General features: G+C 38.9%; 1 protein-coding gene across 2 annotated transcripts; it reads left to right on the forward strand.

Moving 5' to 3' along the window:
• The first annotated feature begins 8,679 nt into the window (after positions 1 to 8,679).
• On the forward strand, positions 8,680 to 103,337 carry LOC149234012 (ATP-dependent Clp protease adapter protein CLPS1, chloroplastic-like). Of its 2 annotated transcripts, none has more exons than XM_089371714.1 (4): positions 8,680 to 8,948; positions 9,084 to 9,158; positions 102,424 to 102,574; positions 102,798 to 103,337. In XM_089371714.1, the coding sequence occupies exons 2-4, from the start codon at positions 9,095 to 9,097 to the stop codon at positions 103,057 to 103,059; spliced, it is 477 nt and encodes a 158-aa protein (XP_089227840.1). In that variant the 5' UTR covers positions 8,680 to 8,948; positions 9,084 to 9,094; the 3' UTR covers positions 103,060 to 103,337. The 2 variants fall into 2 exon arrangements, with proteins under 2 accessions (XP_089227840.1, XP_089227839.1); XM_089371713.1 differs by having other exon boundaries at positions 8,681 to 8,948; positions 9,080 to 9,158.
• The last annotated feature ends 40,842 nt before the right edge of the window (positions 103,338 to 144,179 follow it).

Here is a 144,179-nt window from a genome sequence, read left to right on the forward strand (position 1 = left end):
TCACAATTCTTCCTTCATGCGGGAAACATATGACACAAAAGAGAGAAGAGACAAGAGCTCACATGATGTAAACATAGTCATAGCCAAGGAGTACATTAAAATCCAAAGGGCCTTGGACAACCATCACATCAATATAGACGATTTTTCCTCCCAAAGTAATAGGAAACTTAGGAAGGATCCCTAACGGTTGACTGGTTCCTTTGTTAAAAGCTAACAGATTCTAGGTAACGGGCACAAGTTGTGGAGAACCTAAATCTTTCCAAGTAGTTGAGGATAGAATATTAATTGACACACCTTCATCTATGATTGTGCCAGGTACGGGTATATTATAACCCTGTACTATGATCTGGAAGGGCACATAAGGAGGAAGATGATATCTTGTAAGTCGGCTCCAATCAAAGGAAGTGACCATACTACTTGCAAGGGGTGCCATGGGAATGGGAGAATGCATCATGTCAAACATTTTCTCAACTAATGGTTGGTTGGTAATGGGCTCATGGGATTCACATTCATAGAGAGTGGGATTGACTAGAGATGAATTATGATCAATCACCTGGTCAACTAATGGAGGATTAAGGGAAAAATTTCGATAACCAGTCGGAAGACGAGGCTGAGAAGTTGTAAGGTTGTCCAACACTTTTGTGGCTTCATCCATATAAGGACAAAGGTGAATAAGAAGATTCCCTTCACATAACCTACAAGGAAATTTAACTTTACCCTTTTTCCCATGGACCTTAATATCACTAGTTGAGGGTTTTATCACCGACATGATCTCTAGAAGTTGATGACAAAGGTTGGTGTGAGCCTGTGGAACATACTTCTATTACCTTGGGAATACCAGGAAAATCTCTAAGAAAGTGGTCACCCTTATATAACTTGCAAGGTAACTTCACTTTGTGGGGTTAATTGGAAGGTTTCTCCACATTAGTTGCATTTGTAGCAATGGTTGCTTGGTTGGCCCCTTGCTTATTTTGCTTCTTCTTCTTAGCCCCCTGGTTACTAGAATCAATGCTCTCACTAGGCAAAGAGGGAGAAAGGGATGAAGAAATAATAGGTGAAGAAGGCAAGGGGAAAACTTTAGGGTCAACATGAGGTTAACGTTATTCAGGTGGAGGAGAACTCGGTTGAGAAGCAATTTGGACATTTAGAACCATAGGGGTTGAAAACAACCAAACTGGCAAACTAATGGTAAATCTGGGAAGAGACAACATTGCCATATAAGGAGAACGAACATTCCCAAAATGAAGAAAAGGACCTAGACTCCCATCAAAGGGGTTTCCTTGATTGGTAGACTCAGGAACAATTTCCATTAGTCTCAACCTAAGATCCACTAAGAAGTTATTCCACAAAGAGGATGTTATTCTGCGATCAATTAATTAATTTTCGAAATTAACAAGAAAAATAAATCAAAGAGGAGAATCTAGGCAAAAAATTTTACCAAGCAACCATGAATTGCAATATACACCTTAGCGAACAAGGACTTAACGTACGTCAATCAATATCCCCGAATGTTATGTTCGTTGTATCACGATATACAATGTTATATACCTTAGGGGGATAATATAGGATACCAAGGGAGGTACCCAAGGTAATAATGTAATAATGGGATGGGCCATAGTAATAAATAAGGTGGTTAACCCATATCATGTAAGGGACCACAAGTAGTTAGTAATAATGTAATGGGCCCATGGTATTAGTTTGATGGTATGAGGGAACTAAGGTAATGACCCATGGTATTATATGTATGAGACCTATATAGAGGCTAGAGACTCCACATGGAGAGAGTGTGAAGGATTATTGTATGAACAGGCATATGGCTTGTGGAGTGTTCTCCTTCCTTAAGGAGTGAATGTATGGTGTTGCCCTACCTTAAGGATTTGATCAATAAAGAATCATTTCATATTATTTCTGGGTTTATTTGCATTATCTTATATTTTCATATCAGATCTATAGTATTTCCAGGTTAGATCTATAACAAGTGGTATCAGAGCACTTTCTTGGGCAAAAAAGTGGAGAATTTTTTTTATTTTTTGGGGGCGGCGAGTTTGAAGATCATATCTGTATGTTTTGGTGCAAGATCTATAAAATATAATTGTAGATCTAGATTCTATGTGAAAAAATACCTGATTTCAAAAAAAAATCAGCTGAATCGGAGTCCGGATGAAGGAAATATCATTGATCTAAAAATCAGTGGTGTTGCAGACAATTTTTTTCGGGGCAGCGAATTTGCGGTGCAGATCTGGACGTCCTAGCACAAGATCTGCAAAATCTAATTGCAAATCTGGATTCTTTGCGAAAAAATAGCCGATTTCAAAAAAAAAATCGATTGAATCGGAGTTCGGATGAAGGAGATATCGCTAATCTAAAAATCAGTGGGGTTGCAGACAATTTTTCAGGGCAGCGAGTTTACGGCGCAAATCTGGACGTCCTGGTGCAAGATATGCAAAATGTAATTGTAGATATGGATTCTGTTTGAAAAAACACTCAATTTCAAAAAAAAAAATCAGTCGAATCGGAGTCCGGATGAGGGAGATATCGTTGATTTAAAATTAGCGTTGTTTTGCAGAAATTTTGGTGCCGTCACCAAAATTTCTACACAAAAGAGCTGATTTTAAATCAGCGATATCTCCGTCATCCAGACTCCGATTCGACTGATTGTTTTTTTGAAATTGAGTATTTTTTCACACAGAATCCAGATCTACAATTAGATTTTGCAGATCTTGCACCAGGACGTCCAGATCTGCTCCGCAAACTCGCTGCCTTGAAAAATTGTCTACAACCCCACTAATTTTTAGATCAGTGATATCTCCTTCATCTGGACTCCGATTCAACCGATTTTTTTTTTTAAATCAGCTATTTTTTCACAAAGAATCCATATCTGCAATTAGATTTTGCAAATCTTGTGCTAGGACATCCATATCTGCGCCGCAAATTCGCTGCCCCGAAAAAATTGTCTGCAACACCACTGATTTTTAGATCAGTGATATCTCCTTCATCCGGACTCCGATTCAACCGAATTTTTTTTTTGAAATCGGGTATTTTTTCACATAGAATCCAGATATGCAATTATATTTTGGATATCTTGTACCAAAACATATAGATATGATCTGCAAACTCGCCACCCCCGAAAAATAAATAAATAAAATAAATAAATAAATAAATAAAAATAAAAATAAATAAATAAATTTCCACTTTTTTGCCCAAGAAAGTGCTCTGATACCCCTTGTTATAGATCTAACCCATAAATATTATAGATCTGATATGAAAATATAAGACAATGCAAATAAACCCATAAATAATATGGAATGATTCTTTATTGATATCAACATAACAGTCAAGCTCTAGTAAGGGATGAATTAAAGAAAAAGCCATCATGGGTTAAAACTTCAACATATCATCACACACATCACCCCGCAAGACAACCATCAAGATGGCAACCAATTAGCCACACAGACAACTACTCTCGTAGGACAGATAGAGAGGATCGAAGATCCACCTACTACACATCAACACAGAAGAGCTACCACGGTCAACTTCCATCTCAAGCGAGCGAGGCACCAGCGAGACCGAGGGTTCACCTCTCTCTTGGATGGTTAGATGCACGTGCATGGTACTAGTGGACTACTCTTTTGAGTAGATCTTATTATTTGTGTTCTTCCCATGTTTCGGGGACGAAACATGCTAAGGGGGGTGGAATGTTATATACCTAGGGGGGATAATATGGGGTACCAAGGGAAGTACCCAAGGTAATAATGTAATAATGGGATGGGCCATAGTAATAAATAAGGTGGTTAACCCATATCATGTAAGGGACCACAAGTAGTTAGTAATAATGTAATGGGCCCATGGTATTAGTTTGATGGTATGAGGGAACCATGGTAATGACCCATGGTATTGTATGTATGAGGCCTATATAGAGGCTAGAGACTCCACATGGAGAGAGTGTAAAGGATTATTGTATGAACAGGCATATGGCTTGTGGAGTGTTCTCTTTCCTTAAGGAGTGAATGTATGGTGTTGCCTTACCTTAAGGGTTTGATCAATAAAGAATCATTTCATATTATTTCTGGGTTTATTTGCATTATCTTATATTTTCATATCAGATCTATAGTATTTCCGGGTTAGATCTATAACATACAAGGTGGTAGACTCGGTTTCCTATGGATGGACAACAACCTGTAGGGCAGTCCCAAAATATACTCGATGGTACGTGGGAGTGCAATCCGTAATAGTGTTGTCTAATGTGTAACCGTTTGACGACAACGTCCCCATATACTTTTCATGCGTGGAGCATCGTCCAATATACCTGAAGGTATGTGGAGAACGATCCTATACACTTCCGTACATGGAACAAGATTTCACCCCCAGGATGGAACGCTGGAAAACAACGATGACTCCTACGTTTAACGACGCCGGAACACGTCTCTAGCCTAGACCTCTAGATGTTTGTGTTAATGTTCCAAATGCTCCTTAGGTTAATTGAGATGAATTTTAAATTTGATCTTGAATTATGTTTCGATTTCAAGGCTCAAAACTCGATGTCAGCTAAACACAACTACGATGCAACTAATATGAAGAAATGACTCTTTTCATTTTCGATGAAATCTATCTAGTGTAGGCAAGAAGTGAAAACATTGATACAATAATCAAATATTGAGCCAACAAGATCTTCCTAACTAGATCTTTCAACTTCACTAAAGTTCACCTACATGATTTTTTTTTTAAATGAATGAAGATGCACTTATCAACATTCAATGCCAAGCAATGTAATCTATGCTCAATGACAATCTCAAAAACAACTTTCCAGTGCAATGTAATCTAATGTAATTTCCAGAAGTAATGATCAACTTTGAGATGAAGGCTTAACAAATGCAAATGCAATGTCTTTTCTGGTTTTCCAGAGGACTAAAAATGCTTATAAGACAACAAATCAGTAATTCCTTCAACACATGAAAGCAACAAAATAGTAGATTCGATTTACCCAAAGAACTAAAGATTCAACCAAAGTTCATTTTCACTACTTCAACATGGAACAAACTCTTGCAAACCATTAAGAATTTAACAACAATAAGTCAAAATTCTATGCAAACAGAGTAGGAGAAAAATTTTAGTGATCAACACATTCTAGATCTTCTGACAAAAACCCTGAAAAATCTCATTTTTTGGACCAACATGGGTAGATAGTGGAAGATAAGGTCTTAAGTGCGACTACAATTAGCAAAATCTGGGTTGCCAATGCTCCGTTTTTCAGAAAAAAATGCACTGGGCGAGAAAAGCTTAGGAAAAATAAAAAGAATTGAATATAGATCCATATTTGACACTCTAAACAACACACCACTCAAAATGCAGATCCATAATCAATCAAAGTTACAGATCACTAGGAGGTTGGCCAAACTTATCAAAAGAGACCGAAAACAAAATTATGTTTGAAGGGTTATGTACTCCCCAATGGAATCACCGTTTTATTGTGTAGGAAATCCTTTTTGTAGACAGGACAATCCCTCTAGTCCTATGGGAGGATCTAGCGACAACAGAAGACAAATTACATGTAATATTTCCTAATTCATACTAGAAAATGCAAAGGAGGATAGATCTCCTACCTCCCTCTGATGCTAATATCCTTGATGTCGACCTTGATTCCTTTGCTTCCAAGCTCACAATCTCCTCTTTGTTGTTGTAGATGAGTGCCTGCAAGAAAGATCAAGTGGAGACAACAAACCCATGCAAAGCATAACACTTTCTAATACAAATTATGTAACAAATCAAGGAGTATTATAATAAATGGACAAATTGAAACATTTACGGAAAGAAAACATATATTGTAATATAAATAGATGAAAAGGGAGCATTACAACCAATGAATCCTGGATGTTGGAAGCCTCCTTCAAGTGAGATTCCAAGTTTAAGCCTTAGCCTTCAAACACCTTTCTCCTTTGCAAATGGGCAAAAATTGGGCATGATTAAGCTCTTAGGATAGCAACCAACCAACCAACAAGCAACCATTAGTGGCTGGTGGGCAGTTCAATTATAAGGAAGGAGAGGGAGTTAAGGATCCATGAAAAAAGGGAGGAGTTCCACATCACAAGGGAGAGATCCATAGAAGTAGGATCTAGGGCTAGGAATGGGAGGTCTCATTCCAATATTCATCTACCTGAAACCACATCATCGTTCTTGAGCTTCTAGTAAGGGAAGCTTCTCCTTCATTTTGGGAAAAACTGCCTTAAGAGGATCAGCGCAGTTTTTCCTGATAAAATTCGTGCTGGCAACGCTAGACATGTGTAATGCCAAAATTTACTGGCACGGGACATTAGTTACAGGAAATGTGTTGGGCTTGCAAACAAGGTTTTTTGACAAGTTCTTCATAATTCTTTCAAGGCAAGTTTTCCTCCTTTTCTTCAGGGATATTCTTCTGATTTTCACAAACATGTTTCGTGGTGAATACATTGTTTGCGACAACTTTCATCACTTTGCGACACTTGCGACATTGGCGACACAAATTGCGACACTTCAGGATACGAGACTCAGAATGTGACAAAATATTGTATAACAACTAGGTTTTTTCAAGCTCTAAAATGTACAAAACCAGAGGGAGAGTTCTAATCCTTCCATCTTTGAGTAGTGGATTGACCCGTCTATATCTCATGGTTTTGGTTGTCGAGTCGTCTCATAGGAAAACTTTACCTCAATTGTACTTTTCATATTCACATAACCACTCCTTATGAGGAGTCAAGTAAAATGGAGCATCTAAGTCAATCAACTATACATCACGATCTAAATATGTTCTTGTTGATTTCAAATAAACATCACCTCCTTCTTCCATAGAGGATTTCATTTTATGGAAGGGGGATCGCTAGATACCTTACTTTTGATGACATTTTTAGATCTTTGATCTTTCTTATAATGCCCAACTATATCACATTTCCTTTTAGATTGTCCTTGAGATTTACATCTACCTTTAGATTTAAGTGTGCCCTTTAAAGAGTTATTTTTATTTATTTATTTGAATGACCTCTTATGAATGCAACATCCTTGGTCATACCCTTTATGGATTTTTGCCTCATTTCCTCTAATAAAAAGGATGCAACTACATCATCATACTTTAATGTAGATTAAATAGTACTCCCAATTGCTACAACCATGTTATTCCAAGAGTTAAACAAAGATCATAATAGGGTAATACACTTATCTTGTTCCTTCATCTTAATATCAACAAAAAGAAACTGACTTACCTGATTATTAATGGAATTTATATGTTTCGTCATGGAGTCCCCATCATCCATTCTAAGACGATGCAACTTATTTTGAAGAAAGACTTTGTTTACTAGGGACTTTGATTGACACAACGCCCTTACTTATCCCACAACTTCTCAATGTTGTCTTTTTCAATTACATTTAACAACATTGAGTTTGAGAGGTAGAGTTGAATCATACCCCTTATCTTTCTTTCCAACTTCTATGGGTTTTCTTTCGCCACACCAAAAGGTTTTGTACTTGGAATTGCAATGACTCATTGTTCTCTATCTATAAGAAGATATTTCATCTTTAGCTTCCATAGTTCAAAACTCTGGCCATTAAATTTCTCTATCTTTATTATTGCACTACTTGCCAATTTTCTTCACATAAGATTCACTATTGAAAGCTCCAACTCAAGAATAGGTTTATCTCTATCCTAAGACACCCTTACATTTCATGGAGTGAGCTAAACCCTAGCAAAAAAAGTGTTTATTTAAATCACTCTAATACCAAATGAAGAGTTTGATAACATGTGAAACAAAAACAATACTAATAGAACCTAAAGCTTATGAACACCAATGATTCATTCATATGGTTTACAAAATACTTATCCTAGAAACCCTTAACCAACAAAATTAACATAATTGAGAGTTGCATCCTCTCTCTATCTCATTGTAATAACTTAACTATTCACTATACAAATTATTTTGGTATTCCAGTCAACCCTAATTTGTTAATTTGGATTAGCTTTCAACCTTAATCCTTTAATTAATATTATATTACAATGGGTCAAAACCATTAGCCCAAATAACACATAAAATGATCATTTCCCCCTTTTTTATAGGGCTTCTCCCTTGAACCTTTGGTTAGGGGGCTAATGCCCCATACCACCTTCCCAAACCCCCTCCCTTCATGGGCCAGTGTGCAAACCCTTATACCCTTATAGAGATTTGACTAAATGTACATACAAAAGATACAAGAAATATCCAGCAATTCAAAGTTATGATTCATATATTCTCATTAATCAACCAATATCATTTCACATATAATAAAGGTTAACCTAAAAATTCACAATTTAATAAAACTCCTATATTGTTTACTTCCATTTTTTTTTAATTACATTATGATTAACTATAAAAATTCACACGCTCAATATTATCATTAATTAATCAATATTAAAATAAATCAATGCCATTTTAGAAACAACAATAAATTATTAAATATAAACATAAATCATCAAATATATTTCCAAAAACACAAAGTGAAAAATATATATGTGCAAAATTCCACCTAAACTTCACCCAACCTTACTTTTATTTTGCATGAGAGGGAAACAAACAACAATATAAATGGAATCATGGAAGAGGCTTACCCTTCCCGTTTCCATGGTGCAAGTTTGACGCACCAAAATTAACTTCGCTGTGAACAAAATTTTGCTCTTTACCCCATGTGATCGGATGGCATTTCATCCATCATAACCATGGCCCATGGCAAGTAGAGGTCGTAACTAGAACCTTAAGCTACCCATCTCCCGTGGACAGAATGAATAGTTAAGAAATATCGTGAGCCAGATGAGATTTTACAATACAACGATATGGATCCTTCTTCACATAAAATAATTAACGATTGAATTTTATATCCCATAAATGCAAGAAAGAGGCCCACGATTCTAGGGCCATTATCTCGCTCTGTACAGCAGGAGTTTGTACTCTCAGGTACGTTAAATTATCAACTTTCAGGGTTTATCATTGCTGTACAAGTGAAATTTCTGTTGGTTATTGAAGGGTTTGATCACATTTATGTGGAGAACAGTCTTCTCTATCAAACCCTAACTATTACAGCACAGACAGGGTCCGAAGTGATGGCCAGTGTGATATCTTCGAGATTAATTCTTCCCCAACCCCAATTATACCAACATAAATCAGGTAGTTTTCGGGAAAACATTGTTTGGCCAGTATCGAATTGCTTTGTTTTTATTTGTAACTTTAGATTTTGTAATTTTTTTTTTGGTGAAAAAAAACCTCGGATATACTACTATAAAAAATGTGCAATATAACGATTGATCAAATTCAAATTCAAATCTCTAACTAAATTCTGATTAAGTCCGGTTTTAGATATTGGTTCTAAGAGAAGAGTTCCTATTACAGGCCTCGAATAATCTTAAAATGAAGCTTAAACAAAACTATGAATATGTAATATTGTTTAATGGGAAACATTGTTTACTTCCTTAAAAGTGTATGATCTTGATTACTCTGCAATTATGTCCCATGATATGCCAATGCAAGCATTGGAAATGTTTATTCGGTTTCTGTCTAAGTAATCACACATATTGGGAAATGCCGAACTTCCATTGCCTTTTCTTTCAGTGCCATTGAATTCGATGTAATTCTTATGGCACCAAGAGAAGTAAGGTTCTCTACAGTCCAGGTGGGGGTGGGATGAACCATCAACACTTCATGTTTGTGTAAGCGTAATGATGGATTGAATCTGGATGGTGCATTGGATGCATTGAATATGGACACTAGCACAGACATCCGGGTTCACAGAGCTGAGTTATCAAATATTGAAATTTTAGATGTGCAACCTGAATTACATACCAGACCGGGGTTTGGATGGGCTTCTGCTGGTTTATATTATTGGTTTGATACTTGATTTTGACTTGTCCAGCTTAGGTCTGAAGCCGATATCTATACTTGTTAGGTCCCATGTTCTAGTTAACAGGATTCTAGAAACATCATCTTGCTTGTCTTGCTGGACTGGGGAGTTTTCCAAATAACCTTAGAATATTCTGCAGACTTGGTGAATGATCCTAACACACTGGAAATAGTAAAAGCCCATGAGTCAACTTGTGCGTGTCTTTAGAACAGAGAAGCCATTACCTATGTACCGTCTACATAATTATAGTTGTGTTGACACAGTGGTGTAATTTCAGAAGTTCTGATTTATCTGCATGACGAGTTCACTCAAATGCATGATTAAAGATACGAATCCTGGAACATTTTCAAGTCAATCTGGAACACGTTCTAACTTTCAAAGTTTCCTGGGCTGTTGGAAACCATTTCCAAAACAATTTTAGAAGACTAGAAACAAGTTCCTACATTGGCTTGCTAAAAGGAGTGCAACTGTTTTTTTTTATAGCGCACATTCAGGGCACCAAATTGTAGCATGCCCTGCTACAATGCATTCCCCTAGCTTCTACCATGTCTACTTTTATCCAGTACATGTAATCACAGTGATTAGCACATTACAAATTTCTATTTGCACCATTACCATGTTTTACAATGTTGTCGTTTGAGAGCATGCTTCATTATGGTGCAACATCATTCACACATTCCCATCAACAACTATGCAGTTTGTGAATGTCATTTTATGCGTTATTATCTCAATTATTCAATCTGCGTGGTATCTGCTTCCAGTTCACTTGACCCACTTGGAATTGTTTGAGGCTGATTACTGAAATTGCAATGAAGGTTGTGCTACTCAAACTCAACAAAAAGTTGGCCAGTTCGAGGCTCGTCAAAACCCAGTGATGCATCAAAACTTGGTTATAGATTCGGTGAAACTCAACAAATAGAGTAAAACTCAAAATATAGGAAATTTTGTACAGAAAAAATATTAGTGACATTTCCATCCATAAAATTTATAAAACAGTCTATCCATCAAGTGATCTAATCAAAGTCGAAATATGGAATTTTCCACGTGAAATTTGTCTCAGAAATTGAAGTCTGAAACATAAATCAAAATTTAGATATATGCCTTCCAAATGCGTTGGAAACTAATACAGTTATGTGATGGATCCAGAAGGTATATATATAAATAATTATATTCAGAAAAGCCTACATTAAGATAAATCAAAATCCAAACAGCAATATCCAACTGGTAGATTGATTACTTCTCCACCTGGAGGCTTGTATTTGGTCTCCAGCCGATAGCTCCACCGTACAAACATTTTCCAATAGCGAATCATCTCCAAATGGCAAAAATGTTCTCCAAATTTCCAAATTACCTCCTCCAGCAGAGCAGCAGGATTTTTATTATGCTTCCTTTTTTCGATCTTGAAGCATGAGAAGAGATTGAAGGTATTCTAGTGACTAACCTGTAGGAGATATAAAAGCACGAGAACATCTTTGTGTTAGACCTCTCGTACTATATGAAACCCTCCTTCAATAGATAATTTTTCAAATTTCTTAGTCACTCTAATGGCTGCAGGAAGCCCATGTCACTCAAGAGTCCTAGATGAAATGATAATAAGAGTAAAATGAAGAGTTTATGCCTTATAGGAGTTTTTGCTATTTGTTTTCCTTCCTATACCCTTGTCTCTATCTTTTCTTCAAGCTTTTTGCATGTGGGGTCCACATTTGCATGCCAGGGGCCAAATTCACAAGTCTTGGGTGAATTTAGCATGGTTAGTGCATTCCAACAAGTCATTGCATGTTTTGGGTTGGTTTGTAAACGAGGGGAGTTATGGGTAATTTTAACCCCACGTACTCATTTCAGAAGAGACTGAACAAGACTTGTAAGTCCTTGTTCAGTTGGACAACAATGGTCACAACCATATTTGCAGGAATGGCCCCATCCTCCCTGCTCCAGACCTTGAAACTGTGCTTTGAGTGGGACTGCTATAGGAGCACCCCTCGAAGTGTGCTCCCCAAAAAAGGAATTGCACTCCGGCCTTGACTTGCCTGCTTCCTAGAAATTTGGAGCTGCCATGCTCCCATACATGCCCCCATTTCTGTACCCAATGTTTTAAAACTCCGACTCCGACACTGACTCGGCCGAGGGTTGACTCCGACTCCTTATCAACTCGGCCGGCTCGATTTCAATGACTCGGTCCTTGTAAAAAATACATTAAATATTTAATTTTTTTATAAAAAAACATAATTTTAAAGATTTTCATTCATGTTTCCAAACACACAGCATTAGAATATAGATAGAAGACCACATATGATCAAAGCATGCTCATGTATATATCCATTATATCAAAATGGCACTCAGTGGACTGTCCAATACATACATGATGATGATATAGAGAATTGAGATCAAAACAAAAACACATAACAAATGACGCAAGATATTCTGATTATTAGAACATGGAAAATTCAATCCAAAAATTTGCACAGTAAGGATGAAATTGCTTTTTTTTTATTAAGCAGTGTCAGTCTGTTCATCCACTTCAAGTGGCTTTATTAACTTACCCTTAATCTCCATGTTCTATTTTGGATCTACAGTTAATCATTGAATTCTGTTTTGGAGGAAAAGGAGGATGCATAGAGAAAAACATTTATGTGCATGGGACATAAACTGTGCCTATTGCATGATGCATCAAAGGAGTGGATGCCACATTATTCTATAAAACTTAGGCATTGCTGATGATATTTCATGGATCAGAACAACTATTGTAGAAGGCGTCGTGACAAGAAGGAGAAAATGAACAAATTATTGGATTTATAATTATATTAATTTGTACTTTATCGAACGGAGAGATTCTTCTATTACTATAAATATGTTTGTCTCTAAATTATCTTTAGGCTTAAAATTGACACCTTTGTGTCAATACTTTTCAAAAGAGGAGATGTGAAAGGTCGTGGTCTTTGTGAGGTTAGTGGGATTTGGTGATGTGCTATATGTAGCTAGTCAATTGACACTTCTGCAACAAATATTGCAACTAACATTTGTTGTGGCCACAACCACCACCCTATCAAAACTTGCCTTGGCAACAATTTTGAATGGGTCCCCTAGAAGTTAATCTTGCATCTCTCCGAATGATCTGTTTTACCTGAGGGATTTAGCTCTCTGGGGAGTCAAATCTTCAATTCACAAATGGTTAAAGCCCCCTTAATAAATCCCTCGCATGATTCATCTATAACCTTGTTTAAGCCCTTCATTCATATGCTCATTGGGATTTATTTAACCCACAAAACCTTCCATCGCATCATTATTCCCGTCATAGCTCTTTATAGCGGAAATGCTCAAAAACATGCATCCCCTTTTCCGCCTATCGCAATCAACACTAAGACTTAGTGTTCACCGTTATCTTCCGGACCCGACGGCAGTATTAACCCAAATTCATATATTTCGAGTCCGGAGCCATATCGCATATCGCAATCGGCGGGGTCCCGGGGCTTATATATATATGGCGCGCCACTATACACTGGACTCGCCGTGTTATGGAATATAACATATATATGTATCGGGTCAGGCCTAATTGTGTATCGCTATCGGCGGAGTCCTAGGCATGTGCATATTTCCATATGTGATATGGCGGACCCACCGATCCTATTAAATATAATATATATATTATCGGGTCCGCCCCCGCCCATCGCAAATTGCTATCGACAGAGTCTAGCGCTCATGCACAAGGTGCGACACCATACGGCGGTCCCAATGATGGTTATAGATCCGGTACATAATTTTTGAAGTCCGTTGTACGGCCGGATGCGGGTTTTCTCATAGTTTCCTGTGTATTTGATAAATGCTATAGTCGCAGTATTTAAAGGGAAAGCCCATTGAAGCATTGCGATGCGAAATGGCGGACCCGAAGGGAACTATAGATCCAGTGCATAATTTTTGAAGTCCGTTGTACGGCTGGACGTGGGTTTTCCCGTAGTTTCCCGTGTATTCGAAAAATGCTATAGCCGCGGTTTTTAATGGAAAATCCCATATGGCAGACCTGATAGGGTATAGGTTCCCGTCTATAGTCTTTCGAGTCTGGATTTTTATGTGTTAGGCCATGATTTTCAATGCAAATCGGATTTACATTCACGGGACTTAATCATTGCATAAATTAAAAAGAAGGGGGGATTCTTTCACATTTGATGTTATAAATGCAAGATTCATGTTTTGTAGGCATGTTTGCCATATTTCTCACAGTCATAGCTGATATGAATTATTTTGCAGGCAAATTCGAGCAGACCCGGTAACGGATAAATGTGAGTTGTATCAAGATGACACCTCTGCTCCACCGGTGTCAGCATTGCGAAACACACTTTGCTAGAGGGAATACGGACCGCCATAGTGCATGATGGAGGCGCTCTCTGTATTCAGTAGAAGCACTCATGACAGCGATGATCCATCAGGATGTCATTACTTCCAAACATACCTTTAGTCATGCCAGAGGGATAACGTCCGCTCTACATAGGTGCGAAGAGATGACACGTAGTCATTCTCTTTCAATCAACATTGATTCATTCCCCAGGAAACGAAGCCCTCTAGCAGATATACCATTCACATGTCAGCTGTTACATGGACTATGCTACGTGGGCACATTCTGATTTGTATATTGCAAAGAAAAGGGGAATTGAAGAGATCGGGGGGAAGACGAAGGGCCAGGGCCTGAGGCATAAGTATTACCTCCAGATAGGAGAGAAGGGCTTTTTGTTGGGAGAAAACAACTTTGATTTATTGTGAATAAAGAGGACTATTTGGTTCAAAAAGGAGTCTGTTGTTTCAAATTTGTTTCCCTTTTATCTCATATGTTTAGAATCGGTGATGTGATTTGCTTTGTGCATATTAATAACTAGCAGTTCATGGTTATTCCTGGTTATTTGAATGTAATTCAATAGCATTGATAATTCATGAAAAGTAGCTGATTCCAGACTTTGTTAAACATCAGTTGCAAGTGTTATTTGTATAAATGGAATGTGTATTCCTGTATGAATGATTAGATTGCAATTAAGAATTAATGCAGCCTTTGATCCAGACTTAAACATGAACACAACAATTACAGAGATAACCATATACACAAAGATGCAACAGAAATAATACTTCATTTCATTAATGGAAAATACTGAAATATGCTTACAACCAGAAATGGAAATAAACCAGCTAGGGCGATGGTAGCTTATCTCTGAGAAGAGATGTGTGGCTACATGCCTCTGAACTGTAAAGGCTACATTATGGCGGACAATCTGTCCTTTTAAAAAATGTGACTTGTTACTTATAGTATTTTTCAGTTACAATACCATGGGTCAATTCCATGGGTGAATGAATACCATGGGTGGATTTAACAATACCACGGGCGGATGCCATTTACAATACCATGGGTAAATTCCATGGGTTAATGAATAATATGGGTGGATGAATACCATGGGTTGATGCCATTTTCCATTTGGATCATTCCTCCCTCCTTAAGAAGCAATGGTCCCCATTGCGTAAAGTTCCCTCCTATGAAGCCTTTGTTGAATATGAAGAGCCACTGAAGATAAGGGTTTTATGTGGTTAACCCAAAACCCTGATAAACGAAGATCCGAAGATAGAGATACCCTGTAATGCTTGTGACCAACTGTGATTCTGACTGTGTGCGGCTTAGCAAATGGACTTCGATGACAAGGATTTTATGCGGTTGACCCATAACCATGATGTTGGTTGCTGAAGAAGTAGCAGGTGCCTACATAGCCTGGGGTGGGAGGGCACATCTCCAAATAACCCAAGCCGAATGCTGCTCCAGAATTAAAATGGACATAACTCGGCCAATATAACTCAGAATATTTATTATAACCTGTTTTTGGAAGCAGAAGGATCATTTTGCATCTTCCCATGAGTTGGAAATCCTTATCTGGACACTCTGAGATCTCAGATTCGCGCTGCAATAGTTCCGACGTCACAAAAATTCTGATAAAATAGCTGATTTTAAATCAGCGATATCTCCCACATCCGAACTCCGATTCGACCCATTTTTTTTTGAAATTGGGTGATTTTTCGAGAGGAATCCAGATTTGGTATTTGTTTTTGTAAATTTTGTACCAAATGTTTCAGATTTGATCTGCAAAGTCGCTGCCCAAAAAAAATTTCCTACAAAAAAATGAAAAAAGAAAAATTCTTCCTGCTTGACCGAAGAAAGTGCTCTGTGGAGGTTGTAGCACATGCCTGAAGTTTGTTGAATATTGCTGCAAAATTTAAAACTGAAATATGCATCAAACCCTCATTCCCATGGAATCATAACCTGCTCTGATACCACTGATCCAGACTTAAACAGGAACGCAACAAATTACAGAGATAACCATATACACAAAGAGGCAGCGGAAATAATACTTCATTTCATTAATGGAAAATATTGAAATATGCTTACAACCAGAAATAGAAATAAACCAGCTAGGGCGATGGTAGCTTATCTCTGAGAAGAGATGTGTGGCTACATGCCTCTGAACTGTAAAGGCTACATTGTGGCGGACAATCTGTCCTTTTACAAAATGTGACTTGTTACTTATAGTATTTTTTAGTTACAATACCACGGGTCAATTCCATGGGTGAATGAATACCATGGGTGGATTTTACAATACCACGGGCGGATGCCATTTACAATACCATGGGTTAATGAATAATATGGGTGGATGAATACCATGGGTTGATGCCATTTTCCATTCGGATCAGCCTTGTTCCTATGTGAACCAGTAATTGATTCATTTAGACTTGGAATTCATATACGATGTTTAACCTCTCTTTGTCATGCTCCTGCAGGATAGATTAGGATAGTTAGGACATAGACTAGAGTAGTTTGAAGAAGTGTAGATAGGATTCAATACATAGTGGTTAGTTGTTTTATTTTGTTGATGTAATTGAAGCCTTTGCCCCAGAAGCAATCTTTCAACTCATTTAACAGTTTACGGGGTCCCTTAAAACCCGTTGGAACTAGCCATCCCAAACGAAAGCAGGTCTAATTGGGGCTTGCGATCAGGTTAGTTCCCTTTGTTGGTATAGCGAAATTTCGCCATGTCAACAAATTGGTGCTAGAAGGAGGGCCTGAACCGTTGTCCACAACTTTTTATGATTTCATTTATAAATGTCCGCATGGACTCGAAAAGATTAATGCATGGATCGTGAAGGTCGAAAAGACCCTTCCTCTTATTCGGAAAAGCCTCATTTCGAAGAAGAGACACTATGGGAGTATCCTGTCACTCAGGAACAACCAGTCAAAATACTTACTCGAGCTTACGCTCATTCCCTCTCTCAGCTCCCCATCTTTCACTCTTTACCTCTGACAACTAAAAGAAAGCCAAGGATTTGTTCCATAAACAAAGAGACATCTGCAGCCCCGTCTCTTGAAGATATTGTGCTTGAATCCTTGCAAAGTATCGACACTCCCTGGGAAGAAATTCCTGAAGATCCACTCTCTGAAGGCAATCCCTGGCCCGATTTGGGAAGTCTTAATAAATAAAGCCTTGAAGAAACCTCCAACCAGAACATTCTTATCCACAATATGGCTAACGTTCCTCTTCCAGGTGGGAACCAGCTTCAACCAGGTGGAAACCAACTCCCACCTCCTCCGGGAGCACTTCCTCCCTGGCTCGCTCAGGACGCCGTAGCGATACCTGGGCAACAACATCCCTTACCCAAGAATGCAAAAAGAGTACTGCCTAAATTCGACCCTGGGAAGGGAGACACTGCTGATAACCATATTCACTCTTTCTTCCTGGTTGTGCGCATGTTGGGGGTAGCCGATGAAGATATAGTATGTTGCCTATTCCATTTTACCTTGATTGGTGCAGCTTCCACATGGTACTTTAGCTTGAGAACCGGATTGATCACCTCGTGGGCTGCCTTTCAATAGGCCTTTTTAGACAAGTATGGCGATGACAAAACCCCTGTGGCCTTAGTTTTAGAACTATCCCGTTTGAAAATGGAAACCAAAGAAAAGGTTAAGGATTTTAACATCCGGTTCAACACCTTGTTCAACAGAATCCTGGCCACCGCTAGACCTACTGAGGAGGTGCTCATGGAATTCTACATCACTGCTCTCCCTGTCCCTACTGCGATGTGGGTCAAAAGGAGTAACGCACAAACCTTACAGGGTGCTATCGATGAAGCAGTAAAAGTCGAGAATGAAATGCTTAGTCTCACAGCATGCCATCATACAACCGGAGAAAAGAAAGCCTCTCAAGCATCCAAGAAGAATAATGGGAGTGATAACAAAGGGGCTGAAACCAAAGAAAAGGATACCACAGATGTAGAAGGTTTGCATCGGATCATTAAGAAGTTGACAAATACAGTCATCGATATGAAAAGGAATTCTGGAGAGAGTACAAGCGGGAGTGGAGGAGAGTATAACAACAAAAAACCTTTCAAACCTTTCTATTGTAAGAAGATAAAAGGTGGTCATGGTCCACTTGCACTGCCTGCTCCACCCAATGAAGGGAATTTAAATATAGAAGAGCTAGCTCTTATCGGATCGCTCCTTAACCAAGAAGAACCTATAGTGGAGCTAGAGCCAGAACAAGAAGATGAGGAAGAATACCAAGTAGAAGAGCCCTTGGAAGAAGAATCTCAAATCAACGTACTGTGGGATTTCTATACAAACGAGAACGATGATGACCAAGGAGACAGTATGGCAGAGATCCACACTAATGAAATCCACACACGAAGCAAGGGGCCACTTGCGGGTGTGATGAAGCCTGTAGATCAGACCAAGAAAGATGTCCGCCTGTGAAGGCACCTGCTCCCAAAGTTCTTGTTGAGAAGGGTAGACCTAGTGGTCAGTCCAAGAATACCCTAGTTGCAAATCATCCAGAGAAAGAAAATGCATCTCCCACTGCAACGAAGGTGACTCAAAATGGTAAACTCCCACCTAAGAATGGCAAAACCGGTATGTTTACTCTGCCCTATCCTGTTTATAACATTGATTACAATATTGTGGATGATCTTAAGAAATCTAGGGCTAATATCACATACTTTGATTTGTTGAAATTAACGCAGCAAAGAGATTTGCTCTTGAAAGCTATGAATGAGCGGAACTGCAAAACTCCCACCATCCTGAGCAGCCAAACCCAGAAGTCAGTCTCCAGACCTGTTAGTACTCCCAACACAGCCCAAAAGCCAGCAGCCATGGAAGCCACCCTATCAAAAATGAATCGAAACCCCCAAGATGTCAGTGCAGCCATGATAGGAAGGAAATCAAAATCCATGACTCCCCCTTTCCTAATCACATTTGAAATCTTCAACATGAACGTACACAATTGCTTGGTAGACTCAGGTGCCTCGTCCACTGTGATGCCTTACGCTGTTGCTAAAAGACTTCATGCGGTACCTGAGAAAACTGGAACTCGAATCATGCAATTAGACAAGACAAATGTGAAAGTAATTGGGGAATTGAAAGATGTATTGATCCGGATGACTGCTAAACCACAATACACACAAGTCATTGATATAGTGGTAGTCGATATACCCGAGGCTTATGGAATGCTGCTTAGTAGGGATTGGTCAGCAAAACTGAATGGATATTTCTCGACTGATTGGTCCCATCTCTTGCTGCCTCAGAAGGGAAAAGGTGATATGCTGAGAGTTGATCGAGAAAGATACATGAAGTATGTGGTAACAGAACTAAATGGTCCCAATGAACCTGTAATGTTTACCAACTCCATCCTTGGGAACTATAGTTTCAATGTTTATGCTACAGAAACCTGTTTTGGAGAATTCCATGCAGAAACAGTTGAAGAAACTTTGACATACACACAGTTGGAAGCTCCCTCCCATAATCCAACTGATGAACCACCTTGTAATATAGTAGATGATAGAACTAGTTTCGTAGGAAGCAATTCAATTGATGTAACACTAGACTCTATATTTTGGACACTCTATTTTGATGGCTCTAACTGCCTTGAAGGTGCAGGTGCTGGGAGCGTTCTCATTGATCCACAAGGGAACCAACATCTGATGGCCAGCCGTTTGGAGTTCATGTGCACCAACAACACGGCAGAGTATGAAGGCTTGCTGCAGGGCCTGAAGAAAGCCATTGATATGAAGGTGAAAAATCTTAAAGTTTTTGGTGACTCACAGATAATCGTGGATCAGGTAAGGAAGAGGATACACTGCAATTCACCACACCTGGTAAGGTACCAGCATGAGGTATGGGGCTTAATTGACAATTTTGATTCTTTTAATATCACATACATACCTCGAGGGAAAAACCAAGATGCCGATCTAATGGCTAGTATGGCTGCTAAACTTTTGCCTGATTTTAGATTGAAGAAGAATAAATGTTATGTTGAATTGATTTTCAGACCATCTGTGCCTGATAACATCTCAAACTGGCAGGTGTTTGAAGATGACGAGCAAATCCTTGAGTTCTTGCACTGCGAGAAGACATTCAAGAATGCAGTCATTGATGAAAAAGAGCACGACAAGCTTATGAATGAGAGGGAAGATGAGGAAAAGGATCAGTCCAATATGATTCCCAAGTCAGTTGTCAAGATGGAGCACTTGTATGACCTGCATAGTAAATTCAAGAAGCCAACTAATTGCAAAACGCATAGCTCATCCATGAAGTACGAATCAGTCAACCTTGGGACCAAAGAAGACCCAAAAACTATTAATTTGGGCTCAGGGTGCTCTCCATAAGAAAAGGCTGCATTTGTCAAGCTATTTAAAGAATACAAGGACGTCTTTGCATGGACATATGGAGACCTAAGAACCTTTGATACCAGTGTTATGCAGCATGTAATTCCTTTAGAAAAGGAGGCTAAGCCCTACCAACAAAAACTTCGCAAGATGCATCCAAGCCTGGAACCGTTGGTGAAGAAAGAATTGAACAAAATGCTGGATGCTAAAATCATTTTCCTGGTCAGACACACCCGCTGGGTAGCCAATCTCGTGCCGGTGAGAAAGAAAAATGGAGACATCAGGTTGTGTATCGATTTCAGAAACCTGAACAAAGCATCGCAAAAGGATAACTACCCTGTCCCTTCTATGGAACCCATTCTTCAGTGTGCTTATGGGTCTGAAATGTTATCCCTATTAGATGGGTTTTCAGGATATAATCAAGTGTTGGTATCTAGTGGGGATTAGCTGAAGACAACCTTCAACACTAAATGGGGCACTTACGCATATCGTAAAATGCCTTTTGGACTTATTAATGCGGGCGCCACATTCCAGAGAGCTATGGACATAGCTTTCTGAGGGTTGATTAACAGATCAATAGTGGTTTACATGGATGACATCACTGTGTATTCATATCACAGGAGGGATCATATCTATCACCTGAGACAGATTTTCAAAAGATGCCGAAGGTATGGAATATCATTGAATCCCAAGAAGAGCGTCTTCGCAGTCACAAAAGGGAAACTACTGGGTCATATCCTCTCTAAAGAAGGGATTGTTATTGATCCTGAAAGAATAGAGACCATCATGAGAATACAACCCCCTGCAAATAAAAGAGCAATGCAATCTTTCTTCGGGAAGATCAATTTCGTTAGGAAATTTGTCTTAGGTTTCGTCGAAATAGTGCGCCCCATGCAGCTAATGATGAAGAAAGACATTGTGTATAAGTGGAGCGATGAAGCCAAGAAAGCGTTTCAGCGAATCAAGGAAGCCATCGCGGAAGCTCCTGCATTGGTCAGCCCCAATTTCGGCAAGGAATTCTTCTTGTACACTTTTGCTTTTGATCTTTCATATGTCGCAATTCTCACTCAAAAAAATGATGATGGCAATGAAGTCCCTATTTCTTATATGAGTTCTAATCTCCAAGGAGTAGAACTGAACTACCCAGACATGGAGAAACAAGGCTTTGCGGTTTTTAAGGCCATAAAACATTTCTGCCCTTATTTATTAAAGGCCAGGACTAAAGTAATCGTTCCCCATCCTGCTGTGAGAGCCCTCTTCGTGTAGAAAGAAATGGGTGAACGGAGAGGGAATTGGATCACCGCACTTCAAGAATTCGACCTTGAGATTAAGCCAGCAAAGATAGTTCGAGGGCAGGGGTTGTGCAGGCTAGCAGCAGAAGCCTTGGCAGATAGAGAAGGGGCATCTGAAGAACCAGAAGCGCAGAGCATGCAAAACGAACAAGTAGAACGTAGGGAGGAGCCCCTATGGATTAATGAAGCGCTGATATATGAATGCGAAGCGTCAGAAGCCATTTTGGATCCTGAGTCGTGGTATTACGGCATACGCTTCTATTTAATGCAGGGATCATGTCCTGAACACATGGATGCATCACAAAGGAGAGCACTCAGATTGAAATCTAATCAGTATCATTTGGCCAATAACATATTATACAGAAAAAATTATGATGGAATCTGGCTGAGGTGTTTGGAAAAGGATGATGCTGACCATGTCTTGAAAGAAATGCATGACGGCCCAGCAGGTGGTCACTACGGCGGAGAGACCACTGCTCACAAAATATTAAGAGTCGGATATTATTGGCCCACAGTGTTCAGAGACTCGCACGCTTACGCCCAGAAATGCAAGGCATGTCAAACTGCCGCAGGACGAGAAAGAAAGCCAGCCGTTCCCCTCAGGCCCGTTATGGTTTATTGCCCGTTCCAGCAATGGGGCCTAGATGTCATAGGCGAGATCACTCCAAACTCTTCACAACAACATAAGTACATACTCACAGCGACCGACTACTTCACCAGATGGACTGAAGCCATCCCGCTTTGGAAGGTAAACGAAGATGAGGTAATATCATTCATTGAGAAATTCATTATCAACAGGTATGGCACCCCTCATGCTCTCATATTTGATAATGCTTTTTAATTTTCATCACTGAAATTGACTGAATTTGCTATTGATAAATCAATCCACATAAGGTATGCAACAAATTATTACCCCTAGGGAAATGGAGTTCCAGAGTCCTCAAATAAGAACCTCATATGCATAATCCGTAAGTTTATCACAGACAACCAGAGGAACTGGCACAACGCTCTAACAAATGCCCTTTGGGCCAATAGGGTCACCCCAAAAGTGGCCTTAGGAAACTCCCCATACTTCCTCGTCTATGGACAGGAAGCCATCCTGCCTCCCAACATTACCCTTCCCTCTTTACAACTCTCCCAAGCTTCAAGAGGAACCCCCTCTACCTTACTTCAAGAGAGGATCAACCAACTGATGAGGTTGGAGGAATTGAGAGATAAAGCCAGAAATAAATTCAGGAATCACCAAATGATTGTAAAAAGATGGTTTGATCATCATCTGGCAGGAGATAAAGACTTCCAAATAGGAGAGCTAGTCCTGAAATGGGACAAGTTGAGTGAGCCAAAAGGTAAACACACGAAATTCCAACACTTATGGCTGGGCCCATTCCAAGTTGTGGAAAAAATTGGTCAAGGAACTTACAGATTGAAAACTTTACAGGGAGAAACTGAAAAACTCCCTGTTAATGGCCAGCATCTCAAAAGATACTTCCAGTAGCCACCACATGGTGGTTACCTCCTGAGTAGGTTAGGATTTATTTCATTTTGCTGTTAGTTTAGTCACATTTCCACCTTTTCCTTTCTCGTTTCTTTTGCAAAGTTCATTTTCTTTCTATTTTGAATTACAGTCTTTTTCAGCGAACTGTTTTCGGTCCTTCGGTCTTGCTTTTACCTTTTCAGATTGCACTCATTCACCACCATCAGCCTTTACTTTCCTCATTAACCTGCTAGTGAGTCTGCTGATTCTAAATCCATCATTACCTTGCAAATCAAACAAATTTTCAGTGAGCCCATGAGAACTTGTAAATCAGAGGTGGAATTCAAATTGAAGCCACTCATTGGCATTTGTTGGGAACTAGGTGAGATCTGTTGATAACTTGGATATCTGGAGCATGTGGGGGCATCTTTATAAAACAAAAAAATGTGTAACCATAGCCGGACTGGCATGGAGGAACGTTGCATTTTAAATAAATCCCACTCAGACCTAGCTTATACTTGCCTGTAAGGTTTATAGTCATTCTCCATTGGTCCCATCCACCACACTAAATTGTCCAATACCTGCTATCTACAATTAAACCTCCTTTCATGGGCTAAGCTCATTGTCATATACCCTGTGGCAAATCCAATTGTGCTCTAGTCCTTGTGCCTGAAACTGGAAGGACTCATTTAAAAGTAAATGGAATGTCAAGTCCTTATACCAATCTAGAAGGATAGGTTGTTTGGGAAGCCGGTTAGAGTAGGGATTGTTGCTGGGCTCAGAGTACCGGTTGACACAGCAAGCCCAACCTTGCTTAAGCGGTTTAAAAATATGGCAAGATCCATGACTGCGCCCCATTCAATCATATGAAAATATAGCACATAAATTCTTGTATAAAGTGCAGATAAAACATATCTACATCAAGGTTGATGAACAATAAAGAGTTAAGGTACACACCTAAACAGGTATTGACAGACCAGTGATGGCCCCAAAAGGATTTTTGAAAGTGGGAAACAGGTAAAGGAAGGTCAATAAACCCCATAACACTGCCATTGGAGAATGCCTGTCAAAACCCTATCAGTCAGTAGAAGCTATTTGTCTCTATCCCACCTGAAGCAATTAATGTTGAAGTGGAACCCATGCTTGTCCATCTATACAGTTTGCATTTCAAGTTTATCTTAACACCTTGATGTTCTATTGATCCAAGGTTTACTTGGAAACAGAGATAACTGGTTCGCCCAGCGGTTCGCCATTTGTTGTGGCCACAACCACCACCCTATCAAAACTTGCCTTGGCAACAATTTTGAATGGGTCCCCTAGAAGTTAATCTTGCATCTCTCTGAATGATCTGTTTTACCCGAGGGATTTAGCTCTCTAGGGAGTCAAATCTTCAATTCACAAATGGTTAAAGCCCCCTTAATAAATCCCTCGCATGATTCATCTATAACCTTGTTTAAGCCCTTCATTCATATGTGTTAAATTTGGACAACTAGGTCCAAACTCCATGTTCTGATGCTCAGATTAAGAGGCTAATATTTTTGTTGGATTCCTCTTTCTGAGAGGTGTAAAATCCATATAAAAATAGTCTTAATCCGATGAGCAGAACTTATATTTTGAATTTATTATTCTTAATAAATTATATGTGCAAGGTCAGCCAGTTTTGTAATGTAGGCTCACATGCCCAACAGATGTGTCACACACCCTCATTGATGGATATATATACAGGAAAAGTTGGAGAGAATTTGAATATAACTCACATCTTCCTCTCTCATCCTAAAAAGTACGAGCTACCTGGAGGACGAATTTCAGCCACACGTGAGAAGGACGAAGAGGATTTTTTTCTGCTGCTAGGGTTTCGCAGAAGTTTGACCAGCGTTGACTTTGGTCAACGCTTGGTCCAAACAAGCTGAAAACTTGTGGGAGGTCGATTTTTGAAGGCCGTACTACCTGGCACAAAAATCGAGGTCAAAGGGTTGACCGTTTTGCTGCTGCGTTGACTTTTAGCTTGCTGCCCCTGCGTTGACTTTTCAGGACAGCGTTGACTTTTTTAGAACTGACTTGGGTTGACTCATCTACTGGTTGGAGGGTTGTTGTGACACATGCTGGGCTGGCTGACCAAAGGAGACTTTGCTGGTTGAAGCATCCTGTTGACCGCCGAAACGAACACATACATTTTTCTTGTTTCTGATTTGTCTTCTGTAAGATCTGCTTATATGTTCTATCTGCATTTTGCTTATCTACTTGTATGATTGCTGTGAGAAAAGTGAAATTGCTCTTAGCATAGAACATCTACAAAACTTTACAATATGCTCATCGGGATTTATTTAACCCACAAAACCTTCCATCGCATCATTATTCCCGTCATAGCTCTTTATAGCGGAAATGCTCAAAAACATGCGTAAATCCCCTTTCTGCCTATTGCAATCAACACTAAGACTTAGTGTTCACTGTTATCTTCCGGACCTGACGACAGTATTAACCCAAATTCATATATTTCGGGTTTGGAGCCATGTCGCATATCGCAATTGGCGGGGTCTCGAGGCTTATATATATATGGCGTGCCACTATACTCCGGACCTGACGTGTTATGGAATATAACATATATATGTATCGGGTCTAGCCTAATTGCATATCGCTATCGGCGGAGTCCTAGGCCTGTGCATATTGCCATATGCGATATGGCGGACCCGCTGATCTTATTAAACATAATATATATATATTATTGGGTCCGCCCCGCCCATCACAAATCGCTATCGGCGGAGTCTAGCGCTCATGCACAAGGTGCGACACCATACGACAGACCCAACGATGGTTATAGATCTGGTACATAATTTTTGAAGTTCGCTGTACGGCTGGATGTGGGTTTTCCCGTAGTTTCCTGTGTATTCGATAAATGCTATAGTCACGGTATTTAAAGGGAAAGCCCATTGAAGCATTGCAATGCGATATGGCGGGCCCGATGGGAACTATAGATCCAGTGCATAATTTTTGAAGTTCGCTGTACGGCTGGACGCGGGGTTTCCCGTAGTTTCCCGTGTATTCGAAAAATGCTATAGCCGCGGTTTTTAATGGAAAATCCCATATGGCGGACTCGATATGGTATAAGTTCCCGTCTATAGCCTTTTGAGTCCGGATCTTTATGTGTTAGGCCATGATTTTCAGTGCAAATCGGATTTACATTCACGGGACTTAATCATTGCATAAATTAAAAAGAAGGGGGAATTCTTTCACATTTGATGTTATAAACGCAAGATTCATGTTTTGTAGGCATGTTTGCCATATTTCTCACAGTCATAGCTGATATGAATTATTTTGCAGGCAAATTCGAGCAGACCCGATAACGAATAAATGTGAGTTGTATCAAGATGACACCTTTGCTCCACTGGTGTCAGCATTGCGAAACACACTCTGCTAGAGGGAATACGGACCGCCATAGTGCATGATGGAGGTGCTCTCTGTATTCAGCAGAAGCACTCATGACAGCGATGATCCATCAGGATGTCATTACTTCCAAACATACCTTCAGTCATGCCAGATGTGGGATGATGAGCGCAGTGTTTTCAATTGGGATAACGTCTGCTCTACACAGGTGTGAAGAGATGACACAGTCATTCTCTTTCAATCAACATCGATTCATTCCCTAGGAAACGAAGCCCTCCAGCAGATATACCCTTCACATGTCAGCTGTTACACGAACTGTGCTACGTGGGCACGTTCTGATTTGTATATTGCAAAGAAAAGGGGAATTGAAGAGAGGGGGGGAAGACGAAGGGCCAGGGCCTGAGGCATAAGTATTACCTCCAGATAGGAGAGAAGGGCTTTTTGTTGGGAGAAAACAACTTTGATTTATTGTGAATAAAGAGAACTGTTTGGTTCAATAAGGAGCTTGTTGTTTCAAATTTGTTTCCATTTTATCTCATATGTTTAGAATCGGTGTGTTGTTGTTGGTATAAAGACAAATGTGATTTGCTTTGTGCATATTAATAACTAGCAGTTCATGGTTATTTGAATGTAATTCAATAGCATTGATAATTCATGAAAAGTCGCTGATTCCAGACTTTGATAAACATCAGTTGCAAGTGTTATTTGTATAAATGGAATGTGTATTCCTGTATGAATGATTAGATTGCAATTAAGAATTAATGCAGCCTTGTTCTTATGTGAACCAGTAATTGATTCATTTAGACTTGGAATTCATATACGATGTTTAACCTCTCTTTGTCATGCTCCTGCAAGATAGATTAGGATAGTGAGGACATAGACTAGAGTAGTTAGAAGAAGTGTAGATAGGATTCAATACATAGTGGTTAGCTGTTTTATTTTGTTGATGTAATTGAAGCCTTCGCCTCAGAAGCAATCTTTCAATTCATTTAATAGTTTATGGGGTCCCTTAAAACCCGTTGGAACTAGCCATCCCAAACGAAAGCAGGTCTAATTGGGGCTTGCGATCGGGTTAGTTCCCTTTGTTGGTATAGCGAAATTTCGCCATGTCAACACACTTCTGCAACAAATATTGATGTCCGAGTTGTGTTTTAGAAACTATACATTTTGCAAGGTGAAACTCAGTTTTCTATTGGATTCAATTTTCGATTCTGTAGGCTTCTAGTCTATCATTTGTGATTCAAATAGCCAATAATCAGAAAGTTCGTTTGCATGTTAAAATGTCACAGTGAATTCAGTTTTCGAAAGAACATTGAATCTTTTGATTGATGATACTTAAGTTATTCCAGGCAATTCATCCATAGCCTGGGCCTCTTTTTCTAACCCGGTCGGGTTAATGTTGGCTCGACTGAGCTGGCCGGGTTAATACCGAGCCAGCCAAGTTGTTAGGCAATTCGGCCGGCTTGGTATTAACCCGGCCGGCCGAACCGAATCCAAGGTCGAGTCAATTTTTTTTGGCTTGGCTCGGACCAACTTGGTCGAGTCGGTTCCAAGCCGGCTGGTTTTGAAAACAGTGTCTGTACCACACTGACAACTCAGCCGGCTCGGTATCAACCTGGCCGGCTGAACCGAATCCAAGGTTGAGTCAATTTTTTTTGGCTTGGCTCGGACCAACTCGGTCGAGTCGGTTCCAAGCCGGCCGGTTTTGAAAACAGTGTCTGTACCACACTCTTGTACACGCTCCCACATGTTGAATTGCACTTTCGTACATTCTCTCACGTGTCGAACCACGCTCCCGTACATGCTCCCATCACATCTCTTGGACATTCTCTAAGCGCTCCTTGGACACTCGCTAGATGCTCCCTAAACTCTTCCTAGATGCTCCCCAATGGTAATGTTAAACTCTGAAAGTAAAAGTTTACATTTAAGGATCAATGGGATTGCGACATTGCATTGGATTCTATCTTGTATAAAGGTATGTGATTGGCATTTAATCAAGTTCATAAGGCCCTATATTTATCCCAGTGTTGGTAGTGTTGTTTGTTGAAGTCTTTTGTCATGGTCTTAGCAAAAATGTACCCTTCACTCAAACCAAAATCATTGTTACGCATGTTAAGCTTTTTCTACCATATTTTAATGCTTGGATTAGGTAGTTTGATCAAAATTGGACATTGTCAACTGATGTCTTGTTGACAAGGTGAATTGCACCTCTTACAAAGTAAGGGGGGATCTCTCCTGTATGAAGTCCCAATTAGGGCTCACATTGTTTGGGATAGGTGTCCCATCCAGAATGTTGGCTTGACTACCATATTGTGTTTGGGTGAAAATCTGATTTTGGACATGTTGCACCTATTTTGTCACAAGCCCAAGGAAGCAGTTGTACACATTTTTTCAACGTTTATAATCATCAACCAACCAGTTCTTATGTCGTTGTAAACCCAATTTCTGCAAATTGTAATGATGTTAGCACGACCATTTAATTATGTAACAACCTAGGTAAGCCTTTGGTTTTGGCGACAAATTTCATCCTAGGAGGTTTTTCGTTTCACCACATTATGTGTGTTTCTAAACACGAATAATTAGCATAATTTTTCCCTCCAGCTTAAACCCCAAAGCTAGAATGAAATTTATTGACAAAGTCTTAGGTTAGTCCTAGTGTTTTTAGTTGAGTCTATTATAAAAGTGGTATGAGAATAATTTAAGCTATTTGGCTAAATTATTTTATTACAGATCACTTGGTCTACTAGATCATATTGTGTCGCAAAATTGGTTAAATATTATGAAGGTCTATAATGAATGGGTATTTACTACCCCCTTTGAGTGTTGACTTTGTAATTATCTGATGTAAAAGTATTTTAGTGCATGGTCCCTCGCAATCAGACACCATGGCTAAAGGATTGGAGGGTGGAAAAATAATTAATCCCCTCTTGTGTCAATTAATTAATTTTTACAGAGAAAATAAAATTAAATCCTGAGCTAGAAAATTAATTAATTTAGAGTCAAAATATTAGAATAATGCTACTTTAGTGATTAATGCTGTTTCTATTTTCTGTCTTATTAGCAGTTTCTTAGACGAAATTTGTTGTTTCTATCTATGTAAATACATTTGTATTATTTATTGAGCTTCATAGCTCATTGTAAATCAATTCAATCCATTCATTGATTATGGTATCAAAGCACAGGTATTTTTCGAAATAATTTTTCACTGTTTGAAAATTTTTGTTTCATTTCGAAATTGCTCTTTAGGGGTTTGGATTTTTTGTTATTGTGGCCACGTTCGATTTTTTTTCCCAAGGGTTAGCGTCTCCATTTGCAAAGAACCCTTTGTGTATGTCTTGCTTGGTCTGAGATCTGAAAGCTGTTTTTATATTTACCGAATCAAAAGCAAAATTGAGAACAATCCATGCAGAGATTCGAACCAGTGACTGGACAGAGATCTCGAAGAAAGATCATTTGGGCTATGATGTTTTGATTGGATGAGATAGTCCAACGCCCGCTCATATGGTGGCTACAGCTTCTGTCGTGACTGCACCCCGAGACGTCGAGAGAAAATCGAAAAGCCTCCAGCGGACGATTTTTCTCCACATAGCAAGCCCTGCCTCGAGCTCTGTACGCTTTAGCTCTGAGGTCACATGGGTGTGTCATCTTAAGCTGCTGGTCATATTAGGCGGCTAGTTCCTTGAGGCTTCCTCAAGCGAATAATATTCTTTTTCACACCCCGTGACAGAGCACTGTGCCGTCAGTGTGGCCCGCTTCATTTCGTCCTTCTCGAAAGCTCAGTTGACCAACGTATTGGCGCGAAGATATCGACGCAATTCGACGCCATACTTCTTTGCCCAGGCCCAAGTCGAAGTCATAGAAGAGGAGGTAGCGGTGCTTGAACTTTTGTTCAGGTTATTGTGTGAACTTCCACAAAGATCAGTCCGTCGTTGGTGCATCTGTTGGCACCAATCAAACTGGGGGTGTTGCAGCTTATCACAAAACTTGGCCTTTTCTGCTCTGGAACAGTGTTGTCGAAACCGTGTGGTCGTTTTCGTGCTTGGTTGAATGCGTGATTAGGAGAAACGCTGCATCTGAGCGATGCCAGTCTGCATTTTTGAAATCTGTGTCGTATTATTAGCCAGAGCAGGTAAAATCAGACACTTAGCGTATCCCGGAAGCAAATCCCTCATTCTGTCCACGTATTGGCATTCCCATCGCTTAAACGTCAGTCAGTAAATTGACGGAGTTTTTTCCTTTTGGTGGCTCGTTTTTTCAACCAAGGTATTTTACTTTTTGCATTTATCGAAATTTTTTTCGATTGCAAATTTGATGTGGGTTTTGTGATATCTCACCTAGGTAGTCATCGGAATTTTCTGGGTACATTGTTTTCCATGCCTCGATTTTTTCGAGTCAGCGGATTTAAATTTTGTTTCTAGCACTTGTCAGATTTTGTCCGGATCAGACGGCATCTGCTTTAAAATCCATGCCAGACTCCTTTGTTGTTGTTGTTTTCCGTGTCTTGGGAAACGTGCAGATGGCCTCGCTAACCAATCTGATGTTGGAAGGCAATCAATGCTTTAATAGCAACAATTATAACAACTGGAAACAAAGAATGTTGACCATTTTTGAATATAGGCGTCTTGATCAACTCATTTTGAACAAAGAGCTCCGTCCTGGTACAGCTGGTACCGATCAAGATAAGTTTGATGATCGAAATCGAGAGGCTGTTATGTTTCTCAAACTTTCTGTGACTGATGATCAGTGACCGCAGATTCCTTCCGGCAAGACAGCTGTCGAAATATGACAGCATTTGAAGGAATTGCACGAGACATCCGACAAGAGCAGAGCTTTCTTTCTCAAGAATCAATTGTTCTCCATCATGATGGACGAACATATGTCTTTACAGGAACATCTTAACAGGATTAAAGACCTTCGAGATCAGCTCGAAGCCATTGGTTGGACCATGGAGGAAGAAGATATGGTAGTCATCACTTTGAAAAGTCTACCAAAATCTTATGAGCACTTCATAGAAACACTCAACATTACCTCCACTAATGTTGATTTGAAGTTTCCAGAGTTATGCACCAAACTCATGCAGCAGGATCGTTGGAAACAACAGTTTGGTAGTGGTGCTTCATCAGTGTCCTCAGAAAATGCTTTTGCTGCCAAATATCAGTCCTCTCAGTCCTTTTAGCAGAAAGGTTCTTCTCAGCTTTTTTATCCTGCTAGGAAGAAAAATGTACAGTGTAATTATTGTTACAAATTCGACCACATGAAGAAAGATTGCTGATAGAGGATTGCTTCAGAACAGAAGAAACAGGGAGGGCCTCATCAGACAACGAATGTTGCAGAACATTCCGAGCAGACAGAATCTGCCTTTTACGCCTTTATGGCTAAAAGGTCTTCAGATCATGTCCCGTCTTCAGCCTGGTACATTGACTCTGGTGCATCACGCCATTTCTCTCACAGGCGTGACTGGTTTATTGACTTCTCACCTTTCAGTGATTCAGTAGTATTCGGCGGAGGTGAAGAGTACACAGTGGTTGGCAAAGGTACAATTCAAATTCAGTCTGGTGGGCGCACACTCATCTTCCTGAATGTGTACTATGTTCCTGGTATGGAAATTAATCTGCTGTCTATCAGCCAGATTATGAGGAACTCTCCTCAGCTTGATGTAGTGCTCAGTGCGCACAAGTGCTCCATTATCAACAGGGACACTAGTCTTACGGTTGCTGTTGGCTAGAGGATCATGCTCTATACAGGCTTCTTCACACTGGAGATTCTCCAGAAGTAGCTCTAGCAGCTCGTGTTTTTCCCATTAGCACTTTGTGGCATCAACGATATGAGCATCTAAACATGCAATATCTCTCTCAGCTCTCTCAGGAGGGACTTGTGTCAGGGTTACCTGATATTCAGACTCAGTAGTTGGGAGTATGCGGTGCTTATCAAGTTGGCAAGCAACATCGGTCTTCATTCAAGGATGGAGAATCTTGGCGTGCATCTAAGGTACTCTAGTTAATTCATGCTGATATTTCTGGTCCTATGCATACATCTTCTATTACTGGTTGCAAATATTTTTTTCTTATTGTAGGTGATTTCAGTAGAAAGATGTGGGTGCATTTTCTAAAATATAAATATGATGTATTTAGTATCTTTCAGAAGTTTAAATCCTTAGTTGAAAGAGTCTGGCTGTAATATCATAACTCTTAGGACAGATAACAGGGGGGAATTTTGTTCTTTTGCTTTCTCCAACTTCTGTGATACTCATGGCATCAAACGCCAGTTAACTACACCCTAGACTCCTTAGCAGAATAGTGTTGTCGAACGCTGCAACCGTACAGTTGTTGAATGGCTCGTTCCATGTTACAACACAGGGATGTTCTGAACAAATTCTGGGCTAAAGCAGTATTTACTGCTGTCTATCTTCTTAACTGATCTCCTACTTAGGCTGTTAAGGGGAAGACTCCCGAAGAGGTTTGGTCTGTGGCCGTAAGCCTAAGATCAGTCACCTCAAAGTATTTGGCACAGTTGCATATGTTTGGATTCCAGCTGCTAAGCGCTCTAAGTTGGATGCCAAAAGCCAGAAACTCATGATGACAGGGTACAGTGATCATCACAAGGCCTATAGGTTGATAGATATAGCCACTGGTCGTCTTATTTTCAGTCGGGACGTAGTATTTGATAAAGACAGAGGATTCTTTCAGTGTCCTTCTTTTGAGCAGTGTTTTGAGGATTAGCCTCATAGTGTTCTTCTTCCGGTAGGTCCACCTGATGGGAGGGATGATGCAGCATCAGTATTTGATGATGCACTACCTGAGCTTCCTCCGGAAAATAACCCTCTTCTTGCTGCTCCTATTGTTCCTGAGCCTTCTCCATCTCCTCTCGATATTGGTTCCTCTACTCTCAGGCCTAAATGGTGGGCTAAAACCATTGGTGATCTCCTAGATAATGAGCTCCTTGAAGGTAGAACTTCTAGACATAAGAGCAAACAACAGTCTACAATAAATTTTGTTCTTATGGTTAACCTGCACAATATTTTTGGGCCTCAAACCTATTCAGAGGCTAAGGGTACACCTGAGTGGGAACAGGCTATGGAAGCTAAATTCCAGAGTCTTCAGAAGAATCACACTTGGACCCTTTTTGATCTTCCTGCAGGGAAAAAGCCCATTAGCTGCAAATGGGTGTATAAAGTGAAATACAAAGCTGATGGAACCCTAGACAAGTATAAATCTCGCCTTGTTGCTCGAGGGTTCTCACAGAAGGAAGGCATTGACTACGAGGAGACCTTTGCTCCTACAGCCAAGATGAGTACCATACGGCTTGTCCTTGCCTTAGCAGCTCAGTTCAATTGGAAAGTCCATCAGATGGATGTAAAGAGTGCTTTTCTGAGTGGTGACTTACAGGAAGAAGTCTACATGACGCAACCTCTAGGATTCAAGGTTGCCGCTCAAGAACAGAAAGTCTGTAGATTAGTCAAAGCACTATATGGTCTGAAACAAGCTCCTTGGGCTTGGTACATGAAAATTGATCAGTACCTCACAGATCATGGTTTTCAGCGGAGTCCATCTGATGCAAACCTGTATATCAAGCATACTGGTGATGATATTTTGTTTGTGGTTGTCTATGTGGATGACCTTATCATTGCTGGCAGCTCAGCACATTTTAACTATGGGATCAAACAGGATTTGTGCAACACTTTTGATATGACGGATTTAGGACTTCTTTCATTACTGTTTGGGGGTTGAAGTCTGGCAGACGGAGAACAACATCTTTCTCTCTCAGTGCAAGTATGCCAGAAATCTTGTGGACAAATTCAGAATGCAGGATTGCAAACCTGCCACGACTCCTATGGAACCAGGGCTCAAACTTTCAGCTTAGTCATCCTCACCCCTTGTGGATGAAACTTTATTCAGGCAATTAGTGGGCAGCCTCATCTACCTTACTGCCACTAGACCTGACATCAGTTTTGCAGTGAGCTACATTTCCCGCTTCATGTCAGCTCCTAAGGCTGATCATTGGATAGCAGCGAAGCGTGTGCTGCGTTATGTGCATGGCACTCCTGATTATGGACTTTTGTACACTCGAAGTTCCGATCCTATACTCAGTGGTTACACAGATTTTGATTGGGCCGGTTCGGTTGATGACCGTAAATCTACAGCTGGGTATGTGTTTAGTCTGGGATCCGGTGCTGTCACATGGACTAGTAAGAAGCAGCAGGCAGTGGCTCTTTCTTCAACAGAAGTAGAGTATCGGGGAGCAGTTAAGGCATCTTGTGAGGCAGTTTGGCTTCGACGTATGCTTGCGGATATGCATGTTTCCTAGGCCGGTCCTACTCCTTTGTTCTGTGATAATCAAGGAGTGCTCAAACTTGCCAAGAATCCAGTCTTCCATGAACGAACAAAGCATGTGGAAACCCATTGTCACTACATTCGACAACTTGTTGAAGACGGATCCATTCAATTGTTATATGTTCCCACAACGGACCAGCCAGCAGACATCCTCACCAAGCCTCTTGGTCCTGATAAATTTGTAAAATTCAGAGGGTCTTTAGGCGTTATAGATAGATTGAGCATTAAGGGAGGGTATTAGAATAATGCTACTTTAGTGATTAATGCTGTTTCTATTTTCTGTCTTATTAGCAGTTTCTTAGACGAAACTTGCTGTTTCTATTTCTTAGTAGAAACTTGCTGTTTCTATCTATGTAAATACATTTGTATTATTTATTGAGCTTCATAGCTCATTGTAAATCAATTCAATCCATTCATTGATTACAAAAAATAAATTCTAGAGATTAATTTCTCCAAGTGGAAAATGACCAAAAAATTCGTGGGTCAAAAATAAGTTAATTTTTGGAGGTCCCCCACCAAGGCAAAAATGGATATTTTAAGAAAAATTGAGCCCTTGGACCTTGATGGTTAAGTCAAAGTCAAAATTTTGAGGAAATTAATCGAAAATATTTATTTTAGATGAATAAAAAATGGTTTTTATGAAAAATTGGAAAATTTCTCAAAAATAAAAATGTTCGACGACAGAGATTAAAAGATGTTCAAATATTTATCAACAGTTGAGATTACTTTGATGGGGATCAAGCCAACTAGCCGTTATTTTCCACTTGGAGGATTTACCTATAAATTAGAAGCCATTTTGGTTATCAAGTCATGATGAAAACTTTGACTTTGTTCTATGTAATTTTGTAACGCCGATGTTGTTCCACTGATCTACTAGGAACGTTTGAAATATCATAATAAAAGACTTTGGGGTTTAGTTCATGGTGTTCTTTGTCTGATGATTTGTGTTATGTGTTGGATATGTGCTTTCCTATATTGTGCTTAAAATTTTATAAGCTTGTTTATTCATTAGATGGTGATAAGAACATTCTATTGGTAGATTTTGGGTCTATCTTAGGTGATCTGATTTGCCATATGTCTAACAAGTTTTCTTGAAGAAATATATAGCGTTGCAAGTTCCCCGACTCTTGGACTCCAAGTTCACAAACTGTGGAGAAGAGCTGGCCTTGTTTGGACTCTCCGAGAATTTTGTTTGATTTTCTTACTTCGCTAAGGCTGTGGGAAACACCATAACTTTCGAAACACATTTGATCTATTGTCATTGCTCATCATTTAAAATTATTTCATCAAAAAATATTTATTTTTCACAAGCATTGTATATTTGTATATAACTTGTAAACTATTTTTTGTAGAATAATTTTTGTAAATAATTTTTTCTAACCCTTGTTTTGCAGCAACTGGGGTTTGGGGTTTTTATTTGAATTTTGTATATATTGGGGTTTTGGGTATTTTCATTTTCATTTGTGCATGTGAGCTTCAAGAAGATTTGTTGGGGTTTGAGCTAGATCTAGGCCCTTGAGGGTAAGATCTAGTCTTAAATATTTTTTGTAGGGCCCTTTTAAGCCCAGCGTCAGCCTCCCTAGGCCTAATTTACCATAGCTGCAACCCTTTCTAGCCCTTCATCTTAGCTGCAAGTCTGATTTGGGCTCTCCTTCCCCTGCCGTAGGCATTTTTAGGTCTCTTAGGCCTGGTCGCAAGCCTTAAGGCTTCCTCCCTAGCCGTATCCCCTTCCTTTCCCCCTCGGCACCCTTATTCCTCCTTGCCGTAGGTTGTAAAGCCTCTTTCCCTGCCTTCGCTAGCCCTTATCTCTCTTCCTTATCCCTTTGCTGCTTCCTCTTCCTCTCCGTGAGCCCTCAGATCCTCCCTTTTCCTTTGCGGCAAGCCCAAAGGGCTCCCCCTGGCCTTGCCACAGGCTCTAAAAGAGCCTCATTTAGCCCTAACGTAGGCTCTAAGGCCTTTGCTACCCTAGCCGTGGCCTCCATTTGCCTTTTTTCCTCCTGCTGTGGGCTCCTTAGCCTTTCTCTTGGCCTCTAGCCCTTGTTCCTTGTCCCCTCTTCACCCCTCCCCATCTTTGTGTAGTTAATACTTGATTTCTGGGCTAATTTTTGGTGTTTAGCAGAGATATTGGACAAGTTCATTGTGTTTGCAGGTGGCCTATCTATTGAAGAAATTTTAGGCAAGCAAGTGGACAAAGTCTCCTAGTCATCTTCTAGGCCTAGGGCCTAGTGGTTTGACCTCTAAACCTCTATTCTCCTCACTGTTTTCTACAACAAGATAATCATCTCATAACAGTGGTGAAATTTTTATTTAAGTGCCCTAAAAGTTACTCATGAGTTGCTTGACATACAAAGGAATTGATTGCATCTAGTGAACATTCATTGTTTATTTGCTAACTGTCATAAGCTTATGGAGATCTGATATAAACAATGGCATTAGCATCATAAGAAGGCCTAACACATTGAGAATTTGGTGATGGTTTGATAGTGAGATAGCTCATTTGCATTTTGTATGCACATGCATCTCTTCTTTGCATACTAAAAGTGCTCTAACTCACTGCTGTTATAAAATTTAATTGTGGCTCATTGAATATCATAAGAGGATAAGTTTCCACTTGTTAATGATAATTACATCTTGTGAAAAGGATCCACTTATATTGTTTAATGTGCTATTGTCTAACATTGTTTTGTTTTGTAATTCCATAATCCTAATTGTGCACTTAATCTCACTCTCTAAAGCACTTGACATTAATCTCAAGAACATATTGTTAAATTGTTGAGTATCTTGGTTACATCAATTGTCCTTTTGAAGATCTAGCTGTCTCTATCAATCTAATTGGCATTTGAAGTAACTTGTTCTAATTGTGTTTAAAAGAGCGTTAAGTCATCTATCTCTTAAGTGTTTAAACTCCATTGGTACTAAAGATCTAAGTGTTCTAAATCTCTTGAATAATTGTTATTGGCATCTCTCGTTGAAGATCGTAATCACAATATTGGCATTATCTTGTCGTCTAAAGAGCATTGATAACCTTATTGCCTCTTTATTAAGTAATTGTCATTGGCTAATAATCTTGAACAACATCGTGGATAAGTGCTTTCATTTCTCTTTCTTGCCATTACTATCGTTTTTAATTTATGGTTGATAATCACTGTGAATCCTTGGCATATTGGTAATCTTTCCTTCTAGAGCTATCTTGTGGTTTTTCAATAATTGAACAATTGTGTCGTGGTTATCTCTTGTATCTTGTTGGCACTTGTAATATTGAGCACTCCATCTTGCATAAAATTGTCTTCATTTATTAAGTACTCTTGTGCAATAATTAAGGATCAACTAAGTACTTAACATAAACAATCTTAACTAAAGAAAGCACTCACCCATCTTGCATTTGCATCCTAGAACTAGCCTTGCATTAATAACTTACCTCCAAACATAAGCTTGAATGATAGATAAGCTTGAATGATAGAGAATAGGACCACCTTTCTCATCTAGCTTGAGGAGCCTAACACCTCTTTAGTGGTTAACATGTTGACCTTGCAGTCGTTAGAGCCACAGTCTCTGCAGCGCCGAAGGCATCGGGTGGCTAGAACCTAAGGGGAGGTATTGTTAAACAAGCTTTTGCTTGCTTCCCCCTGGCTTCTTTCTCACAACCTACTCTAGAGACTAGCTTCAAAATAGTTAAGAGGGAGGATACATTTAGCTAGACATTTAATTAAAATAAACCAAGATCTTGTGTCTCACCCAAGTCATAGGATTTGCATTTCATCTAGGATAGTTAAGCATTTAAGCAACGGTTGTTCATCCGGTCATTTGGTCCTTAATTAATATAAAGCCAGTAGTTGACTCCATAAGGCATTGGTCTCATGTATAAATCTAATTGAATGTGTAAAACTTGCTATAATCAACCAAGTGGCTAGGCCATTCAATCGTGTCTCTCGGGTTTGTTGGTTACCAACGAATCTTGCATTTTCACATTTCTTAGGGACTACCCACCATTGCCTGCTGTTGGGAGACAACTAGAATGGAGTGGGCGGGGATTAGAGTGACAACCCCCATCCTGAGTCGTTGTCGCACCGTGCCTATACAAGCTGAGCGACAACAGTTTTTGGCATTGTTGCCGAGAAGAAGTTTATCCTGTTCCTGACGGTTCAACGATATTTTTTCAATCATTTATTCTTTATCCTTTCATTAGCCCATCAAGCGACACAACGTTTCTGGCGCCGTTGCCGCGGACCAATTTATTGGACCTTGGCGTTGCTACATTCTTCTTGATCATCTTCATTTTCTCATTCTTTCATCATTCCTTATCCATCAACACCACATGTTTTGGCGCCATTGATATCTCTTCATCTTTTCGTCACCTTATCCTTTGTCCTCTAACTAATATTTTCATCTTGTCTATCCGCACCTTTAGCACTTGGATGCTTCAGTTGGTTTCCTGTTTGGGTGGTGACTCCACTTATTCATCCATTTACAAGAGCTTACTCTAGAAGAAATCATGGTAGCTTGGTTAACCCTGCTTTGGATCTTGAAAAGGCTCTGAGAGCTCGGTTTAAAAAATTACATTCTAATAAACATTTACTCTTTCTCATACAGGAAGCCTTCCTTGATATCCGTCTGCTTGATTCTTGACTAACTTTCGGTTTTTGCCTTTTGGATTTTGGAGTTAGATTCATGTTCAAGTGGCGACTCCACTTCTTTCATTTTTTGCAAGAATTTTTGCGAGCCTCTTGAAGACTTCTTGTTTTTCTTGGACAAGGATCTCTCTCCGACGTCCATTGGCCTCTTTTCCCTTTAAAACAAGTCATCATGAATGAATTGTTCGCCCTTTGCCGGTTTACTAACATTCCTCATGATATTCCAGAAAATGCCATCAATAAATTGCATTCTTTCACGGGTAATATTGCAATCTGCTAGAAATCATCTCACAAAGTTTGATTGTTCTATGGAAATGTTCTCTGATACTTGACGCTTTGAAGACGTCAGGATGCAAGTCTTTGTCCTTTCCTTAGGTGATGATGCTAAGAAGTGGTTTTGTGATTTCCCTGACAACTCTTTTGATTCTTTACAAGCCATCGTCGATGCTTTTAAGGATAGATATGGAGGTCAAAAGGATTCACCTTTCGGTGATCACAGTATACAGAAAGATGACCCTGTAAGGGACCCGACTATCATAGACAGGGTTCAAGAGAACGCACCGCTTCAACCTTTGCCATATTGCAGACCTTGTCACCATTTTCATAACGAATCCACTTGTGCCATTGTAAGAAGAATCCTCGATAGTGGAAGGACAGGGACGAAGGAACAAATTAATATTGATGATGAAAAAGAAAATGATAAGCATCTTATCAAGGAATTAAATCAAATGATTAAAGACATGCAATTCAGTCAAGCTCAGCTAATGAAAGCCATGAAGCTCAACCAAGAGAATCACTTTGAGGGAATGAGATCCATGCACACCAAGTTGATAGCTATAAAAGAAAAACATGTTGAAGAGCTAAGCACCATAAAGGAAAATCATGAGAAAGAAATGAGCTCTATGCAAGACAAGGAAGTCAGTCTTTAGAGCGGGTTATTAGTCATAGAAAAACAACATGCCGAGGAATTGAAAACCATGGAAATTAAGATGACCACCATGCAAGACCAGTTGATGACCATGGAGGAAAACCATGCCAAGGAGATTAATGCTATAAAGGATGAAGATTCTAACCAAATGGATGCCATAAGAAATGAAAAGTTCACTCTTTAGAATACGCTGCAAATAATGGAAAAGACACATGAGCAGAAATTTTAGCATAGATCGGATCACAAGCCTCCTAGTTCACTAAATCATTTCCCATCTCATTGCGAGGAGGTCTCCTACCCCATTGGAAACAAGTTAACTAGAAATGCCATGGTTGAAAAAGGAATTGAGAAAGATCAAACTTATGTATCACCTTTGGCAGAGTATATTCAGAATAAGATTGGGCATACTTCAGATTCTTTAGATCTTTTATCCGAGCATTTTCAAGATCAAGACAAAAAATCTACATTAGTCCCATTATTGACATCACAACCCACCAAGAAGAAAAGTAAAAAGTAGAAAAGAAGAAATAAGGGGTTTGATGCATTTGATGGTCGGGAACAATTCGATATTTGGATAAATCGAAGTCCCAGCATTTTCAAAATTCAACATGGCACATCCGAGAAGCAACCCACAAACTTTCCTGAAAGTCGGCAAATGCTCTGTATGCACTATGTTGAAGATATTTGATGCCATAAGGTATCCTTTGTATTGTATTTCTAACCCTACTTCCTTTTATTTCTGTCATTAGTTACTTTTCTTTTTATCTGCTTATGTTATATGTCTTTACTCTCCAGTTTGTTAGAGTAAATTTTTCTATTCTAGCAGATATTCTATATATGCATGATGATTTTGATTATGAGCGGATATCTATTTGATGAACTTCTGTTTTCTTGGATACATGATTCTGGATTCTCACGTCACTTGAAACTTCACTAAGGCAACGTGTCCCATATGGAGCTAGATGTTGCACCTATTTTGTCACAAGTCCAAGGAAGCAGTTGTACAATTTTTTTCAACATTCATAATCATCAACCAACCAGTTCTTATTTCATTGTAAACCCAATTTCTGCAAATTGTAATGATGCTAGTATGATCGTTTAATTTGTAACAACCTAGGTAAGTCTCTAGTTTTGGTGACTAATTTCATCCTAGGAGGTTTTTCGTCTCACCGCATTATGTATGTTTTTAAACACGGATAATCGACAGAGTTTTTCTCTCCAGCTTAAACCCCAAAGTTAGGGTGGAATTTATTGACAAAGTCTTAGGTTAGCCCTAGTGACTTTAGTTGAATTTATTGTAAAAGTGGTTTGGAAATAATTTAAGCTATTTGACTAACTTATCTTATTACAGATCGCTTGGTCTACTAGATCATATTGTGTCGTAGAATTAGGTATATATTATGAGGGTATAAAACGAATGGGTATCCCCCCTTTAAGGGTTGAATTTGTAATTATCTAATGTAAAAATATTTTAGTGCATGGTCCCTCATAATTAGACACGATGGCTAAAGTATTGGAGGGTGGAAAAATAATTAATCCCCTCTTGTGTCAATTAATTAATTTTTCTGGTGAAAATAAAATTAAATCCTAAAGCCAAAAAATTAATTAATTTAGAGTAAAAAAATAAATTCTAGAGAAATTAATTTAATTAATTTAGAGTAAAAAAATAAATTCTAGAGAAATTAATTTCTCCAGGTGGAAAATGACCAAAAAATTCGTGGGTCAAAAAGAAGTTAATTTTTGGAGGTCCCCCACCAAGGCAAAAATGGATATTTTGAAAAAAATTGAGCCATTGGACCTTAGTGGTTAAGGCAAAGTCAAAATTTTGAGGAAATTAATCCAAAATATTTATTTTTGGATTAATAAAAAATTGTTTTTATGAGCGTTGATACCACCTTGCACACACACTAAGTTAGTGAGAAAAGCCCTTAACCCCACAAGGTGTGGTTGGTGGAAAAATCAAGAGATGGGGCTGTTCGTCAAGGTTGTCATTGATGTCAATGTGGCATTGTTTGTGATGGAAATATTCTTGCGATGCATGAATAACCCTTTGCCCTAACCTTATGCAAACCCTAGGAGAAAACCCTAAGCATGAAGATGATGCATATTCCCTTGCTGTTAATTTTAGGCATGTTCTATGCTTAGAGCAATTTATTTCAATTTTCATAGTTATCTCAAATTCTCAATGTCTTTTCCATATTAGTAATCACATCAGCATTAAAGTAAATTGCAAATAGAACATACACATAGATCGCAGAAGACAAGCCAAGACAAGAGGACACATGATGTGGTGCTAGGCAGGGACAAACCCCAATGTGGGGAAACCCTTGATCAATTCTTCTTATATGTTCTTCAATAGTTCAGCACAGAGAGAGAGAGATAGTACATATACAACAGAAGTCAACACTTGACTTATCTAAATAAGAGCATAGATCATCTCTAAGTAGATGATACATAAGGTAGCTGAACTCAGTTGAAGACATGCTGCTTCAAGTGATTCTCCAAGGTGACTTAGTCAACTGATTCTACACTTCTCGATGAGAGGGATCCAAGAAAATTATCAGCTGCCCTAAATAAGATGACCCACATGGATTTTGGCCCTAGTTGCCAATTTTAACACTCCCTCTCAACTAGGGAGAACTCCATCCGCTAATCCATCTGCTAGACTGTACTATCTCTGCCAACAGTGCCCTACACTGCTCGGATCTGCTCTGCTGAACCATGAAGAAGAAAAATTGATTGAGGATGTCTCATACCATTCTCTACTGACCCGAAGTCAATTCCATATGAAGAGAGTGTGTCATACCACTCTTGTTGATCCCAGATCAGTTCCAAAACAGAGTGAGTTATGTCACTCTTACTGACCCGAAGTCAGTTTTATTGATCCCAGATCATTATCACAAGAGAGTGTCTCAAACCACTCATACTGATCCCAAATCAGTTTCATTGATCCCAGATCAATGGAGGTCATCTTAGCATAGGGAGTACGATAGATACAATGATGTGTCCATCGATAGTACTACTATGGTCCCTAACCCCATTTCCCTGCTCATTGGCCAGATGAGAGGTACTTCCCATGAGTCCCAGATTGCATGGGTAGGATGCCTCAACAAGAGAACTAATCATCCTGTGCATAAGTCGCCATGGAGTATCATAGGGGAAGGCTGAGCCATTCACCCTGTACACAACACACCATTAGGGGAGGGTGAGTTGCCCTATGGTCGTTTGGTTCTCCAAGAAGTACCCCAAGCCCCCCGCAGCTCCCAGAGCTCATTGCATGCATCATGCAGGACTCTCATAAGAGGGTCTCTCAACAACTCCAAGTTGTTTGGGAAAGTCACAAATTTGAGCTTTCCCCGGGGCTTCGACGAAATGTCTGCGACCTGTACATCAGTTTCAATGCGATGAAGCCTTCTCGCTCATCAACGTACCATATCTTAGATAAGGTAGTATCTGATGTCTATATGTTGGAGCAATCATAGAATACGAGATTCCTCAACAATCGAATCCCCCCTGGTTGACATAAAAGATCATGGTGGTATCCATCATGTGTACAAACAGCTCACTGAAGAGCTTCCACAACCAGGCAGCTTCACACGAGATCATACTCATAGCTATGTATTCCGTCTCAACGGTGCTTATAGCAACCGACTTCTGCTTCCTGCTCATCCGGGATATCGAGTAGAACCCAAAGAGAATCAACATTCAGAAATGCTTTTGAGATCCTCCACATTGCCTACCCAGTCAGCATTCGAATAATCATGCAACTTCATATTTCCGGCAATGTATCCCAATCCATGAGGGATTATGCCCCGAAGATATCTGAGAAGATTCTTGTCACCAATCTAGTGAGGCTCAACCAAAATATGAGCCCAACATGCTAACTGCAAAACATGTATCCGGACGGAAGTTCACCAAGAACATCAATGCAAATGAGTTTATGAAACTCTGAGGCATTTCCCAAATCTGGTTCGGCATCACTACCATATAACTTCTGAAAGTTAAGATCCTCGAGGTAGTCACGGCTTGCAGTTTACCATTCCACATTCGGAATCCAACTCCCTCTTACTTCTGCAAATGAGAGGGTCTGCACTTATAGAAATAGGTCGTCCTCAGAAGGTGCCGGTATGAGAGGTCTATCATCCACAACCTTCGAGCAAGGGTTTGGATCGGCTTTACTCCTATTGAATCTTAGCTTCATCAGACAACTATCAATCCTCTCATACTAAGCCCGTGGTGTTTTGCTTCAAGCCATAGAGGGCTTTCTTCCACCTGCACACATGAGAATCCCGATCATGAATCTCAAACCCCTCGGGTTGTTCCAAACCTGTGGACCTGCTACATGAGGGGAATGGTCCCCTTGTAAGATTTTCCTTCGGTACATATCATACATGTACCTTCATGCTTCTTTTGAATTCAGGCATCCCTGTCACCATCTGACTCACATCAGGTAAGGCCCCATAAAGTAGACCTTTGGTGCTATAGATGAGATGTGTCCGCTGACATGGTTCCCAATGGACTTCCTGCAACTTGATACAAATTGCCAACCCTGAACCCATGAGTAAAAGCATCTTTGAATATTCTATTTTCAAAAACGTACCTTTCCATTGATGAATGCCACCCTGAAACCTTTGATTTCCATTGCTGAAATGGACACCAGGTTCTTGCGATTAGGTACATAAAAGAGATTCTTGTAAATGAATCGAGTTAGCCTTATTCAATTGAGGGGTAACATTCCCTACACCCTTTCCGGGATAGGTGGCGTTGGCTCCAAGTATAGTCCCATGATTGTTTCCATCTCTACCAAATTAGAGAGAGCACCCTTCTATCTGATGAAGTGCCTTGAAGCACTATAATCAATAAGCTAGATTCCCAAAGAATCTGAAGGAGAGGGCCAATACAAGACAACTTTCTTTTATTTTATCAGAAACAACATTTGATTCTTCATACCTGGAGTCCCTTGCTTTCTTTAAAGAGTTGTCTGTTTCCTTGATGACCTGCATTACCTGTCATTCCTCTGATCATTGAAGATGTCCCTGGAATGATTGTTATCATCATCAAGTGATGTGTCTCTACCTCAGACACTCCTTCGCATAATGGCCGAACTTATTACAAATAAGGCATCTGCCTTTCCTTCCACCCTTAGATCCGGACTTTCCATTGAAGTGATCTCTAGGTAAGGCTATTAAAAGCTTCCGCTGCGCCATTTTGATAATATACTCTGCTTCGACTTCACCCTTGGTGAATTTGAAGAGGGATGAGGAATCCACTGATCCTATTGTCCTTTCTCAACTGTCTTCGGTGATTGCTCTTTCACTCTTACTTGGGCTTTGTTTTCACCTCACCTCTGATACCATGTTAATTTTAGGTATGTTCTATGCTTAGAGCAATTTATTTCGATTTTCATAGTTGTCTCAATATCTTTTCCAGATTAGCAATCACATCAGCATTAAAGTAAATTGCAGATAGAACATGGACATAGATTGCAGAAGACAAGCTAAGACAAGAGGACACAAGATGTGGCGCTAGGTAGGGACAAACCCCAATGTGGGGAAACCCTTGATCAATTCTTCTTATATGTTCTTCAATAGTTCATCAGAGAGAGAGAGAGATAGTACATATACAACAGAAGTCAACACTTTGACTTATCTAAATAAGAGCATAGATCATCTCTAAGTAGATGATACATGAGGTAGCTGACTCAGTGGAAGACATGCTGCTTCAACTGATTCTCCAAGGTGACTCCATCACCTTGTTGCACCTATCGTTCTGCTGCTCCTCATCATCATGCTGCACCATGCTGCTCCCATCATCACTATGCTGCATTTCATCATGCTTCACCAATCATGACTGTACCATGTACTTGCTGCACCAAGTATCATTGCTGTCCCAAGTACTATTGCTGCACCTTGCTGCACTATGTACTTGCTGTCCCGTTTGCTTGCTGTACTAAGCACCATTGCCTAGCTGTCCCACTTGGCATGCTGTACCTTGCTGCTGTCCTAATGAGTTTGCAGCGCCATGCTTTTGCTGCTGTCCCATTGTAGCCTTTGCTGCCATGTCATCGCTGCTGTCCTTTGTTGCCATGTCATAGCTGTTGTCATCTTTGTTGCCATGTCATAGCTGCTGTCCTTTGCTGCCATGTCATAGCTGTTGTCATCTTTGCTGCCATGTCATAGCTGCTGTCCTCTTTGTTGCCATGTCATAGCTGCTTTCCTCTTTGCTGCCATGTCACCATACAAACGCTGCTGTTTATCACTTTATTACAACTGTAATTTCTGGGACTGGTTAGGGCACACAACAGTGCCTAACTGTCCTCAAGTCTTGGCCCAGAATTGCCCTTATGAACTGCGACCTATGCTAGTAAGGCTTCTCTTCATTCGTGCTGCTGTTCTGGGCACTGTATAGCCCCAAACACTTCCATGCTGTCCCTGTTTTGAAGTGGTTAGGCCTGCAGCCTACCACAGTCCTTGCTGTCACCTACAACCCTCTTCAAAACAGAGTTCCTTACCTTGCTTGCTGCCCAATAGACCTGCGTTTAGCCTTGAACACATTCAGCCTTCTTGCTGTAGCAACCAGCCCTCAAAACTGATCCTAGAAGGCTCCACACTGCCTTCTTTTCCTCTCTGGAATTTGCCTTAGCTGTAGCCTAGCAAGGTCCCTTTACTCGGCCTGTTACAAGAGAACAGACCTCAAAACATCCATGGCTTGGCCTCCTTAATCTCATTTATATCACACTGCCCCAGAATCTCCTTTAGGACAACACTTAGGCCTCTCCTCCATCACTGTGTTAGGAGTTAGGGCATCACTTCTAGGTCATGCGTAGATTATCTAGGACTGCGGCTAGGTCATGCATAGATCATGCTAGGGCTCCTTCCCTACTGCGTCTAGGAGTTCTAGAGACCAGGGCAACAAGTAGCCTTCCTTCTTGACTGAGTCTAAGGCTCATACTAGGGCTCCTTACCTTCTGCGTTTAGGGCTTCCTCTCTTAGATTTCTATTCCACTAAAACCCATAACAAGTGGAGAGAAATCAAGAGTGAAGTGTGTGTAGAAATTACTATCAAGTCACCTCTTTTTATACTAAAACGTTGAGCACATGTGGGTATTATTTAGTTGCTGGTCGACCTTGACGAATTGTCTTATAACGCAAATAAATTCATAACTCCATGAATACTTATCAAAATCGGATGATCTTTAGATCAATCCTACACCTTTTGATGAGAGGGATCTAAGAAAATTATCAGCTGCCCTAAATAATATGACCCACATGGAGTCTGGCCTTAGTTGCCAATTTTAACACTTGCTCCCTGAAGAGAAGAGAAAGAAATTAGATCAAACTGCTAAGAAAGGATATCTTGTGGGATATAGCGAGAATGATAAGGCATATAAAGTCTATCTTCCAGGGAGTAGGAAGGTAGTAGTTCGGCGGGATGTAAAGTTCATGGAGGATAGAGCTTTTAGAAAATCCCGAGAAATGCCTTTTGAGGAGCAGTTGAAAGACAAGCCGTTGGTCAGACCACTTCAACCAGTGGAAACTGGTACCAGAAATCCTCTTGAAGACAAGGCTTCAGAACAGGAGGAATCTCAGGAAGAAGAGGAGTTGATAGATGTACCTACTACCAGTGGAAGAACGAGCCGGGAACTCCGACAGATTCTATGGGATGCAGAAGACTTCATTGGTGCACCCAGGAATAATAAAAGGGAGCGAAGACAGCCAGATAGATACCAGGCCTTAGTAGCTCAGGTTGGGGAACCTTCTAGTTTTCAGGAGGTCGTTCAACATCAAGTATGGGTAGATGCTATGGTGGAGGAATACAACTCTATAATGGTCAATGATGTCTGGGAAGTGGTACCTAGGCCTCAGGACAGATCAGTGGTAGGTTCGAGATGGATCTACAAGGTCAAATATGCTGCAGACGACAGTGTGGAGAAATACAAAGCCAGGTTCGTGGCTAAGGGGTATGCTCAGAAGGAAGGGATAGACTACGAAGAAACCTTCGCCCCAGTAGCCAGGTATACTTCTATTAGGACCATGATATCTCTTGCAGCACAGATGGGGTGGGAGATTCATCAGATGGATGTCAAGACGACATTCTTGAATGGGGTAATAGAAGAGGAAGTATACATCGAACAACCAGAAGGTTTTGAGACACATGAGAAGAAATCTCATGTATGCAGATTAAAGAAAGCCTTGTATGGGCTGAAACAGGCACCTAGGGCATGGTACGGTCGAATTGATGGCTACTTGTAGAAGATGGGGTTCGTCAAGAGTGACGTAAACCCTAATCTCTACTATCTTGTTGTAGAGAATGAGCCTCTAATCCTAGTGTTATATGTGGATGATCTCTTCCTGACAGGATCATCCAAGCTCATCAAAGACTGCAAGAAGAATCTGGCCACAGAATTCGACATGAAGGATTTGGGACAGATGCACTATTTTCTGGGGTTGGATGTTTGGCAGCAGAAGGGTGAGATCTTCTTAGGACAAGGGAGATATGCTACCGAAACCTTGAAGAGATTCAGGATGTAGGACTGTAGACCTATGGCTACTCCAATGATCACCAACTGGAAGAAGATTGATGCATCAGAAGATAAAGATGTTGATCCCACCTTGTATAGGCAACTCATAGGGTCGCTAATGTATCTGGTCAATACTAGGCTAGACATTTGTTACATTGTCAACACCCTTAGTCAATTCATGGTAGAACCTAAGAGGGCGCATTGGGCAGCGGCGAAACATGTTCTCAAGTATATACAAGGAACAGTCGAGCATGGACTATTGTACACCAGAGACAATGACATCAGGCTGAGTGGGTTCACTGACGTAGATTAGGTTGGAAGTTCAGTAGATTGGAAAAGTACAACTGGTTACTGTTTCAACATTGGATCAGGAATGACCTCCTGGTGCAGTAGGAAACAAAAATTCGTGGCTCTGAGCTCAGCTGAAGCAAAATATATGGCAGCTAGCACAACTTCGTGCGAAGCCATATGGCTTAGGAAATTGCTTGTGAATCTATTCAGGAGAAGGATGGAAGCGACTAGGATCATGTGTGATAATCTATGAGAATCCAGTATTTCATGATTGGTCGAAGCATATTGATATCAGGTGTCACTTTGTCAAAGACTGTGTCCAACGAGGGGCAGTACAATTGAGGTACACTCCTACAAGAGAACAGGTGGTAGACATCCTCACCAAGGCTCTAGGAAGAACAAAGTTTGTTCAATTCAGGGAGAAGATGGGGATGGTAAAGAATCCATTTCAATAATGGATAAGTATCAGAAGTAGTTGTAGTTAGCAGTGGTAGTGCTATGAGCAACATGATGTAGTAGGTTGAGAGGGAGCTACAGTGGCAATGGCAGTGTCATGGGCAGTAGTGCAGGGGATGTGAGGTAGCAAGCCAAGCATCAGCACAGGTACCGATGCGAAAGATCAGTGTGATGTTTCTATAGTGAAACATTGCTAGAGCACATTCCTCGCTAAGAGGGAGTGTTGATTTTTGGTAGCATCGGATGCGCTCTAGCCTTGAAATTTGGAGGAGAGGCTAAGGCACATGAGATCTCCAAGACCCAGAAATCGTTTTGGGAAATTCCATCCAGATTAAGAGTTATTAAAATAATTAATATTTTTAATGGGTTCCTAAGTCTAAACTTAGGAAAATAAAAATATTAATGGGTATTAATAAAGATAAGGATGACAAGCTTCTAAGAGACGAGGATCAAGTGTGTTTTAATCTTGGCTGTTGATTAGGGACTTAATCTCGACCGTTGATTTATCAACAGGAAAAGTATAAGAGAAGACTTGAGGGTCATTTGGAAAGACACTGACAAATACTCAGTATCTCAAGGAAATTCAATTCTCAAGGAAGAGGAGATCGATTTCAGAAGGAGTTGTAGGGTGGAGGAAGATGAGGGCTTCAACAGTAGGCAGTGATCGAGGAGGAGGTGACACAGGGGCAGTGGAAGACAGCGTAGAAAGAGAGACGCAGTCCAGAGGAGAGACGCAGGGCCTATGCAAGCTGACGCAGAGGGACGCAGAGCCACTCAGAGCCACGTTGGGTCAATCAGAGTGACGCAGAAGTGGGAGCAGGGTCTCCAAAGTGTCAGATGGTCTCAGAGGGAAAGTCTCAGGTGTTTTCTTTTAGTTTCTCTGTAAAATCATTCCTTGTAAAAGCAATTGCTGCTGAAGATTAATAAAGCCCTCATCTGCTGCACCGGTTTTCCCGCATTGGGTTTTTCCGGGGACAATTGTCCAAAAATAACTGTGTCAATGTGATTGATTCTTGTGCATGTATTTTTTCTTTGGGTAATTGTGTGATAACTGCAGTAGAATTTATTTTAATATTTGCTGAAGGAATTTCGTAAATAACTTATTGAGAATAATAAGTAGGTGAAATAAATCAGTTGCTGCAGTGATAGAATTTCAGTTTAGAATTTTTCACAGAAGTCACCTAGAAGAATAACTTCTCCAATTGCAAATTATTGGGTGATATTGGCATGCCAATCTATAAAGGGGTCCCCATCAAAGCCATGAATAACATACAACAAAGTAGATAGAGAGAAGTAATAGACTACAATGTAAATGCCCTTTGGGGAGATGGGAAACACCTCTAACCAAGGGTCATAAGACAATGTATTAATATTTACATCTTTGTGAATAGAAAGGTAACTCACGATTTATCTAATCTGTTGTTTACATTGTGTGAGTTTAACAATAAAAACAATACGTACAAAGTTTTTATACAAAAAAGGGTGGGCTGCACATGGAACCTCAACAAGCACTAGCATAATCTAAGCAAAACTCAAAATGTGGATTGACTTTGCCAAAGCACTCATTACACACATCAACGAAATACATATAATTTTAAAGTAAAGATAAGAGCATAAGTCCAAACCACAAGGCATTACACTTGGGAATAAACAAAATTGTTGGGAAATTAGATATGGAAACTCTAGTTCATTGGAAGTTGAGGTCGCAAAATACTGAGAGGATTGAATAACCATATTGTTAGCCCAAATTCTTGTGTATAAACGAGGAAGAATGACACTAAAAACTTTGTTGGAGTTGCCTATTGATGTGTTAGAGGGGGAAGGTCAAATACACAAGTGATAGAAAAACTAGTCATAGAACAAGATTGTGCCAACACTAGATATGGGTGCTCATATGCTTAAACACTTTGCTAAGAGAGCCAATAAGCTCAATGATCAAAGATTATAATACAATAATACAAATGAAGTTGAGTGGTGTATTTATACCTGTAAAGATGGTACTTGCCTTCCTCAAGGAGGGGTTATGGCCCACCATAAATGATGACTAGGTTGGTCTTAGCCACAACCTAGTGATATAAAAAATGAATGAAATATGGCTCTAGCCATGATTACAAGTGTAATGAACAATTAACATCGATATTTCTAACATAAACTATAGGCACTAGTGCAACATCTGATTGAGGTTCATCATAACCATTCGATGTTGGATACCATCCAAAATTTGGAGGATCATTTTCAACCACAATTGGCTAGCTTGGGAGGCTTCATAGTTTTTGAGATGGCCAATGCAAAAATAAAAAACTTGTCATTATATATCAAAGAAGAAGAAGGAGATCAACTATGCTTATGTTTGGCTTATCACAAGCCGATTGGCTTGTCCTTTTCCACAATGAGAGTGTGTTGACTAGGTAGGGGAATTGCTAAGTGGCACCCTTCTCATCCTTCTCATCTTGTAGGGGACGTTGTTGGAAAAGTAACTATGTTCGGTCTTCGATAATGTACTTGAGCCATTATGTAATGTACTTGTCAAAAGAATAAAGAAAAGAATTTTTATTATTGTAACAATGACTTATTAAAGCATGGGTTTCATGCTTGGGTCATCATTATATTAGTCAAGTCCCCATTGTGGACTCCTAGGATTAATATGGAGTTTATAGAGTCATTGTACATTCGAAGAGACCCTTCTTGGGCTTTCAGATCATGTAAAATTGTTTTGTATCAAGTCAAATATGAATTATGTGTCCTCCACATCATGTCGGCCTAAGGACCCCCATTCGACCCACAAGAAGCATATATATTGAAGGAGGTCGAAGTCATTTGGAACACTCACTCTCAAGCAAGTTCGATATCTCAAGAAGAGCTAGTGAAGTGCGAATTTTGTTGTCGGGAGGACGAAAGAAGTGCGAGTTTGGGGGAGTCTCTAGAGAAGAGGAAAATCGAACTTTTGGTCCTCTGCCTCTCTCTGTTTCATGGTCTGGGTTGGGAGATTGAAGTCTCCTAAGATTTTGTTGTTGCCGTAAGCTGCATGTTGTTGGAAGCTGCTGCCTAGTCGAAGTTGCTGGAAGGGGTCGAAGATCTTGGAGGCTGACATGGTGTGGAGGGAAAGTCTGGTCTTGGTCTAGGGTAAAGAGTCTCAAAGAATACTATTGAAAGGAAGAATTATCTTGATTGGGTTTTCCCCTCGAGGGGGGTTTTGCCCTGGCATGTGCCTATATCTTGTGTCTCTTGTTTTGTGATCTTCATGTATGTATAATTGCTTGATGAAAGATAAGATAATAAAGAAGTAAAAGAAGCCAACACACTCACAAGTAATTATCAAGAAAGGAGAATCAAACCCTAATATAATATCCTTGATTTTCCAACATGGTATCAGAGCTAAGGTCAAGAGAAGTCGAAGATCACTTTGTTGGCATGGATTCTCCCTCTATGGTGAACTACATAAGTTTGGGTTTCAACTCTACTGGAAGATGGATCAAGAAGATCATCTACTACCTATTCAACAAAGTCAAGAGTCATGGATTCTTGGCTGCCCTTACAGGATCTCTTACTGATGACAATGCATGGATCATTGATAGTGGAGCATCGAGACACATGATAGGTGAAAGTAGGCAACTACACACACTATCAAAGGAGTCATCCTCTCATGCAGTGGAATTGGGTGACAACAAAAGTTATGCTGTTAGAGGCCTGGGATCTACATCATTAAAGTTGGACAATGGATTGACGCTGCATCTCAACAACATTCTCTATGTTCTAGGTTTGAAGAAGAATTCAATTTCTATTTCTTGTTTAGAAGATAAAGGGGAAAGAATTGCTTTTATTGATGGAAAAGTATTGGTTTGGGGAAAGAACTCTAGTATTGACAAAGTTAGGGTTATTGGAGTTCATGAAGGAAGTCTTTACCGTGTTATCACTCCATCTCCTCAAGCGCTGGTTCATATGGAACTATGGCATCGAAGGTATGGCCATCTTCATTATAGAGTCATCCCTACACTTAGTCAATTGGTTCATGGTATTCCTGATATGAAGTTAGACCATGAAGGTGTGTGCAAGGGATGTTCTTTGGGGAAGCATACTAGAAAGCCATTTCATCATAGTGAATCTAGATCTAAAGAAATATTAGATCTCATCCATTTTGATGTATGCGGGCCCATGTTTGATAAGACACTTGGAGGTCATCTCTACTATGTAACATTCATTGATGACCATTCAAGGAAGACATGGCTCTACCTACTCAAAACTAAAGATGAAGTATTTGATAAGTTCAAGGAGTTTAGGGTTGAGGTAGAAACCCTAACCAAAAAGAAGATAAGTCTCTAAAGTTTGACAATGGTGGGGAATACACCTAGAAAGAGCTTATTGCATATTGTAAGGATGCAGGGATTAAGAGGGAGCTCATTGTTCCGTACTATCTCGAACAAAATGGAGTGGCCGAAAGGAAGAATAGGTGAATCGAAGAAGGCATTCGAATTATGCTCCTTGATCAAGATCTACCAAAGTTCTTATGGGGTGAAGCAACGATGATTGTCGTGTACGTTCAAAATAGAAGTCCTCATAGCATTCTTGATAATTCTACACTCGAGGAAGTATTCACAGGAAGGAAGTCAAGTGTGGATCATTTCTGTGTATTTGGAAGTCCAACATATGTCCATGTTCCGAAAGACAAGCGAAAGAAGTTGGACTTGACAAGCATCAAGGGAATATTCGTTGGTTATAGTCTTTCCTCAAAAGCATATAGAATCTACATAAAGGAGGGAAGATACATTGAAGTAAGCAGGGATGTCATATTTGATGAGAATCAAGCTTACAAGAAATCAAAGGATATTCCTATTGATTCTGATGATGAAGAAGTTCCCGTATTTGAAGAAGATGAAGTTCATGAGAACTCTACTGCAAATGATGAAGAAGAAGGACCAAGTGAGCCTATTCAATCGGTGGTTATCCCAACCACAAGGAAGAGGCCAAATTGGTTGAAAGCTACATTAGAAGATGCTGAAGGACATGAAGCTGCGAAAGGGTCCTCCAAGGAAAGTAAGAAACCAAAAAGGTATTCTGGTTATGCTGCATATATGACAAAGTTGATTGAAGCCGAACCATCTACATTCCAGGAAGCTGAGCATGAAGAGGTTTGGAAGAAAGCTATGCAGGAAGAATATCAATCCATCATGAAGAATGGGGTTTGGGAAATCGTTCCTAGACCTAGTGACAAATCGGTTGTCACATCGAAGTGGATCTATAAGATCAAACATGTTGTTGATGGAAGTATAGACAAGTACAAAGCAAGGTTCGTTGCAAGGGGTTTCTCTCAAAAGGAAGGCATTGACTATGAAGAAACATTTGCACCTATTGCAAAGTATACCACCATTAGATTGTTGGTTTCACTAGCTGCTACAAGGGGTGGAATATCCATCAAATGGATGTTAAGACCACATTTTTGAATGGGACCATTGATGAGGAAGTGTACATTGAACAACTTGAAGGATTTGAAGTGAATAACAGGGACTCTCATGTTTGCAGACTCAAGAAGGTTCTATATGGTTTGAAGCAAGCACCAAGGGCATGGTATGCAAGAATGGATGCGTATCTTCTTAGGATTGGGTTCGTGAAGAGTACTATTGATCCGAATCTATATATCAAGGTCATGAATAATGAGGCAGTCATTATTCTACTATATGTGGATGATCTATTCATCATCGGTGTAGAACGAAGAATTCAAGAATGCAAGAAGATGTTGGCAGCTAAATTTGAGATGAAGGATCTAGGACTGATGCATTACTACCTAGGTCTAGAAGTATGGTAGAGACTTGGGGCCATATATTTCAGGCAAGGAAAGTACATCATCAAGTTATTGCAAAAATTTGGGATGATGGACTCCAAGCCGATGGTTACTCCTATGATCACCAACCTCAAGAAGTTGAGGAGTTCCAACTCGAGTCTCGTGGATCCTACCTCATATCGTCAGTTGGTGGGTTCCCTGATGTATCTGGTAAATATTAGGCCAGATATATGTTTTGTAGTAAACATTCTTAGTTAGTTTCAGTTGGAGCCTTGTCATGATCACTGGATAGTTGCCAAACATATATTGAAGTATCTTCGTGGCACTGTACATCACTGCCTAAAGTATGATAGTAAGGAAGTCAAGCTAATTAGCTTCACAGAATCTGATTGGGGTGGGAGTGAGACCGATGGAAGGATCACTGCCGGAGGATGCTTTAGTCTGGGAGCTGCTATGATCTCATGGATGAGTAGGAAGCAAGATCCCATTGCATTGAGTAGTGCCAAGGCAGAATATGTGGCTGCATGTGAAGTAGGAAAAGAGGTTGTTTGATTAAGGAAGCTTCTGACAGACTTGTTTGAAAAGTCTCTGGTTCCTACTGTGATTAACTGTGATGATCAAAGTTGTATCAAGATTCAAGATGTATGGAGATCCCGTGTTTCATTCGAGGATGAAACATATCAACAATAAGTTCCACTTTATTAGGAACTTGGTCTGGGATGGGATCGTGAAGTTAGAATATGTTCCGACAGATGAACATGCAGTAGACATATTGACAAAGGCTCTTCCTAGTAAGAAGTTCGAATATCTAAGGAACCAGTTGGGTTTGGTAGATATTGGTGATTGTATTGATGATAAATAAATGGAAGAGATTTGTTGAGGCTTTGCGAGTTAAGCATTGCTTGGGGATACATCAGGCCGACACTCTGTGTTGATGTTAGGAATCTCGGAATTGAAAAGGTGGTGTTGTTTATTGAGCTCGGTTTTGGATACACCCCTGTATGTTTGGGTTGGTGGTTAGAAAGTAGGCCTAATGGTACCTAGAGGGGCTGAAAGCTTGAGTCTACCTTAGTCCCACTTGGATAGATTGCCCTGGTCAGGAATCTAGTCCATGGCATTGCGGTGCTTAAATTGTTGAGTGATTGGTTGGATAGATTGCCTTGGTCAGGAATTTGGTCCATGGCATTGTGGTGCCTAAAGGTTCTTCATGTTTTCATATAGTTTGAGATCTTCTATTGTATTTGTACATTATGAATACCTCCCTAGTTAAGAGGGAGTGTTGGAAAAAGTAACTATGTTCGGTCTTCAATAATGTACTTGAGTCGTTATGTAATGTACTTGTCAAAATAATAAATAAAATAATTTTAATTATTGTAACAATGACTTTTTAAAGCATGGGTTTCATGCTTGGGTCATCATTATATTAGTCAAAGTCTCCATTGTGGACTCCTAGGATTAATATTGAATTTATAGAGTCATTGTACATTCGAAGAGACCCTTCTTGGGCTTTCGGATCATGTAAAAAGGTTTTTTATCAAGTCAAATATGAATTATGTGTCCTTCACATCATGTTGGCCTAAGGAAGATCAAGTCGGTCTAAGGACTCCCGTTCGACCCACAAGAAGCGTATATATTGAAGGAGGTTGAAGTCATTTGGAACACACACTCTCAAGCAAGTTTGATATCTCAAGAAGAGCTAGTGATGTCCGAATTTTGTTGTCGGGAGGACGAAAGAAGTGCGAGTTTGGGGGAGTCTCTAGAGAAGAGGAAAATCGAACTTTTGGTGCCTCTCTTTCTCTCTCTCTGTTTCGTGGTCTGGGTTGGGAGATTGAAGTCTCCTAAGATTTTGTTGTTGCCGTACGCTGCATGTTGCTAGAAGCTGCTGCCTAGTCGAAGTTGCTGGAAGGGGTTGAAGATCTTGGAGGCTGACCTGGTGTGGAGGGAAAGTCTGGTCCTGGTCTAGGGTAAAGAGTCTCAAAGAATACTATTGAAAGGAAGAATTATCTTGATTGGGTTTTCCCCTCGAGGGAGGTTTTTCCCTGGCATATGCCTATATCTTGTGTCTCTTGTTTTATGATCTTCATGTATGTATAATTGCTTGATGAAAGATAAGATAATAAAGAAATAAAAGAAGCCAAGACACTCACAAGTAACTATCAAGAAAGGAGAATCAAACCCTAATATAATATCCTTGATTTCCCAACAGATGCCACCCTAGAAATCTAATAATTGCTATCAGTTAGTCATTTCCATTCGGATCTTATGTGCTTGTAGCTTAATTTGCAAGGATAAACTCACATGATTTAGTGATCTAGGTGGATATTTAGTATTTACAATCGATAAAAAATGATGGTCTCAAATGCCGATGAAAAAGGTCTCCATGTTGAAGATCTCATTGAGAGCTTTCCAACGATGCTTGAAGAGGTCAAACATACATTGTATGAAAAAGTTATGGCCTTCTGAAATTTTAGTTAAACATGCAAAAAAATGTGCAAGACTTGACACGTGGCATCACTAGAGACTGGCATGTGGTTGTATGAACATTAACATGGTAGTTCAGATGGTGATGGGTGGCAATATGGACATGACAGGTGGCAGTATGATTGCTGATGTGGCATCCTGATTAGACTATACAAATGATGATGTGACACGTTGACTGAATTGTATGGATGATGACATGGCACATTGATTGGATTGTACGGATGTTGATGTGGTAGCCTTGACATGGAGGGGTTGTTGTTGTAGTAGAAGAATTGGTGGGTTGATTGTGTAGCTGTGACATGGACCAATCAGAGTTTCCATGTGGCAACCTCAAATTGGCTATGAAGGATGGATCACTTGGTTTGCGAAAAATCCGTTGGCAAGTTTTGAAATCCTGACCTCTCTACAACAAACACAACTAGTTAGTGTTGGACCAACCATGGTTTGTTGGAATTGAACATGAATGATCTATATTTAAAGTTTAATGGTTATCGGATGTCTAAAATTGGACTGGCCGTGGATTTGACGTGACAACATCTGCGCTAGTAATACGATGACTTAACCAACACACCACATGATTGCTTTGTATATTACGGCGAATAATATTGTAATTAAATTAGAACCTGTCCATACCCCAAAAATCCACCAATGGTTTGCGGGTTTGACCCCGTGACTTATTCTATATAACTAGGGGTATTTACCAATGCACCAAGATGGTCTATTTGTGAAAGATTACTCGAGACCAAGTGATATTATGGTGTATTCCTCTTCATGTAAATTGAAGAATAGGAGTTTTGAGGCCATTTCTTGATATATAACTAGGGGTATTTACCAGTGCACCAAGATGGTCTATTTGTGAAAGATTGCTCGAGACCAAGTGATATTATGGTGTATTCCTCTTCATGTAAATTGAAGAATAGGGGTTTTGAGGCCATTTCTTAATAGCGCGAGAAGGGGAGGTGGTTTTGTATGATTACCACAAGCTCTATAACAAATTTGTAGACAACTTTGTTTGTAGGTTGGAGACCACGTGGATGTAACAAGCATTTTTGCATCTTATAATGGATTGGTTCATCACTGGGAGTGGACCCAAAGACGTAGCAAAAGATGGGTGAACTCCATTATCAACTTCTTTTTCTTGTCTCTATTATTTTCAGGTATTTATTTCTTCAGTTCAACCTTTCAATTGTTCATTAAGTTAATTCACACTTATAGTTATATGCAAATCAGTGATTAAATTCAAATCATTTAGTGTGTTTTCATACCACCAGAAAGTTCATGGAGGCACTTTATCACTAAATTAAATTTCAATGCATGTCTTTTATAAGCATAAAAGAACTTCAACATGAACAAGCATCCAGGCATAATGAAACCCAATAGTCTTATATGAAATGGAGGTTGGGAGGTATCGATGACAGAGATTCTACCTAGATCCATACAAACTTTTGGCTATGGTTTAGATAAATTGTGACTTAGAAACCTATGCAAGAGAAGCGATGGTAATAAATTTTTAAGAAAAGTGGAAAGTGTTGGAACCTAAGGTTATGTTGCTTCATCATACCTTTAAAATTTTTGAAGACGGTCTGCCTAAGGATCAATTGACAAGGTATAGTCAATCAAGTGGTCAACTAGTGAAGTAGTTGACTGGGTGGTCAATGGGTAGGTCGATTGAGTGGTTGACTAGTGTGACCACCGACTAAGTGGTTGGAGGAATCAACTAGATGATTGGGTCGTCTCGAGTGGTTGATTATCCAACAAGAATTGGATTGAATAGAACAATCAACTTGTCAATGACATAGCACCTATTTTACAGAAACAGTTGAAAATGTTGAGGTTACTTTGTGGAAGGAATCTTCCACAATTCAAGGAAGCTAGTTAGATTTGGATACTATAAATAAATGATCCTATGGGTCGAGTGTGAAATATGGCATGGAAATGATTGTTATGTAAATCATGCATTGTCATGTTCTGGTCATCATGCATCGTGCATAAGTGTTGTAACGGTGTCTTTAAACACCACCCATTATCTTGGAGCATAATTACTTTTTGTTTATTTCTTTGGATTCCGTTTTCTATTTTATGTTCTCGAGTTCTCTCAATCCCCAACATGGTATTAGAGCTATTGGTTTTAACATAACGTTGTTGTCTACAATTCGTGCTGAGTTAGATATAATAGTGATCAACTCTATGCTGATTGATTTTTTGACTAGAACCTATTTTAGAATAGTTTGGATCTATTAGAAATCTAAAGATGGCTTCCAAGATTCATCATGTCATTTTGGATGGACATAATTATGTTATTTGGGCACCAAATATGGAAACCATTTTGAATATCAAAGGGCTTTGGTAGTATACCAAGACTACTATTCCAGATTTGAAGGATGACTAAATGAAGTTTATCTTGGACAAAAGAAGGATGAGGCTGTCAGGATCATTATGACCTATATTGCTTGAGAGATTTGTTTTCATATGAGTGGGACCGTCTATCCTCATGAGGTCTGGAAGAAGCTAAAATTGTTGTTTGACAAAGTCATTCAAAGTTAGGTCATGCAGTTAGAGAAAGGGTTGATCTCTTTTGATCCCCATTCCTTTGAAAGGATTGAGGATTATTTGGCTCGTGGTAAAGAGCTATAGTTGAAGCTAGGCAAATGTGGGAATTTTTCTTCAAAGGAGGACATACAACTCATTGAACTAGGCCTAATGAATTTGAGAACACCATATGATGTGTTTTATTTCTCATTTTTCTCCAAGTGAAGATCGTGCAAGGAAGATGGTAAGGATTACACCTTTGACATCTTTTGTGGTTTGCAAATCAAGGATTAACAAAGGTTGCTTGTTAAAGGAAAGCTTGGTAAGAAACAGCAAGCTCACTTGCTCAAAGGATAGGGTAAGTCTAATCATAAGGAGAAAGGAGACGGATCAAAATTCCTTGACCATAAAGCTAAAGGGGAAGGTGATGGGTTCGCATCGACTAGGAAGAATCGAAAGAAGAAGACATGTCACTACTGTGGAAAGTGTTGATTTTTGCGTAGCATCGAGAGGTATTCCCGCATGCCAAACGCCCCCCAAGCTGACCAAGGAAAATTATGGAAATGAACATTTAAAATTTGTATTTTTTGGGCTTCATCTAGGCCCCAAATGGTCAAGTCGGCCCTGTTGAAGAATGTAACTAGGTTCGGTCTTCATAAATTGTATTTGAGTCATAATGAAATGTATTTATCAAAAGAAAGAAAAAATAATTTATTATTATTATTATTATTATGATTTATTAAAGCATGGGTTTCATGCTTTGGTCATCATGTTTTAGGTCAAAGTCACCATTGAGGACTTGTAGGTTTTATATGGAGTCATTAGAGTCATTGTCCATTTTATGAGACCCTTCTTGGGCTTTTGAATCATGTAAAAAGAATTATTATTGAGTAAAATAAGTCATTTGTCACTTCCACACCAAGTCGGCCTACATCAAGGTAATTTGAACTCCAGAAGAGGCTATAAATAAGGGCAGTTTGGTTCATTTGAAGGAACACACTCACAAGTTCGATATACAAGCAGTAGAAGTAAAAAAGTGCGAAATTCCAAGAGAAGGAGAATTGCAGAAGAAGTATAAAAGTCGAAGTTTTGGGCTATCTCTCTCTCTCATCTGTACGAAGTCATTGGTTTACTACTGGGGCCGAAGATCTGCTGCTGGAGAGGTCAAAGTTTCTGCTGCTACTGTTGGGTCAAAGTTTCTGCTGCTACTAGGTCGAAGATCTGCTGCTGCATCTAGGTCGAAGTTGTTACTGGAAGGTTATCGTCTGTAAAAGAAGGGAAGAACTAACTTGGTGATTGGAGGAAGTTTGTGTCTAAGTCAAGGAGTCTTGGATCATCTTGTGAAACTATTGAAGGCAAAATTGTTGACTGGTTTTTCCCCTAGATAGGGGTTTTTCCCTGTCTGTCTGCCTCCATCTGGTGTCCTTGATCTTCGTGCTATGATTTTGGTAATTGCTTGATGAACTAAAATAAAAGAAGAACACAAGAAAGTTAATAAGAACATAAGCATATCAAAATTAATTATCAACATAAAGAAAATCTTTCTGCCTTTCTGATTTCCCAACATGGTATCAGAGCTAAGGTGAAGAACAAAGAAAAAGGCAACCTAAAGATCTATCGAAAGGAGAATAAATAGTTTTAAGAAGTTTGAATAAGGGTCATCAATGAGAAGGATCATATAAGAAGTCAAGCCTACTATTTTCAAGAACAAAGTCTAACTCAATGAAGGGAGAAAACAAGTTAGAAGGAGCGTTCAATTACAGGGCATGGAAAAAGAAGATAGATCTCATCCTCGAGAAGAATAAAGTCATGGATCTAGTCAAAGGAAAGGTAAAGAAGCATACAAATGAATCAAATGATGCGGAAAAGGCAAAGTTCAGAGAAACAGAGATATTGGCCATGACCCTAATGGTGGATAGAATAAAGGACAAACCCATCCTATATATATCCAACATAGATCCCATTCAAGAGATGTATGAGGCCTTATCCAAATTATTCACAATCAAGAATCTTGGTCAAATTGCAAGTTTTAAGAATGAACTAAGAACTATGAAGATGACAAAGGAAGACACTATGGCATCCTTCTTTGTAAGGATAACTAGAATCAGAGATGAGCTCCAGGCAATAAATGAGATAGTACTTGAAAAAGAGCTTGTAATCACTGCATTTCTAGGATTACCAACATCTTGGAGTGCCTTTTCGTCAAGTACCAACAATTGGAAGGAAAATCCTACATTCGAACAATTATGGAATGCATGTAGTTCAGAAGTGTTGAAGAATCAAGGGCAATAATGTATATTAGGATTCTTCTAGTCTTGATAACAATTTGTGAAGTACTTTTACAATTTATCTTAGCTTGATCTTCTTCTTATTATTAGTGTGTTTATTTACTTCATCAAAATGTTACCAAAACATAAGAAACAAGAACACAAAATGCTGGCTCTCTGCCAGGGCCAAAACTTCTCTCTCTTAGAGAGGAAAACCCTTTGGTAAGTTTCTCTTATTGAAGCTTCTTATTGATCAATGCCAAACTCTAGACCCTTGACTAGAATGTCCTCCAAGCACAAGTCAGATCCTTCCTCCTTTTCGCACTTTGTTCCCCAACACTTAGTCTTCCTCCTTCCTACACTTTGCTCCCCGGCACTTCGTCCTCCTTCTTCGTTCTTTGACTAGAGATAGACCTTGCTTATGTGAGCTCTAGATGAGATGCTTCTCTTCTATACTTCATGATGTCCTTTACTTATGGAGACACCTTTCTCTTGATCAAATGAGATTCTTCTTGAGATGTATATGTAGACTGCTATGACTGTACAACAACCCTGGATTCTCACACGTGTGGTAGGTATCCTTGTGAATTAGGGTCCTTTCACCTTTGCTTGAGAGAGAGTCTTCTTCGCTCGAGTAGGAGGCCTTGTAGGCCTAAGTTTCTAGCCCAAACAAAGATGAATGTGTGAATGTGATCTTGCTACTGATATACCTGCAGACTGCCCTCCTTTTTTTCGCACCTGTGACTGTACTTTGCCCTAAAAACAATCCCAAAACTTCGCTTTTCTTTCTTCCTTCTTCGTTGCACTTGGAGACCCCTTAAACTTCGCCCTTCTTCGCTTTTCCTTGACTTCTCTTGCTCATTGATTTCAAAGGTGAGTGATCGTCGTTATGAGGGAGTGGACAACCTCTATATATAGAGGACTGTCCCTCCTTTAGGCTGACTTGAGGTCGACTTGTTGACTGTGTTGTCGCACAGATTGACACGACAACACTCAGACCAGGGGCTGTCACTCTGATCCTTGATCTCTCCGTTTAAGCCTGTCTCCCGCGGCTAAGGGGGGTAGACCCTATGAGGTGATGAAGACCAACTGTCGACCAATTGGGTTGGGAGACACGAAGAAACAAGCACTAAATTGATTTTGTTAAGATTAATGGACCAGTGCCTTGTGGAGTTAATGTTTAAACGATTAATTATCAGATGCTGCAGAAATATGAACTCATTAAGAGCAATCATTTATCATCAAAGCCTGAGCGAAGATTAACTTTTATCAAATGCGAGAAAATGCTTAACGGCTTAATGATACTCCAACAATTTAAAATTTCGAAAGATAAAGTGCTTTGAACAATAAAATATTAACCAGAGATCACATTCACGCAGTTAATCCTCAGATGAACATTGAATCATATTAAACACTAATTCCCACGTCAAAAAATTTTAGCCTCAGCATAAAAGATGAAACCTAAGAAATTCCCAAGCCAAGACTGAAATTGGCAAAAAATTTCCCAAAATATTTTTATATTTTTCAAATAAAACAAAACTAGTCTAAGCAAAAGCTAAAGGCTAAATAAATGAAACTTAGAACTAAGAAATCTAAAAAAAGAAAAATTCAAAGATTATTTTTTATGCTCTTATGATTTTTTTTATTTTTTGTGATTAAAATCTAACTTTAAACAAACTTGACTAAATTTAAAAAATTAAATTAAATTAAACTAAAAACCAAAAAATAAAAGCCTAAATCTAATTCTAAACTAAAGTCTAAAAGGTAAAAAAAAAGGAAATTTTTATCTTTTTATAATTTTTTTTTATATATATATATATTTTTTAAAATAAAATGTAACTTAAATTAACTAAAAAAAATAAATCTAAAACTCTAATCTAATCATAAATAAGAAAATGAAATTTTTTTTATTTTATTTTATTTTTTTATTTAAATAACTCTAAAACTAAATCATAAAATTTAAAAAACTAAGACAAAATTAATCTAATGCATACAATTTTAACTCTAACAAAAAAATATGAAAATCGAACCCTTTTTTTTTATTATTTTAATTAAAATCAAAACTAAAAAGAAATTAATCTAATTGCATGAAAAACTTGAAAATAAAGCATTAATAAAATTCTAAAGCTAAAATCGAGATTGAAAACAGCTAAACTGAAAATCGATACCCTAAAAATTTTTTGCCAACGCTTACAAAATATACTTGAAACGTATTTGAGCTGGGAGATTTACCTGATGCCACCTCACGCCAAACACATGAAATACCTGGCCCGTGCGTGATATTTTACAACAGACTTTGACGGCTGAATGAGTGCTTGCAACGCAATTTGAAAAATTGAATGGTCAGATAGACGTATCTGGGATCAACGCACAAGATATTATCACCCATGCACGCAACTTTTCTGTGCGGTTGCTAGCCCGACGGCAGCAAGAGAGGCAACTGAAAAAATGCGTGAGTTTCCTTTTTTTATTTGCAGGTTTTCACGGGTTTGACTCTATGCGTGAAGACAAAAGGGCTGCATGCGTGGGCAGAAAAATGGATACGCAGGTGACTAAAGACTGCGTGATGGATATGGACGCACCGCAGTTTTTTTTTTTTTTTTTGACAATGGCAATTGGTTAGATGGTTGACGCAGTGACTGCAGTGTGAAGGAGCCGTGGCTGAGGAAATCGAGGGTTGCAGGGATGGAGCTTGAGGCAACAACGTACAGGAGGTATTTTTTTTTTTTTTGTGCTTGCTGTTGCTGGTTTGGGCGAGCGTGGAGATCAGGCGGAATGGATAGGTGCATGCAGCGTTGAGGGCTGAAATGGCAGTGTACAGGAGTTGGAATTTGATGGGGAGCACATAAAAGTAAACTTCCTGCAAATAATGAAACCCCAGATCTCAAAACAACTGATATCTGAAACCCTTGGACAGCAAAATCGCTTAGACAAACCCTGCAACCTGGAATGAAAAAATCACCCAAAAAAAAATGATATGTGCATAAAACAAAATTAAAACCCTAGATCAGCTAAAAAAATTTACAGTATTTACAAACTGAAAGCTCTTAAGAAGCCAGATTTATCAATAATCACAGTAATATTATCAGAATTTAATTTTAATGTAAAATGCTTCAGAAAACCCTGCATGCATTCATAAAAAATATTTCGAATGATAAGCCCGGGATCAAGAACTGGCTGGGCTCTTTTAGAAAACACAACCCGGGAGTTGGCTGGTTCAGCCGAGAACTTCCCCTAATGCCCGGTAATCTGAAAAAAAGGATTTCCTGCACAGCTTAAAATCAACCATTAACATAGAAGGAGAAAACAATAGTGAAACCCCGATCAAATGGAGATACCTGCCACTATATTTCAGAATCTAAACTATTATTCAAACCCCAAAGATCAGACAAGATACCTGTGCCTAGATCAATCTTCATTAAGCTATCATCAATGGCTGAAAATAAAATTATGCAAAAAAAAATAGAACAATCTTACAACATTTTCAGAAGAGTAACACCAGCAAGATTTTTAACCCCAAAGTCTTCTTTATTGCACAAAAAAATGACTACAAGAGAGCTTTCTTTAGCACCAGACTCTCAGATCCAATCTGATCTCAAATGACCCCTAGCACCCTATTTAAAGGAAAAATTCCCAATAGCTAGTTCGAGTGATCCATGTCAAAATGATCTCGACCGTCGATGAGGATCAAGATATCTCTTAATCTCATCTGTTGAATTTTTAATGCATTAAAAAATTGAAATTCTGCATGTGTTTACTCAAAATATTATTATTTTATTATTTTTTAAGTTTTTACTTTATTTTATTATTTTTATTTTTATTTTTTATTTTTTCAATTTTTTAATTTTTTTAATTTATTTTTAAATGGATCCTCGAACTTAGCCTTTGGAAAATTCACCTAGGACCTAGGACTTAGGACTTATGAGGGGATTAAAATATTTTCTAACCCTCAAGACACTTTACATCATGACTTTTACAACTTTACATCTCAAGGGGGAGAACCCATTTGACATAGACCCTCATAAACCACCCAGTTCTGCGACACAACTATAATCTAGCAGATTAACACACTAGGATTCTCCTAAGATTCTAATGACAAAATCCATTCCGGCTTTGGGGTTAGGATGAAGGAAAACTCTGCCGATCATAGATCGGTGAGACAAAAAACCTTCCGGAACGTAGATTATCACTAGAAAATTAGGTCCACCTAGGCAATTTACATACATGACTCAACTATGCTAAGATTATTTACAATTAAATATGCAGACTGGGTTTACAACATAAATTGATCAAGCTGTCGATGACTGTCGAATGGCACGGACATGTCGATCAAGCGCTATCCCTTTTTTGCGAAAAAAAGGGGGTGTACTGCTGGGAAGTTGACATGTAGTGGTCAACAGACTGTAGGCCAACTTGGTGTTTCTTCATCATTTTTGCTGCTAGGAGGATGTCGTTGCATGGAGAGGACTTGAATTGCTTGGAGATATTTCCTTTGACTCTTATACAAGTTTATACATAGTGTAATATGCCCTTAAGGGTCTTCAATAAATACATTGACTCTTTGACTTCCTAGAAACGCTTAAATATGTGCTTGAACTACTTCAATGAGCAAGAAACTCATATATAAATATAACAAAATTAATATTTCTTTTTTTGAATAAATACAAATATCAAAAGTACATTTATGAAGACCTAATCTAGTTACACTTTCTTCAACACTCCTTAGCTAGGGAGGTATTCATAAGTCATTACAAGGTGTTTGGCTATTTTTCAATCTTGAAGAATTCACATAAGAGAAACCGGATTGGCAATCCATCTGTTATAGCATCATAGTAACCAACATTATCCATAGCAAGGCCTTGACTAACAACTCTATCTCTCATTAGATCAGAGCACAATGTTGGCGAGACCAATGACTTATAGACACGTTAGTCATTGTCTCTCAAGGTACATAGTACATACCCACCCGGGTGTTCACTGAGTATGACCTTCTAGGACTATTCTTGTCTTGGGTTCCCAGCCCTCAAAGAATATCGGTCCTCTTGCCTACTCTTGTCTTGGATGCCCTACACATCCTCAAAGAGTATTAGATGCCAGATGATTACCCAATCCTCCCATTCTTTCTTCCCAATTGAAGACAAGAATGTTGTGTCTATCTCTTCCTCTCAATTGAGGAAGATATGCCCAAGTATCCTCTGACAAGGTACTTGTCCAAGTTCCTTTGTAATTGAGAACTTGTTATAACTCCCTCTTAGCTAGGGACTTGTCCATTCATCAACAACTTCTTCTTTGTGGGTCCTTCAACTGCTTGATCTCCTTCTTTGATGTCATGAATTCTTTGTTCTAACTTCTTCTTGGTAGGGCACCGACCATCGATCACTTTCCTTCTTGGCTTGTCATGTCATTGCTTCTTCATGGAAAGTGTCCTTCTAGATGTGTGTCAGGTTCTTTCATCATCTGGCTACTCCTTTGTCATCTGTCTATACTTTTAGAATACTTATCACATAGATGCTTAGTTGTACTTGCTTGTTTCCATGCTTCGATTTGGTAGCCCTTCATGACTTATTCTTGACTTGGTTGAACATTAGATAGTGCTTTTGTTGGATGGCCTCTTCATCATGACATCTTCGTAGAGTTGAATCAACTATCTGCACCTTAATATCTCCAAGGCCTTCATAGGTGTCAAGGGTCCTTTGATCTTTTTCTTCCTTTGTCAGAGTTGTCATGCCTTCTTTCAGGAGATGTCTTTAATGGATCTTGTCGGATAGTGATTCCTTATGACCATGGTGTTCTTCACATGCTTGATCTCTTTCTTCATTTGCTTCTTCTTGAGTTGTTTAGATAACAACCTTATACTTCCCCATGAGAGCACTTTCTTCTTTTCCTGCTTACTTGAACTAGTCAGCATTTCTTCTTCACATGTCTTTTAGTTAGCAATCTTGTACTCCTTAGGAGAGTATTTTCTTCTTCACTTGCTTCATGGAGTAGTCAACAACCTTATGCTCCTTATGTGAGCACTTCTCTTGTTGACTTGTACATGCTCTTGAGTATGTCTTCGGTGAAAGAGATCTTTTTGTACTTGATCATGTCTTAGATCTATTCCCATGATTTAATAATATATAAGATGACATGACTTTACCTTTTAGTGCATACATACCTCATCTTGATTCTGCTTTGATCATCTCGACTTCATTTGATGGTCCTTCTTGATTGATGTAGCCCTTCTTTGCTTCATCCATTCTTGCCTGCACATCATTCTTCCTTGTATTCCATGAATGGAATTCTTGTTGACACATCTGCTCTTATTTATGAACCTTCTTTTGAAGATTCTTGTCATAGGATCTTGTAGATCCTCATCCTGCAAATTTCTCTTTCTTTTGATGATGGTGGTCTTCTAGGATTGACAATCATGATCACATGGGCTCAAAGATTAGGATAGGTTGGAAGGAGCTTCCAACTATGTCATATGGAAGACCAAAATCTTAGCTGTTCTGGAGGAGTACGATCTCGAAGCTTACGTCAAGAGTGTTGTGGCTGTTCTCGCGGACAATGATAAGAACAAGAAGTACAAGGCCGAGCAGGCAAAAGCGAAGAGGTACATACTCGATGGAGTTCGAGATCATGTGGTCTCACACTTGTAGGACAAAGATACAACTTGAGAAATGTGGGAAGCTTTGTCTTCATTGTTTGAAGGTTCTTTCGAATAGCGGAAGATGTACTTAGAACAAAAGTTGCAACGGACATTGATGCAGAAGGGAAAAGAGGTTAACTCCTATCTTCAACGTCTTTAGGACACTAGAGAGTAGCTTGCTGCAGTGGGGTCTACTCCTCTGTCTACCGCAATTGCAAGGACTGCCTTGAGTGGAGTCTCAGATGAATGGCAGGTCTTTGTCCAAAGTATATTGGGCAAGGAATGACTACCTTCATGGGAGGAGATGTGGGCAACCCTTCAACAGGAAGAATTAAGGAGGGATCTGGTTAAGGTCAACTTCAATGGCAGCAGTGGGAGTGGCACGAAGACCAAGGAGGAGGAGGAGAACGTAGCTTTAGCATCAAAGGGACAACAAAAGCAGAAGCGGAAGAAGGACATTTCGAAGGTGAAATGTTTCAGATGTGGTGAGATGGGCCACTTTGCATCCCAATACCCTTTGAAGCAAACGGATAAGGATGAGAAACATGATTCTAAGGCTGCTCCAACAAAAATTGACGAAGATGAGTTTGCCATGACTGCCCACGCATCTCCAGCAGGGAGATGGGGCGATATAGAACTGTAGTCATGAGGACTACATATGGGCATGATCCTTGAGGAACCCACCTCTTGGATCAATTCCTTGCTACAGGAGCTCGAGATTCAGCAATAGCGAGATGGATTTAGTATCAGATCATGCAGTGGGTTGATTGGAGAGACAGATGCAGTAGCCTAAGACCAGAGACTGATCAACGAAGAGAAAGGTTGGCAACAATGCAGATGGCACAGCGCAGAAGATTCAGAGGGTCAGAGACTAGTAGCAGTCAGATTCCAACATTCACATGGTATTATGCTAAACACAGTTAGTTCAGTAATTTTGGGTGTTTTTCAGTTGCTTCTCTCAGCAACTGAGTTGCAGTACGAATGCAGTGTTAGTAGTGGCAGTGCTAGCAGCATAGCAGATGTAGCATTTGAGAGGGAGCTGTAGTACAGATGCAGCAATGGCAGTGGCAGTTTCATGGGAAACAATACAGTAGCAACAACACAATGTTGGTGGCAACAATAGTGCGGAAAAGAAATGCTTCAGAGACAGAGCAACATGTAGATGGGCATTGTTGCTAGATCACATCCCTCGCTAAGAGGGAGTGTTAGTTTTTGGTAGCATCGGATGTGCTCTAGCCATGAAAATTGGTGGAGAGGCTAAGGCACATGAGTTCTAAAGAACCCAGAAACTGTTTGGTGAAATTCCACCCGGATTGTATTTTATTAAAATAATTAATATTTTTAATGGGATTCCTAAGTCTAAACTTAGGAAAATTAAAGTATTAATGGGTATTAATCAAAATATGGGTGAGAATGTTCTAGAAAGCAGATCAAGTCAAGTTTTTAATCTTAGCCATTGATTAGAGACTTAATCTCGACCATTGAAGTCTCAACGAGAAAAGTATAAGAAGGAGGCTTGGGGTTCATTAAAAAAGACACCGAGAGAACGAATTGATCTAGAGTTCGAAATTTCTAGGGCTTGGAAGCTGAGAAATTCGAACTAAGTGATCATTCTACAGTAGAGGGGTAGGGATAGTTTTGGAATACTGGGCAAAGAGGTGGAGATCCACGAGTGGAGGCAACGCAACACCTAGAGGGCCTAACGCTGGGCCAGTCTGGGCCCACGCAGGCTTGACGCTGAACCAGGGAGAGCCAACGAGGAGGAGAAGCTGCCCTCACGCAGAAATTCAGAATTTTGTTGGGGAGCTGCCGGAACAGTCGGGGAAGGTTAACGCATAAGCTCTAGGAGGTAGAGGAGACAACACAGAGCCTTTGAGGCTGATGCAAGGCTTACGCAGGGCCAGTGGAAAGATAGCCGGGGTTAGCCAGTTTTGCTGCCGGATTAGAATCTGCCGGATGAAGTGAGGTAATCTCACTCAGTTTTCCGCCAGTATCTTTTTCTCTGTAACTAGATTGCCGGGAGGGCATCTAGAATTGTATTCAAAACTACTGCTTAATAATATAAAACCCTCAGAGCTATTGCACCAGTTTTCCTGCATTGGGTTTTTCCGGGGACTATTTTGTCCAAAAATAATAGTGTCCTATGTATATTTTTCTTTGCTCAGTTTCTTGTTTCATGTAATCAAATTAAATTGGTGTAGGCTGCATAAGTAATTTACTTCAGTATTTTTCAGAAAATGACTTGATAATGTATATTAAAATCAAGTAGGAGAAGTAAATTCAGTTTTGCTGCAGTAGGGGTTCCTTGAGTGTAGGAATTTTTACATTCTTGTCTCTTGTGTTTTGGTAACTGTTTGATGAAGTAAGAGAACATACAATAATAATAATGAGAAGAAGATCGTGTGAATAAGAAAAGTAAAAGTACTTCACAAATTGTTATCATCGTTAGAAGAATCTCTTTATAATCTAGATGCCCTAGATTCTTCAACAGAGTGGACTATGACGAGATAGTTGCACTGGTTGCCCAATATACCACTATTTGATCTATTATTACTCTCACTGCCAATCAAGGATGGTGCCTACATCAAATGGACGTCAAACCTTCTTTCTTACATGGCTCACTTAAGGAGGAAGTCTACTTGGAACAACCTTAGGGGTTTGAAGTACAATATTGAAGGACACATGTATGCAGGTTGAAGAAATCCCTTTATGGGTTGAAGCAAGTCCTAGGGCTTGGTATGAGAGGATTGATAACTATTTTATGAAGTTGGGATTTACGAGGAGTTATGTTGATCCAAACCTATACTTCAAGGTTGAAAAGAACATGCTTCTCATTTTGATCCTTTATGTGATGATCTCTTTCTGACTGGTAAGGACCCTCTCATTTATCAATGTAAGAGGGAGTTGACTTCCGAGTTCGAAATGAAGGACCTAGAACTGATGCACTACTTCCTAGGCCTGGAGGTCTGGCAAAAGTGAGGCGAGAATTTCCTTTCTCAAGGAAAATACATTGTGAAGTTGCTAGAGAGATGTGGGATGGTGGATTACAAGTTTGTGTCTAGTCCGATGGAACTCAACTTCAAGAAGCTATGTGGAAGTGCTGCTAGGCCCGAATTGGCAAACCCTTCCAAGTATCGACAGCTTGTGGGGGCCCTGATGTTCTTGGTAAAATCCTGTCCGGACATATGCTTCGCTTTGAATACTTTGTGTCAATTTATGGTTGAGCCTCATCACATACACTGGATTGTTGCTAAGAATATCTTGAGATATCTTCGTGGCATGATCAACTATGGGCTGAGTTACACTGCTGAGAATTTGAGGCTTCATGGATATTCTAATGCTGACTGGGCAAGCAGTGTACTGGATCGAAAGAGCACGTCTGGATGTTGCTTGTCATTGGGGTCTACTTTGATTTCTTGGATGAGCAGGAAGTAGAAATTTGTTGCTCTAAGCACCACCGAGGCCGAATACATTGCAACTAGTATGGCTTGTTGTGAAGCTATATGGTTGAGGAAGCTCTTTAGTGAGCTATTTGAGTACGTGCTGGATACCACCGTGATCTATTGCGATAACTAGAGTGGGATTCTCTTTTCAGAGAACCTCGTGTTCCACAACCGCTCCAAGCACATTGATATCAGGTACCACTTTATACGGGATATGGTACAACGGGGAGCGATAAGGCTCCAACATATCAGGACTAATGAGAATATTGTTGAGATTCTCACGAAGCCCTTGGGGAAGGTCAAATTGTTAGCCTTCCGAGAGAGACTTGGAGTCCAGGAAGGACCCTCTCATGGGGGTCCCACTTGAGTTGGACATTGAGCTATGGGAGCTCCTGTGGGCTCGGGGTACTTCTTGAAGCTATGAGCAACCATAGGGTGAGTGGTTCACCTTCCCCTATAGTGCGTTGTGTACAGGGTGAGTGGTTCACCTTCCCCTATGATTGATGACACGTGTGTAGGGTGAGTGGTTCACCATCCCCTACGATTGATGATATATGCATAGGATGAGTGGTTCACCTTCTCCTATGGCGTGAGTAGGATGAGTGGTTCACCTTCTCCTACGGATGCCCCAACATATATCCTACCCATGTAGTCCGTGACTCATGGGAAGTACCTCTCATCTGACCAATGAGTTGGGAAAAGTGGATAGGGACCATAGCACTATAGATGGACGCATCGTGTACTACTGTACTCCCTATGTCTAGGATGCATGGTGTTCAACAAATTGATCAGGGATCAAGTCTGACTGGGTTCTACCCGTGGACTGACTTTGGTCAGTGGAGAGCGGCAAGTTCTTGTGACTCACTCTTGATTGATTCTTCTTCATTATTACATCAGTGTTCAACAGAGTTGAGATGAGATGCAAAGACAGTACATGATGACAGGATGGCATGATGATGGATGGATTGGCAGGTGGAATTCTCCCTAGTTGAAAGGGAGTGTTAAAATTGGCAACTAGGGCCAAATTCCACTTTGGACAACTCATTTGATGGAGATGATTATTGCATTGAATTCCTCTTTTCGAGAGGACCAAAATCAACCTAAAGATCATTAAATTTGGATAAGAAAAAATGTGTTTTTGAATTTATGCCCACACATGTGCAAATTGTCAAGGTTAGCTACATCATCATGTAGGCTCATGAAGCCCAAGGGACATGTCAACAATCACTTCACCCTCAACGACTTGTATAGATATGAGAGACCTCAAGCTTCATTTGGCATCATCTCATCTCACACATCCTTTTCTCTCATTTGATTGGTTCGTACAACTTATTGGGCATCTCTTTTCCTCATACGTGTGGCGGCAGAAGGACGAATTACAGGGCCGAAATTTCAGAGTCTGTTGCAGGTTTGACTAGCATTGACTAGGGGTGTTTTGACCACATTTCATTGTGATTTTTGGGTCAGAATTTCGATTTTGGCAGTCTGCATTTATTGGCACGGGAACTGAGGGATTTTGTTGACTTTGACCGCAAACCAATCACATAGTTGACCACAGGCCTTACCGCAAAGTTTGACCAACTTTGACCATTGTTTTCATGACTGTTTTGGGTTGACTTTGACCAACAAAGAAGGCCGAGTTTGATTGGGTTTGACTGAGCTACATAAAGGATTGTTTGTTGTTTCATTGACTTTCTAGTAAGGCCTGAGTTTGACTATTGTTGATTGTAGATTTGACAATGCTGTTTTGACTGTGATTTGGCAAGTCAATATTGACTTTATTGTACTCTCTCTGTCTCTATTGAACGTTTGATATAATAATAAGAATAATTGATCAAAGAGTTTTCCCCATCTTGGGGCTTTTCCCTGGCATTTGCCAAATCTGGTGTTCTCTTGTCTTCGCTTGTCTTTTGCATTTTATTGTTCATGTTCTAGTTTTTGTCAATGTGATTTATGGTTGGTGTGATTGCTATTGGAAAACTAAATTGGAAATTGTTATTGGGCTACTAAAAGAACATTGAAGTATTTGTGCTAAGCAAAGAACATACCATTGTTAACTAAAATCAACACTATCCGCTATTTGATCCTGTATCAGGAGAAACATAATTTTTTATGAGAATTCTTTTGGAATTAAGTTGTTGAATTCTTGCTTTAGACTATTGCACAATGATTCCTTTGATATTGTTGCAGACAATGGATCAACTGTTCCTTTTATCAATATTTCGACTGCTTCGTCAATCATTTGTTGATGTTTGTAGCTTGGACATGTAATTCTGCACAAGTTTTGTGTCAAACAGCATGAAGTCATCATTCAAAGTCCGTTCTATTTTGTAATTCACTTTATTAAAGTAATTAATTAAAGTGAAGAGCCTTTTTAATTTTTTGGAGTTGATTAAAGTCTAAAAAAATGTAATTTAATTACATTAGTGATTTAGATGTAATATCCACCATTGATCAGGATTTAATTTCGGTCATTGATCTCAATGAGAGATTAGATTTGTGGAGACTTAGTCATCAACTCAAGAGTATAAAGCAAGGGAGGGATAGAAGGAAGAGATACAAAGAAGTCATTGTGACAGTTATCCAATTGCATAGAGAGATAGTGAGTTCGTTCAGTGTGCAAGGCAAGGAGAGAAGGAAAGTAGCGACAAGAGAACAAACTTTAGCTAATCAGGGGAGGCCATATGCACCAGTAGGAGAAGGCCATACAATTGGATGCAACGATAGTAGCAAGGGATTTGATTCAACCATCAATTTGGCTAGATCTGCCATACAATTTTCTAGAGGAGGTTGTACAAATTAGGCCTTACGACAACCAAGTTTTGATGTGGGTTAATCTTTCTTAGTGGGTTAATTCTCCCAGCGTGGGAAGCCCTTGTAAGTTTGGAATACTGTTAATGAAAAACTGATTTTGAAGGGTAGAAAATTTGTTGTGTATTTGGAAAATTACTTTATTACTTCTGTTGTTGATCCTCCAGTTATATTTCCAACCATTGTAATTCTGTTGCTAGGTAGGTCTGTTTTGGAATAGGGCTTCCAAAAATTTAATTTAATTATCAATAATTATTCAGTGGATTGTAGGGATTTAACCTCCATGGAATATTCTAAAATATTCTTAGTAGTAGTCACAGATCAAAGGTTGAGATTTATCTCAAAAGTAGTTATGCCCTTTTAATTAAATTGATCAACTAAAACAAGTGTCATATGAACATTAGTTATGATTTTTTGGGCATGTGGTATTAGTGAGCCATGGTATTGGCTCATGGTATTGCAACAAAACCTATTTATAGTTTAAGAATCTTCATTGTAAAGTGGGGGTGAATCTCTATAGATAAAAATCTTAAATCTTTTTTTAAATGCATATATGTTTAACTCATATTTTTATAATTAATAATAATAACACTAATAATATAAAATAAAGTTATAATTTAGTTAATTTTTATGATTTTTTTCTTTAAATCTTGGCAATGTGAGATCTATCATGAAGTAATTGTTTTGTTGGCTATCGACATATACCAACCATTTAATTTATATCGTTGTGCTAATTATTTTATGATTTGGAATTTTTGTTTTAAATTTTGGTAAGTAATTTCACTTAAGTATCGTAAGGAAGTAATCTACCTAGGGCTGGAAATGAGATTTTAACATGGTATTAGAGCAAGATCTCCAAAAGAAGTCGATTTCGAAGTAGTTATTGCAGCAAATCTGAAGGTTACATCAATAGATCTATCAAATCCAAGAATCAATAGTTATTTTTCCTGGGTGCTTGAATGACTAAGCACATTTGTAGTGCAATTTGTCTAGATTTGGAAGATTGCAATAGAAAGTCTTAGATTTGAGGATAGGTTGGATGGAGCCTCAAATTTCTTGTGATGGAAAGCTAGAATTACATTGTTGTTGGAGGAAAACGATCCCTAGGATATTATTGAGAATTTGGTTCCTTCACCTACAGATCTGTAGCAGTTGGTAGCCCATAATAAGAAGGAAGTTAAAGCTAAGTCGGTGATCTTGGAGTCTAAAGCCAACAAGAAGGGAGTTGATGAGAACTTGGCCCTGATTGGTTAGATTAAGAAGGACAAAGGAAAGTTTTCCAGTAAGGGTAAGGGAAGGATCGAGGAGCCAACCTCACAGTCGGAGAAGAAGAGGGACCTGTGTAAAATCAAGTGCTTCATACATCATAAGCATGGACATTGTGCATCACAGTGTCTAGAGGAGGGAAAAGGGAAACAACAATAGACATAGGTGGCAGCCTTAGCCAAAACCTAGGTGAGCGAGTTTGTTGTGATGTTTGAGAAAGATTTCTCATTAGTTTCTTGCCTTTTTACCAACATGATATCTAGGAGTGCGTGGTATGTGGACAGTGGGGCATCTTGCTATATGACATCAACACGAAAATTGTTTACAAGTTTAACAGAGAAGTTCTCGAAAATGTGGGTGTAGTTTTGTGATGATGCCAAGTATTTAATAGTTAGAGTTGGTACGATCTCTTTCCAACTTGAGTCAGGTAGCTCTTTAGATTTCCGGGGTTCAAGAAGTATTTGCTTTCAGTTTTGGTCATGGAGGATAAGGGTCTTGTTGTGAAGTTCAAGAAAGGGAAAGTATGTATTAGGCCAAAAGGATCTAGCCTAGAAACTGCTCAGGTGATTGGGGTTAGAGAAGGCAACTTGTACAGATTATGTGGTGAGCTTGTTTGAGCCTTGATTCATGGTAGTGATGGCTTGTGTGAGTTGTGGCACAGGAGGATGGGGCACTTGCATTATAGAGCTTTGTCGATTCTGAAGTTGATGGTCACAAGTTCTCTAGATTTTAGTAGGAGCAACAGGGCATATGTAGAGGATGCACTCTTGGCAAGTATGCCAAGGTTGCTTTCCCAAACAATGAGCATAGGTCTAAGGAGATTTTGGACTTGATTAATTTGGATGCGTGTGGATAATGTTGGTAGAATCAATACTAAGGAGATGTATCATGTCTCATTTATTGGTGATCACTCTTATAAGACATAGATCTATTTTTCCCATGGGGTGCAGAGCAGTTGGTGACAGGGTGTTTTGTTCAATCACTTTGTGGTGAAAGTTCATCAGTTTGAAACCCCGTGGGCACAAATCTAGCCATGAGTATAGGTTGGTGTGGCCCAGGTTAGGTGTGATTCCCATGTGATTTTGTTCAAGCACTTTGTGGTGAAAGTTCATCAGTTTGAAACCCTGTGGGCACAAATCTAGCCATGATTATAGGTTGTTGTGGCCCAGGTCAGGTGTGATTCCCATGTGATTTTGACGGATTAGATGCCCCTATGTCGTGATTTAGAAAGCCATAAGTTAATCTTGCGATTTCTCAAGTGATAAGTTAATCTTGTTAGTGTGGACAAACTAACAAAAAAAATAAGACATGGGTCTATTTCCTAAAGTCATAGGATGAAGTCTTAAGCAAGTTTCAAGTGTTTAAGGCTCTTGTGGAGAAGAAAACAAGAAAGAAGATCAATGTGTTGAGGATAGACAATGGGGGTGAGTATACCTCTAATGACTTTGAGGATTTCTGCAAGAAGGCAAAGATTAAGATGGAGATGACAATATCATACAACTCATAGTAGAATGAGGTTGCCAAGAGGAAGAATTGATGTATCGTTAGGGCTGCTAAGGCCATGGTCTATGATCGAGGTTTGCCCATGTTTCTTTTGGTAGGGGCATGCAATACAACAATCTACATCCAAATTAGGATTCTTGTTAGCCTCACTCTCGTGATGAAAACAATTCTAAGTCCAAAATAATTAAATTAATTAAAATCAAGAAAATTGGATTTAATCCTACTTTTCTAGATTGAGTTTGTTCCTCATGGTTAGGAGTCAGTTTAGCCCTAGTTGGTTGAGAGATTCTCTCCAACTAGTTAGGCTCCTAGATTAGTTTTTGGTTGAGAGATTTGCTCAACCATAGTGTCCAAGATAGACTCACTATCTTGAGACAAATTCTCCTCTTGTATTTATATGTATCATAAACATTATTTGTACATTACATTGAAAATGAGAGGAATACATTGAGGCTGAGGCCTTTTCCGCCAGTATTTTGTCTCTGGTATATTTATATGTGTTTGTTTAATAACCTTCATGTGGTTTCAGAGCTAGTAGGTTAACTCGCTTCAAGGAGGGCCCTGATATTTTTGATAATGATGAGATAATTATTTGTCTTATTTGTTTTCTGATTAGATTAGAGAAGGTGTATTAAAATGAATTAGTGTCTGTAATTTATGGTGGCCATTTGCACTAGAATGTGGGAAGTAGATCGGTGATGATCAGCAGGGATGTGAAGATGACACGAAGTCCCATAAATGCGAGATGAGATCGGATCAGATCATCATTGAAAGTCGCAGATTGGCCGTTGTCTTGGATGAGGCTGCTTGTAGATTTTTTTCAAAGATATGTCCATTCACACTGAGAAACTGTAATTAGTTTCACTCTATATTCGTATGGGCAAAGTCAATGGTATTTTGTAATGCCGGGGCGATGTTTTGCAACAGGATTGCCAAAAGTATTTGGTCGCAGCCTCTACCTACATTTGTTGATGTAGACTTTGCCTTGGAATGGTTGAGAATTCAGTGGAGGAGCACGACAACCACAACCAGGATGGAGGATTGGATCTGTTGTGTTTTGTAAATTTTTGTAAAATTATGAAGCTTTTTCATGAGGTGGGTCTCCGCGCTCAGGAAACTTTGGCGGATTTATGTACATTGTGGTTATGTTAGATCTGAGAAAAGTCAATTGAAGAAGGAGAATCCATCTGGATTTGCATTCTTCGACTTTGGAGAAATTCGATGGGTTCTTGATGTTGTTTGCATGATACAAAATTACTCTCAAAGATCATTCTATAAAGCTTCCACCACTTTGCCTGCGGGCTTGTGATTTGGTTCCATCTGCCAGATTCATTGCTCTGTGTGCCATTTATTACACATCTAAATCGTAGACAAGACTATTGTTGGTCATCATGGAATTCAAAATGATGCAGCTGTGAGCTCGATACACTGTTATGACAGTGAGCGTAGTTTGCTCTTGCTCTTTCTATGTGTCATGGAGATGTAGAGGACATTGCTACTGAAAATTTCTTCAATGGAATTTTATTAGGGGCTTCAAATACCTGTTTCACCACAGCCAGTTAAAATACAGATACCAGAACTCTTTTATTTTCCAGTGCTTGTGGATCCATCCAATTTCCTAGCCATGAATAGAGGCGGAGAAAAAAGATGAAGTACTATCCGATGACGCTGATCCGTCATTTGCTGCATCTTCGATTCACGTAGGTAGGCCGAAAAAATGATTTTTTATGTATTGAAAAGATTAATGGGAAACCTGTGAATATTCTCGAAGGGCCGGAGTTACATACGAGAGTCTCTTAAGCACCAAAACCATCGAGGAGGAAACTAGTGTGACCTGCGTAAGCACCAACGTGGAAAAGAAGCCGTGTTGAAGAGCCTTGCGTGAAGTTCTCTACCTGAAGTTCTCTGGAAAAATCTGTCTGCGTGAACTTTTGTGAAAAGCCCAACGACTTTCACATTGTTGATGCATTGTGCCTGAAAGTCCGCCCAGAAAGATAGCGTGGAAGATAAGTGAATTAATGCGTTAATGTTTTTTTGTTGTGCGTACATATTGTTTTGGTACTGTGTGTTTTCACATTTCAAAAAGGCCATAAGCATTCCCTTTATAAATTACTTCCATTCACCTTTTAATTCATGTTTTAAAAGATTTTCATAAAGTTCTTTTAAATGAGAGTTTAAAAGAAATTAAAAAGATTTTTAATGGAGAAATAAGGTGTGTTATCTTATTTCTAGTTTTGAAGTGATGTTTTTGGAGTAATAAGGGTATGTTTTAATATTTTGGAGTGACAAGTTTTTTTTGGAGTGAGAAGTGAGAAGGGATTTTTGTACATTTTGGAGAGATAAGGAGTATTTGTAATTCTTTATGTAATGGAGTAATAAGTGATTTTGTGGAGTCATAAGATGCATATTTTCTAAATTTGGAGTGATAAGGGAATATTTTTAAAAGAAAAAGTCATTGTTGTAATCCAAAGTAATTTTTTACTTTGAGAAAGATTGAGTTCGTGAACATCCAGGTTTTTGAAGACAATTTGCCTCCAAGGAGTTGTCAAACTTTGTGCTTGAGAAGTTTCAATGAAGATGTTGTAAAGATGAAAGTTTGATGTACTCAAATATTTAATAGAGACATATTTTTTTGTGGTGTTGTAGTATTCTAGATCTGCTCAAAATTGAATAAGGGGATCTTAGGAGCACCTTGTGTAGTGCATGATTCTTGATGTTGCTTATTTTTTGTGTCTAGTTTTGACACTATCTTTGTAAAAAGACACGCATGGAGTACACAACAAATTAAACAAATGCATGCACATAATAAATTCTCTTCAAGCTTATGTAATCAAGCAACCTACAAGCAATCAAGAAGCTGCAACACATAATCAACATCAACAAAGCAATTCAACATCATTCGCTCAAGGCAAATCATGTTAATGCAACTACAAATTCATGCATTTAAAAAGACTACATCAACATTCAACGACAATTGGTCATTGTGTAACTTGCAAAATCATAATTTGTAAGTTAACTTGTAGACAAATTCAAATAAAATTGAGTTGAATTGTAAGGGTGAATTCTCGGTCGAAACCGACACCCAAATTGTAAATTTATAGGAGGTAAAGTGAGTGAATTATCCTCAACTAAGTCAATTCTCTTCAAGTCAGTCAATATCATTTGAACTTGTCATTGTAAATATTGGGTGCATTTTTGGTGGTATCTGACATCGTCATCCTAGTACAAAATTCAAGCGAGCGTGAGTTCAACCATTCCATTGATAAACTAAATCAGGCACACAAGTTCAAGAATTCAAGCGAGCGAGATCTTCAAATCCCGCAAGTATTACAAGCAAGCATCAAGAAAAATCAAGCAAGCAAGCGAGCCAGTACAAGCGAGCGTGTCAAAAAGTCATAATGGGTAAAGGAGGAAAATGTCTTCAAAGTGTAGAACTGGAGATTAAAGATTTGCAAGATTGCAATCATGAGTTACAAAACAAAGTTGAAATACTGGAATGGAAGTTGAAGCAAAGTCAAACCTTAATCAATCAAATGACTAGTACATTAGAAGCAACGAAATACTTTCAAATTGAGCTCGAAGTGAAAGAAAAACTCATTCACGCACTTCAAATTAAGTGAAAAGCAAGATTTACTTGATGCACAATGTGCAGAGAAGACAGATGCAAGTTGTGACACAGAAGACCTCATCACAACAACAAATGAAAGTTGTGATACAAGCGATCTTATTCAACATGTTGATGAAGGTTGCGACACAGATGATCTAAACAAACAGGTTGATATAAGTTGTGACATCAGTCATCTCATCCAACCAGTTGTACTACTTAATGATGCAACAAGTAGTACCAAAGACCAAATTGATAAGTTTGATGTAGCATGTCAAACCAAAGAACCGTTAATGATTGATGCCCAGTGTGACACAGAAGGTTTAATAAATCAAGGATAGAATGTTAGCAGCAGCAACAAGTATGAAGAACAACAATAGGATAGTCTTTCCAAGAAAGTGATTAGACCTTGGGAAGAAATATCCTTCAATAAATATCGACATGGCCTAGGATACAACAAAGAAAACACTTTGTTTGTCCCAGATTTCTCAAAACTAGTTCAGTTTGTAAGTGCTGGTTTTTTTAACCAGTGATCAGAATATGGTTAAGTGTAACCATTGTAAGAGAAATGGCCATATGGAGAGTAAATTCTTTGACCTCCATCCTTGTCACCATTGTGGCAAGAAAAATCATTCATCCGAAAGATGCTGCAAGCGAAATCAACCACCCAGAGTGAAGATCAATTATGCATGGATTGATCCTTGGAAGTGGTCATCTATAGTCAAACAATTGTCTATTTGTTACCGAAGGATTCAGTCTCACATGAAGACAAATTCTACAATAAAATGAAGATGGTGAAACTCTCCTACACTTGAAGGGGAGGAGTTCCAAAATCAAATGTCGATTGTCTCTCCTTTCAGCTGACAAAGGGGGGGAAATGATAATAATGGAATTGATGGTTGTTAGACTGAAAGTTTCGACAACATCAACAAAATCACCCAGTGGGCATCATCAACATTTTGTCAGCGGACAAAGGATGCTGATTTAAAGCAAAGGACAGATGAATCCTTTTGCAGCTTGGCACATGATCGTCAAGCAAAATTCAGAGATGAATCAGACTTGTAGTTGATTCATGTTCTCTTTAGATTGGAGTTTTTTTCAGCATCCATCTTTGGCGGTTTTTCAGGCAGTGTTTTTTGAGGATCAACAGTTTCAGCATGAGAACTTGGAAGATGGTTCCTGGTTCTTATTTTGGACTTATGATTGGGGGGGGGAATGTTAGCCTCACTCTCATGTGATGAAAACAATTCTAAGTCCAAAATAATTAAATTAATTAAAATCAAGAAAGTTGGATTTAATCCTACTTTTCTAGATTGAGTTTGTTCCTCATGGTTAGGAGTCAGTTTAGGCCTAGTTGGTTGAGAGATTCTCTCCAACTAGTTAGGCTCCTAGATTAGTTTTTGGTTGAGAGATTTGCTCAACCATAGTGTCCAAGATAGACTCACTATCTTGAGACAAATTCTCCTCATGTATTTATATGTATCATAAACATTATTTGTACATTACATTGAAAATGAGAGGAATACATTGAGGCTGGGGCCTTTTCTGGCAGTATTTTGGCTCTGGTATATTTATATGTGTTTATTTAGTAACCTTCAATTACTAATAGGATCTTTGGGGACAAGACACCGAAGGAGGCATACATTGGTGTGAAGCTAGAGGTGAGCCATTTTCGCATCTTTGGTTGGCCAATTTACATACATGTACTTGTAGAGAAGAGGACGATGTTGGATACCTCTGTGAAAATTTCTGAATCTACACTTCAAAAATCCTACTGCAATCACTAGTTTATCATCTCCTACTTGTTATTACATTCAACAAGTTATTTAATTTATAAACAGTGATGAAAAACACTACTGCAGACTACACTGACATACAGATCATAAACTGAAAATATATGAGACAAACACACAAGGGAAACCATTATTTTCGGACAACACGTCCTCTGAAAAACCCAATTTGGGAAAACCGGTGTAGCATATAGAGGGTTTGTGTTATTAAGCAAGCAAAATTTGAGTACAACAGGTTGCCTCTCACACTGGCCAACCTTTCAGAGAAATCTTGGCAGCAAGAAATACATACAAGGGTTTACCTCGTTCTCCAAGTCACAACTGATCCACTGAGTGGCTTAGCTCCGGCAAGCACTGCGAAATCCCAGCGCAAGCCCTGCCTGGGCCAACGTCTTGCCTCTAGGAGATCGCGTCACTCCTTTCGCTGGATCGGTTTGCTTGAGGAAGACTTTTGTTCAGCCCTTCTGACTTAGAACCTAACTTCTCTGGCAAAATCTTGGACTTCTGACGAATACCCTGCATTGCCACTGCAAGAGACCCTCTTGGCCTGTGTCAGCACTGCGTGAGCCCCTTCCTGGGCTACGTAGGCCTTTGCGATGCCTCTCTGATGCTACTGCTGCCTCTTTGTGTGGTACTCTTTGGCTCATAATTCCTTTTCGATCCACATCTCTGCTTCTGCCCTTCTCACTGCAACTCAGATCACCTATTCGATTTTTTCAGCAAACCTCGCCCCAAAAAATCGAACTCACTGGTTAGTTGGTGTATCTCCAACTGACCCTAAAGCCTCCTCTTATACTTCTCCTGTTGATGAATCAATGACCGAGATTAAGTCCCTAATCAACGGCTAAGATTAAAACAGACTTGATCCTCACCTCTTAGAAGCTTCTCACCCATATTTTTATTAATACCCATTAATATTTTTATTGTCCTAAGTTTAGACTTAGGAACCCCATTAAAAATATTAATTATTTTAATGACTCACAATCCAGGTGGAATTTCTCCAAACGATTTCTGGATCTTGGAGATCTTATGTATTCTAGCCCCTCCACAAAATTCCGGAGCTAGAGCACATCTGATGTTACCCCAAAATCAACACTCCCTCTTAGCGAGGAATGTGCTCTAGCAATACTCCCTAATAGAAGCATCACACTAATCCACAACATCGGTCCTCTGTGCTGCTGATGCTTGGCCTGCTGCCTTTCATCCACTGCACTGCTGCACCCTGTACTGCTGCCCATGACACTACCACTGCCACTGTTGCACCCTGTACTGCCCACGACACTGCCACTTCCACTGCCGCTGCCACTACCACTGCTGCATCTGTACTACAACTCCCTCTTAAAATGCTACATCATGTTGCCCATAGCACTGCCACTTCTAACTGCTGCACTGCAACTTAGTTGCTGAGAAATAAGCAACTGAAAAGTCACCCAAAACGCTGACATGCTGCTCAGTCTAGATGCCTTGTGATGCTGAAGCTACCTCTATTGCTAATCTTTGTTGACTCTCTGCTGCTACTGTGCTGCTGCAATCTGCTTTGTGCCTCCCGCACTGCTGCAACCTACACTACCCTGCTTCAGACTCTGGCACTCTAGCTCTACCGCTGTTGCTCCATCATCCCTCGCACCAACTGACTCGCATCATTCTGCCACTGTTGTTAAGGGCTCCTGTAGTTGTATGTGATCCAAGAGTTTGGGCACCTCAAGGATCCCGCCCCTGTGTAGTCCTCCCGACTACAACTAGATGTCGCCCCACCTCTTCTCCACAGGTGCATGAGCACTCATGGCGCAATCATCGTCACCATCCTCCTTGTCAGCTTTCGTTGGAGCAGCCTTCAAGTCAGAAGCCTCTTCCTTGCCCTTCTTCTAAGGGCACTGAGTGGCGAAATGTCCTAGTTCCCCACACCTGAAGCATCTGACTTTGGTTATATCTTTCTTCTTCTTTTCTGTTGCCCTTGCTGTCCCGATGATGCAAGAGTTGCATCCTCCTCCTCCTCCTCCTTCTTGACCCGGGCTCCGCTGCCGCTACTCCCTTCCTTCGTAAGCCTCTTGATCTCTTCCTGTCGAAGAGCTGCCCACATCTCCTCCCAACTGGGGAGAGAAGCTCTGACCAAGATACTTTGGAAAAACGTCTCCCAGTCTTCGGTGACTGCATTTAGGGCAGTCCTGACCATGAACTCAAGATTTGGTTTAGACCCCACGGAATTCAGCTGATCTCGAATCCCTTGCAAACTGAGGAGGAAGGGATCGACCTCTTATCCCTTTTGCATCTAGTACTGTCTCAGTTGATTCTCCAATAGCATATTCTATTGAACGGAAGTCCCCTGGTACAAGGTGGTCAGCGTCTCCCACATCTCCCTTGTTATTTCCTTCTCAGCAATGTGTGGGACCACATGATCTTTGACCCCATCTATAATCATGCATTTAGCCTTCGCCTTGGCCTCCTCGTACTTCTTAAATGGATCAGCGTCGACCAGAACAACAACTACCTTCAAGGCATAGTCCTTGATGCGATTATTGTTTAGGATTGCCAGGATCCTGGCCTTCCAGGTGACAAAATTGGATGCTCCATCCAATCTGTCCTGATCCCTTAGTCCATTGACTGCCATCTCTGCTCAAATAAGAGTAGAACAGGTTCTCTTCTCCCTCTCTTACTACTACCCTAGCAAGACTTGGATTTGGATTTCTTTGGCGGTAGAAATCCCCTTTAAGGAACAATTTCTTTCCAGACTCCCTCTGAGTCTTGATCTCCTTCACGGAAATCCTCTTGCCAAATGTTGAATCACTCCTCTCCAATTGCTCAGCAACCCGGATCTAGATTTCTTTGGCTAGAAATCTGTCAAGACAACGACTCCCTCTACTTCAGTTCTGTCTCCTCAGACACTATTCTGCATCAATAGCAACAGAGTCCCACTAGCACCACAGATCGAAATTGCACTGCTTCTCCTTCCCCGAAAACTAACCTGCCTGAGTCTCTTAGGCTCTGTGTTGGCCCAGAGAGCTGACGCAGTCACTGCGTGAGCTCCTCTCGGGTATTCCGTCATCCTCTACAGGCTCGAAATGCTGACGTAGGCACTGGGTGAGCCTTTGCGTCACTCTTTCCGCTGCTCCTCTGGCTTTGAAACAACGTTGCCACTCGGGACAACTGCTTCTCTGCAAAATTTTTTGCTGGATCTCCCGACTGATGGCTTCAGTGTCCTATGATCTACAATGCTTTGATACCATGTGAAAATTTTTGAATCTACACATCAGAAATCCTACTGCAATCACTGGTTTATCATCTCCTACTTGTTATTACATTCAACAAGTTATTTAATTTATAAACAGTGATGAAAAATACTACTATAGACTACACTGACATACAGATCATAAACTGAAAATATACGAGACAAACACATAAGGGACATCGTTATTTTTGAACACGTCTCTAGAAAAACCCAATTTGGGAAAACTGGTGCAGCATATAGAGGGTTCGTATTATTAAGCAAGCAAAATTTGAGTACAACAAGTTGCCTCTCACACTGGCTAACCTTTCAGAGAAATCTCGCCAGCAAGAAATACATATGAGGGTTTACCTCGTTCTCCAAGTCACAACTGATCCACTGAGTGGCTTGACTCCGGCAAGCACTGCGAAATCCGAGCGCAATCCCTGCTTGGGCCAACGTCTTGCCTCTAGGAGACCGCATCACTCTTGCTGGATCGATTTGCTTGAGGAAGACTTCTGTTCAGCCATCTCGGCTCAAAACCTAGCTTCTCCGGCAAAATCTCGGACTTCTGACGAATATCCTGCACTGGCACTACAAGAGACCCTCTTGGCCTGCGTCAGCACTGCGCGAGCCACTTCAGGGGCTGCATAGGCCTCTGCGCTGCCTCTCTGATGCTACTTTTGCGTCTCTGCCTGGTACTCTTTGGCTCAGAACTCCTTTCTGATCCAAATCTCTGCTTCTGCCCCTCTCACTACAACTCAAATCACCTATTAGATTTTCTCAGGAAACCTCACCCTAGAAAGATCAAACTGACTGATCACTTGGTGTATCTCCAACTGACCCTCAAACCTCCTCTTATATTTTTCCTGTTGATGAATCAACGACCGAGATTAAGTCCCTAATCAACGGCTAAGATTAAAGCAGACTTGATCCTCGCCTCTTACAAGCTTCTCACCCATATTTTTATTAATACCCATTAATATTTTTATTTTCCTAAGTTTAGAGTTAGGAACCCCATTAAAAATATTAATTATTTTAATAACTCACAATTTGTGTGGAATTTCTCCAAACTATTTCTGGGTCTTGGAGATCTTATGTATTCTAGCCCCTCCACAAAATTTCGGAGCTAGAGCACATCCGATTCTACCCCAAAATTAACAACCTTCACTATGAAGGGTTTGTTTGTGGCATACAATGAGATCGCCAAGGCTTACATGATTTATATTCAAGCATAGTGGAAAATAATGGTAAGCAAGGATGTGAGGTTTGAGGAATAATTTGCATCCAAGAAGTTGCATGAACCCATTCTATTGACAGAGGATGAGGAGCAAGAGGTTTCGAAGGTTGAGACTAATTCACCCATGACACCGACAACTTCTAGCTTAGGAAGTCAACCTTCAGGTGAGGAGGAGGAGTTAGTAGTTCCTTCCAATTCTATTAGGAGATCTCGATGGTTTACACAAACATTGAGGGATGCTCATGAGTATGTTGAGGCTCTTAGGAGCACATTCAAGGAGAGTTGGTCTCCGAAGAAGTTTCTGACTTATATGGTGTTGGTAAGCAACATAATTGATTTTGAGCCTTCTAGTTTTCATGAGGCAGCAAACTAGCAGGTATGGCGAGATGCCATGGTGGAGAAATACAACTTCTTCATGAAGAATGATGTGTGGGACATAGTACAAAGACTGGAGGGGAAATCAATTGTAAGTTTCAGGTGGCTCTACAAGATTTAGCTTATTGTAGATAGTAATGTTGAGAAGTTCAAGGCAAGGTTTGTGTCGAGAGGGTTCTTCCAAAAAGAAAGACTGGACTATGAGGAGACTTTCATACCAGTTGCTAGGTACACTTCTATTAGAGTTGTGATGTCTATTGTCTCAGTCGTGGGATGGAGGATACATCAAATGGATGTGAAGACATCATTCCTTAATGGGGTCATTGAGGAAGAGGTGTACATAGAGCAACTTCAAGGCTTTGAGGTACATGGGAAGGAGTCTCATGTGTGTAGGATTAAGAAAGCCTTGTATGGACTCAAGCAAGCATCAAGAGCATGGTATTCTAGGATTGATGGATATTTGCTAAGCATGGGCTTCACCAAAAGTGAAGTTGACCCAAACGTATATTACAATTTATTGGGATTGATCTGCTTATTTTGGTGTTGTATGGAGATGATTTGTTTCTCACAGGCGCTGAGAAGTTTATTGCGGGATGCAAAGCAGATTTGGCAGCAAAGTTCGAGAAGAAGGACATTGGTTTGATGCACTACTTATGGGTTAGAAGTTTCACAAAGGCTTGGAGAGATCTTTCTTGGGTAGGGGAAGTCGTGATCTTAAAGAGGTTTGGGATGGAGGACTACGGGCCTATGTCTACACCTATGATCACTAGTTTGAAGAATGTGATTCCTTCAGATTCAGGATTGGTGGATCGCATGTTGTATAGGTAGCTGATAGGTTCCTCGGTGTATTTGGTCAACACCAGGTCGGATATATGTTTTGTTGTGAACACCTTGAGTTAGTTCATGGTGGAGCCAAGGAAAGACCTAATCCAAAAGTCTTATGCAACATGTGATACAATTGAAATAATGGCAGAAGTTGATGTAATTTGTGATACCTCAGACTTAATACGGGTGATTGATGCACAATGTGATACAGATGTTTTAATGGAATCACTGAATCAAGCACAAAATATGAACAGGAGCAATTGTGAAGAAGAAAAAGAACAAGAAAATGGTCTTTCGAAGATGGTTATCAAACCTTTGGAAGAAATTTCATTCAATAAAGATCAACATGGCTTGGGATACACCAAAGAAAAGAACTTTTATATTCCATGTTTTTCCAAATGAGTGCAATTTGTGAGCGTGGGATTCCTTGAAGATTTTCATAATTTTGATAAAAAGTGCCAGCATTGTCAAAGAGAGGGTAACATGGACAGTCAGTGCTATGATCTCCATCTTTGACTTCATTGTGGGAAGACAAATCATTTATCAAAAAGATGTCGAAAGCAGAAGAAGACTGCATAGGCAGCTAATTATGGATGGACAAACAATTGGAAATGGAATCTAGAAGTAAAGAAGCTGCATAAGTCCTACAATCTAGTCAAGACAGAGGTAAAGATAAAGCTGCTTGAAGAAATGAACAAATAAAAAAGTTTTCAACCAGCAATTCCAAAGAGAGATGGGACTCTCTGCACCTTAAGACGGGGAGCACAATGATAAAAGAAACTCTCCTACACCTTTAAGGGGGGGAGTAAATTGATAAATTGACGATGGTTAATGGTAATTCATAAACCACCACATTAGTCAAAGTAGTCTTGTTAGTGGAAAACCTTAAACCACTAGTTTCCATTGAAGATGGTTAGTAGTCATCCAAAAACCACCGCATTATTGAAAGCAGGTGGTTAGTGGTCAACTGGAAAAACCACCACCTAAAGAATCCAAAGCCCTAGCTTGGATTCTTGAAGAATCAACTATTGAAAAATTTCTCTCCTTGCACCTGATAGGGGAAAACATCAAATATCAGGCTTCAAGTTTTGAAGTCAATCAACATTCAGTCAACAATTGGGAATTCTAGCATAGTATCCGGTCTCCTCAACATAAAATCATTTCAATCATTCAATGGATATGTTCAGACATAGTAGCTGTTCACTTCCAGACATTCAAATATTGGTGGCTTTGCAGGCATATCTTCCTTGAAACTCAGTTCAAAAGTTTCAGATTGAAGATAACAAAAGTGTTTGGTAAAATTATTCAGACTTTTGATTGACGGCAGGAATGTTAAACTGTAAGTCCCTAGACAATCACAAATTCCTAGAATACAATTGTCATTCTTGTCTTTATGAGGTGTCATGATGATCCACTGATGAGTTGTCAGTGTGACCTAGATCTAGATCTAGAAGGTCCAATGATGTATTATAAATTCTGATTTTCAGATCAATGCAATATAACACAAGGGCATCAAGCCTTTTCTGCCATTATTCTTGCTTGTCTCGCCCATGTTAATTCTCTACAAAAATAAACCAATGAGCAGTGAGTGATTCATTTGTCTCCATCTGTTTGGCTTCAGAATGTGGTCAATTTTGCAGGGGACTTCATTAACAATACACCATGCGTGGTGTACCTATAACCCCTGAGATGGAAGCACGTTGACATTAGAGATCAATGTGAACAAGGAAAGCGGCCAATTAATTCAAGGCAACTGCACATCTCGACCTCATTATCTGTACAATGCTGAACACATGCCCTGAAATGGAAGCATGTCGACATTAGAGATCAATGGGAACAAGGAACACAATCAATGAATTCATGGTAATGAACATCTCAACCTCATTATCTGTACAATGCTGAACATAGATAAGAATTATTTTCATGATACCATAGAAGGGTTTGGCATATCGATCTAGTGTCTCTCACAAATTCTTGTGAGGGGATATTGGCCTTGTTGACCACTACCGGTCAACTACCCATGCAGTACCCTCCCCCTTTTCTTTGCAAAAAGGGACAGCACCTGAACGACGTGTCCGTGCCAGCCTGCAGTCATCAGCAGCTTGATCAATTTAATTGTAAACCCAGTCTGCATGTATGAATTGTAAATAATCTTAGCAGATATGAGTCGTTTATGTAAATTTCCTAGGTGGACCTAATTTTCTAAGTGATAATCTACGTCCCGGAAGGTTTTTCGTCTCACCGATCCATGATCGGCAGAGTTTTCCTTCAAAACTTGACCCCAAAGCCGGGATGGATTTTGTCATTAGAACTTTAGGAGAATCCTAGTGTGTTAATCTGCTAGATTATAGTTGTGTCGCAGAAACTGGGTGATTTGTGAGGGTCTGTATTAAGTGGGTTTGTCCCCTTAAGATGTAAATTGTAAAAGTCATGATGTAATGTGTCTTGAGGGTTGAAAAATGTTTTAAATCCCCTCATGAGTCCTAAGTCCTAGGTCCTAGGTGATGTTTCCAAAGGCTTAGTTCGATGATCCATTTAAGAAAATAATAAAATAATAAAATAAATAAAAAATTAAAAAATTAAAAAATGAAATAAATAAAAAAATAATAATAAAAAAAATTATAAAATAAAGCAAAAACCCTAACTAATAAAATAATAATATTTTAAGTGAATGCATTTTTCGACGGATGAGATTAAGAGATGTCTTGATCCTCATCGACGGTCGAGATCATTTCGACATGGATCACTCGAACTAGCCGTTGGGATCATTTCCTTTAAATAGGGTGCTAGGGGTCATTTCAGATCAATATGATCTGTGAGTCTTGTACTAAAGAAGCTCTCTTGTAATCTGTTTCTGGTTAATAAAAGAAGACTTTGGGGTCCAAATCTTGCTGGTGTTACTCTCTGGAAGTGCTGTGAGCTTATTTAGTTTTTGCATATTTTATTTTCAGCCATTAATAATAGCTTATTGTAGAGTATTGTGAGCACAGGTATCTTGTTCACTTGCTAGGGTTTGGGTGTTGTTAGAGTTTCTGAAGTAATGGCAGGTATCTCCATTACTTTTTGAGATCTAGCAGCATTTTTGCCCTCTTTACTGATGGTTGTTCTGAGCTGTGCAGAAAACCCTTACTGAAGAAAATTGGTGGGCGTTTGGGGAAGTTCTCGGCTGAACCAGCGAACTCCCGCAAGCATTTTTTGTTGAGCCCAGTTGGATTTGATCCTGGGTCTATCATTCAGTTTATTTTTTTTAGTTGCATGAGAGATTTTCTGAAGTTCTTCACAGTGAAAACCTTAAATTTTTATTTCTTTAAAATATTTCTGTGCGTATTGCTGAATCTGGCTGTTAAGGGGCCAAATTTGTAAATTAATCAAGCTGATCTAGGGTTTCAAAATTTTGCTTTATACAGTTTTCATTAGGGTTTTCAGTTTTGGTTTTATGCATATATCATTTTTGGGTGATCTGGTCTATTTCAGGTTGCAGGATTATTAAAAATTTCTAAGGCCCTCACCCACACTTTATTTCGCCAGCAGTCCTTCCACACTCAGCTCGAGGTTTCAGATGCCCTAGGGCATTACATATTGTGCTGATCTATTATTTGCTGCGTGACTTTCTGCCGGCAAAGGTGGTGCTGAAGCACTTTGAAAGGAAGAGCATTGTTGTTTGCTGGTACTACAGCTGAAAAATTATGCCATGAGAAGCCCGCACGTACACGTTGGCAATTAAATCAAGCCTCTGTAGCGGTCTTTATAGAGTTGCTCCATTGAAATTTTGCCGTCACCAAAGCCATCTATAAATCCCGCGGATCTGGAAGAAGCACGCAGATGCCAAAGCGTGACAGGCATGAATAAAGCTCGAATCATGAATTGCACCTTCCATTTCACGTGGCCTGAATAAAATTCGAGTTTGCTGTGAGGAGATTTCTGGATACGTGATAAACTGAGAACTTTCCAACATGAATGCCAGTGCATCAACGCGTCATCGTATTCATCATATCTCCGTTTTTTTTCAAATTTGTCAACACGTCCAGGTCTCGATTTCTATTTTGATGAAGCCAGGTTAATCTGCCATGCTCACCACCGGCTCAGCGTTTTTGGGTTTTACGATACCTGTACCCGCAAATAAAAAAAAAAATTCTCATCAACGCCGCAGCAGCACGTCATTTCGTCCAGCGTAAGAGGGTGACTGTGCGTCTCTACGAGTGGTCATCAGGGTAATCCATCGATTTATGAACTGTATCCGAATTTTATTTACGCACGGGCCACGACTTTGGACTTTGGCATTCATCGATTTGTAAAGCGGTGGATTGGTTGCAGTGCGGTTAATCTTCAGTGGCCAGGTATTCTCTGACGAATCGTTTTCTCCAGCGGAAGCCTCATGCATTTTTTCTCTGGTTAGGGTCGGCTTCAGGTTTCGCGTCCTCCTTGTTTCATGGTTATTTGATGCATTTTTGTATCATGTTTTAGTTGTGTTAGATTTATTTCAGACGTAGGTTATTTTTTTTTTCATAGTTTAAAGTTTTATTTTATATAGATCTCATTAAATTCATATTTTAGAATTAGGATCTGTTAGATTTTAAATTATATTTTAGTTTAGTTTAGGTTCTATTTTATTTGGATTTTATTTTAGTTTTTGCTTATAATATAAAAAATAAAAAAAAATAAAAAAAGATTTATAAAATTTTTTTAGGCTTAGTTTAATTTTTATGCAGTTAAGTTTTAGATTAATTTTATTTAGGAATTTTTGTTTTAATTTTTTGCCTGAAAATCATAAAAAATATTGTGGGATATTTTTGCCAGTTTCAGTCTTGGCTCGGGAATTACCTATGTTTCATCTTTTATGCTGAGGTTGAAAATTTTAACGTGGGAATTGGTGTTTAATCTGATTCAAATTTTCATCTGATGGTTAATTGCATGAATGTGGTCTCTTGTTATTATTATTCAAAGCACTTTATCTCTCGAAATCTTAATTTGCTGGAATATCACTAAGTCGTTAAGCATTTTTCTCGCATTTGATAAAAGTTAATTTTCGCTCAGGCTTTGATGATAAATGATTGCTCCTAATGAGATCATATTTCTGCAGCATCTGGTAATTAAACGATTAAACATTTACTCCACAAGGCACTGGTCTTTTAATTTCTAAATCCATCTAGTGCTTATCATATCGTGTCTCCCAACCAACTGGTCGACAGTTGGTCTTCGTCATATCATAGGGTCTACCCCCCTTAGCCGCGGGAGACAGGCTTAAACGGAGGGATCGGGGATCAGAGTGACAGCCCCCGGTCTGAGCGTTGCCGTGTCAATCTGCGCGACAACATTTTTTGGCGCCGTTGCCGGGAAAATTGTTTTCTCGGTGTTTCAACGACAATCATCCTTCTCATTTTTATCTTTTCATCTGGCCCGACAACGCCAACATTTTCTGGCGCCGTTGCCGGGGAAACTTTTTCTCGGTGTTTCATCCTTCTCATTTCTTATCTTTTCATCTGGCCTGGCAACGCCAACATTTTTTGGCCCCGTTGCCGGGGATACTTTATTCTCGGTGTTTCAACGACTTTTAATCATTCATCGTTCATCTTTCTATCATTCGTTTGAGCCGGCAACGACAACATTTTTTGGCGCCGCTGCCGGGGATACTTTATTCTCGGTGTTTCAACGACTTTTTATCATTCATCGTGCATCTTTCTATCATTCGTTTGAGCCGGCAACGCCAACATTTTTTGGCGTCGTTGCCGGGGACAGAGTTTTTCTGTTCCTGGAATTTCATTGACATTCATCTTCCCATCTTTCTCATCTCTCATTTGAGCTGGCACATTCAACCTTTGGAATTATCATTTGGATCTTTTATTGCCTTTCGTCATATCAGCAGCATCTTTTCGGTTTGTTTCTTGTTTGGGTGGCGACTCCATTTTCTCATTTTTCCCAGACAAGAAGCCTTCTTCATATCTGCTTGTTGGTTGATTTTTGGATCTTAGAATCAGATTCATTGTTCAAGTGGCGACTCCACTTCTTTCATCTATTGACTTTCTTGAGCAGAGGTCTCGTTCTATCATCCTTTTAATCCCTTATCATTCATCATGGATTATTCATTTAAACCATGTCGTTTTACTGAACGTCTCCATGATTTTCCGGAAGAGGCCATTTCTAAATTACCTATTTTTTCGGGTGGTGATTCAATCGCTGTTAGAAGGCATCTAGGCTTGTTTACTCGCATAATGATCATATATTGTAGACCCCCTCAGTTTAATCATGAAGATATCAAGATGCGCCTATTTGTCCTTTCTTTAGAAGATGATGCTTTGAATTGGTTTAACAATTTTCCTAAGGAATCTTTCACTTCTTTACAAGACATTGTCAATGCTTTTAAAGATAGATATGGTTATCCAAACAGCTCGCCTTCTGCCCCTAAAATTGTGCAAAAGAAAGAAAGTAATCTTATAAAAGGTCCAGCTGTTGAAGAAAGTTTTCAAGATCAGAATGTGTCATCCACCGGAAATATCGCAGACCAAGTTCATGATAGTGGAAAATCAGGGACAAATGACAATGAAAAGGAGGAGCAAAAGCAAATTATACAAGATCTAATGACGCTGGTGAAAAATATGGAGAGCAATCAAAATAATTACGTTAATGATGTCAAAACTTTATGCACCCACCTGGAAAAACGTAATAGGGAGATGGAGATCATGCAAAATCAGCATACTAAAGAAATTGAGGCCATGAAGACTAATCATGAAACAGAAATTAGATTCATGCAAAGCAAAATGTCAGGCTTAGAAGAAAATATGATGACCATGAAAGCTGATCATGATAGGGAAATTGATTCTATGCAAAACAAGTTATTAACTATGGATGAAGAAATGACTATCATGACGTTCAATCATAATAATCAGTTGGCTAACATGCAAGCAAATCATAGAGAAGAAATAAATTCCATGCAACATTGCTTGATGAACATGAAGGAAAAGAACGATAAAGTAATAAAAGACATGGAAGAACATCATGCCAGACAAATCAGTGCTATAAAGGTTGAACACTCTAGTCAGATGGATGCCATTAAAATACAAGCTCAAAAGTTTCAACAATGGTCAAAGGATAAGAGAAACCAGGGGACATCAACAGAGCAGGAGCCTTCTCATTTGTTGCAACAAGTTCCATCTTATTATGAGGAGGTCATTGATTCGATTGAAAGGTGGTTAATTGAAGGAGATCCAGATAGACTTAAAAATGACAAAGATCAGATGCAGGATAAAGAAAGACATATCATGCATACTTCATCTGATAGTTTTGAAACAGAAAGTTCTAGGTCATCAGTAATTCAACCTGCCAGAAAGAAGAAGCACAAAAGAAAGAAAATGAGACGAAGATTTGATGCATCAGACGGCCGCGAGCAGCTTGATTTTCGGATAGGAAAAAGTCCTACCATATGCAAAATTGGACATGGCACATCCGACAAGCAGCCGACAGATTTGCCTGAAAGCAGGCAAATGCTCAGTATACACTATATTGAACACATCTGATGCCATGGGGCATCCTTTGTATTGTATTTCTAACCCTACTTGTCATTTCAGCATTTTCATTTCGGTTTTAGGATTAGATTTGCTTTTCTAGATAGTTAATAAATGAAGAGCTTTTATCTTTCCTGTGCTTAATGTATATGATGATTTTTGGACGGACGCTACTTATATTTTGTTGTGTGTTGCATGGATGCAGATTCTGGATTCTCACATTCCTACAGAGCAGCAACGTGTCCCCAAGTAGAGCCAGATGTTGACCACTACTGGTCAACTACCCATGCAGTACCCTCCCCCTTTTCTTTGCAAAAAGGGACAACACCTGAACGACGTGTCCGTGCCAGCTTGCAGTCATCAGCAGCTTGATCAATTTAATTGTAAACCCAGTCTGCATGTATGAATTGTAAATAATCTTAGCAGATATGAGTCGTTTATGTAAATTTCCTAGGTGGACCTAATTTTCTAAGTGATAATCTACGTCCCGGAAGGTTTTTCGTCTCACCGATCCATGATCGGCAGAGTTTTCCTTCAAACCTGACCCCAAAGCCGGGATGGATTTTGTCATTAGAACTTTAGGAGAATCCTAGTGTGTTAATCTGCTAGATTATAGTTGTGTCGCAGAAACTGGGTGATTTGTGAGGGTCTGTATTAAGTGGGTTTGTCCCCTTAAGATGTAAATTGTAAAAGTCATGATGTATGTGTCTTAAGGGTTGAAAAATGTTTTAAATCCCCTCATGAGTCCTAAGTCCTAGGTCCTAGGTGATGTTTCCAAAGGCTTAGTTCGATGATCCATTTAAGAAAATAATAAAATAATAAAATAAATAAAAAATTAAAAAATGAAATAAATAAAAAAATAATAATAAAAAAATTATAAAATAAAGCAAAAACCCTAACTAATAAAATAATAATATTTTAAGTGAATGCATTTTTCGACAGATGAGATTAAGAGATGTCTTGATCCTCATCGACGGTCGAGATCATTTCGACATGGATCACTCGAACTAGCCATTGGGATCATTTCCTTTAAATAGGGTGCTAGGGGTCATTTCAGATCAATATGATCTGTGAGTCTTGTACTGAAGAAGCTCTCTTGTAATCTGTTTCTGGTTAATAAAAGAAGACTTTGGGGTCCAAATCTTGCTGGTGTTACTCTCTAGAAGTGCTGTGAGCTTATTTAGTTTCTGCATATTTTGTTTTCAGCCATTAATAATAGCTTATTGTAGAGTATTGTGAGCACAGGTATCTTGTTCACTTGCTAGGGTTTGGGTGTTGTTAGAGTTTCTGAAGTAATGGCAGGTATCTCCATTACTTTTTGAGATCTAGCAGCATTTTTGCCCTCTTTACTGATGGTTGTTCTGAGCTGTGCAGAAAACCCTTACTGAAGAAAATTGGTGGGCGTTTGGGGAAGTTCTCGGCTGAACCAGCCAACTCCCGCAAGCATTTTTTGTTGAGCCTAGTTGGATTTGATCCTGGGTCTATCATTCAGTTTATTTTTTTTAGTTGCATGAGAGATTTTCTGAAGTTCTTCACAGTGAAAACCTTAAATTTTTATTTCTTTAAAATATTTCTGTGCGTATTGCTGAATCTGGCTGTTAAGGGGCCAAATTTGTAAATTAATCAAGCTGATCTAGGGTTTCAAAATTTTGCTTTATACAGTTTTCATTAGGGTTTTCAGTTTTGGTTTTATGCATATATAATTTTTGGGTGATCTGGTCTATTTCAGGTTGCAGGATTATTAAAAATTTCTAAGGCCCTCACCCACACTTTATTTCGCCAGCAGTCCTTCCACACTCAGCTCGAGGTTTCAGATGCCCTAGGGCATTACATATTGTGCTGATCTATTATTTGCTGTGTGACTTTCTGCCGGCAAAGGTGGTGCTGAAGCACTTTGAATGGAAGAGCGTTGTTGTTTGCTGGTACTACAGCTGAAAAAGTATGCCATGAGAAGCCCGCACGTACACGTTGGCAATTAAATCAAGCCTCTGTAGCGGTCTTTATAGAGTTGCTCCATTGAAATTCTGCCGTCACCAAAGCCATCTATAAATCCCGCGGATCTGGAAGAAGCACGCAGATGCCAAAGCGTGACAGGCATGAATAAAGCTCGAATCATGAATTGCTCCTTTCATTTCACGTGGCCTGATTAAAATTCGAGTTTGCTGTGAGGAGATTTCTGGATACGTGATAAACTGAGAACTTTCCAACGTGAATGCCAGTGCATCAACGCGTCATCGTATTCATCATATCTCCGTTTTTTTTTCAAATTTGTCAACACGTCCAGGTCTCGATTTCTATTTTGATGAAGCCAGGTTAATCCGCCATGCTCACCAACGGCTCAACGTTTTTGGGTTTTACGATACCTGTACCCGCAAATAAAAAAAAAATAAAATCTCATCAACGCCGCAGCAGCACGTCATTTCGTCCAGCGTAAGAGGGTGACTGTGCGTCTCTACGAGTGGTCATCAGGGTAATCCATCGATTTATGAACTGTATCCGAATTTTATTTACGCACGGGCCACGACTTTGGACTTTGGCATTCATCGATTTGTAAAGCGGTGGATTGGTTGCAGTGCGGTTAATCTTCAGTGGCCAGGTATTCTCTGACGAATCATTTTCTCCAGCAAAAGCCTCATGCATTTTTTCTTTGGTTAGGGTCGGCTTCAGGTTTCGCGTCCTCCTTGTTTCATGGTTATTTGATGCATTTTTGTATCATGTTTTAGTTGTGTTAGATTTATTTCAGACGTAGGTTATTTTTTTTTTCATAGTTTAAAGTTTTATTTTATATAGATCTCATTAAATTCATATTTTAGAATTAGGATCTGTTAGATTTTAAATTATATTTTAGTTTAGTTTAGGTTCTATTTTATTTGGGTTTTATTTTAGTTTTTGCTTATAATATAAAAAATAAAAAAAAATAAAAAAAGATTTATAAAATTTTTTTAGGCTTAGTTTAATTTTTATGCAGTTAAGTTTTAGATTAATTTTATTTAGGAATTTTTGTTTTAATTTTTTGCCTGAAAATCATAAAAAATATTGTGGGATATTTTTGCCAGTTTCAGTCTTGGCTCGGGAATTACCTATGTTTCATCTTTTATGCTGAGGTTGAAAATTTTAACGTGGGAATTGGTGTTTAATCTGATTCAAATTTTCATCTGATGGTTAATTGCATGAATGTGGTCTCTTGTTATTATTATTCAAAGCACTTTATCTCTCAAAATCTTAATTTGATGGAATATCACTAAGTCGTTAAGCATTTTTCTCGCATTTGACAAAAGTTAATTTTCGCTCAGGCTTTGATGATAAATGATTGCTCCTAATGAGATCATATTTCTGCAGCATCTGGTAATTAAAACGATCAAAAATTTACTCCATAAGGCACTGGTCTTTTCATTTCTAAATCCATCTAGTGCTTATCATATCGTGTCTCCCAACCAACTGGTCGACAGTTGGTCTTCGTCATATCATAGGGTCTACCCCCCTTAGCCGCGGGAGACAGGCTTAAACGGAGGGATCGGGGATCAGAGTGACAGCCCCCGGTCTGAGCGTTGCCGTGTCAATCTGCGCGACAACAGGCCTGATTACATTCCTAATGGTTACATAAAAAATGAATACAACGATTGTGTGATGATCAGGTTGAAATGCTTTGAATTGTATACAAGCTGCAGCTGGCACTTGTAGTGCATACCTGCAATATTTTCGTGTAATGAGCAGATTAAATGAATACTTCCAAAATCCAGCAGTAGCAGTTTTGAACACAAGAGGACATGCTTGGAGATGATTATTATTTCTCAGGTTTGAATTTTCCTTTAATGGTGTGGACTGAACATTAACTGAGAGCCTAGCCTAGGAGCCTAGGTTAGGAACCTTTTTTGGTTTTATGTTCCCATAACTATTACTTTTATAACTAAGTTACACTGTTACAACTCTCTAACTCCTTATAAAGTTCTTAAAAGGAGAAGCTATGGGAAAAAGAGGGAAGGGTAACCATACTCTGCCTATATCTTCATTCATTCATCTTCTCTATGAGTTAGATCTAAGGCAATATCTTAACATCATTGATGATGGTTGGAAGACTGTTGATGATCTGGTGCTTGGAGGAAGCTTGGTTGGCCTGCAAAAGTTAGGTAAGTTAAATTCTATAATAAAATGTTACTAGAATCACATGTTGAAAGGTTTCAGTCACTGCTGGAAGAAACTTCAGAGTTGGTACCTAGTATTTCTCAAATTGAATGGGAAAATGGAAGTCACTGTTTGATGCAAGAAATTGAAAGTTATTTCAATGAGAAAAATTATAGACAAGGAATTTACAAAGGTTAGATTTAACAACACTGTAGGATAGATGAATTGTAGAAGCTTAAGATGGCCTAATTAAAGAAGACATTTTCAATGATGATTTTTTACAAAGCACTTTGAAAAAATTGGCTAACGTTCATGCAGAGGTGCAAAGTTATTATAATATGTGACAAATTGTAGGAACAATATGAAGGAAAACAACAGGGAATGTTGAACTAAAAGCCAAATCAATGGCAGCAGATGGAAATATTTCTTAGAAGGAACAAGAATTGAAACATGCAGAAGTTGCAGTACATAAATGGAATGAAACCATTGAAAAATTTTATAGTGGAATATCGTGCTGTATAAAGGAAAAATAGCAGAATGAAAATGGCTCTGAAGAGTTCAAAAATTCAGTTAGACTTTAAAACATAGTATTTCAAATTCTCCCAGTCAACTAGTCCTTCATACTGAGGCAACTAGTTCTAATTGAGTGCAGGCACCATTGAAGAAAGATGAGCCTTTTTATGCATTATAAGTTGAATAGTTATTCTTACTCTTCCTAAAGCATCTGAATTTCCTACAGTTACAGTTCGAGCTACCACTCTAATTCATCCTTAGAGTCAATTTGTTGTAGCTACCTTCCAGAACAGATGATTAGGGGGTCTGGTAGATTTATTATGGAAAGAGTAGCTTTAACTAATGTTATGAGACAGTATTATGACTATGGTTTTGGAAGGATATGGCCACGGGATTTCTGCTAGACAGCCCTTGGACACAGTTTTATTTCTGAGTTACATCGTCAATGAAAATGGGTATTTATCATGCATAATACATACTGCGGGCTCTTGATGCGTGTCTTCTTTCTGTGTTAGTAGTTTTCTTTGCACGTATTCTCCTCACTAATTTGGAGCCTATCTTTGCATGTAAACAGCAGCATCCGATTAGAATGTTTTAAACAAGTTTGTGATGGTTGCGATGCTCCATTTGGTTGACTTGTGAATATTTAAATAATATTAACTCACTTAGATAACTGGCAGGTGAGAAAATATCACAGTCAAAAGGGACATGCATGAACCGGGTGTTTTCTGCAATCAGATCAGCCTCGCCAGGGGGGAAAGGTGGTGGATTGCTAGAGAGGCCAACAATTGAGAAAACTACACCTGGTCGGGAATCTGAGTTTGATCTACGGTAAATAGAATGATGTCTTATGAACATATTTTTGTTTTATGTAGTATTTTTGTCAAATAAAGATATCTACTCCAAGGACAAGGTTATTAGAGTGTATGTGACTAGAATTTTACTCTAAGTTTATTTTCGTTGTCAATGGAATAGACATGATGTCTTTAGAATTTTCAATTCCTTTGATGCATCTTCTAAGCCTCTTGCTATTTCCTTGTCACTGCAATAAAAGAAAATCGAAGAAGACATCTCCACCATATCGTGTGTTATTGCACAATGACAATTATAACAAACGGGAGTATGTTGTGCAAGTTTTGATGAAGGTTATCCCAGGAATGACCCTTGATACTGCTGTTAATATCATGCAAGAAGCCCACCATAATGGCCTCGCAGTTGTAATTATTTGTGCTCAAGTTGATGCTGAAGAACATTGTACACAGCTGCGAGGAAATGGCTTACTCAGTTCCATTGAGCCTGCCAATGATGGTTGCTGAATATTTCAGTCATACTGATTTGTCAAGAGCACTGTGTATTATGATTAGGGGAAAGCTGTAGGAGTGCACATCAATGTTAGTGATATAAGTCAAATATGTAAATTTAATGCAGTCCCTTGAAAATGCATTGCTAATAGCTCTGTAATTCTGAATGCACATCTGTAGCTCTCTCTGTAAATGGAATGAACCAAAGCAAAGAGTATCATGCTACTTGTGGTAGTTCAGGAACTTGTATTATAAAGGAAATGATAGAGAGTATTTTCTGTCTGTTGTCAGTATCCGTGGCTAAATGTTTTGTAGTGCATATCCTTGTCTGCAATTCATGGAAACTTGTCTTTAGCTGTATTTTCTGAATTGCAAGATATTTCTCTGCCCTTGCAGATCATTTTGGTGACCTGGTCAATGCCTGTAAAGAAAGCTTACTTCTATCTAGTCAATCATTCTGAATTTTTATGTTGCTTTACACCTTTAACAAAGTTGAAGGGGCAAACAGAATCTGAAAAGCTGTATAGGTAAGAGAGGCATATATCTTTTTTGTACTTTTTCTTGTTTTGATGATTTGATATGCAGGTTGTTTTTGCTGTAGATTCTGTTATTTGTGGCCTGAAGAGTACTTAGGCTGCACTATTTTCAACTTTTAATTTTTGTTTAAACTATAGATATATTTTGTTCCTGGCTCAGAATGCTTCATATATTATGTCAGATAACAAATAAGTACGTTAGGGTTCAAGATGGTTACACCACACAGATGAGAGGGCTGCTAGGAAAGCCCTGGCCTACAAAGGCTGAAAATGTCAGCGTATGAGGCTGGACACACTGAAGGATGTTATGTAAAAATTAGTTAGTTATAGATTATTAGGCAAAGGGCATGATCCCGTTCACCAAGAGGTACCTAAGGCGGTATATAGCCAGGGCCTCTCAAGAGAATGTAATCATCATATATTCAATTATTAATAAAATATTTTATCATGGCTGTTAATAGCTAAAATTTTGTGCTTCGTCACAATAGCTAATTTTTGTGCTTCATCTGGTATTAGAGCGAGTTCACTCCTCAGGCTCTATTGATCTGCTGCCATCGGTTTCCTTCTGCTGCCACGGTTTCCTTCACTCATTCAACTCCACTGTCGTGCTCCCACACCCTATCCTTCTGCCGTCATCTGCACGTCTGCACACTGTCCACTGTCCGCTACATCTGCACACCGTTCCGCTGTCCGCCGTCATCTGTACACCCGTCCGCTGTCTTCTTCAAGCCACCCAAACGCTCCGTCGTTTGACTTGTCTCTTCCCCCATCCTATGAACTCATATATATATATATATATATATATATATATATATATACATACATATATATATATATATATATATATATATATATATATATATATATATATATATACATACATACATATATATATATATATATATATATATATATATATATATATATATATATAGTTTAAAAACTATATGTTATATAATTAAATTAAATTAATTTAATTTAAAAAAAAGGGAAAAAAAGAAGAAGAAAAGAGTTTATATATATATATATATATATATATATATATATATATCTATATATATATATATCTATATAATTAAAAAAATAATAATAATTAATTAATTAATTAAAAAGCTGGTGGACAAATATACACCCTCACAAACTCATTCAATGTCGTCAATATCAATGGCTAATTTCAATAAAAAATTGATTGACTTGGAGAATAGGATTACTAGCCACTCCGATGATTTCAACAAAAAATTAGTCGATCTCGAAAGTAAATTTATCGGGCATTCCGACGATATCAAGAAGCTTCAGGATACGACAAATCGGATAGAACTACAGCTTGGGCAGAACCAGATCCAATCCGAAATGAATCATAATCAGACATTAGCATTGCTAAACACCTTGTGTGGAAGGACGAAGGTTACACCCGAACAACTATTCCAAGATGATGGAGGTAATCAAGAGCACAATTCATCAGATTCAACAAAGTTAGCAGATTCTCACGAAAAAGCAGAATCTCAAAAAAATCAGCCACGCCCCATCAAGGAAATAATAACGCGACTTTTTCAAATAAGAAACTCTGGGATGCATTCAACAATCAACACCCTCTTTTCGCTCCACCGTTAGCAACATATCAGCGAAAGGGAAAATTCGAGATGCCTAAATTTGATGGGAACGAAAAATGTAGCGTTGCGTGGTTGAATAAAGCAGAAGAATACTTCGAGATTTACGACATCGACAATGATGACGAAAAGATTAGGCATGCTTCCATGAAAATGGAAAGAGAATAATATAATTGGTATATGTGGTGGAAGAAGATGACAATCACCATCAGTTGGAGAAAATTTAAAGATGCATTCTTTCAAAGATTCCAAGGTGTAAGGGAAGAAGAGTTCTTTTCAACACTCATCAAATTACGACCATCTTAAATCTTAAATCTCCGCTTCGTATTAAGTTTGTTTCACATCTTAAATCTTTTATATATTATTTGCAAGTTTGCATTGTATTTCCATTCTCTTTGAGAGTTTCCACATCGCTTGTGATGAGCCCTTATATGTATATCTTTTACATTTATGTTGTTTGTATTTGTCTTCTGAAAACATGGATTATCAATTCATTTTCAGGGTTTAAGAATATGTTTTGGTAATGCCTCTGTATACAATCAAGGCCCACTATTATCTTATATAGTTTCATGGGAAAATTTTGGCTATCTCAGTGAGCCCTATTCCATTATTTCAACCAAAAAAAAACCTTGTCTTTCTCCTTTTTTATATTCATTCAATCATATATTTTCCACCATTTTCATCCTATAGGTTATTTTAAAAAGTTAAAAAAAACTTGCAACTGTAAATCGATTTACTCTTGTGAAATTCATAATTTTCATTTTACGATAGGCTTGTATAAACTGATATATGTTTGAAGCCTCCTATGTATTCAATATCAATATCATATTTTTGCCTCATATTTATTATATTACACATAGAATTAGTAATATAAATAAAATTTGTATCTATGATATCCCTTTTATAAGTTATAGATTCTGGTTGTTTTCATTGTATGTTTTATCTCTGCCCTTTTGCTCGTTTTCTTTATCTTGCTTCTTAGCTTTCGTGTATGGGAATTTTGAGGCAAAATGTCCAACTCTACCATAGTAAAAACACTTAAAAGGAAACTTACCCTTATACTTCGCTGAGCTTCTTTTTAATTTTCTTACAAATTGGTCCATTGGCTTATCCGAGTCATGGCTAGAACAATCTTGGTGTTCTTTTCATTCTTTAGACTTCTTCAAGACTTTGAATGCGACTTCCTTTGACTTTGAATTTTCTCCTCCAATTTTCGTCTCATAAGCAGTGAGCTTCATCTGAATGCTCTTTTGGAACTATCATGGTTTTCCATGGTGTAAAGGTCATATGTGAAGTTGGATCCCAAGTGATATTATCTCATTTTCTTAGTTGAAACTTGGGAGCATGATCTAGGGTCTCCTACATAGCCAGTTTCATTTTCTAGTCAAGTTGGAACAAGAAATCATCTCGTAGAGGTTTTGGTGGTGTAGCTTGTTATAAAAAATAATATTTGTTCTAACATTTGGCTCTATAATATCGACCCACTCAATCAACACATTTGGATCGAAATTTCTAACTCCAACACCAATAAGATTTTTCTCGCAATCTATTATTTTGCTCCTATCAACTCTACATCTTATAAGAAAAACCACCTAGATAAGAATTGCCCTTTCAGTGCCTTAGAATAGGATATCCACAGTTTAAGGAATGAAGGTAACATCCTTTTTCTCAGGGACTTCAATGCTAGAACTGCTACTAACCAAACTACTCTCCTAAGTAATAACTCTAACCTTAACCCCCTATGGCTTGATGAGGACTTTGACTTAGCTAGTAGATTCAAAAGAAATTTTGAAGACATAATCGAGAACCTATTTGGTACTGAGCTAATCAAGCTTTGTAGCTCCCAAGACCTGATAATTTGTAATGGAATTAATAAGTGGTCAACATCTGGTTAAATTACTTGTATTCATGGTCTTGACAGTCGTGTTGTAGATTATACGATATCTGATACCCATGTGCCCAACAATATTGTAAACTTTGATCTCCTTAATGACCATGAGCGTAACTCTGACCATAGACATCTATCCTTAACTCTAAACCTTGACATGCATACCACCCACATGCAAAAGAATTGTGAGAGTCAAAGGCACGTTCATTTTGACAGAAGTAAAATGTATTTCTTCTTAAAGGATTTGAAAAAGGATTTAGGTTTCTTAACATATAATGATAACATTGATCACATCTACCACACATTTATTACAACCCTTTCCAATACCATTAACATATTCTCTACTGAGGTGTCATATAAAAAGAATAATGGAACATCCAACCCTTGGTATGATAACGATTATAAAATTTTCAGGAAAGCAATTAGAGATGCTCCTAATGAAACTATAAATCTTGAAAAAATAAATATGTATAAAGCTCTTATCAAAAGCAAGAAAATGTCGTATATAAATAAGAGGCAAGAACATCTTCTTACTTTTCTAAAGCTAAACCTAGAAAGTTTTGGAGGAATATTCTAGTTTGTAAAACGAAAAAAAGAATTCAATCCCATTAAAGAATTGGGATATCTATCTTAATAATTTTTATGATTTCCTAGACACCATGAGAAACATCTTAAACACCCTTATAGAGGAGGATGTCTTTTCTTTGGAAGACGTGGAGTTTGGGATTAAGAAACTCGCTAATGGGAAAGCTAGGGATATTGAAGGATATCAAGTTGAAGTTTTCAAAATGGGACGATCTATCCTCATCCCTCATATACATGAACTCTTCAATTTGATTGTGAAATGCGACTTCCCTAAGCCTTGAACACAAAGCCTTATTGTTCATATATTTAAAAGTGGGGATAAAAACATTCCCTCTAACTATAGGACCATTATGATCAAGCACATTTTATCCAAACTGTATGGGCTCATATTGGAAAAGAAGATTAGCCTTTGGCTTGAAAGCCATGGTAAAAGAGCTAAAGGGAAAGCTGGTTTTAGGAGACATCACTCAACTATTGACCATCTTGTTACTCTTAGGATCATTACTGAGGATTGTTGCAAAAATAAAACTGATCTCTTCTCTTATTTTGTTGACTTCAAAAAGCTTTCAACATTATTCCTTGGGATAAGTTATGGTGGAGACTTGAAGAGATAATGGTCCCTCTCGAGTTGAGGGTTATTGTGACTAGGCTATATTTGCCAAGCTTAAAGTAAATGCAATATCAGAGTTAAGCAAGTGGATACCCTATCCCCTATCCTTTTTGGCATTTACATTGATAAGTTAGAAGAGTGTTTGGAAGTTGCAAGATCCAAGGGCCCTAAACTCGTTGGTATGATCATTACTCTTCCCCTTTATGCTAAAGATATCATTCTTCTAGACATAAGCCATGATGATCTCAACAAGTAGCTTATAATTCTCAATGATTACTGCTCCAAGATGGGTATGATTGTTAATACTGACAATACTAAAGTTATAATAATTAAATCCAAAAAAATCAATTATGACAATTTCATTTATGATAACAATTACTTGGAGAAGGTTTCTTCCTACAAATATTTAGGTATTGGCATTCATCACTAGATTAATTGGAATTATAACAATGAGAAAAAGATTATAGGAGGTTGGAAAAATTATCATGAGCTTGAAAACACTTTTAAGTCTACTAATCTTTGAGTTTGGAGTAAAAATAAGTTCCTTTTTGAGATTCTTGTCACCCCTGTTATATTATGTGTAAGATTCGGGGTTGCAATATATCTGGAGAATCGTGGAGGAGGTTCAAGCCGATCCAAAAGAAATTTATAACCTACAACCTCAAGATTAAAGGAAGTACTCCCTACCATATCCTTTTGATCAAAGCTAGCCTTTCCTCCATTGAAAGCATGACTATGTCTAGGTATTTGAGGTATACAAAGACTTTACAATATGGAAGCCAAGAGGTTCCCCGAAATTGTTTCTAACTCTAGCCAAAAAACCCATCTCTAGCTAAAGCAAGGGTGGCATAAGGATACCCAGTGTTGGCTTGACCACTGGGGGATAAAGGAGGAGATCGTCTTGGAGAATAAGGATAATATTAAAAATACTGTTACTTCCAAATTTAGGGATAAGTTCGGGGACGATACAAAGTTTGAAGAAAAAAGGAAGCTAAGGTATTATATGGAGGTGATCAACCCTAATCTTGCTAACCAAAATTACTTTTATGTCTTGACAAATGCTAAAAAGAAAATGAATTGTGTGAAGATAAGAACTAAGTCTCATGAGCTTTGAAGTGATACTAGACATTGGTCTACTCCCAAATCACCTTGGGACAAAAGAGTCTGTTACCTTTGCGATATTAACAGGGTTGAAGATGAAAAACACTCTCTTGGAATGTCAAACTCTTACTCATCCATTCTCATTTCCAAAACCTTTGTCATACTACCAACTTTTTTGACTTATTTAGTGAACAAAACTATAATGATCTTGGAATGTTTCTCTCTTCTTTTCGATCGTAGAAATATAATTTTAAAGAGTTTCAATTAATATCTTTCTTAAGGCCGGATAGACAATATTGGTCTTAGTGGACGTTCATCATTGTCACCATCATGAATTTCGAATATATATATATATATATATATATATCAACAATTATAATAAAAGTATGATATTTCAATAAAATATAGAAAATTAATATATAAAAGAAACATATGTCAATTAAAAAAATATTTTAATTTTTAAATTTTTTCGTCATTTATTATTTGTTTGTGTATATATATATATATATACATATATATATAACTTGGATAAATTTATAAATAATTATAATAGAGGTGTAATGTTTAATAAAATATAAAAGCTTTATATATAAGAGAAACATATGTATATTAGCATTTTTATTTTTTATTTTGTTATATATATATATATATATATATATATATATATATATATAATATGCGACATTCACTTAAATCGTATATTTATAAACATATATAATAGAAATGTAATATTTCAATAAAATATAAAAATTAAATGTATAAAAGAACCTTATGTAAATTAAAAAAATATTTTAAACTTTAAATTTTGTAATTATTTATTGATTTTGAATGAATATATATATATATATATGGCTTATACATTATAAGTGTATGGTATCAATAATAAGCCCCATATATATTATTTTTTTATTGATACAATACACATTTAAATTATAGCCCCAAGGGATAGCTTAATTGGTCAAGCCCTCGTTGCTAAGTACCTTGCCTATTGGGAGGTCAGAGGGTCAAATCTCCTCAATGCTCTTGGGGTTAGGTCCAATATATTAGGCCACCTTTGATGGATCTGTGTGGCTAACTGCCTGTGGACGTAGCGACTACTCAGTCACTGCAAACCATTGTTGCCTCCAAAAATAAAAAATATAAAAATGCACATTTAAATTATATAGTTTATATATTTATAAACAATTATAGTAGAAGTGTAATATTTTAATATAACATAAAAAGATTATACATTAAAAAAATTATGTTTATTAAAAAAGTATTTTAAATTTTATATATATATATATATATATCATACACTTAAATTATATAAATTCATATGTTTATAAAGAGTTATAATAAAAGTGTATCATTTCAATAAAATATTGCATTTCATTGCTAATGGAGTTTTTCTCTGTATTTTTAGCCATTGTGAGTAATTCAATTGTTTTTGCGTGGTGAGACCTTTTTGCATTATTGAACTTTTTTATTTTTGTTGATGGAGTCACACAATTTTTTCTAACTTAGAATTTTGTTTTTCTTGTGTTTCTTTGTGATCAGATTTGCGAGTTGTTCATATCCAAGATTTTGAGGTTCAACTTAGCACTAAGTTTTTTTAAGGTTGTTGTTGGCTTTGTTACACATTTACTCTGTGATGCAATTTTGTTTGATCCACTGATCGTTACATTGACAGATGGTCTTATACAAATACGTTTTTAGACCCTGACCAAGTATTGGTCATATTGTTGCTCAGATTGTACAGATATAGCAACAACCGCTCAAGGCAGGGGCTGCCATTCTGATCCCCGCCCACTCCGTTCTAGTTGTTTCCCAATGATAGGCTATGGGGGGTAGTCCCTATGGAAATGAGGTGAAGGAAAACAAGTTGAGAACCAACTTGTTTGGGAGACACGGATGAGTGGCCTAGCTACTTGGTTAAATTTAGCAAGATTAATGATTGGATTAGATTTTAAGTATGGGACAAGTGCCTTATGGGGTCACAATTCTTGCTTAATGTAAATAAATGTCAAGTAACCAGATGGACACCCGTTGTTTGATATGATAGACTAACCTATATGGGATGCAAGTCCTAAGAGCTAGGTGTGATGCAAGAATGTTGGTAAATTTTAGATTAAATGCCTATTCTAAGTTGAACCTCTCCCTTAACTGTTTTGAGAAACAATTTTCGGAGTAGGTTGTGGGATGGAAGCCAACGGGAAGTAGGAAAAGGCCTGATTAATGATATCTCCCCCTGTGTTCCAACCACCCAATCCCTTTGGCGATGCAAACACTGTAGCTCTGACGACTACAAGGTCATTGTGTTAACCACTAAGAAGGGTTGAATCCCTCAAGCTCGGAAAAAGGGCTTCCTTATGAGTATATCAAACTAGCTTATGCTAGGAGGTAAGTTTTTAGTGCGAGTTAGATCTTAGAATGCTCATGCAAAGATCATGAGTGAAATTACTTGAGTTAAGATTGGTTAAGTGTTTAGGTACTCAAATTATGATTACTCCTTAGGACAACAATACTTAACAACAATTAGAGGACAATCTTCATACAAAGCAAGTGCTTAAGGATACAAGTGTCAATGAATCAATCCACAATATATTTAGAATAAATTATCCAATTTGTCAATTAGTCAATGATCACACGATGCCAATAAATTGACTCAAGATGTTCTTATCACAATTCCAATTAGATTCCAAGTGTCAAAGCAACTTAACCAACCATTAGATCAAAATTTAAAGCTTAAATGTATGAGTGCTCTAAGTGTAAAATGCATAAATCCTTGTAATTTGGAGCAAGACAAAGAAGTATTAGATCTCAAATATCCAAATCAATAGTAATATTTTAGAAAATTCTAGTGCTTATTAGACTTATGACAATAATAAGAAAATCACTTTAGATCATGAAAGTTACCAAACATATGAAACATAAAATTTTCTGAATCATTAACAGATGTAAATTTATGAATTTAGCCCACTTTCAAATGGAGTATTCAGTGGTATGTCAGATTCGAAGCAAATTATTACAGCATTAAACAAATAATTAGATCAACAAGTTAATGATGCTACAACAAATGCCCAATATGCCCAAAACTAAGAAAATTTTATCAAAATTGAAAAAATCAAGTTTTTAGGGCTTTTAGAGTATAATATTCAGAAAATATCAGATCCGAAAAACTTGTTACAACAATGAAGAAATCGGAAAGCCAGTAAGTTATTAGTCCTTGAACAAATGTCAAAAAATGCCCAAAACTTGGAAAAATTTGCCAAAACTGAAAATTTGAAATTGAGCCAAATTATTCAGAAAAAATTCAGATCTTATATATTCAGTTATGCAGTAAAATTCTAGCAAGAAAAAAATCAGATTTAGGCTAGATAACCAATGCCTAAATAGCCAAAATTTAGGAAAATTCAAATTTTACAATATTGTGTTATTTTGACCAAATTAAATGTGATTTTAGGGCTTATATATCACTCTTGAAAATAAAAATTACAACAATAGTAAAACAGTGAGAAGCTAGGGTTTAGATAGCAAACTAAGAGGCATTGGGGCCTTGTAGATGACTAGGAAGAATTCTAATGACGATGACCACCTTAAAACACAATATTAACCCCAAAACTCTGCAAAACAAATTGTTAGAATAAAATGTCAATCCCCTTGAAAAAAACCCTTGTTTGCAATGAGATCTAACCCTTGTAGGTCTTCTGGCCTTCTTAATGCTTGCAAAATAGGTCTCAAACACTAGTCTTTTAGGTTGGGTAAGGGCTAGGGCCTTCAGAAAATGAGTTTCTTCTTCGATTTGAAAATAAGCAACATGCAAAAATACCCTGAAAACCCTATACGTCTAGGGTTTCTAAGGTCTCCAATGCCAATTTCTTCTTCAATCCTGAAACAAATTTAGAATAGAAACCCAAATACCCAATATAAAAAAAATAAATTTAAATTTCAAAATCCCAAATATATACAAAAGCTCAAAAAACCCGAAACCCTAATTAGCAAAAATAAATTACAAATTTAATTTACAAGTCTATTCACAAAATTTACAAATGTACAAAGGTTTTGAAATAATTTTTTTGATATATATATATATATATATATATATATATATATATATATGGAGTTTTTTCTTTGATGAATGACTAAAAATACATGAAAAACTCAATGCACATTATAGCTTTAGCGAAGATTAAATCCACCATACAAATATTTGGGATCCAAGCAAAATAATTTCTGCCCAAGTTTGTGAACTTGAAGACCAAGGACTGAAATATCTGCAAACACTATGTATTTATCTCAAGACAATCTATTAATCATATGGAGAATCAAACCACCTTAGATTAACCCAAAAAAATAGTTCCCATGGGGATAATAATTTACATGAAAACTTCAGCAACAATTTTCTAGCCAGAGATCATCATGCTAGAGACTCAAATGACTCTCTAATTAATAGTTAAATCCTCCAAGTGGAAAAATAATGGCTTGTTTCTTTGATTCTTATTAGAATAATCCCGGTCGTTGATAAACTCTAGAAGATATTTTAATTTTCGCCATTGAATATTTATTTTTGATGAATTTTTGAATTTCTCATTTAACTCCATTTTTATTAGCTTAAAATTAATAATTTTGAACTAATTTCTTCAAATATTTGACTTTGACTTAACCACCAAAGTTCAAGGGTCCAAATTTTATTGAAATATACAATATTCCCTTGGTGGAAGAGCTTCAAAAATTACTTCTTTTAAGATACACGATTTTTTCCACTTAGAAAATTAATTTTCCTAAGATGATTTAATTTGACTCTAATTAATTAATTTTTTTGGCTTAGGATTTATTTAATTTTTTGTCAGAAAAATTATTTTTTTTTTTGGAAAAAATTGTAATTTCCATTAATTTTGAAAATTACATTTTGTAGATGCCAAAGCATTGCAGAGACAAGGCTATAAAGTCTGACAAAAAATGGTTGACACAAGTGTCAAGTACAAAGAAGAAAAAAACTGATGAAAAAAAACCATGCCTGGAGCACTGAGATGCTTGATAGGGGGAAGATCAAGTTTTCCTCCCCTTTTTCTTCTCTACCTTGCGCCATTCGCCTTGAGCCGGATGCATGGGAACGAGTTGAAATGGGTTTTCCTCACCGGGTCGAGGGTTTTCCTTGTCAGAGTCCGAGGTGTCCGATTTATGCTGCCTTTTGGTTCCACTGAGTTCCATTGTGTCGGAAGCCTTTTCTGGTTGCGATTCCATGGGCACTTGTGGAGATTGTTCCTGCGGTTCTGCTTGGCTGTTCTCATTTGGGATGGGCAATTCCTCCTCACCTTCTTCCTCTTCCTCAGGGTCTGGTGGGGGGAATGTCCACCCTTTTTTTTTCCCGGATTTCCTCCTTCTTTGGCTGTCTTTTTTGAATTCTGGGCAGGCATTTTGTAGGTGCCCTGTTTGCCGGCATATTCTGCATCGGAATGCTGTATTTTCATAATCTATTGTTTGCATCCAGCTGTGATCTTTATGCTTCAGTACTATGCGATCCGGTAATCCTTTGCTGAGATCAACTTCCACACAGATTCGTGCGAAAGTGTAGATTCCATCTTCCACTCGCTGAGTGTCCATTTTAATATATCTGCCAAAAGAGTTTCCGATGCATGTGAGTGTCTTTTGGTCCCAAAAATGTGCAGGGAGGTTATGTAGTCGAACCCACACTGGCACCCTGGAGACGATGTAGGTGTTTGCATCAAAATCTGGGGTCCAAGGTGCAATGAAGAGTCCTGAAGATCCCCAAAACCACGGTCCCTCCTGAATAACTAGGGCCCTGACCTCTTCTGATGGAAGTTTGACTATAAAAAAGCCTTTGGAGCAGAGCATGACATCACAATTAAGAGACCATTTTGTGAAAATCCAGTGAAAAAGGTCCATGGGTTTTGGCCAGAAACCGTTGAAACGACAGATGAGGGCTTGTCTTTCATAAATGTTACGTACCTCCTCTGCTTCTGCTGTATCTATTGTTAGTTCAGGTGTATAGTTCAGTTGCTCCACGATATATGCACTGGGTTCTGTTCTGGCCTGCTGTGGGGCTGTAGAAGAAGATTTTCCCCCTTGTAGAATATGCTTGTAAGATGTTCCTTCGCTTTTGTGCTGCTGGTGTGGATCTGGGCTGTGTTTTGCTTTAGATCCACTGCCCCCTTCTGTTTGTTTTCGTGGTCCACTGGCTGCTGCACCTCCCCGTAGCCTCATGTTGACAATAATATTAGATCCTGGCTTGATGTTGTAGTAGTCAATTGCTCTGCGATCTTGTAACGAGCTGCCTTCAGAGAGCAGATGTTGATATCCTTCCGGGAGGCCAATGTGATTGGAAATGTTTTTCTTCAGATTTGAGACACTGTCTGAAGCTTGAACCCAGATTAGGGTTGATTTCCCAGAGGGGGGTTTTATAAGGATTTGGAAACGTGGATCTGGTGAGGTTTCCGCCACAGAGACTGTGGGAGCTATTCTCCTCTGTTTTGTATTCAGGCTATCCTCGTGCCATATAGCCCCTTCTGGGATCTGGGGAATCAGATCGGTGTAGAGTGCCTGTGCAGGACCCATCATCGCTACCGAAACATGTTTCTTGAATGCGCAGTGTAACGGGTGGCTGAAATTTTGTGCATCCCAGTTCGGATGGCCTTTCGCTGGCCAGAGTTCCAGGGCACTTGGATCTTGGCGTTTCCTTTGTTTGTTGGGTAGATCCAGTCCAGATCTGGAATGTTTGTATCTGTTCACAGCAGGAGGGAGCAGATCTGCTTCATGCAGCCATCGTCTGTTGTTTTCAACGCTGGATCTGGTGGAAAAACCTGCAGATCCAAAACCCAGAAGGTTCCGGGCATAATCCAGAGTTCCGTGTTTCGATTCCATGCTGCCTGGGATGTCTTTCCCAGCTTCTCGCTGTTCGTGGTGAAGGGTTGCAGGGGCAGCCTTGGCAGCAGTCTCCGATCCGTCGTCCAGATCCGCCATCTTGATGAGCCCCTCAAGCCTGGATTCGTGCTTGATATTTATCCTGTGGAACTCGATGCGGCCAGACCAGGGGTGCCCAGGCTCCAAGAGATGCTGGATCTTGTCGCTGTAAACATCAATGGAGAGCACTGTGTGATCCGTCTCGTGCATCAGCTTTTCGCACAGATGTGAACCGATGAAACCTCCTGCCCCGATCATGCAGATCCTCATCGGCATGATCTCACCTCCATCAAGATCAGTTCGCACCGCCATTGCTCAGTAACAAGGTTCGGCTCCCGGGAAGGGATTTCTATTGTATAGAAAAATTAATTAATTTACACATGAAGGGATTTAATATTTTTTCCACCCTCATTTACATAAGATGTTTACATTTACAACCCTCAAAGCGGGAATAAACATTTGGTTTAGACCCTCAAGACACATACCCAATTTTGCGACACAACATGATCTAGTAGACCAAGTGATTTGTAATAAAATAATTTAGCCAACTAGCTTAAATATTCTCAAATCACTTTTACATAAGACTCGATTAGAACACTAGGACTTTACCTAAGACTTCGACGAAGAATTCCACCCTAGCTTTGGAGTGAGGCTGGAGGGAAAAACTTTGCCAACCATCTGTGTTTAGAAACACACATGAGTTAGTGAGATGAAAAAACTCCGAGGATGAAACTTTTCGCCAAAATAATAGGCTTACCTAGGTTGTTACATACACTTAAGGTCTTACTAGGATCATATACATTACATAACTTGTAGAATGAGTTTATAATGACACATAAGACTGTTGATAGATGATCTGATCTGGTTGAAAAAAATTGTACTTCCGCTTCCTTGGAATTTTGACAAATATGAGTGCAACATCTGGCTCTATATGGGGACACATTGCTTCCATGAAGTGACGTGAGAACCCCAGAATCTTGCATCCAAGAAAATAGAATTCCATCAAATAAATATCCATTCAAAATCAAAATCATCATGTATACATAGAAAATGTCGTTGGAATAGAAAAATCTACTCTAACAAACTGAAATATAAAAGACATAATATAAATGTGTGAAATAAAACTATATCATGACATGAAATAAAAAGGAGTAGGGTTAGAGATACTATACAAAGATGCCCCATGGCATCAGATATCTTCAACATAGTGCATACTGAGCATCTGTCGACTTTTCGGCAAGTCTGTGGGTTGTTTCTCGAATGTGCCATGCTGAATTCTGACAATGTTAGCACTCTGTCTTATCTGAATATCGAGCTGCTCCCGAGCATCGGATGCATTGCACTTCTTCCTTCTTCTCTTCCGCTTTTTACACTTTCTCTCAGTAGGATGCGATGTTGATGTTGATGTGATCGACATGTAACTTTCTATCGGATTTGGATAACGTTCATCTGGAAACTTTGGAATGTATACGATTTTTATGACTTGCTCTACCTTATTTTCATGACCCTGTTCTGGCAAAGCCACTGGATCGGTCTTGAAATCATTGATATGATTTCCTTCGGTTTCCTTCTTGGCTGGGTCACCTTCATTTAACCATTTCTCAATGGAATCAATGACATTTTTATAATAAGATGAAGGCTACTTTGGTGAGTTGGGATTTTCATGTACTAGATCCTTTGGTCTTGGCTGGAGTTGTGATTTTTGTATCATTTGTAGCTTGCTCTGAAGAGGGACCTACTCAATTCTTATGGCATTCATTTCGTCAGCATGTATCAATTCCATAATTTTCATTTGTTGTATGCGATCAACCTCCATCGTCTTAATCAAGTTCTGCAGTCTATCCTCTATGACATTCATTTGATTGGAATGTTTAATTTTTAATAGCACTGATTTCCTTGGCATGATTTCTTCTCTAGCTAATAACCTATTCTGAAGAGAGACCTGATTAACTTCCATGTCCTTTATCATTCTATTATGATTTTCTTGAATAGAACTTATTTCTTTCTTATGATTTTCTTTTATGGAGCTTAGCTCCTTAACATGCTCTTCCTCTAGGGCATCCATCGTGTTCTGAAAAATGATCCTTTGATTATATTGAGTAACTTCCATTGTCTGTAACCTGTTCTCCATGGAACTCATTTCTTTGGCGTGATCTGCTATTAATCTTGCTTGACTAGATTTCATGTATTTGATTGTTTCAGTTAATTCCTTAACAAGATGCTTATCATCTTTCTTTTCATCATCAAAATGATTAACCTGGTTACTAGTCCCTGCCTTTCCACTATCGAGGACTCTTCTTGCAATGGCACAAGTGGATTCATCATGAAAGTGATTACAAGATCTACAATATGGTACTTCTTGATCACTATAATGTTGTAACTCATTCTCTTGCAACTTCTTTATGTGATTTTGCATATCATTGAATTGATTTCTTTGCTCATCATGCATACTTTTAATGATTTCTATTAATTCTTTAACCCCATATTCCTTTTCTGGAAGGTCATGAGGATAACCTTGAGTGTTAGTAAAATGACAAGGGATAGACAAGTCATCCATGATGACTTACTTAAAGGGAAAGGGAAGCTAATGGATGTCAGAGAGATATCCTTGTTCAAGACAATCAAGAAATCCACAAGAAGCGAGCCTCTAGCAGGAATTCTTGTAAAAAATGAAAGAAGTGGAGTCGCCACTTGAACATGAATCTATCTCCAAAATCCAGAAGGAAAAAACTGAAAAGTTAGTCAGGGAGAAGCAGGTGGATATCAAGGAAGGCTTCCTGTCTGAGAAAAATTAAATTCTCACTAGAATGTAATTTGTTTAACTGAGCTCTAAGAGCGGGGTTAACCAAACAACCAATATTCTGTTAGGTAAACTTGACTCAGGATAGAGTCAAAGTTGACCAGGTTAAACAGTGATGGTTTTGGGGCACATGGTATTGTGCACCCATGGTATTTTTCCCGTGGTATTATATGTAATGGAGCCCATAAAAGGCTGGAAGGACTCCCTTGTAATGCATGGGCCTGGAGGTGAGCGGTGAAGGCTCACTTGGCCGGATTGGCCAGGGTTTTGGCCAAGGATAATGAAATTTCATTATGATTGGGTTTTTCCCCGGATTTTGGGTTTTCCCGGATAAACATGTGTGTTTATGTGTTTATGGTTGTTGCTGGTTATTTTTATATTTGTTTCTCTCAGTAATTCTCCGTAATTAATTTGTGTTCTTTGATAAATTTCTTAACAATTGGTATCAGAGCCAAAGGTTGTGTATTGGCTTCAGAAAAATGCTTTTGTTGCCAAGGGTTATTTGGCCTGGTAGACATAGAAAGGATTGATAGTTGGATCGAAGAGGAGAAGTAGTTATCGTGGGTCAATAGGGCTTCCACGGAGTTGTGTCGATATGATCCTCCACTTATCGCAAGGCAGCATGAATACGCACGGAAACTTTTAAGGATCAGAAAATGAGATTCGGGATTTCCCATCGACAAAGCAAGATTTGCAACTGAAATAAGTCCCGATCTGGATCTGGAACAGAAACTGAGATTCGGTATTTCCCGTCGGCAAAACAAGATTTAAATGGGCGTGTCTTCGAATGATGATGAAGATCAAGAACATGAAAACATTGAAGCCGGCGGTCAGCGGATCTAATCTCGTTCGGGCTCAAAATCGAAGAAGCTGAAGCTCATCCCGTTGATATTTCTTATATACTTCGAAGTCTTAGGAGGTCCGTTCGGTGAAGAGCCGGCAGTGAAAGCGGCTGGGCCGCTGTTGGCCATAGCAGGGTTCCTGGTCTTCCCATTCGTATGGAGTATCCTGAAGGCACTGGTGACTGCGGAGCTGGCCACGACATACCCTGGAAACGAAGGCTACGTGGTCTGGGCCAGTATAGTGTTCGGGCCCTTTTGGGGGTTCCTCATGGGCTGGTGAAAATGGATCGGCAGCGTCATCAATAATGCCGCCTACCCTGTACTCTGCTTCGATTACCTCAAGCTCCTTCTCCCGGCCTATGGCCACGGCCCGATCAGAGACATAATGCACATAATGTTATTGTGGTCAATGCAAGAGACCACGCTCATGTATTGTGTTGCATGGATATGAATTAAATTGCAAGGTGATGTGCATTGGGCAAGTGAGAGTGAGGTTGCAATGTTTAAATGCATGGAGCGCAATCATGGGCAGGTTGTATGCAAAGTATTTGACAAAATGTGTCAATCAAATTACTTAAAGTGTGGTGGTACAAGGATAAGGAGAGCATCAGGTTTGGAGTGTGTCAAAGTCCAAAGGATGGTTATATAAAGATCGAAACAAGGATGCCCGCAATTGAGAGAGGATGGGTCAGAATAGAAGCAACAATAAACAAAAAATAATAATTAATGAAGTCAAAATTATTTCATGTAAATGGGCATACTACTGTAAGACCTGGTAAGGCATGTGTACCCCTTGGTGATCACTGGTAAAGTCTGAGTTAGACCTAGGTGATAGGGGGGATGTCGGGTTAACAATACCCCGGGTAAAAACTCTGAGGGGGGGTAAGGGCTAGAGTGAGCGGGATTGTCTCACTTAGCAAGTTTGGCTGGAGTTAGTCAAGGAACCCCAAGTCAAGTTTAAGGGGGGAATTGTTAGGTAAACTTGACTCAGGATAGAGTCAAAGTTGACCAGGTTAAACAGTGATGGTTTTGGGGCACATGGTATTGTGCACCCATGGTATTCTGCCCGTGGTATTATATGTAATGGAGCCTATAAAAGGCTGGAAGGACTCCCTTGTAATGCATGGGCCTGGAGGTGAGCGGTGAAGGCTCACTTGGCCGGATTGGCCAGGGTTTTGGCCAAGGATAATGAAATTTCATTATGATTGGGTTTTTCCCCGGATTTTGGGTTTTCCCGGATAAACATGTGTGTTTATGTGTTTATGGTTGTTGCTGGTTATTTTTATATTTGTTTCTCTCAGTAATTCTCCGTAATTAATTTGTGTTCTTCGATAAATTTCTTAACATATTCTTTCTAATGTAAGATTTTGTGAATGGATGAAAAAGTGGATTCACCACCCAAATAGGAAACTAACCCAAATGTCCAGGTGCTAAGGTGCAAACAGAGAAGTGAACAAGACGATAAGAAGATTGGTGAGATATCAAAGTGTCATAAAATGTGGTGCTTGACAGATTAAGAAGATGAAAATGGATTAGAAGATTATGAAGATTGTCGTTGAAGCATAGAGAAAAATATATCCTCGGTAACGACGGCAAAAAATGTTGTGGCATTGGCGGGACAAATGAATGAAGGATGAAAGATCACAAGATAATAGAATGTCGTAAACCTCGACAACTAGAAAACTAGTACTCGGCAACGGCACCAAAAAATGTTGCCGCTCAAATTGTACAGGCACTGCGACAACTGCCCAGGGCGAGGGCTGTCATTCTGATCCTTACCCACTCCGTTCTAGCTATCTCCCAACAACATGCTATGGGGGTAGTCCTTATGGAAATGAGGTGAAGGAAAACAAGTTGGGAACCAACTTGTTTAGCAGACACGAATGAGTGACCTAGCTACTTGGTTAAATTTATCAATATTAATGATTAGATTAGATTTTAAGTATGAGACTAGTGCCTTAGGTAGTCACATTTCTTGCATTAATGTAAATTAATGCCAAGTAACTGGATGGAAACCTGTTGCTTGATAGTAGACTAACCTATATGGGATTCAAGTCCTAAGAGCTAGGTGTGATGCAAGAATGTTGGTAAATTTTAGATTAAATGCCTATTCTAAGTTGAATCTCTCCCTTAACTGTTTTGAGAAACAATCTTTAGAGTAGGTTGTGGGATGGAAACCAATGGAAAGCAGACAAAGACTTGATTAATGATACCTCCTCTTGTGTTCCAACCACTTAGTGCCTCCGGCGTTGCAAAGACTGTGGCTCTAATGACTGCAAGGTCATTGTGTTAACCACTAAGAAGGGCTGAATCCCTCAAGCTAATCGGAAGAGAGTTGCCCTAGGAGTCTATCAACCTAGCTTATGCTAGGAGGTAAGTTTTTAGTGCAAGCTAGATCCTAAAATTCTCGTGCAAAGATGATGAGTGAAATTATTTGAGTTAACATTGTTTAAGTGTTTAAGTACTCAAATTATGATTAGTCCTTATGACAATAGTACTTAACAACAGTTATAGGATAATCTTAATACAAGGCAAATGCTTAAGGATATAGGTGCTAATGAATCAATCCACAAAGTACTTAGAATAAATTATCCAATTTGTGAATTAGTTAATGATTACACGATGTCAATAAAATTTACTCAAGATGTTCTTATCACAATGCCAATTAGATTCCAAGTGTCAAATCAACTTAATCAACCACAAGATCAAAAATTTAGAGCTTAAATGTATGAGTGTTTAAAGTGTAAAATTCAGAAATCCTTGTAACTTAGAGCAAGACAAGCAAGTGTCAGATCTCAAATATCCAAATCAGTGGTAACATTTCATAAAATTCCAACACTTATTAGACTTATGACAACAGTAAGAAAATCATTTGAGATCATGGAATTTACCAAATATACGAAACATACAATTTTCCAAATGATTAGTAGATGTAAATTTATGAATTTAGCTCACTTTCAAATAGAGTATTCAGTGATATGTTAGATCTGAAGCAACTTACAACAGTAAACAAATCTTAGATCAACAAGTTAATGATGCTACAACAAATGCCCAATATGTTCAAAACTAGGAAAAAATGATCAAAATTCAAAAAATCAAGTTTTTAGGGTTTTTAGAGTGTGAAATTAAGAAAATATCAGATCTGAAAAAATTGTTACATCACTGCAGAAATCACAAAACCAATGAGCTATTAGTGCATGAACAAATGCCAAAAAATGCCCAGAACATCGAAAAAAATGCTAAAACTGAAAATTTGAAATTTTGAGTCTTCTAGGTGAATTATTTAGAAAAAGTTGGGATCTAAGTAAAATTCCAGCAAGCAAAAAATCAAATCTAGGCTAGATAATCGTGCCAAAATGGCCAAAATTTAGGAAAATTCAAATTTTGCAATCTTGAGTTATTTTGACCAAATTAAATATGATTTTAGGGCTTATATATCACTCTTAAAAATAAAAATTACAGCAGTGGTAAAATAGTGAGAAACTAGGGTTCAAATAGAAAACCAAGAGGAATTGGGGCCTTGTAGATAGCTAAGAAGACTTCCAATGAAGATGACCACTTGAAAACACAATGTTAACCCCAAAATCACTGCAAAACAAATTATTAGAGATGAAATGCCAATCCCTTGAAGAAACCCTTGTTTTCAATTAGATCTAGTCCTTGTAGCACTTATGGCTTTCTTAATGCTTGCAAAATAAGTCCCAAACACTAGCTTTTTAGGTTGGGTAAGGGCTAGGGCCTTAAAAAAATGGGTTTCTTCCCCGATTTGAAAATAAGCGACCTATAAAAATAGCCTGAAAACCCTAGATGTCTAGGGTTTTTGAGGTTCCCAATGTCAATTTCTTCCTCAATACTGAAACAAATTTAGAATAGAAACCCAAAAAAGAAATTTAAATTTCAAAACCCTAAAACCCCAAGTATATACAAAATCTCAAAAAACCCAAACCCCTAATTAACAAAAATAATTTGCAAATTTAATTTATAAATCTATTCACAAAATTTACAAATGTACAAGGGTTTTGATTTCTTTTTTTTTGAGAAATATATATATATATTATGGTTTTTTTTTTATGAATGACTAGAAATAGTTTAGAAATCTAATGCACACTATAGCCTTAACGAATATTAAATCCGCCATGCAATTATTTGGGATCCAAGCAATATAATTCCTGCCCAAGTTTGTGAACTTGGAGATCAAGGATTGAAGAACCTGCAAATACTATGTATTTATCTCAAGACAATCTGTTAATCATATGGGGAATCAAACCACCTAAAATTAGCCCAAAACTATCAATAACATAATTTTATCTTCATCTAATGAAAAAAATCTTATGAATATTCAACACAACATAGGAAAGATCGTAGTCAGTACATACCACAAATCATGAACATGGAACACCTTGAATTTGCACCCCAAAGTCTTTATTATGATAGAAAAAATAGTTCCCAATGGGACAATAGTTTACATGAAAGCTTCAGTAGCAATTTTATATTTAGACTTCATCATGCTAGAGACTCAAATGTCTCTATAATTTATAGTTAAATCCTCCAAGTGGAAAAATAACGGCCAATTTCTTTGATCCTTGTCAAAAATAATCTCGGCCGTTGATAAACTCTTGAATATATTTTAATTTTAGCTTTTTAATTTATATTTCGGGGAATTTTCGAATTTTTCATTTAACTCCATTTTTATTAGCTCAAAATTAATTATTTTGAGCTAATTTCCTATAAAATTGACTTTGACTTAACCACCAAGGTTCAAGGGTCCAAATTTTCTTGAAATATACAATATTCCTTTAGTGGAGGGCCTTCAAAAATTAATTCTTTTAAGACCCAAGAATTTTTCCACTTAGAGAATTAATTTTCCTAAGATAATTTAATTTGACTGTAATTAATTAATTTTCTGGTTTAATATTTATTTAATTTTTTGCCAGAAAAATTAATTAATTTACACACGAGGGAATTTAATATTTTTTCTACCGTCATTCACATAAAATGTTTACATTTACAACCCTCAAAGGGAGAACACACATTTGGCTTAGACCCTCAAGACACATACCCAATTTTGCGACACAACATGATCTAGTAGACCAAGTGATGTGTATTAAAATAATTTAGCTGACTAGCTTAAATTCTTCCCAAATCACTTTTACATGAGATTCGACTAGAACACTAGGACTCACATACGACTTTGACGAATAATTCCACCATAGCTTTGAAGTGAGGAAAGAGGGAAAAACTCTGTCGACCATCTGTGTTTAGAAACACACACGAGTCAGTGAGATGAAAAACCTCCTAGGATGAAACTTTTTGCCAAAATAATAGGCTTACCTAGGTTGTTACATACACTCAAGGTATTACTAGGATCATTTACAGAATGGGTTTGTAATGACACATAAGACTGTTGATAGATGATCAAATTGTGTTAAAAAAATATGCACTTCTGCTTCCTTGGAATTTTGACAAATATGAGTGCAATGGGTCCTTCGCCAATATATATATATATATATGTTAAAGTTGCAGAAATGAAGAAGTAGGTGAGTGAGCTAGTTTTGGTGTCTATTTGATGGATTGCCACTACGCTCTTGCTCATTGGACAATCAGGTCCTACTTTTTATATGTAATTACTAATAGTTTTCACTTTGTTATTCTATATTAAACTCATCTCATGTCCTTGACAACTAACTATAATTGGATGAGATTGCAAAGTGTGGTTCAACCCAACCAATATTTTGTTACAAATTGCCCACCTGCCAGTAGTGCAAGGTGGATCATTACGATTATTACTGTACGGGTGATGGATTTTTCTACTCCATGATCAATGTTTTAGGGGAATATCACTTCCTTTTTTATTCCTAGCAGAGTTTTTAATTCAAGCTTCTAACATTCTATTTAAAGTTATTTTCCCATGCATTAGTTTTAGGCATGTAGTCCATGAGTTGCTTGACTAATTCATGGCGGGATCAATAAGTTTGAACCGTATCTGCTGGTTTAGGGTCAAGGAGGCACGAAATTGCTATTTTAAAGTTTATTGTAACTTTGTGGACTTTTGGAAAGCGTTTGACTTAGCACCTCGGGAGACTTTGTTCTAGAGGCTTAGAGACATTTGTATTTCAGAGACATCCCTGATTAAATTCATGTGGCTATATGAGTCAGTCCTTGGTTGTATCCACATAGCTAACAAGGCATAAAATTTAATTAAGAGTACCATTGGGGTCAAATAGGGATGCCTACTACCCCCCACATTATTTTCTACATTGACAAGTTGGAGCACTTCCTAGATGAGAACAACTAGGATGGAGATGGGTGTCTTCTCCACCAATTCCTAATATCTATCTTGCTTTTAATTGACAATGTGATCCTTTTAGCCTCATCTCCTAAGGGGTTGCAGAGATCACTAGATGCTCGATCCATTTTTTGTGACCTTCGTCAATTGATGGTCAACCTAGGTAAAAATAAGGTCATGATTTTCAATGCATCAAAGATGATCCTCTTTCATGACTATTCCTTTTTTATAGGAGAGGAGATTAAGATCACCAACACTTGTACTTATTTGGGGGTACAATTCACAAGGCCTCGCTTTAGTCTATAGGATGCACTTCAACCCCAAGCTAGCTAGATCTATGGATTCGTGGACCTTCTTGAGAGGCAATGCTTCCAGAACCATTTTCAAGACATATTGTTCAAGATGTCTCTCATGGACATCCTTATATGGTCCACAATTTTATATGGTTTTGATATTTGTGGGCTTGTTTTATTATAGTTTGATTGGTCCTAATAAAAAAGAGTGCAGATCATCCTCATTTTCCGCGTCATCAGATTCAAGCGAATTGTTCCTTAACCCATCATCCTTGTAGAGTTTGGTGCTCGGCCCTTTTGACTTGAGACGATTTTTGGTCTTATCTCACTCTTGTGCTACATTTGAAGTTTTGGGGACTTAGTGAGGGGAGGAGATCAATATCCATACTAGGAATCCAATTCATTAAAGTCCATTTCATCAACTAGTCATCTGAGTTGTTCTCTGTGCTGGTATGCGGGGGTCTTGGATCTCCTAGGGTCTCTTGGTATTATAATAGATCAACTTCCTCTGTTTAGATACTCCCTCACTGTGCTTGGCTACCTCCTACCTACCAGACAAGAGATGAACATTATCATTAGAGATGATATCTATATGTAGATTGTGTGATTCACTTGGATAAACCCTTAGGGTGGGTTATGTTCAAAGATGGATTTCTATGCTAGGCAATTCATGGATATGAGGGGAGGGCTCATTGTTCAACCCCATTACAAAATTTTCCATTGGATGCATGCTCTTGACATCCCATCGGGCCAGTTTAGAGTGGGTTCTCATAGATTTTAGATCAAGATGGACCACTAGATTGATCGATCATATAAGATCTGCCAATTGTGCCAACTTTGAAAGGTTGAGACTGAGGAGTATTGCATCTTCCATTGCTTGGTTTACTATGATATATGTGGATGGTTCCACTCTCTTTTTAGAGAGCTTCAAACTCTTGGTAGTTTCTTTAGTTTCCCAACTAGAGATGCCTAGCCTTATACATGCATGAGGCCCTTCGTCTCCACTCTCTCATCCTCTAGCCACACACACATCCTGGATCAGTTCCCACCCAATGGATCACTTTTTACAATGCTCCCATCTACTAGGGGCACCAAACAATAGATGGAAAATGATCATGTCCTTGTTCCTAAATTGAATTAAAGCACCACTTCTACTTCCTTCCTACGCTAGTCACATTGTCAATATATACCTCATATTAGCACACATACTAAAGCTATATGATATCTTACAGACCATAGCAATGATCTCTCCCTTCTAAGAATAAACAAAACTCTAAGGCTAAGTCTTCTTCCAATTCTTGTTTTGGACAAACGTCTAGTTTGAGATTCATCCATTTGGTCTTATATGTTAGGAGAGTCAAGATGGTTCAAGTGGACTAGGATAGGCTTGCACTATTGTTATCATAGATTCTTGTTAAAATTGGCAACTAGGGCCAACTTCCACCTTAGGAAAAATCACCTGATGGAGATGATTATTGCATTGGATTCCTCTTTTCGAGAGGTACAATTTTGACATAAATATGATCTCATTCTCACAAGCAGAAATGGAATTTGGAATTTATTATTTCTCATGGACAAATTGTCATGGTCAACCTCAGTCAAATATAGGCTCATGAAGCTCAATGGATGTGTTTCCTCACCCTCAATGAAGTGTATAAATAGAAGTGACCCTTCTCTCATTTGGACATTATCAACTCATCACATCATCTTCTCTCTCCCCTCTTGATTGGTTCGTACACCTTGGAGGCTTCTCTACTTTACACGTGTGGAAGAGGACAATTTTATGGATTGGTTTTGGAGGCCGAAAATTTCAGATATTAGGGTAGCATTGACTTGGGCTGTTTGACCATCCTTTGACTTCGATCTGGACGGAAGAATTTCAACTTTTGCAGGCTGCATTCATTGGCACAATTTCTAGGTGTTTGGAGATTGTTTGACCGAGTTCACTGCTACGTTGAATTTCTGGTTTGACTGCAGAAATTACAACAGACTTTGACTGGGTTGAACAAACTGTTTTTGGGTTTTTTCTACTCCCTTGGAAGGCCACATTCTTTTGCTGTTGACCGATCTGCTTGGAGGACATTTTGGGGCAGCTTTGACCATCGTTGACTTTTTGGTTAGGGATACATTGACTGTTGATTCACTGCTGATTTGGCATGAATGTTTTGGGCATGTAATTCTTATATTTTTACTCTCTCTCTCTGCTGAACTATTGAAGAATAATAATAAGATTTGATCAAAGGGTTTCCCCACATTGGGGTTTGTCCCTGGCATCTGCCATATCTTGTGTCCTCTTGTCTTGGCTTGTCTTATGCATATGATTTTATGTTCTATCTACATTTACTGCCAGTGTTTATAAGTTAATGTGATTTCTACTGGATATAATTGAAATTTGACATTGGGCTGCTAAAGGAACATTGAAGTAAATTTTTTTAAGCATAGAACATAGAGTTGTTATCTAAAATTAACAATTCTAGATCCACTCACCTTTTGCATCTCTCTCGGATTGTCTCTTTGTATTTATAGTTGACTTTCAAAGATCTAGATTATACTCTTGTTTTAATTTTTGCATCTTGCTTTTATATAGGAACCACTTTAGTGCTTTGGTTTTGTATGGACATCATTGTACCTGTTATCACTCCAGGAAGCTCTCCTAGGTTGTAGCTCGGAGATGCCTGGTAACATATAAATCTTCAATATTGTTCTCTGAACTATTGGAATGGATGATGGTTTGGATCAAGTCAGATGACTGTTTCAACTCTGTTTTCACTCAAGACATGCATGAACACCCTCAGCTTTACAAGGCTTTAGACCACTAATGCTCAATAGTTTATAGATTCAATGGATAGATGGAGAATACTGACTGTACCAGCAGATGCATACATAAACACATATGAATGGCTAGCTACAGGAAGTAAATGAAGCTTGCAAATCTAATTTATCAACGCAGAGATAAGATGACAGTTATTTGGCATTAGACATAGAAGAAAACATGAATAACCTATTCAAGTGCAAGCTTAGAACATAAGAGAAAATGGGAATTGAACATGTAACAGTAAAAGAAGATTATATTGCTAGAATGAAGATGAGAAGCTAGAGTAGCAGAGTATCCACAGTGCCCAAAAGTTGCACCCTTCATATACTTTCAGCCCTTTATAGGCTTTTTACAATGCTCCTGAGCTCTCAAAGGCTCAAAGTGTCTTAGTCTATCCTCTCTGTGTTTTCAACAACTTGATGCCATGACTAGACACGCATGAGCTCAGAGGTTTCTTTCCTAACAATAGAGTAATCACATTCTGGTAATTTGCTGCGCTGTCAAGGAGCTTGCTCCTGCCAGAGATACTCCATGATTAATTCTGTTGGTTTGGCTGTGTTGCGCTGTTGCCTTTCCCTTTCCGGCCTTTTGTCTCCTGGTGTCTGTCTCCCGGACTCTATTCTGTTATGAGATGGGTCTTCAGGCCTTCGAAATCCTTTCAAATACTAACAATGACTTTTTTCTGTTTTACACAAAAAACCGCTGCAACACCGTGAAATACCACCAAGCTCTGTTTATTTCGGACTTCAAAAGTCCTTAAACATTGTCTATTCCTCTATTGGGTCCGTTCCCAATCGCTGTCGCCTATTGCAAATGGCCCGTCCCTTTGTTTTTTAGAAATACATCAAAACATTGGAAATACATTAAAAATGGCTTATGACGGACTTCAAATTTTATAGATTTCCCTTCACGAAACCTTTTGGGTCTGGGTCTTATCGCATATCACAAGTCGCTTTGGTCCTGCTCCAAGGTTCCCCTTTGTATTTTAGAAATACGTTCAAACTGTGAAAATGCATTAAAAATGACTTTCCTGCGGATCTCAAAATCTATGCAATAATGCCTATATAGCCCTTGGGTCCGGCTAATCGCATCGCACGTATACATGTATAAAGGCCCCGCTCCATAATGTATCCCCGATTGTGATTCGCCGATGCGATTGATCGCAATCACATATCGCTCATGCTTCGGGCCCATGGTGAGCGCTGCTTGTATTTTCTGAAAGCAATCCTGCGATGTGACATGGGCCGTCGATTTGCGCGCTTGATCGACGGTCCACGTTGCATCGCCGATTGCCATCGCATGTTTCATATGGTTCGTCCTCAATCTGCCGATTTTCATTGCTGATTGCGACCCACCGATCAGATCTGGACCGTTGATCGACCAGATTTGGCGGCTACTGTGCATTTCACTATTTATGCCTCTGATACTCTGTTTTTCACTATTTTTTATGTGTTTTGGCCTCCCGATAGTGCTTTTCCGCCATTCTAATGGCTCTCCTTCTGCGATTGCTTTGATCTTTTAAATTATTTTCAAAGACTTAGAGGGTGTTTTGGATCTGTTTGACACTGTACCTCAGGGGCTAGCACTGGCTCCTTCTGGGGATGAAAGCCTCCCTGTGAGGTTTCAAGAATCACAGACCAATGCCTTTTCTGTAAAACCAAAATCAAATCTATCTTCTAGTGTTCCATTGGGCATGGAGTTTATTTTGCATAGAAAATAAAAAATGAAAAACATATTTACAATATCAAGGCTTTAAAGCCTTAAATGAAATAAAGTTTCAAGAACCGCCCATTGACTGGGCCACCAAAGACATCTTCTCCTTCCAGACTGCGCAGAATAAAGGTATTGTTCTGCTGAATTTGAGCAATGACAAACAAACCTGTCCATAAAGAGTCAAACTTACCATGATTACCTTTCTTTTCCTTCAATGCATCCCACTTGAGAACCCAATCACCAACTTGGAAATTGCCCACTTTTGCCTTCCTATCAAAGGTTTCTTTGATTTTCTTTTGATGAACTTTTGACTTCTCAACCAGTTGCTCTCTGATCTGCTATAATTCAACCAGGTTATTCATTCTCCTTACCATGTCATTCGTTTCATCCTGTTCTTCTTAAAAGAATTTGGCCACAGGGAGAATTAGCTGGATAAGAAAAACAACATCAGCGCCATAAACCAGCTTAAATGGAGAATTTCCTATGGACTTCTTGTTGGTAACTTTGTCAGCCCATAGTGAAAACTTCAACTTGGAATCCCAGCTCTTTTTGTTTTCCTCCAACAGTTTTTTGATTATCCTTACAAGACTCTTGTTAGATGATTTTACAGGCCATTGCCTTGAGGATAATATAAGGTAGAATGCACCAATTGAATGCCCATGGATTCACACATGTCCACCAATTCTTCTGCCTTGAAAGCTGTTGCATTATTAGTGACTGGTTTGGTTGGGCAACCAAATCTAGTGAAAATATTCTCATTCAAGAACTTTATGATAACCTGATGATTATCATTTTTAGTGGGTACGGCCTCAATCCATTTGGTGAAATAATCAGTGGCTACCAAGATCCATTTGTGCTGGCCACTGGAATGTGGATTAATCTCACCTATGAAGTCCAAGCCCCACTGCTGGAAGGGACCATTGACATGTACTGGCTTCAAGGGCAGAGATTTCAGCTGTTGTCTTCCTGCAAACCTCTGACATTTGTCACAAGATTTCACAAAAGAAAACACATCAGAGAATAGAGTAGGCCAATAATACCCAACTCTCAGGATTTTGTGGGCTGTGGTTTTCCAATAATGATGCCCTCCACAGATGCTAGAATGGAACTGGTGCATGACTTCCACAGATTGTCCTTTATCTAGACATCTCAAGAGGATTCCTGATGGGTCTTTCCAATAAAGCAGGTTTTTATTAATGCAGAATTTGGCTAATCTGAGCTTAATGGCCTGGGCTTGACTTGAGCTAAGCCTTGGAGGGACTTCTAGCTTCTGCAAAAAATGAACTATACTGGAATACCATTCATAGGTGGCTAGATTTTCAGCCAAAGGCTGATTCTGCTCTTGCTCTTCTGCTGCTTCCTCTGTCTGCTCATCACCTGAATTTGAACCCATGCAATTGATGTCTAACAAACTGCAATTTTCCTTAGCCATAAGTTTAGCCAAGCCCTAGCCTTTGACAAGCTTAGTGGGCTTCACCTCTATGTTAAACTCTATGAATTTTGCAATCCATTTAGCTCTCTTTCCATCAATATCTGGCTGAGTTAGGACATCTTTCACTGAGGTTGAATGTACATATGCAACCACTTTGGAATGCAGAATATAAATTCTGAATGCCTTTAAAGATTTTATGAGAGCATAAGCTTGTTTTTCAATAAGGTCATACCTTAGTTCAACATCCCTCAGAGTTTTGCTGAAAAAGGCCATGGGGTGCTCTACACCTTCATCATTTTTCTGCAACAGAACTATTGCAAGTGTACCATAAGAGGCAAAAGAGAAGATATAAAATTCCTTGGTGTAATCTAGGCTGATTAGAGTGGGAGCTTCCCTGATAGCTTGTTTGATGGCTTCAAAAGAGCTTCTTGCAGCATCTGTCTATTTTATTTCTGATCCTTTCTTCAGCATGGAAGTGATGTGCTTCACTAGTTCTACAAAGTTTGGAATAAACCTCCTGACAAAGTTGATCTTACCCAGGAAAGATTGAATGTCCCTTTTTGACCTTGGGATGGATAATGTCTGAATTTCTTGAACTCTTGTTGGATCGATCTTCACACCTTCAGCAGAAACAATATGTCCCAACAATTTGCCTTTTTCTAGAGCAAACTGTGACTTCTTTGGGTTCACAGAAATTCCAAACTGTCTGCACTTTAGAAACACCTTCTTCAAATGCTGCAACTAGTCCTTGTGAGTGCTGGAAAAGACTATTATGTCATCAAGGTAAATAAGGACAAACTTGTCCTTCTCTCCTATGTGGGGGGACACAAGGACTACACCTGCCCCTGCAGCTTCCTTAGAGCAAGCTCCATCAAAGAACATGTCCCAAATTTGCGGGCCTTCTTCCTCTGTGATCTGGCAAACTGGTTTCTTAAACTGCGTGGAGGCCAACTGGGATTCTTCAATCTGATGATATAAGCCAACTGGGATTCCTTTCATCACTGGTGATATAAGCCAACTAAGCTTCTCTGTATAATCCCCTACTCTCACCTCCAAAACTGGGACAATAGTGTAGGACAGATCATTTTGTAATGTTCCACCTAATCTCTTGATCCAATCTCTGGAAAGAAACATTCCAAACTTGGGGGGTACATCTGCTACCACAATATCCATCATCACACTCTTCATGGGCAGCTGAGACAAAGTGATGGCTAGGTCCTTGATTAATCCCAGACATTTCACTTTTCTAGAGTCAAAAGAAAACAGGTCATGATAAGGCTTGGTAATGTCAAGACCCAACTCATCCATGACAACCTTGGGCATTAGATTATGGCTGGATCCAATGTCCAGAAGGCATTATGAAGGATTTTGTCATGAATAGTCAAAGAGACATAGAATGATGGGGAGCTGTCATCATAATTTTCAATCATTGGGTTGAGAACAACAGCTGGTTTGTCATTTTGCAGATTTAAATAGTCGGTTGAGGCTTGGATGGCATTAGGCTCAAGGGCCTCGAGGATAGATCTCTTGAAGGACTCATCCTTCACTAGTTCAATCAGAGATATAGGTATTCTTAGCTTCTGAATTTCTGATTGAAAACTGAAAGGAGAAGGAGACTTATCAAGGCCTCTTACCTCGTGAGCTGGAACTTTGAGGATGATGGGATCAACTACCGATCGCTTCTGCTTATTAGCTTGCTGTATTGCAGGGACAACAGCTCTCTGAACAAGAGTTTCCTTAGCATTATTCATATTCGACCTCAAATTATATCTGTGCTGATCTTCAGTTTGTAGAACAACTTCACCATCCCATTCTTGGTTGATCTGGTCATTGAATAATGACTTTTCATAGGTAGCTGAGGTCAAAAAGGAGGCATTTCCTTTGTCTTCCAGACAATGGATCTCATCATCTTCTTCAAACTGCTCTTCTTCCATGACTACATTTTGGAAAGGGGTCTTCACCCTTTGGTCTTCATTGGCATCTTTGCTTCTTTGCAAAATTTGCAACTGCTCATTAGCTCTTCTATATGGATTTGGATTTCTAGGAGCAAAGGTATTAGGAACTCTTCCTTTCCCAGGGTGTTGCTCAACCTTTGATTTGGAGATTTTAGAGGCCAATGACTCTATCATCTTGGTTATTTTATCGATCTTGGGATCTGAAGATGATGAATATTCGCCCTTCTGTCTCCTTCTATTGACATTTCCCTTGAGCTTCTCTGCAGCCATGATGTTTGATTCTACTTCCAAGGCTGCATCCTGCATATCAGCCAAAGTAGCACATCGCCTCTCTCTCAACAGTGAACAGAAGTCAGAATCAAAGGCACCGACATAGGTGAGTTTAGCAGAGGTAGTGGTGGGTTTTACTTCAGCTGGTATCTTGTTGTACATGCGGTTAAACCTCTTATTAAAATTAGACAACAACTCACCATTTTCCCTCTTTAAGTTCCCAAACCCGGTGTGGTAGTAGAGTAGATCCTTCTTATCCCCCCAATGCTTTATGAATGCATCATCTAAAGCGGCAATATCTGCTATAGACCTTGGGGTCAGTTCTCTGAACCATTTTCTAGCCTCTCCATCTAGACTTTGGACAAAGACTCTCATCCATACATCATCTTCACTAATGTCCAGGTTATCAGCATAGCTATAGAATGATTCAAGATGTTCCTCAGTTGTAACACCTTCAGTCCCAGTGAACTTAGGCCTATACTTCTGATATTCTCCAGTAGGCATGGCATTCAAAGGAGTGGGCAGTACTAGAGGTCCATACCTAGCAGCTATGATTCTTTCCATTTTGGTAGGTTGTGGACCTGCCATAGCTGTGGTGGCTATAAGGGTACTGGAAGTCTAAATGACAGAGGGTTGAGGAGTGACTGATAGGACTAAAGGAGTATGATGGATAGGAGGAGTGGCTTCCTTTGGGCCGGCGACGAAAGGAGAACCAAAAGAATAAGGAACTTTATTAATCTCTGAGATTTTTTCTTCACTGCTAGTATTAGATGCTATACTCTCAACATGTTTTTGTTCTATTGCAGGATTTTCTTGAAGAGATATAGAATTTTGTTTAGAGCTACCTGAACCTGATGCTCCTTCTGCAATGCTTTTCTTTCTTTGATGATTTTTTCAGGGTCAGATACTGGATCAGCTTGTGGCTTCTGAGGATTTCTCTGAGTATGCCTCACAAACTGAGCCAGAACTATCAAGTGGAGTTTCCAAGAGGTTTGTCCTTCAGTAGAGTCGCTAGATAGATGATTACAACCGAAAAAGTGCCCAGACTTTGTCTATCATCAAAGCTGGATCTGTGTCGTCTCCCAGGGAAGCTGAGCTTCAATCTCCTCTCCTCGGCAACGACGCCAATTATGTTATCACTCCAGGAAGCTCTCCTAGGTTGTAGCTCGGAGATGCCTGGTAACATATAAATCTTCAATATTGTTCTCTGAACTATTGGAATGGATGATGGTTTGGATCAAGTCAGATGACTGTTTCAACTTTGTTTTCACTCAAGACATGCATGAACACCCTCAGCTTTACAAGGCTTTAGACCACTAATGCTCAATAGTTTATAGATTCAATGGATAGATGGAGAATACTGACTGTACCAGCAGATGCATACATAAACACATATGAATGGCTAGCTACAGAAAGTAAATGAAGCTTGCAAATCTAATTTATCAACGCAGAGATAAGATGACAGTTATCTGGCATTAGACATAGAAGAAAACATGAATAACCTATTCAAGTGCAAGCTTAGAACAGAAGAGAAAATGAGAATTGAACATGTAACAACAAAAGAAGCTTATATTGCTAGAATGAAGATGAGAAGCTAGAGTAGCAAAGTATCCACAGTCCCCAAAAGTTGAACCCTTCTGTTGGTTTGACTGTGTTGCACTGTTACCTTTCCCTTTCCGACCTTCTGTCTCCTGGTGTCTGTCTCCTGGTCTCTGTTCTGTTATGGAATGGGTCTTTGGGCCTTTGAAATCCTTTCAAATACTAACAATGACTGTTTTCTGTTTTACACAAAAAAACGTTGCAACACTGTGAAATCCCGCCAAGCTCTATTTATTTCGGACTTCAAAAGTCCTTAAACACTGTCTATTCCTCTATCGGGTCCGTTCCCAATCGCTGTCGCCTGTCGCAAATGGCATGTCCCTTTGTTTTTTAGAAATACATAAAAACATTGGAAATACATTAAAAATGGCTTATGACGGACTTCAAATTTTATACATTTCCCTTCATGAAACCTTTCGGGTCCGGGTCTTATCGCATATCGTAAGTCGCTTTGGTCCTGCTCCAAGGTTCCCCTTTGTATTTTAGAAATACGTTCAAATTGCGAAAATGCATTAAAAATAACTTTCCTGCGGATCTCAAAATCTATGCAATAATGCCTATATAGCCCTTGGGTCCGGATAATCGCATCGCACGTATACATGTATAAGGCCCCGCTCCATAATGTCTCCCCGATTGCGATCCGTTGATGCGATTGATCGCAATTGCATATTGCTCATGCCTCGAGCCCATGGTGAGCGCTCCTTGTATTTTCCGATAGCGATCCTGCGATGCGACATGGGCCGTTGATCTTTGCACTCGATCGACGGTCCACGTTGCATCGCCAATTGCTATCGCAAGTTTCATACGGGCCGTCCTCAATCCACTGATTGCCACCGCCGATTGCGACTCACCAATCAGATCTGGACCGTTGATCAGCCATATCTGACGGCTGCTGTGCATTTCACTGTTTATGCCTCTGATACTTTGTTTTTCACTGTTTTTTATGTGTTTTGGCCTGCCGATAATGCTTTTTCGCCATTCTAATGGCTCTCCTCCTGCGATTGTTTTGATCTTTTAAATGATTTTCAAAGACTCAGAGGGTGTTTTGGATCTGTTTGGCACTGCACCTCAGGGGCTAACACTACCTAATATTCCCATTGACTTTCTTCCGTGGTCATTTGTCGAACATTAATACAATGAACTTATCTTCTTTTGATACTGGACTTGTAGACAAACCTAGTTGAATTGCCCCATAGCGGATATTTCCTTCTAGCTAAATCAAACATTGAGGCCTTGCACAATCTACCTATAGTAAGAGGAATGAATATTGATGAGTTTCCTTATAGCTAGTATTCCAGAACTTAAATTACAAAGTGGGTATTGTTAGAGAATCTAGGGAAAAGTAGGGTCGTGATGATTCTCTGAGACTTGATAACAATTTGTGAAGTCTTTTTACTTTTTCTTAGTTAGCTTACACTTATTCTTCTTCTTATTAGTGCATATGTGTGTGCTTCATCAAACTGCTACTAAAACAAAATAACAAGAACACAAATTTGGTTCTTTGCCAGGGACAAACCCTCTCCACTCTTGAGGGGGAAACCCTTTGTAAGTTTTCTATTATTGAAGCTTCTTATTTGAACAACTGCCAAACCCTAGACCCTTGACTAGGATATCCTCCAAGCATGAGTCAAATCCTTCCTCTTTTTGTACTGTCACTTCCGGCACTTTGTCTTCTAGTACTTTATCTTCTAGGTTAGGAAACCCTAGAATATTAGGGCTTCTCTTCTTCGCTATAAAGAGATCCTTCTTTGCTGTCCTTAGGAGACCTTGTAGACCCAACTGCTCATCTGAATTAGGTCTCTTATGCTGCTGCCCTAAACTATTGTACTGTTGTCCTTGGTTAGGGCAAGTGCATGCTGCAACAACCCTTCATAAACCCACAAAACACCCTTCAAATAACTGCGGCTTAGTCAAGGTAAGGTGTTGCTTCTATGTGTTGCTATTATGGGCATATAATAACCTCTCAAGCCTCCACGTAGCCCTGTTTTGGTGTGGCTAGGCCTGCGGCCTACCACAGGTCTCTGTGGCACCCTAACAACCCTCCAAAATAGTCATACCTCACCTCTTTTCTGCCCTCAAACAGTCCGCAAACAACCCCTAAAGCTTCGGCCCTCTAGCAAGGGAACTCAACCCTCCTTCCAACTCTCGGATTCCTGAACTAGGCCTGAATTAGCCCTCTCCTCCTTTGTTGTTTGGTCTCCTTGCTACGCTGCCCTTTCAGACCCTTTATCTCCTCTTTTCTTCATCCTTATAACCCTTTCATGTATGTAGATTTCAGAGCTGAGATGGTGTTTTCAAATGAGGAGTGGACAACCTCTATTTATAGAGGTCTGTCCCTCCTCTCTCAAGCCGACATGACTGTCGATTAGGCCGACTTGACTGTTGCATTATATTTCAACATTTATTCATCGTTTTTGCTGCTTGTAGACTTCGTTGGTGCTAGGAGAGGATTTGACTTGCCTTGGAGGTATTCCCATGACCTTGTATGACATCATACATGATGTAACATGCCCTCAAAGGGTCTCATCATAATTACATTTTGACTTTGACTTCCTAGAAGCACTTCAAAATGTGCTTGACCTATTTTCAATGAGCAAGAAACTCATTGACAAATAATATCAAAATAAATTCTCTTTTCTTGAATAAGTACAAATATCAAAATTACATATATGAAGAACGAACCTAGTTACATCTTCTCCAACACTCCCTCTTAGCTAGGGAGGTATTCATACAACATTACAAGGTGTTTGACAATTTCCAATATTGAAGAATTCACGTAAAAGAAATCAGATTAACAATCCATCTGTTATAGCATCATATCCATCAACATTGTCACAGTGCAAGGCCTTGACTTGACAACTCCATCTCTTCACGAGACCATCAGCCATAATGCCGATGAGACCAATGATTTATAGACACCTTCATCATTGTCTCTCAAGGTACATACCCACCCGGGTGTTCTCGAGTATGACCTTCTAGGACTATTCTTATCTTGGGTTCCCAACCCTAAAAGAATATTGGTCCTCTTGCGTACTCTTGTCTTGGATTCCCTACACATCTTCAAAGAGTATCAGATGCTAGATGATTACCTAATACTCCCATTCTTTCTTCCCAAGTGAAGACAAGGATGTTGTGTCTATCTTGTGTCTACATTTCCATTCATGGCCTTCATCTAGACTTACGGCTGTTAGTCCTGCATGACCCATGACATGGAAAACACAATAGTTACTCCTTTGTAATCAGGGGTGATTCAAAACTCCCCCTTGATCAGGGACTTGTCATAACTCCTTCTTAACTGGGGACTCTCTCCTTCATCATCAGCTTCTTCTTCGTGAGTCCTTCAAATGCATGATCTCCTTCCTTTCTTGATGTCATGAAGTCTTCGATCGAACTTATTCTCGTTAGGGCACCATCCATCCATCACTTTCCTTCTTGGTTAGTCATGTCATTGCTTTGTGGAAAGTGACTGTCAGGTTCTTCTAGTAATCTTGGCTACTCCTTTTTCATCTTGTTCATGCTTCAGAATGCTCTCCTCATGGATGCTCCATCATACTTGCTAGGTTATATGCTTTGACTTGGTAGCCCATCATGACTTCACCCTGATATTGATTCAACATTGTTTTTCCTTTTGTTGGATGGCTTCTTCATTACGACATCTTCAAAGAGTAGAATCGGTTATCTGCACCTTTTATATATCCAAGGCCTTCATAGGCGTCAAGGGTCCTTACTTCCTTCATCAGAGTTATCTTGCCTTCTTTCAAAAGATATCTTTCAAGGCATTTTTTCAAATAGTGATTCTCGGTGATCATGATGTTCTTCACATGCTTGATCTCTTTCTTCATTTGCTTCTCAGATAGATCGGTCAACCACCTAATGCTTCTTGTGGAAGAATTCCTTCATCCCTTGCTTTCTGGACTTGTCAGCATTTCTTCTTGCTTCTTAGTCAACAATCTTATGCTCCTTATGTGAGCATGTTATTTTGTTGACCTTTATTGCATCGTGGTACATGCCTTCGAGCATGTTCTTGGTGAAAGAGATCCTTTCATGCTTGATCATGTTATAGAACTATACCCATAACTCAATAATATACAAATGATGACATGACTTAAACTTTGATGCATACATACCTCATCTTGATCCTCCTTGATCATTCTTTGGTGTAGCCCTTCTTGCTTAATCTTATCCTGCGTGCATGTCATCCCTTTTATTGAATCCCATGAGTGGGATTCCCAATGAGTCATCTGCCTTGGTTCACAAACCTTCTTTTGAAGATTCCATAATGGGATTTTAAAGATCCTCACCTTGCAAATGTTTCCTACCTTTGATGATTTAGGTCTTCTAAGATTCTTGTCATGATCAAGTTTTATTCCATCATATATGAGGTCTTATTCTAGGTGTTCTCATTCTACATGAATATCTTTGAGCTATATTTTCCATGCTCCCATATTCTAGAAGATATTCCTACTTATGCATTTTTTTTTCTTCTCATAAATGCTACATCTACATCAGTGTCTAGAAATCCATGTACATCATGCCGCTAGATCCTAGGGGGTGATTCTAGCCATGCAATTTAGATTATTCCTACATGCTCCTATTCTACTCAAAACTTTTAAATAAGTCTAGAAGAAAATAGTTTGACCTAGTCATAGTAGAGATCCAAAGGATCTTCCTTCTTTTGCTTCTTTCCTTCCTCTTCCACCTCTTGAGTTATATGAGCTTCTTCTCTCTTTCTCTTGTTGTTGTTGTCCTTCTTAAGCTTGGGACAATTCCTTTTGTAGTGTCCATATTCTTGGCATCCAAAACATTGGATCTTGGACATGTCTTTGTTGTTTGTTCTTCGTGGACCAAACTTGCCAAATTTACCCTTTCTTTTGGCCATGGTAGCAAATGCTTGCTCCTTTGATCCCACATCTTCTTTCGCCTTAAGTCTAGTCTCCTCTGTTCTGCATAGAGACCACATATCACTAAGAGTGGTTTCTTCCTTCTTGGCATAAATGCTTGATGTGAAGTTTCCCCACTCCTTAGGTAGAGCATTGAGTACAACAATTGTCATCTCTTTGTCAGACATGACTTCCCCAAGATCTTGAAGTTGATCTCTCATCTTAGAGATTTTCATGAAGTAGGGAGCTATTCCTTTCTTTTTTATATTCATCTTGTATAATTAATTCCTCAGAGACGATACTTCTTTGGTGGTGGATACCGCAAATAGATCTACTAGCTTATCATAAATTTCTTTTGATGTCTCAAACTTGGAGACATAGGGAATGAGAGAGTCCTTGATTGATTCTATCAGAATTGTCAGACCAGGAGTAACTCCAGAATTGGCAGAACAATTCAGAAAAACTGATTGGTATATTTCATTAGGTAGCTATTGTTTATATACATGAATGTGACTGATCAGTTCATCTTCTTGATGACTGTTCACATTCCGGGTACACCCAACCGCTGAGGATTAGGTGTCAAAAATTCCCCCCCTTAATCTGAAGGGATGTTGGTGAGTCCAAGCATCGTTCTGAATCTTTCAAGTTTTTCTCTTCCAAGCGCTTTGGTGAAAATGTCTGCAATTTGCTCATTTGTGGAACAATGATGGAGATGGATTGTTTTGGCCTCAACATGATGTCGGATCAGATGATATTTAGTATTGATGTGCTTAGTACGATCATGGAACTTTGGGTTCTTGGCCAACTTTATTGCAGAGGTGTTATCAATCATGAGTGGAGTTGATTGTACTTGTTTTACCTGCAAATCTTCAAGAATTTTCTTGAGCCACACAATTTCTTTCGTTGCTTCAGCTGCTGCCACGTATTCTGCTTTTGTTGTGGAATCTGCTGTAACTGATTGTTTGCGTGATCTCCAGGAGACAGCTCCTGATCCAAGACTCATAGCATATCCTGAAGTAGATACCCCAGTTTCTTTGTCTCCATCGAAGTCTGAATCAGAGTATCCAATCAAGCTGAAGTCGTCCACCTGTGTATACTTGATTCCAAGGTCTTGAGTTCCCTTCAAGTACCTTAGAACTCTTTTTGTAGCAGACCAATGTCCCTCACAAGGCTTTTGCATAAACCTGGAGAGGATTCCAACAGCAAATGAAATGTCTGGTCTGGTAGTAGTGAGGTAGATGAGACTTCCTACAAGCTGTCTATATTTTGTTGCATCCTCAAATTCTTTTCCTTCAATAGATGTGAGCTTTAAGTTTTGTTCCATTGGAGTAGAAAGAGGATTGCACTCTGTCATGCCAAATCTGTTTAACTAATCTCCAATGTTTCGTTGATTTCATCCCTGGGGCTATCCAATACACCCAACCTAAACAGGCTCGCCTCAAAACATGCAGCATACTGCCGCATTCCGTAATTGCCCAGATTTTGCCAGGAATGACGTGAAATATCATAAACCCACCGATTTATATTTCTCTTCCATTCTTCAAGCCAGAAGAATCCCGGGCCTCCCGTCACATGATAATCTGTTCCATCCGTAAGAGGCGGCGGGATCAACTCTATCACTCCACAAACTTTCTGTTCCATAGCAATCTTCCATAACCCAAATTTCATATTTTGTTCTTCGTGTGTTTTGCTTAGCACACATAGCTGTTTTTCATGTTGACCGGGGCAAATAAAAGAGCCATTACCCAGAGGAATTGGGTCTTTCCACATCTCTTCTTCCACATCAAACACCAACACGGTGTTTACCGATGAAATCAAGTCAGTGCAGAGCCAACACAAGATAGTAATGAACATAGCCCAAATCAGTCATTTCAAAATTTTTTCCTAATTCTTTCTTTATGGATGCAATATAGCTTTCATTGTTCCCTGTCATTAAAAGATCATCTACATATACCACAAGATATACAACTGTTTTGCCAACTTTCTTGACAAATAAAGTTGCATCATCAAGATCAAAATGATTGAAGTTGAGTTTCAGAAGATGCTCAGTTAGTTTTTCATACCAGGCTTGTGGTGCTTGTTTGAGGCCATACAAGGACTTCACAAGTTTGCATACTTTATGTTCATGTCCTTTCACAGCAATTCCTTCAGGCTGGGACATAAAAACATTCTCTTTTAGATCTCCATTCAAGAATGCAGTTTTTACATCCATTTGATGGACTTTCCAACCGTTCTGAGCAGCTAGTGCAAAGAGTGTCCGGATGGTGGCCCATTTTGCTGTGGGGGCAAAAGTTTCCTCATAATCGACCCCTTCCTTCTATGCAAAACCTTTTGCCACAAGCCTAGCTTTGTGCATGTCAAGTGAGCCATCAGCTTTGTATTTGTTCTTGTAGACCCACTTGCAGCCAATTGGTTTGGTTCCAAATGGAGGATCAACCAGCTTCCAAGTGCTATTCTTTATGAGGGCATCATACTCCTTTTGCATCGCTTCTTTCCATTCATCATGAGAAGCAGCTTCTTTGAAGGAAGTTGGTTCAAAATCTGTAGACAATTTCAATTCACAATCATAAGTAACATCCATATCAATAGGTGAATTAGAGTCATCTACATCACCTCCATTTTGTTGGTTTGAATTTCTGGTTCCTGTTTTTCCAATTTCATCAGGATGAACACTTTCAAGTGTCTTTGTCAGCCACTTTGGGGGACCTTTCTGAGATGGTCCAGGCTACTCTATTGATTGAGTTGGGACTGAATCAAGATTGAGTCTCCCAATTCTATCAATTACATCACTTAAAGGATCATCCGGTGTTGGATTTTCATGCAGGGGAGGTTGTTCTTCAGAAGAAGATTCCAGATGTTGATCTAGTATAGGAATCCCCCCTTCAAGATGTGGAATCTGATTATCAAACTCTTAAAATGATTTCGTTTTTGTGAATCTATCCAAGCGATCAAGTTGCTGCTCAACAACACTGTCAGATTTGGATGATTCAAGAAAAATGACATCTCTAGATACAACAAAC

This window comes from Pinus tabuliformis, chromosome 8 (genome assembly GCF_031772625.1).
Source record: "Pinus tabuliformis cultivar Carrire ecotype Pingquan chromosome 8, CPIR1, whole genome shotgun sequence".
NCBI lineage: Eukaryota > Viridiplantae > Streptophyta > Pinopsida > Pinales > Pinaceae > Pinus > Pinus tabuliformis.

Excerpts from the sequence above, each read along its gene's own strand:
- LOC149234012 (XM_089371714.1), top strand. The coding sequence starts at position 9,095 with ATGGCCAGTGTGATATCTTCGAGATTAATTCTTCCCCAACCCCAATTA. Across the intron at positions 9,159-102,423 it reads ATTATACCAACATAAATCAG|GTGAGAAAATATCACAGTCA; the intron begins GTAGTTTTCGGG and ends GATAACTGGCAG. Across the intron at positions 102,575-102,797 it reads GAATCTGAGTTTGATCTACG|AAAATCGAAGAAGACATCTC; the intron begins GTAAATAGAATG and ends CTGCAATAAAAG.